At 43.1% G+C, this 144179-nt stretch overlaps 4 protein-coding genes and 2 long non-coding RNA genes across 12 annotated transcripts in view; 1 reads left to right on the top strand and 5 right to left on the bottom strand.

Moving 5' to 3' along the window:
• Window positions 1-27905, bottom strand: part of elk4 (ETS transcription factor ELK4) — a 30061-nt gene extending 2156 nt beyond the window's left edge. Inside the window, exons 1-4 of one of the 2 annotated variants that reach the window (XM_017714835.2) lie at window positions 27801-27905; window positions 18434-18648; window positions 8487-9191; window positions 5430-5648 (exon numbers count right to left, since the gene is read on the bottom strand). In XM_017714835.2, coding sequence (XP_017570324.1) covers window positions 5430-5648; window positions 8487-9191; window positions 18434-18640 — 1131 coding nt within the window. In that variant the 5' untranslated portion in view covers window positions 18641-18648; window positions 27801-27905. Of the gene's footprint in view, window positions 1-5429; window positions 5649-8486; window positions 9192-18433; window positions 18649-24243; window positions 24620-27800 lie in introns of those variants that run through there. The other variant, XM_017714834.2, reaches the window with a different exon arrangement.
• Window positions 27906-31293: 3388 nt separating this feature from the next.
• On the bottom strand, window positions 31294-36825 carry si:ch211-117k10.3 (Krueppel-like factor 15). Its single transcript, XM_017714802.2, is given in 5 exon segments — window positions 31294-32046; window positions 34269-34281; window positions 34284-34638; window positions 34640-35285; window positions 36480-36825. Coding segments are annotated over 4 exon segments (1101 nt in total). The 5' UTR covers window positions 35204-35285; window positions 36480-36825; the 3' UTR covers window positions 31294-31877.
• A 3620-nt stretch (window positions 36826-40445) lies between these two features.
• Window positions 40446-61620, bottom strand: LOC108437608 (solute carrier family 45 member 3). 4 transcript variants are annotated; one of them, XM_017714805.2, is made up of 5 exons: window positions 61530-61620; window positions 51676-51985; window positions 44244-45062; window positions 42587-42852; window positions 40446-41310 (listed from the first exon to the last, which is right to left on the bottom strand). In XM_017714805.2, the coding sequence occupies exons 2-5, from the start codon at window positions 51815-51817 to the stop codon at window positions 40888-40890; spliced, it is 1650 nt and encodes a 549-aa protein (XP_017570294.1). In that variant the 5' UTR covers window positions 51818-51985; window positions 61530-61620; the 3' UTR covers window positions 40446-40887. The 4 variants fall into 4 exon arrangements, with proteins under 4 accessions (XP_017570294.1, XP_017570293.1, XP_017570292.1 ...); XM_017714804.1 differs by lacking the exon at window positions 61530-61620 and adding an exon at window positions 52536-52575; XM_017714803.1 differs by lacking the exon at window positions 61530-61620 and adding an exon at window positions 52202-52351.
• Window positions 52738-54901, top strand: LOC108437609. Of its 2 annotated transcripts, none has more exons than XR_001858636.1 (3): window positions 52738-53070; window positions 53750-53891; window positions 54045-54901. It is a non-coding gene; the product is annotated as an uncharacterized LOC108437609 (long non-coding RNA). The 2 variants fall into 2 exon arrangements; XR_001858637.1 differs by having other exon boundaries at window positions 53750-53886.
• An 11062-nt stretch (window positions 61621-72682) lies between the features above and the next one.
• Window positions 72683-91486, bottom strand: nucks1a (nuclear casein kinase and cyclin-dependent kinase substrate 1a). The gene is made up of 8 exons (XM_017714809.2): window positions 91184-91486; window positions 87750-87799; window positions 86323-86413; window positions 85980-86026; window positions 85268-85420; window positions 84691-84843; window positions 77479-77631; window positions 72683-75375 (listed from the first exon to the last, which is right to left on the bottom strand). The coding sequence occupies exons 1-8, from the start codon at window positions 91198-91200 to the stop codon at window positions 75134-75136; spliced, it is 906 nt and encodes a 301-aa protein (XP_017570298.1). The 5' UTR covers window positions 91201-91486; the 3' UTR covers window positions 72683-75133.
• Window positions 91487-142313: 50827 nt separating this feature from the next.
• Window positions 142314-144179, bottom strand: part of LOC108437625 — a 4244-nt gene continuing 2378 nt past the window's right edge. Inside the window, exons 2-3 of one of the 2 annotated variants that reach the window (XR_001858638.1) lie at window positions 143575-143601; window positions 142314-142755 (exon numbers count right to left, since the gene is read on the bottom strand). This is a non-coding gene — a long non-coding RNA (uncharacterized LOC108437625). The remainder of the gene's footprint in view (window positions 142756-143574; window positions 143602-144179) is intronic. The other variant, XR_001858639.1, reaches the window with a different exon arrangement.

The raw sequence follows: 144179 nt of genomic DNA on the forward strand, positions 1-144179 counted from the left end.
CACATTTAGGAGATAAATGTGAAGAGCCAGAAAAAAAAATAAATAAATCAGACTTGGTCTGAATTAGATCTGAATTGTAGATGAATGTGGGCTCACTATTTTGCAAGCAACAGGCCTGTGTTTCTCTTTTAATTTGTGTTAGAACTGCATTTATATATTATTAATGAATTCAATGTGTTTAAGACATTTAATAAGCATTAGTAAACTAATTTTAAACCATTCATAAATGAGGGTGGTCTTATTTTAAAGTAGCACTGTAATGAGTATCGGCATCACAGCACAATTCCCATATATGTGCATTGCTGTACTGCATGCATGGCGTTTGTGCTCACAATCAACAGTTCAGACTGTATTGTTGCAACAAAAGTGAGAAATTGATTCAGATCTAGTTTAAACATTGCTCAGCATAGAAAGCCATATATGAACACAGGTGGACACAAAGCAACGTCTTAGGCTCATAGTTAGTGAACGGAACCGTTGGAGAACAAAGAGAATCTAGGCTGAAGCGGACATTAAGGAATCCCTGTGTCATGACGATGCAAAATCAAAGACAATACAGTCCTTCATCCGTCATCTAACTAGTGTGACGGGTAAAAGACAACCGAGGATCATCCTCCAAGCTGAGCGTATAGCCGCTCATAAAAGCAGGCATTATGCAGCCTTAATGAGGTCATCCATCAAAGTTACATTCAGCCAAATTTCATCATATGACCCTGTCTATGTAAGGACCCATCCACAGGGGGCTTTCAAATCCAGAAGCAAGATAACTGAAATAACTGGTGCTTTACTGCCATCTAGCGTCTGAAAACAGAGGCCTGAAAACAACAAGAGTTCAAGGCATCTCAAGGACACTAGACGGAGTTAACCCTTTAAACCGCAGCTAACAATTTACTCATTACTCATAACACTTACTATTTAGTAACTACTATAAATTATTTAGTCAATGATATGGAGACCAATATGCGTTATATAGTTATCAAAGTGAAGAACTGTAGATTAAAGGGGAATTTCAAGCTTTTTTTTTTTCTTCCTAAATGTTTGATTGTTGAGAAACTTGCTGATTTCTTTACAGTGGTGGTGAGAGGAACCAGGGGTCATAACCTCTATAATTAGTGGATTATATATATATATATATATATATATATATATATATATATATATATATATATATATATATATATATATATATATATATAAAGCTCTAAATTTCCAAAAAACATCCATCCATCCATCCATTTTCTAAGCCGCTTCTCCGTCAGGGTCGCGGGGGGATGCTGGAGCCTATCCCAGCAGTCTTCGGGCGGAAGGCAGGATACACCCTGGACAGGTCGCCAATCCATCGCAGGGCAGACAGACACAGACAGTCACTCACACACTCACACCTAGGGGCAATTTAGCATGTCCAATTGGCTTGACTGCATGTCTTTGGACTGTGGGAGGAAACCGGAGAACCCGGAGGAAACCCACGCAGACACGGGGAGAACATGCAAACTCCACACAGAGAGGACCCTTGCCGCCCGGCCGGGGAATCGAAAACAAAACCATTAAAATATATAGAAAGTAATACCAAATGAATCGTTTTAAAACAGATGTCAGAAAACTAGAACCGCCTTTTCCTTTCCTTCAATACACTTTAAATTGTTATTATTACAGCTTATACCATTAAATCGTGGTGTGTGTATGTATGTAAAGTAACAGAACAAGTGTTTTTTATCTGTGTTATCATTAGTAGAAATCTCACAGAGGCTGAAATGACAATGAAAGCAGTCCAGTCTCACACAGGAGGCGGTCTCAACTATTAATGAGCGTCAGCGTCAGACTGCACCTTTTATAAGTTTTAAAGAGAGCTGGCTTCAGAGAGCCGACTGCTCTGTAGCGTCTGATACGAGACGAGAGGCACACACCCACATCTTTTTAGATAATCTATATGCAGAAAAACATAAGGGAATCTTTGTATTGAACGATCAAATCCGATTCAACTGACAGAACTTGATTCCGTTACAGCCCTAAATAAAACATTTAATATACACCCACCGGCCACTTCAGTTGCTTGTTAACACAAATAGCTAATCAGCCAATCACACGGCTGCAGCTCAGTGCATTTAGGCATGTAGAGGTGGTCAGTATTTCAGAAACTGCTGATCTACTGGGATTTTCACGGACAACCATCTCTAGGGTTTACAGAGAACGGCCCGAAAAAGAGGAAACATCCAGTGAGCGGTCAGTTGTGTGGATGAAAATGCCTTGTTGATGTGAGAGGTCAGAGGAGAATGGGCAGACTGGTTCCAGATGATAGAAAGACAGCAGGAATTCAAATAACCAACCAAAATCTCTGAGGAACGTTTCCAACACCTTGTTGAAAGTATGACATGAAGAATTAAGACAGTTCTGAAGGCAAAAGGGGGTCCAACCTTTTACTAGCACTACCTAATAAAGTGGCCAGTGAGTGTCACGTGAACAAAGCACGTTCCAAGCAGTTTGCGGGGACAGTAGCCATGGCTGCGAGACTACAGGAAGAACTTGAGAAGCCTCCTGCATCATTTTAATCACATGTATAGGAGCATTTTGGCTTCCCTGTAACATTCACTGACGGCGGAGAAAGGGCGCTGGACAAAGCCGTCATGGTCACTGGAAGGTTTTCCATCAGGCCTCATACTGCACTTCAATTTAACAAATGAGTACTGATTCATTTATCTTGATTTAATTTAAACAAAGTATGAAATTTTTGCCTATCCAAAATATCCAGCAACACTACAATCAAGTTTTTTATGGGATGTTGATGGTGGTAAACCCAAAGATTTTCTCTACTATTTTTTCTTACAACGCTCTGTGTGTAACCTCTCAAACATAAAATGACTGCTTTGGCTTAAAATGGTCATAAAACAATGTCTTACTCATCAGGTGATGCATTCATAACCTTCTTCTTTCAGCTGCTCCCTTTAGGAGTCGCCACAGCAGATCATCTGCCTCCATCTTGCCCTATCCACTGCCTCCTCTACTTTTACACCAACCATCTCCATGTCCACCTTCACTACATCCATAAACCTTCTCTGAGGTCTACCTCTTCTCCTTCTACCCGGCAGCTCCATCTCCAACATTCTATGACCAATATATCCACTATTCCTCCTCAACACATGTCCAAACCATCTCAACCTGGCCTCTCTGGCTTTATCTCATTTACATTTACAGCATTTAGCCGACGCTCTTATCCAGAGTGACTTACAAGAAGTGCTTTGTCAATCTAGAGAAGGTATCTTTGCTAGTTACCAAGAGTTATCTCCAAACTGCTCCACCTTCACTGTCCCTCTGATCTGCTCATTTCTAATCTTGTCCATCCTCGTCACTCCCAATGAAAATCTCAGCATCTTCATCTCCGCCACCTCCAGCTCAGCCTCCTGTCTTTTAGACAGAGCCACGGTCTCCAAACCAAACATCATAGCAGGACGCACTACTGTCTTGTAAACCTTCCCTTTCACTCTTGCTGCTATCCTTCTGTCACACATCAGCCCTGACACCCGTCTCCACCCACTCCATCCTGCCTGCACCCTCTTCCTCACCTCTTTTCTACACTGTCCATTGCTCTGGATGGTTGACCCAAGATATTTGAAGTCATCCACCTTTACGACCTCTACTCCTTGCATCTTCACCTTTCCACCTGCCTCCCTCTCATTCACACACATGTATTCCGTCTTGTCTCTACTGACCTTCATTCCTCTCCTCTCCAGTGCAAACCTCCACCTCTCCAGATTCTCTTCCACCTGCTCTCTACTCTCACCACAAATTACAATGTCATCTGCAAACATCAGGCTCCATGGAGCCTCCTGCCTGACCTCATCTGTCAACCTTTCCATCACCATTGCAAACAAGAAGGGGCTCAAAGCTGATCCCTGATGTAACCCTACCTTCACCCTGAAACCATTTGTCACTCCAACTGCACACCTCACCACTGTCTCACTATCCTCATACATGTCCTGCACCACCCTAACATACTTTTCAGCTACACCTGACTTCCTCATACAGTACCACAGCACCTCTCTTGGCACCCTATCATCTGCCTTCTCTAGATCCACAAAGACACAATGCAGCTCCTTCTGACCTTCTCTGTACTTCTCTACCAACACTCTCAATGCAAAAATTGCATCTGTGGTTCTCTTTCTGGGCATGAAACCAAACTGCTGCTCACTGATCTGGACCTCTCGCCTTAGCCTTGCTTCAACAACTCTTTCCCATACCTTCATGGTGTGGCTCATCAACTTTATACCTCTGTACTTACTGCAGCTCTGCACATCACCCTTGTTCTTAAAAATGGGGACCAGTACACTGCTTCTCCACTCATCAGGCATCTTCTCACTCTCCAGGATTTTGTTAAACAACCTGGTTAAAAAGTCCACTGCCTTCTCTCCTAAACATCTCCATACCTCCACAGGTATGTCATCTGGACCAACTGCCTTTCCATTCTTCATCCTTTTTAAAGCTGCCCTCACTTCCACCTTTCTAATTCTCTGCACTTCCTGATCCACGATCTCTCCCCCGTTGTCCTCCTCTCTCGTTTTCCTCATTCATTAGTTCTTCAAAGTACTCCTTCCATCTACTCAACACTCTCTGTTCACTCACTAGTGCATTTCCCTCTCTATCCTTTATCAGCCTAACCTGCTGTACATCCTTTCCAGCTCTATCTCTCTGTTTAGCCAAACGATACAAGTCCTGTACTCCTACTTTACTGTCCAGCCTCTCATACAGCTCATCATAGGCCTGAGCCTTTGCCACCATTCTGTTCACTATGCGACTAGCCTCACGGTACTCCTGCCTACTTCCTTCATCTCTCTGGTTAGCCCACTTTTTCTTAGCTGCCTCCTTCTTCTGAATACTCTCCTGGACTTCCTCATTCCACCACCAACTTTCCTTGTCTTCTTTCCTCTGACCAGACGAAACACCCAACACATTCTTGCCAGTTTCTCTCACCACCTTAGGTGTAGTTTCCCAGTCCTCAGGTAGCTCTTCACTGCCCCCAAGGGCCTGTTGCAATTTTTCCCTGAACTGCCTGCAACCATCCTCCTCCTTCAGCTTCCACCATCTAATCTTTGGCTCTGTCTTCACTCTCTTCCTCTTCTTTGTTTCTAACCTCATTCTACAGACAACCACCCTCTGCTGCCTTGCTACACTTTCCCCTGGTACCACTTTACAATCTCCTGATGCATTCATAACCATTTTACCTAATGGCTTTCTGTGAGGTGACTTTTAGCAGCATTAAACTTGTGAGACATCTGCTTCCCATCACCACCACTGTATACAATTCTGTTTTGGTTTCATTAAAGTTTCTCTAAAATAGTGCATTTCACATCAAACCACGCTGAATGGCCTTATTAGGACCTTTAAGGGGTTCAAACAAAAGATAGTAAACCCTGGTTGGATGAAGTGAAGGTACTGACCTGCAGGAAGGCTGGGGTGAGAGAGGCTGTGGGCAGGGAAGGACTGGACAGGTTGAGGGGGCTCAAGTCTGAACTGGTCACCAGCAGTGTTGGCCTCAGCTCAAGGACTTTGGGCTTTCTCGACTTGCCGCTCTGGCTGCGGGCTGGAGACAGCGACAATTCGGAACATCCAGACTCCGGTGTTTGGATGGTGTCACTGGAAACAGAAGGGGGCTGGACCTAAACAAAGAAACACTCGGAAGGTTTAGCGCTGGGTAAGGATTTTCATAGTCAAGAATTTTCAACTAAAATTTGACTAATCAATATTTACAGAAATATTTCTGCAGAAATATCTAAAAAGATGTAAAAAAATAATAATAATAATAACAAAATAAAATGAAGAAAGTAAATGCAATTAGCCGGCTGACAGAATCTTAGACAGAAATGCTACAAATGCTTAGTCAATTAGTCAATCACCTGGCAACTTAGAGAGCCCCAAATACAAGCAAGCTTTTATCATCTATAAACAATAAAATATTATTCAAGGTGAATATTATAATAACATCTGCTTCAAATACTTTTTCCTTTTTCTGTTATTTCCAAGGCTGGCCTGAATAATTTGAATACTAATGCATTCGGTCTTTATTTGACTTTTTATTCCTCTATTTAGTATTCAGACGTTTCAAAACTGCAGCCTAAATTACATCAGCAAAGATATTCTTAAACAGATTTAAACAGAACTAGAATTTAAATAGCAATAGAATTGCTAAAAAATGGAAAAAATGTTTAAAAAAATAATTAAATTATAACTGGTAGTGTTGTATCATTAAGTAGAGCTTAGCGATATGGCAAAAAATACAGGGTGCGTCAAAAAGGTTCATCAATTTCAAAATGATTCACCTCACTTGTAAGTCATTACAGAACAACGCAGTAAACTGTGAAAGGTTTAAGAAGCATGAAGTTTATGTAATTTTAAAAGGTCTCAGTCTGAACCTCCTCCAGCTGTACGGACGACATCAACGCCACAGTTAAACTCATCCCATACGGGACTGAGCGTGTCAGGCGTCGCTGCTCTCACGGCTCTTTCAGTGGGATTTCGGAGATCATCCAGTGCTGTGGAACCAACGACGAACGCTCTGAGCTGCTGGAGCTTCACTGCCCACGAAAATCACACAGCACAGTTCTGACGGATTCACTCTTATTGACGTGGTGAACGCAGAACGCGCTGCTCTGGGGTCTCATCTCCTCTCAGACTGAAGGGAGCCAGTCAGAAACTCTCTGACCCCCTCTTTTAATTCGTATATGATTGGTTCCAAGGCGTCTCACGGTTCTAAGGATACGGTGCATTGAAATCAGACGAATGTTTTGGAATCACCCTGTACATCACACAACTTCAAGATTTTTTTCCTCATCACTCAGCGCAATGCAAGTCAGTGCAGGCATCTGTCAGCTGATGTAACAGATCTGGCAGTTGGGGGGCGTTCAGCTGTCCAATGACATTGCCTTAGCAGCAGTTTGAAAAGATGCGGTGGCGCTTTACAGGTCTTAAAGGAAGCCTGTGTTACCCCTCGCCCTTCTAGCGCTGGTGGTATCATGTGACTGGGGGAGTCCTAACTAGCGAGTAAACTGGGGAGAAAATTGGGGGGAAAAAAAAAAACAGTGCTATCAAAAACTCGAATACATTGAAGTGTATTCAACATTTAGTGCAGTCTTCGCTGCACCAAATCCAATATCCATCCATCCATCCATCCATCCATTTTCTAAGCCGCTTCTCCGTCAGAGTCGCGGGGGGGTGCTGGAGCCTATCCCAGCAGTCTTCAGGCGGAAGGCAGGATACACCCTGGACAGGTCGCCAGTCCATCGCAGGGCAATATCCAATATATCATGACTAATTATGTTCTCTAATGAAACATGCAACTGGTCTTCGATTCTTTAAGACGATATCCAACACACATTCAGAAAACCACTTTGAGACGTATTGTGACAATTCATCATGATAATGATAAATATCGTCTTACTGTCCAGCACTTTGGTCAAGTCATGCTGGATATCCAATGCACCTTGACTCAACAAAGGGCACCGCTTTCCCTCTGGGCTGTGCCAGTTGACCGTGTAAAGTAGTAGGTGGCAGTGACATATCAACTGGAATTCATCCAAGTTACTGTTTTTACCGATATGCCACAAACACACCAGATGACACAAAATACCAACATGATAAAAGACGCTAACGGCAGCCCCTTAACTTCTTTCAGTAACTTCTCATCTCTCACTGTGCAGTCAGTTACACTGATGTTAGTACAGGTTGCTATTGAGGAAGCAAACATTAGAGAGACAAGGGAAGGATCCTCGGGCCTCTTTAGTCTTGGTTTAGCCTTTAGCATAGCAGCTCGGTAGCCAACTCCACCAGCTGAATCAGGCAGCAGCTCAGAGATGTAAACTCAAGTGAATGAAATGCACAAATTAGTCAAATGACTTGACAAATTCATATGTGAAACAACACTCAGCACCGTTTTTGCTGAGTCAGATCAGCTGATTACATGTATAGATCACAGGTGTATCTATATATGGTTCAGTTCTGATTTTAACTATTTTGCACAGTAAAATAAAATTCCTTCAGCTGTTAAACAAGCTTTTATTACTAATTACATAATAGTAAACACTAAACTTTTATATTTAGCAAATACATACAGTAAATAAACATTATGTTCAATAGATTTTATATCCAAGTAATCCAAGACTATTCATTCAAGCTTCATATTTTTATTAGTGACACAAAACAGTGCATTTACCAAAATAAAATATTTTTTAAAAGTGTACTGTATAAATATCACGACTTTAAAGCAAGTCAGGTTAGAAAGAATTCATATCGGTATTGGTGCTCTGTGTCGGCCGAGACTCAAGAATCAGATATTGGTGGAAGGGAAAAAGTGTTAGTGGTGCATCCTTATTTAAAATTATGCTTAGTTATGGATTGTAAGTACTGTTGAGGATTTGGAAAAACTAGTAAGTATTCAAAGCCTGTAAACTGCTTTTCAGGGCAGCCCTACGAATGGCTAACTGTGCGTTTTCAATTTTTACCTGCAGCTGAAGCTCGGAGGGCTGGGAGGAGATGGACTCGATGTCGGTGTCGATGACCAGCTCCTGAGAGTCCGTCAGTGTGTTGGGGGAGGGTGAGCGGCAGGGCAGTGGAGGAGAAATCCCTGAGAGAGGGTGAGCCGCCGGAGCCGCCTCTGTGGCAGTGGTCAAATCAAGTGTGTATACCACAGGCTGGCCAGTCGGCTGCTTGTTTTCAGGCTCGGACATCTGGAGTGTCGCTTGGAGGGGATACACCGACAGGGCTGGCTTCTCTGCAGTCTGCAGAAAAGGTCTACTTGGAGGAGTAGTCCCAAATTTAATGACTGAAGATGGCTGTGGAGCCTCCTGGACTGCTTTCTTCTCAGCCAGCTTTTCTCCAGGATTTTCCATCTTGATGGACTTGAAGAGCTGCGTTCCTGACTGCAGAGAGGTCAGGGTGAAGGAGGTGTATAGACCTGAGTGGATATAGTCATTCCGACTAGAGGGTTTTGGCTGGCCTTGAGCTCCAGAGCCCCCTTCTCCTGCTGCTTTGCTGTCCTTGTTTTCCCTCATGGTGCTGGTGGCTTTGTCGGGCAGTGCAAGTGATGCGCATCCTGGTACACCTTCACCAGCCCCCTCAGTTCTGGCCAAGACATCACCTTTCAGGATGTCAGGGTACGACACAAAGCGGTAAACAAACTTCTGGCCATTCACTTTCTTGATGATGTTCTGCGAGAGGAAGAAGAGAAAAGAATCATCACCAGTTCACCAATAAACATTAGGACTGTTATGATTTTTCATTTTAAAAACAAATTGGCATTGATTACTATGCATGACTGCATATTTTACAGGAACAGAACCTGATACACTCATTTGTATACATGCGCGCACATTTAGCACGTCAGTGCAGTGCTGAGAATGATCCACCACCCAAATAGTACCTGCTGTGTGAGGGTCCATGGGGGTCCTGACCACTGAAGAACAGGGTAACAGAGTATCAGAGAAACAGATGGACTACAGTCTGTAACTGTAGAACTACAAAGTGCAGCTATACAGTAAGTGGAGCTGATAAAATGAATAATGACAGTGTAATATATATATATATATATATATATATATATATATATATATATATATATATATATATATATATACACACACATACATACATACATACACACACACACACACACCAAGCACTTTGTTAGGAACACCAGTGCACCTACTCATTCATGCAATTATCTAATTAGCCAGCAGCTTCGTTTAACGTTGACGTCTACAATCAGAATTAGAACAAATTGCGATCTCAGTGATTTTAACCACAGCATGATTATTGGTGCCTAACAGGCTGGTCTGAGTATTTCTATAACTGCTGATCTCCTGGAATTTTCACGAACAACAGTCTCTGGAGTTACTCAGAACGCTGCGAAAAAGAAAAGCATGCAATGAGCAGACGCTCTGTGGTCAGAAACTCTTTGTGAACAGAGAATGGCCAGAGTGGTTTGGGCTAATAGGGTAGCTCAAATAACCTCTCTGCACGTTTGTGGTGAGCAGAAAAGCATCTCAGAGTGTACAACACGTCAAACCTGGAGGATGATGGGCTATAATAGGAGAAGACCACGTTCGGTTTCACTTCACTGATAATCTCTCTGTCTCTCTCTCACATTCTCACAATCTCTCACTGCCCCTGAGCGACATCTGCCCGAGTCGCCACATGGGAGTTACCAGAGCTCCATCTCTGTTGGCTGATCTGCACCGTTTCGACAACCATACAGTTTCATGCTGTACAAAGCTGTGCCAACATCACCTGCATGAACTGACCCTCCTGATGCTGCTGCAGCATAAACTCAAGCTATCTAATTAACCACTGCACCACCTGTTTTCCCCCATTTTTGCATTCTACTATTTAATATATATATATATATATATATAACACTGTTTGCTATCCGGTGTCAACCAGAGGAGGGTGGGTTCCCCTTTTGAGTCTTGGTTCCTCAAAACTTCCTTTTGCTCTTAGGGAGTTTTTCCTATTGGCGATGCTCATGGGGGCTTAGGCCCAGACCAGACCACAACACCCGTTGACATCTGTCAGCTAAAAAACCAAAAGCTGAGGCTACAAAGGGGACAGGTGAAGACCGGACAAACGCGGCCTGGTCTGATGAATCTCAATTGCTGCTGAGGCACATAGATGGCGGGGTCAGAATTTGGTGACAACAGCATGAATTCATGGATCCAACCTGCCTTGTGTCAGCAGTCCAGGCTGGTGGAGGTGGTGTAATGGTGTGGGGAATGTTTTCTTAGCACATTTTATGTCCCTTTAATACCAGTCATCCATCGCCTGGACGCCACAGCCTAGCTGAGTATTGTTGCTGACCATGTTCATCCCTTCATAGCCACAATTTACCACCTCCTAATGATTACTTCCAGCATAATAATGAACCACGTTATAAAGTAAAAGTCGTCTCAAACTGGTTTCATAACCATGACAATAAGCTCAGAGTTCATCTTCCCAGTCACTGGATCACAATCCAATACAACACTTTTGGGATGTGGTAAAATAGGAGCCACAGCATGAAAGTGCACCAGAAAAATCCTCAAGAAATGCACAACGCAATCAAGTCAACATGGACCAGAATCTCAAAGCAATGTTTCTGATATTTTATGGAATCCATAGGACAAAGAACTGAGGCTGCTCTGAGAGCAAAGTGAGGCTCTATCACAGTAAAATTCCACAAACCTGACCAGTTTCAACACAACTGCTGGGTCCTACTACTTAATTTGGCAACATTTTACATTAAAAGTTGTTAATTCATTGATTATATGCAAATATGCAATTAAATATTAATTTTATGCATTACTTAACTGCTCATTTAACCCTGTACTGCACAAATGATAAGAGTAATTTTTTTTTTGCATAAATGGTCCTTGATTTGTTTTTTTTTTCTGAGCCGATTGTTAAATTCAATGTGTACAGAGGTCCTTCTGGAATACGTTGCCCTGAGGCAACATTGTGTGACAATGGGAATAAATGATAGAGCCATGTGTCCTGAAGTGGTGATACCTGGCTTGTTCCACTGTCGCACAATGTCGCTTCTAGGCAACAAACATATTTCTGCAAATTCTCAAAACAAAAAAAAATTGCTACTGAACGTTGAACAAGAGGTTTAAATGTGCCCAATAAGAGAGAGGATGACCAAGTACATGTGTTTTACTGACTTACTCAAACTCTTCCTTTTATTGTTAACCCTACTGTTGTCTTTAAATAAGTACCGTGCGAAAGTTTTAGGCAACTAAGCAAATTTTTAAACAGTTTCCCTCAGCAGTGAGTTTATCACAATATACATTAGAATAAAGTCGTATTCATAATTCAAATAAACATAAAAACAATAAGAAGTAACAAGAATTTCTTTGGTCCATATTTTTCCTCGACACCTTCACAGCCGCCACAGAGACTCGTTAATATCATCAATGACATCATGAGCTCAATTTACTGAGCACTGATTGGTCAAACCAGGAGCTGCTGTTTAACTACATATAATACTGGGCTTCCTCGAGGAGAGGCTTGGAGATGGTATTTAATAATAATTAATATTCTATAAATTGTGTTTATTCAAATATTAACACTTTTCTCAGCATATAAACACAAACTACACAAATACATAGATTTTGAAAATGTGTCTTGGGTGCCCTTTCACACAGTACTGTATAATTTTATTGAAAAATGTGTTTGTTGCCCTGAGGTAACATTGTGCAACAGAGGGTTAACTACTGGTTAATGATTAAGTACTTAGCTGATTACCTGACATTAGTTTCTCATTAATTCACAGCCTATTGACTCATTAACTGCAGTTTAATGTTCTAACCGGTTTAGAATGTTATGCTCAGAGGAATCAAAGCTGATATATTCTATGCAAGATGTTAGTCAAAGTTGCAAACTCTAAAGAAGAGGGACAAAGTCAAACCTGAGCAGAGCAGGGCTGATCCAAATTACAACTGATCACTAAAGTAGACCAACAGCTGTCTCCTAATTATCTCTATAATTGGGTTGTTCACTAGAGGGGGCAATTACCCTCTCTCACACCTAAGGAATACATTTAATTACCTTGCAAACTGAGGAAAATGACAGAGGCCAATTTTTTTCCTGCTCCAAACACCACCTACTTACCACTGAAAGCCACAAAAGAACAAAGAGCACAACAAAGTCGTTATGAACAAAGTCCGAATACGGGATATACGTTTTGTACTGTACTGTACGTCCACATGCAGTGTACATTATCCACTAACATGAACGCTTAGCCAAAAAAACAGCTGACAACATTTTCATGACCCAGTCGCTGGAATTAAAACAATGCCAGTAGGTCCAAAAGCGCCCTCAGGTGGCGAAACAGTCGGCCTAAATATCTGGATATTCTACAAAGTCAAAAGTTAAACCACTCGCACACCAGCAGTGAGTGGTATAGCAAAAAAATGTATATGATTGCATAATTCAAATTTCTGAAACTTTCAGTATACATTTATTTTCAAAGATGCTTTAAATGTAAAATTATTCTTGTAAATTAACAGTGCATCACTATTCTGGGATGTCTATTTTTAATAAGAACCAGTTTCAAACAACCAAAGCAAACCTGGAAGTGACAAAACTAAAAAAAAAAAAACTAAACATTTTCAGATTTGTAAGATCGCACAATTTACACACCAAATAAGCTCAACAACGCTGTGGAGAAATAGTGATCAGTGAGGAAGAGCAGAATAAATGTAAGAAATAGCAAAAATCTGCTTTAGAAATAGGTTTTTTTCCCCATTTCTACCCAGTTTTCTCCCCAATTTCGTCGTATCCAATTTCACCCACTAGTTAGACTCCCCAAATCGCACGATACCGCGAACGCTAGGAGGATGAAGGCTAACACAGGCTTCCTCCGAGACCTGTGAAGTGCCACTGTGTCCATTCAGCCACTCGCGAAACGGCATTGACAGTCAAACGCGCTCAGAGGAAAGCACCAACCGCCAGATTGGTTACGGCAGCTAACAGACGCCTGCACTGACCAGCATCGCGTGATGGGGGAGACGAGGGGCCACCCTACCCACCCAGAGAGAGCGAGGCTCTTTTGGACTCCTGGCTACGGACGGCTGTAGCATCACCAGGGGCTGAACTCGCGATCACCTGATGATGGGGCCAACGCCTGCTGGCTGCGCCACTTGGGAGCCCAGATTGGTACCGGTACCGCCCAATAGGGTTTCAATATCGGTAATCTTGCCCATGTTGGTTCACGGTAGAGATTATGAAGCTTCACTCACGGACAGCTGGGCTCATCACCCAGAAAGTCTCCGAGCCATAAAATGTATATATATAAAAATATAATATGCTTGTTTTCATAACAAACCAGGACAAACAATTCCCACAAACACGTGGCATATTATTTTCATTTAATTGCTATTGATGAGCAACGTTACGCCAGTGTGTGCATTAGCTTTCCAATGCTTGTTAAATAGGCTGTGAGAGTCCAAAGACAAATAACAGCATCTGAAGATTCATTTTTCAGGCCAATTATGGAGCTACTGAACTAAGTAGAACCTTAAATCTTATCCACCTGCACTTTCCTGCCTTAACACAACTAATTTAGCTCCACAAAGACATGGTGAGTGGCTAATGATGAAACCCAAGTGCAGTAAAACAAGAAACAGGAGCGCAGGTAAAATTCAGTATTGATAAAATTCAATTATCACAATATTACAAATATCACACTGCAGCAGAATCGGATGGGAGTTTGTAATAACCTTATCGAACAGAGCCTCTCGCCGGCAATTACAGCTGTTTATCACTATATAAATCATTATTACTGATTAGTTTAGTCTGAGTACTGGACCTGTCACAGTTGTTACATGATCGCATGATTCACTCTGTTCACCCCCCACACATTTATACTACACATGTGGTGCTGGGCTGAACCCATGGGGAGTAAAAGTGTGGAGGTGCTGTGTCCTTCACTCTGTTCTCCTCCTACATGGCCTGCTGTTAGTGTGTGTGTAGACAACATGGACAGGCTGCTGACTGGCTACAGCTGCTAAAGGAGAACGCTACGCTGGCTACTTATGATATTTTAAACATCAGGTGTTTTGACAAATTGTTCTGGCTGTGCTGATTTTAAAAGCAATAATGTGGTGGGTCCACCAGACCACTGAGTAACAAACACCACACAAGGGTTAAACTGACCACGATCATTTTCCACAATCGTTAGATTTCACAACAAATATAAAGCAGCAAAAAGCAAAACTGGGCATGTTTGGTTGAGGCAAACAGACATTAACACAAGAAAGTAGTAAATGTGTCTTTGGAGACACACAAAAACGTCTAGCTTGGTGCTCTAACATGTGTAGAGAGCAGTGCAGGTAACATTTGTTTATTTGTAAGCTATGGAGCTAATTCTCTCTATAATGTTTTTAGCATGTATACTAACAGAATAAGCACGCATATTTCCTCTTACGTAAAAAACGTTAGCTTTGCTGGACTAAACATGATGCCTTATAAAAGACCTTTATGTGAGAGTGTGTGCTAAACAATATAGTGCATCAATCTGACAGTATTACCAGCAACTATATAATAATAACTAGCAAGTAGGGCCATAACTAGGATCAATTTTACTTTTTTTTTGCCAAATCATTGCTCCTTTTTACCCTTTTACCCATCTGTAACTGTTATGCATCTTTTCCTTTCATATATTCCTTCCCCATCCCTCCATTTTTCCATAAACTGCCCCTACACGTCTCCAATTATGTGCTCCCTAAAAGCCAACCCTACCGATTTTGCCAAATGACAATCATTCAATGGTCTCGATGTAAACAACATCGTTCAGAGTGGTTCGGTGTGAAAAGCGCCCTTCTAGAGAACTTTACAGAGTCAGAGTTGGTCACCGTTATAGTAGAAGGAACCAGATGTCCGAAGAATTTAACGACTCTAGAAGCTACATTACGTTAAGATATTACACAAAATGGTTATAAATGTGTGTCTTGATACCCGAGGCGCTGCTTTGCGATAGTTTCGTTATAAAGTTTTACTAAAACGTATTTTTAGTAAAAAAAAAAAAAATATTACTCCAGGATTATTTCTGTGTTTCCTATCAAAACCGCATCTCAACTGAGATCAGTGTGCGCCCGTCAGCTATGCTCCATAAACTGATGTGACTCCAGTTACCCTGTTTGTTTATATACTTTATAATTTAACTGTTGTTGTGTGTTGTGTGTGTATTTTCAGATGAAAATACATGTTAAAACCTTCTCTAAATCCAGTGGTTCTCTTTACAGAACTGACTCTGCATTGTCTTCTTTACTTTGAACAGCCGCCCATCCTGTGCGTCTGATGCTGTTGGCCCTTCTACCCTGATCGGGTGCCACTGCTCACCAGCCACCGCTGTTGCTGCTGCTGCATCATCATAAACTAATCAAATGAGCCGCTGCTTTCTTTTTTTTTCCTCCCCACTTTGTTCTTCATAGTAACAATGTTTGCTGCCCGGTGTCGACCAGAGGAGGACGGGTTCCCCTTCTGAGTCTTGGCTCCTCTCAAAGTTTCTTCCTCTTTTAGGGAGTTTTTCCTTGCCACCGTTGCCACCGGCGACGCTCATGGGGGCTCGGACCCGGATTTTTCTTTTCTTTCTTTCTGTAATGCTAATTTTTCTGTGAAGCTGCTCTGCGACAACACCTGTTATAAAAAGCGCTATATAAATAAACTTTGCTTGCTTGCTTGAAGCTGATTTTTTTATTTACCTCTCTCTCTCTGCTCGTCTCTTCTGCACTTCTGTCCTCACTGATTACTGTGAACGCACACAAACATACGATATGAAAGGCTTTCTGTACTAAACCCCAGCTACCAGGAAAGGCATCTACTCACGCAGTTAATGAGACAAATACAGCCTAATATACCTTCAGATTTCTCAGTAATGTTAGCTACACGGCACTATACCATCAGTATGATGGTTAACAGTGAACCTTCTCATGCAGGTGATCTCAGGAGGATCTTTCGCCCCTCGAGCCATTAGGCTCCTCAGCTCTTCCCATGGGGGAGAGGAGAGATGAGGACTGAATCTCTCGTGCTAAATCAGAAGTTTGTTTCATCTATCTGCACATATGAACACCTTACTGTACATATTTCACTTCTGCACACCTGGACACTTTTTCAGTTCCAATACCTGCACATATTTATTCAGTACTGTCATTACACGCTGTTACCTGCGCTTCCTTGCACATTCATTACTACACTGCCTTTTTTATCTCAGGATAGATGTTATTGCATATTTTGCCCTGTAGACAGTTGTTTTGTTAGATCACTGCTGTTGGAACAAAACCTCACATCTCCAAAATGGGAACTTTACAGGAGGTGGGAAAAAACCTACTTTACTTTTAATGCAAGTCAATGGATCAACGTCAAATCAATGCCTTTCCAAGTCGTTTTGAGTCGTTTCTTTTGGTCCGTTCATCATGAATTTTACACACAAAGTAAACGGGGACAGATGTTTTCAAATGATGTTAAAAACTGAAAAACCCGACAGTTTTTCCCGACAGCAGCGATATAGTCTTCCTTTCATATTGTACGACCCTTATTATCATAACTGTGCTGTGTTGTGTGACTGATACTGGCTGCTAAAATTTCCTTTGGGATCAACAAAGCATCTGTCTGTCTGTCTGTCTGTCTGTCTGTCTGTCTGTCTGTCTGTCTGTCTGTCTAGGTTGCAGTATGTATGAGCAGGTAACACCATACAGCTGTACTTTCTCATCTAATCGCCTAAATAGCCGACTACCCTAAACTAGTAGCCTAGTACAGCCTAAAATGAGCAGCTACTGGAGCGGGACTAAAACATGCTGACTCAGCCAGCAACATTACGAGCAGTCCAACCAGAGCAGCTAAGTCTATGGCCGAGCCGCAGCCGTTCGGAGGTCAGCTCAGGACCAGCCACTGCTCATTCGATAGTTGCTGACTTCAGTCACTGACTTCAGTGTCCTTAAATAGTTATGGCCATGGCAGGAAGCAGGATGGCTAATACGTCAATGTGGCAACTTTACTAGATGTATACATCTAGCATACATCTTGGGGGCAGACGTGGGCTGGAGGTTAGGGAACCGGCTCTGTGACCGGAAGCTTACAGGTTCGATCCCCAGAGCTGACAGTACATGACGGAGGTGCCCTTGAGCAAGACACCTAACCCCCAACTGCACCCTGGGCGCTGTGGATAGGGCTGCCCACCGCTCCGGGCTCACTGTGTGCTCGCTGCCCCCTAGTGTGTGCGCTCACTAGTGTGCATGTGGTGTTCCACTGCACGGACGGGTTAAATGCGGAGGTAAAATTTCCCCGTTATGGGAATAATAAGGGACAATTAACAATGAACAAGTCAAATCATTAGCCACAATTATTTTTTGGACAATTAAACATCAACTAAAATTTTCTGGTCATTACAGCCACACAGATTACTGATGAAACGCAACTGATGTGCGACTCATATTCCTATTTGTGCTTTCCTGATTAACAATGTAGTTTGTGAGACGAATTAAATAAAAATGACATTTCCAGCTTTGTTGGATCACATTATATAGCCTATACACCACACAAATGCAATAACAAATCTCTTAGAAAAAGAGTATAAACTCTGTCAAAATCTAATTTATTATCAAATTATTTGTGCTTTGTCTTAAAGGTCTCATGTTAAGTAATTCAATGATTTAAGTAACACCAGAGAGAATCTTACATCAAATTAAAGGTTTACCAGACACCACATTTCCAGGAAGGAAACTCACATTTATTTGCAGGATTTTTTTTTTTTTTGAGTTTTTGTTATCCATCAATACCACTATAGCTAAAAATCAATATCACTAGCGTGACGCCAATAATAACGGTGTACTCAACGTACTGCCCAGCGCTGCTACAGCCTACTTAAACGAACATTTCAAATCAGTAAAAAGCCACAAAAACGATATGAAGTGCCAACCTTGTCATAGTAGTAGCGCAGGGCCCGGCTCAGTTTGTCGTAGTTCATGCTGGGTTTGTTCTTGCGAGCCCCCCACAGCTTGGCCACCTCCTCTGCCTGCAGCAGCTTGAACTCCCCGTCCTCATTGGTCCAGCAGATGAGCTGGTCGTTGCTGGGGTCCAGGAGGAGCTGCAGCAGGAACTGCCACAGGGTCACTGAGCTATCCATGCTCTTCTCTAAGACACATATAGACACACAGCGTTACATATGATAGAGATGTGCCAATACACATATTCGCAGGTGAGTTTTAGGTTCCGAGGTCACCATCATCATGCGCTCCCTCAGTTTTGTACCTCAGTACCTCAGTTTTGACAGGAAACATGGAAATAATCATGGAGTAATAATTTTTTAATACATTTTAGGCCAAAACTTTATAACAAAACTATCACAAAACAGTGTCTCGGGTATCAAACCGTGCATTCATAACCCTCTTGTGTAATAACTTAATGGGATGTAGTTAAATGCTTCCATCTTCTGGCTCCTTGTACTACAATGGAAACCAAATCTGACTCTAAATTTCTCTAGAAGGTCACTTTTCACACCGAACCACTCTGAATGATTTTGCTTACATCTAGACCATTGAATGATTAAGTAAGTTTGAGAAGAAATAAAAAAGGTGGAGTTCCCCTTTAAGATCTGGCTCAGATAAACAGAACTTTTTTTAACGGCTGCTGTGCTTCATGCTAATAAACTACACGCCAAAAGTGCAATAGCTAAAACTGACAGTTGATCTCAGGAAAAAAGCGCCATCGTTTTAGCTCCTCTGAACGCCCAGCATAATCTACGCCCCTCTCCACCCACTGTACTCCGACGGGATCCACCCAGCGTATTACAGAAACTTCCCATCTTTTTGTCTTAACATAAGATTTATCACAAATTCCTATTGCAGAGGCAAATCTTATCTTAAGAATCTTATCGCATCTTCTCTTATCTCAAGTTAGGGAATCTTATCTTTCTCGATTGAAGCTGAAAATCAAGTCATGTCTGTTGCCTAGCAACCGACCAGACATGTACAGCTGAAGCGTCAAATCAAGCTGGTTAGCCAGGCAGCTAGCTACCGTTACTGATATACAAAAAAAAAAAAAAAGGCCAAATAAAACTAAAGCACAATAAACTGAAAGTTAAGAATAGTGTGGCAGCACTACATGCTGTTTATCAGAGTCGTCGCTCTCAGTCTCAGTCTCCATTTCCCAAACGCTTTAGCTGAGCGCACTAATGTTATTCCTCATAATAAACAGACGCCCGTTCAGCTCCGTCTTCATTTTCCACCACTTTATCTGACTAGTTTTCATCCGAATTAACACACGAAGGTAATAAGAGGGGATGGTGAAGATCATGTCTGCAGCATCTGGGGTTTTTAAACACTGTTAGAAAAAAAACCCTTACAAGTCAAGGCAACATTTTCAGCATTGATAAATGTAGCGTCATTATGTTAGTTATAGTGAACTGTGCTGCCTCTCACTGCGTAAAACAATAGAAACAGATGGCTAAAACAGAAGTTAAGATGCTGTGGGGTTTGTTGTAAAGTTAGGATGTTCCTGTGATACCGTTTTCTTATCTGGAGTTAATGAGAAGATTCGGAACTTAACAACTCTTGTTCTGTAACAGCTAAACTAAATAACTAAAGTTGTCGTGCTGATAAAACAGATAAGATTTCAGATTTATGGCGTTTCTGTAATACAACCCCAGATGCCTAGTTTTGATCACCTACAGTGTTTGTTATGAAAGATGGAAAATAAGAGATACTCAAAAGAGGTTGAGATGGAAAGCAACCTGGCAATAAATTCCAATATAATTTGAAGGGAGAAACAAAATCAGATATTCTTGAAAAAAAGCACATTAGATAAGGAGCCATGCTGATCTATCCATAACAAAACAGAAAAGGAGCCATTAAGCAAAGCAAATCAGCATGAAGAAAATATTCACAACTCTGCTACCGGTTCTAGATACACAGGTAGATAGGTTATTGATCCCGACAGAAATTTAGCAGCCAGTATCAGTCGCACAACACAGGACAGTAATAATAATAATAATAATAATAATAATAATAATAATAAGGGTGACGCAACATAAAAACAGGAATATATCGCTGTTATCAGAACAAAACCTTGTATCTCCATTTTTGTCATTTTTCCGTTTTTAACATCATTTTGGAAATACCTGTTGCTCTTTACATTATATGTAAATTTCATGATGACTGGACCCAAAGAAATGACCCAAAATGACTTGGAAAGATGTCTGGTTCCATTCACTTACATTAAAAGTAAAATATGTATTTTGCTTCTTCTGTAAAGCTACCAATTTGGAGATACGAGGTTTTGTTCCGACAGCAGTAACATACAAAAAGCCCATCTAAAGGCAAATATACAACTAGAAATATACAAAAATATGCAGTAAGATCAATCCTGAGACAAAAAGGCAGTGCAATAAGGCGCAGGTAACCACGTATGGATGTGACAGTACTGAATAAATATGTGCATATGCTGGTACTGAAATAAGTTCTATCATTTAGTTACAGCCTGATACAATCAAGGGGATGAAAAGGCTTTAAAATGACATAAAACCAAAGCGAAAAAGTCTAAACAACAGAACCTCACCATTCACAGAACGCCTACACACACAGGCCCAGTCTGATCAGCCCCACATGTGAATAATACGGGCTGTGTGCTACACTGTACAAAGAACGAAAGTAAAACCCTATGGCACATTAAAATCCCGAATGGTAATGACTTCAGCCAAATCCTGTCGGCATGGTGGTGGGAGCTTGCAGCCTTATTGCTCTGTCTGTGTGAGTAAGCGGCTTAAATGAAAACTAAATCAGACTGGGCTCATCCCATATACTCAGCTGGAAGTCGGGCACAGAAAGATAAAGTCTCCCACACACCGTCTGAAGGGGATGCAACACATAAAAATAGCATTACTGAGACAGAACAAGACTGAGATGGAGAGCTGCCTCTTCAACACTGATATTATACTGAACATTCGCATCTACACCGGTCAGGCCTAACATTCTGACCACCTCCTTGTTTCTACGCTCATTGTCCACTTTATCAGCTCCACTTACTGTATAGCTGCACTCTGTAGTTCTACAGTTACAGACTGTAGTCCATCTGTTTCTCTGATACTCTGTTACCCTGTTCTTCAGTGGTCAGGACCCCCATGGACCCTCACAGAGCAGGTACTTCATGGGTGGTGGATCGTTCTCAGCACTGCAGTAGCTCATCTGCTGCTGCACAGTTTGTGTTGGTCATTCTCTAGTACTTCATCAGTGGTCACAGGTCACTGCCCACAAGATGCTGCTGGCTGGATATTTTTGGATGGTGGACTATTCTCAGTCCAGCAGCGACACTGAGGTGTTTAAAAACTCCAGCAGCACTGCTGTGTCTGATCCACTCTCACCAGCACAACACACACTAACACACCACCACCACACAGTCAGCAAATTAAACGACTATTTCATATTTTCTGCTGTTACAATCATCAGTAATCCATCAGTATACCACTCTGAATGACTGTTTACATCTCAGTGATTAAATTATGCAGACATACGAAAAAATGAACAGGTTGATCCTTTGCCATCTAGACGAGTTCTTAGATATAAATAGGGATGCTGCGAGATGGGAAACGTGGGCTGGTTAAGACAAGATAAGTGATACTTTTTTAATCCCACAAACAGTAAAATTCCACCTCCGCATTTAACCCATCCGTGAAGTGAAACACCACATACACACTAGTGAATACACACACACTAGGGGGCAGTGAGCACACTTGCCCGGAGCGGTGGGCAGCCCTATCCACGGCGCCCGGGGAGCAATTGGGGGTTAGGTGTCTCGCTCAAGGGCACCTCAGTCATGGACTGTCAGCACTGGGGATCAAACCATCGACCTTCCGGTCACAGGGCCAGTTCCCTAACCTCCAGCCCACGACTGCCCCCAATTAACATCTTAATGTATAAATTAGGACTGGATCCACCTGAATTTGCACCAAAGCGACTGATTTCTACCAGGTTATGCAGTAAAATGAACAAAACATGAACATGTACGCGCAGTAGCCGAGCACCACCTAAACAATCTACTCTTCTGAAGTAAATTAAAGACATCATCAAATATTGGCTTGAAATACATCAAATATAAACATATGTCCCATCAGCCAACACGGATATAATCGCTATGCATCCTTAAAAAAGGTTTATTGGGACTGTATAGCTAATATGGCCCCTCTTTACTACTGAGTTCATGTGCTTCAGTCACATCCACCGCTGACAGGTGTATAAAATCAATCACATAGCCATGCAATCTCCATAAACACTGGCAGTAGAATTGCTGTCACCTATCCACTGTTGCATCACTCGATAGAGCATTTCAAACTGGCAACATCAGCACAAAAACTGTGCGTCGGGAGCATCGCTGCATGAAAGCATGCCAAGCAGCTTCACACAAGCCCAAGATCACCATGCGCAACGCCAAGGGTCAGCTGGAGCGGCATAAAGCACACCGCCAATGACGCCTGGAGCAGTTCTGTGGAGAGGAATCACGCTTCAATCCCTGGCAATTTAACGGACGAGTCTAGGTTTGGTGGGTGCCATAAAAACCGATGCCCATCGTGATGAATAACGAAGACAGTAAAGTTTGGTGGAGAAGGGATGATGATCTCGGGTTGTTTTTCAGGATTTGGGCTTAACCCCTTCTAATGAAGAGTGCTGTTAATACTACAGCAATACAACAGTTATAAGCTTCCAACTTTGGGCCAACAGCTTGGAGAACGACCTGTTCTCTTCCAGCAGGTGTGAGTTCGGTGTGGAGGAACTCCAGTGTCCTGCACAGATCCCTGACCTCAACTAGAACGTTGACTGTGAGCCAGGCCCTCTCATCCAACATCAGCGCCGGTCCTCAAAAAAGCTCTTTTGACTGAATGGGCACAAATTCCCCACACACTCGGAAATCTTGCGGGGAGCCTTCCCAGAAAGGTGCAAGCAATTACAGCTGCAAAGAAAGGTCCAAGTCCATTTTAATACCCATGGTTTTGGAACAGGATGTCCTACAAGCTCACATAGGCGTGACGTTCAGGTGTCCACACACTTTTGGCCACACAACGTTGGCTAATGAAACTCAGGTGCAGTAAAGCACGAAACTGTGCAGGTGGGCTAGCGCTGAAGGTGTGAAGCACCTAGGCTGTTGATCTTTTCTTGCACGTTTCCCAGCTGTGGTTTCACAGACCACCAGGCACACTTTGTGCGGAATAACGCGGGATATTTTCCTTAGAGCTTCTAAGGGGCTGCAACAGTCACCTCCCATAGACTTCTAACCTAAGTAGCGAAGAACTGCATCCAGTTTCAAGTTCAAAATGGTCTCGGGGGGGAAAAAAAGCCACAGGCATAATCTTATATTAAAGTTACTAAACTACTTCAACGCACTCTTCACCATTTATAGCTTATTATATCACCGCTGTACCCTAACGAACAACTTTGCTGGGTTTGGCTAACCAGCAGCTGTTCTATTCTGTGCCAAAGCCTCGCCAGGCTCGCTATCCGCCTGGCCATTAGCGAGCCACACTGCCTGCTCGTCTTCAAACACGTCTGAACGTCTTTCTTCTGGGTCCGTCTCGAAAACGGACCCAAACAAAGCAAACAAAAACACGACAGCTGGCTTTAGCGGGCGACTGCATCGTTTCGGAAGAAGGTTAGCCGAGTTAGCAGGCTGGCTAACGCTAGCGCTAGCCAGGCGGCTAACGGCGGTGTAGTTGCGAATGTTGCGGTCAGTCGTTCAGCTTACCTTCCAGTTTAGATCCATCCAAAACGATCTAACTCGACACGTCTCGACGGTTAAAAAGTAGCTGGCTGGCGATGCAGACCGGAGAACCGCGCGGGGAACGAAAACGGGTTCTAGCTAATCCCTCCCGAATGTTTTGGGCTGCAAAACAGGAAGTTAAACTGTGGGTCTGCTATAATCCACCTTAGCTAATCCAGCTACTTCACTTTAGCACGGGCAGAATTCGCTCTCAGGCTCTTTAGAACCCGACCTAGAACCCCCGAGCAGCACTGTAAGGTGTAAACGGTATGAAAAACACGTATTCGGGATATAAATATAGTCTTTCTAGGCGAATGGCCATAATAAACTGGTCTGTGTGAAGTTCATCCACTCCCATTCATCCTGAAACCCCTTACATATGGCAATATACAGGTTTCAGATGTAGTATGACGTTTTTTAGTTTTTGACATAATTTGAAAGTACCTGTAGCCTGGTACATTGTGTGTAAATTTCACGATGAATGGAGCGAAAGAATTTTCCCAAAACGGCTCGGAAAGACGTCTGGTTCCATTGACTTACATTAAAAGTAAAGTAGGTTTTCCCCGTCTCCTGTAAAGTTACCATTTGGAGACGCGAGCCTTCCCTTATCAGCTTATTGGCATATGTTTGTGTCTGTGTGTAATAATATATGATAAAAAATATTCATATAAGGATGGCAGGTATTACTCATCTGATAACTTCATATTATATAAAATCTTTTTGGTTCTTCCACACGTTCTACATTATCCTATTTCCTACATCGCTAGCTACATAACTAAACTCTGAAAACACTGTATATTGAATATTGTAAGCTATGAAACAAAAGCATCAAAATATGAAATCAGAATTTTGTTCCTAGAAATATTACAATAATATTTATAAGCAAACTGGTAACTTTGTAACGGTTATAACTGTTCTGGGATGGATTCAACCATGTATTGATACATATGATTATATATATATATATATATATATATATATATATATATATATATATATATATATATATATATTCTCCCACCTGGCCTCTGTGCAGGCCAGTCATGTTCTTCCACATCAAACTGGCTCATCCGTGTCTTTATGGACCTGCTTTGTGCACTGGTGCTCAGTCATGTTAGAACAGGAAGAGGTCATCCCCAAACTATTCCTACAAAGTTGGGAGCATGAAGTTCCTTTCACTGGAACTAAAGGGCTAAGCCCAACTCCTGAAATGCAACCCCTTACCATAATCCCCCCTCCACCCAACTTTACCTTTGGCACAATGCAAGTACTGTCTCCTGGCAACCGCCAAACCCAGACTCATTCATCAGATTGCCAGACGGAGAAGCGTGATTGGTCACTCCAGAGAACACGTCTCCACTGCTCTAGAGTCCAGTGGCGGCGCTTTTCACCACTGCATTCCACGCTTTGCATTGCGCTTGGTGATGTAAGGCTTGGATGCAGCTGCTCGGCCATGGAAACCCATTCCATGAAGCTCTCTACGCTGTTCTTGAGCTGATCTGAAGGCCACATGAAGTTTGGAGGTCTGTAGTGATTGACTCTGCAGAAAGTCGGTGACCTCTGCGCACTATGCGCCTCAGCATCCGCTGACTGTCATTTATACTTCTGGAAATATAGTGTATATGGCCATATATCAGATTTCTATATGGGCAGCAAGGACTTTAAATTTGTAATCCTACAAAAACGTGAGGATTAGTGTTGAGTTTTGTGGATTCACAAGCTGAAGTTCTGTCATCTTCTTAGAAAAATGATCCGAATGAAAAGAACTGAGATATTATGTTCAAAAATGTGTGAGTTTTAAGCATTTTAACTATATTTGTGTTTAACTCTACTTTCCCCCCAATTTTAAAGTAAGAAATTGCAGAAAAATACCACACAGCCCTGCATGGAGCCTAAAATGCATGCACTTATGGATTATTGTGTAAAATCTAAATTAATATTGGAACATTTTAACTAATTTACTCATAGGTAAATTATTATTACCATCTATTAGCTTCATCTGACATTTTGGCCATACGAAAAAGGTTCTTCAGGGGTTCTTCAGTAAAAACAATTCCAACCATGAACACTCAAAGAACTATTTGCATGACCAAAGGGTTCTTTGCACTGTGAAATGGTTCTTCAGATTGTGCCACATATGGTTCCACACAGAAAAAGCCTTTTATATATCACCAGGGTTCTTCTGTTTTTACAAGCTGGACATGTTAACAATAACAGAACCCTTTTAGTTGGTACTAACCCTTTTCAAAAATGTTCTACACAGAGCCACAACACATTCTCCATCAACCTGAAGAACCATTTCACTATGCAAAGAGCTCTTTAAGCATGCATATGGTTCTGGAGTGTTCATGGTTCTATACAGAACCACTGTCTTAATTAAGGAACCCATGAAGAACCATTTTTTTAGGAGTGTAGCTTTGTGGTACTCTGCTAAAACACATCACTTCATAAAACATTCAAATAAGCAGTAAAATAGTCCCGAGTGAATAAGATTACATGTGTTCTGCTTTTGTTTTTTTTCCATGAAATTGAAATAACAGCACATCTGTGGTACATTAGAGTTTCTGAAAGCACATTTTTCTGTCGTTCTAGGCCAGCAAGCCTGTCGGAGGCTGTTCTTCCACTCCATCTTCCTTTACAAGCAACCCCAACGTCTGCCGGAGTCGTTAGCCACACTCTGTAAATGTTTACATCCCCTGTTTATGTACAAACGGATAGAATAAAACTAATTCCATCTCCCTGCTTTCTTTCCGAGTATACAATCACCCACATGTCCGGCCGGACACTGAAGGACGACCGACTGCCGAGCCCTCCTGCTACCCACTTCAGACCAGCTGCCTTGGACTAACTGCCCACCCTACACTGATGTTCTCATAGACTCCTAGTTATTCCTAATACCAATATTACTGCTATTAATATTAGTAATATAATCACTTGTAGGTAGTTTGACCAGAGGAGGATGGGTCCCCCCTGGTGAGCCTGGTTCCTCCCAAGGTTTCCTCCTCAGCTCTGAGGGAGTTTTCCCTTGCCACTGTTGCCCCTGGCTTGCTCACCGGGGGGGGTTTCTGTACATTTTTACAGTCCTGTTGAAACTTTGTCTTTTCCGAAATTCTGTAAAGCTGCTTTGTGACAACATCCATTGTAAAAAGACTTTAAAAGAACAGAAACCTGAAAGAATGTTATGGTATATTGAATGTTAGAGGTATATTGAGGACAAATGTTCTGTCGCTTCAACAAATTCTCCTGTTTGGTCGACACCTTAAAGGGAAATTCAAAATGTCTCCATATTTAAGGCTAGGTTCACATCACCAGGCTGAAGTGGCACGAATCTGGTTTTTTTGCCCTAATGTGACTCAGATCTGGTGTTTTCAGGGCTGTGTGGACACAAATCTGATCTTTTCAAATCCGACCTGAGCCACTTTGGCTACGTTCACATTACAAGACTTGTTGCTCAAATCCGATTTCTCTGACTCGACGGTTCCCACTCGTTTAGGTCAGTGATTCAAAGCGGTCATTAATGTGATGAAATGTGATGAACTGACCTTCGTGAGCTCATCCTACTCAGTAACTCAGCTTTTCTTTCACCGCGTCATCATTCAGCGTTACCATGGCAACAGCGCCGAACAGCCGTTAAAGCCTGTAAACGGTGGGAAAGCAGCTCATCTCACCTTTTTCTCCTCCGTCTGGCTCTAATAATGAAGCTGAGAGCTGATCAGAGTTAATGATCTTCTCAGAGAAGCTCGTTCTGCTCGTTAGGTTGTGCTGATGATGGTGATTCAATCACGTGACGTCACTGAGTAGGAGGAGATCATGAGGGTCAGTTCAGGCCGGTTCATCACATTAATGACAGATTAGAGTCAGTTACACCAACAAGTGTGAATTACCGTGCCAGAGGGATCGGATTTGAGCAACGAGGCTTGTAACGTGAACGTTTGGTGTGAACTGGCACATCGCAGAGAAACAGTGACTCGGATTTCTTTACACACTGGGGGTGATGGGAACCAGGGATTCATATTTTAAGCTTTATTCAAAAGCTGGGCGTCGTATGAGGCTGTAGCTCTTCTCTCCAGTCAACAAGAAGAGTAATACAGTTATAAAACTTTATAATAAAAGAAGCTGAACTTTGTTTTTCTACTGAAAGTCGACCCGTTTTTCCCCAAATCTGGGCTCTAAACTATAAACAGTGATCAACTCTTCAGTGATCTGCTCTGGAAACATCACTTTTAGAAAAAACACAAAGAGTGTCTGAGATTTTTGGCTTTCAGCAGTAAATTGTAAGCGTGTAGTGATATGTGGAGATCATAAAACACACGTTCTGTTCATCTGAGGAGCTTTTACACAAAAAAAAAAATACATTTACTTCATGCAGTTACTGAATAATTCGCCTTACGATTTGTCTATGTGAATTCAAATGGAAAAACCGAAGTGAACCCACGAGCATAAGTTTAAAATGTTCAAGCCCAAAACCTGGATCTCAAAACTATCCTTTTATCATGCCTCCAGCAACTTTCCGTGTAGGCATTCCTGTCTGGTTCCTATCACCACCACTGTGAACAACTCTGACTCCATAAGTTTCTCTAAAACAACATTTAACATCAAACCACTTTGATTCACCCTGTTTACCTCTTACTCATTTAATTATGCTGAAATTGTAAAAAATCTGTGGAATTTCCTTTTAATCTGCAGTAACCTCTGAATTCCCAAACTGCCAGTTATCCTCAGGCGGCCACTCCTCCCCAACCCACTCAACGCTCAAACATTCAGCACAGAGAGCCAGACATTCCAGTTATACAGGCGGTCCAGCTTCAAAAGTCCATGCTAAGATTCCTTTCCCACATGCTTCACAGCCTAAAGCTCAGGAAGACCACCAAAACAGAAGACAATGGCCGTGCACTTCGTCAATAGGACTGTATTTTACATTCGAAACTGCAATGAGCCTGCAAACGTCAGGCCATTCGGTTCAGTGACAAAAACAGGTTCGTCCATGAAACATTCCCAAGACTGTGTGAAAGAAGATCCGCGAAGGCTTCATAGGTTGATCAAAACAAGGTCATGTATGCCGAAGTAGCTTTTTTCAGTGATTTTTTTTTTCTTACTTGTTTTATTGTCATATGTAGGAAAATAGCTTTTTTTTTTTTCTTCAGTTATTCAAAAAATATAACCTACACGTCTCCAGCTATACAGTTGAGCAGCTACACTGAATGGCTTTTGTAAATGAACAGTATTAATTTGTTAATGCGTGTCTGGTAAGGCAAGTGATGGAGGGGAGGGGAGCCCTTGGAAACAAATCTCTGTGCAGCACACGTCTCTTCCAAAAAGAAGAGAAAATGAGGGGAAAACAGAAGAAAAAAAAACATGAAAACGTTACAAATCGCCCAAAAGGTTGATGAGACGAAGTGAGCACCTTCAGATCAGTGTGCTTATCATTTCACAGCTCCGATGCCGTGCGACGGCTGGCGTGAGCGAAAGAGCTGCACTCGTTCATGATTATTCTCTCAACAGCCGTGGCTTTTCTACACAGGGGGAGTGCACTTTCGGAACTCTTTAAGACCAGATGTTACAAAAAACAGAACGGAAGGCAAGGTTGACAGACGAAAGGAAAAGAGGGGCTCCGAATCATTCAGCTGCACAAATCATTAGCCAGCGCTTCTCCTTTCTGACCCAACGTCCCTCGAAAGAAACCTCAAGGACAGCAGTCTGGATAAGGAGTAGAGGAAGTCTTCAACGATTCATCTTTGACATCAGGACCAATAGCTTCATATCGACGAGAAACAATCAGCTGCCCCTCCGTAGGGATCAAAACAGTACGGCTGTCCTGGTCAGGCGTAGCTTATTGACGTCAAGTGCACCGAGTATTAATCAGTTAATGCATCGATCAGAAGCAAAGCACACTAAAACAACGTAAGGAAGCAGCTTTTCTTCAAAAGAAACGATACTTTACATACAGAGAAAAGAAACTCTCCTATAGCTTATACGCTTGTTTTACAGTACTCGTACATGAGCGGTACGTCCTTTAACGTAGTGAAGTTACCCAAAGCCCCAGAGGTAACAGGGAGCTCTGGTTTGGCATAGCCTCTCTCGATCGACTGGGACAGAGAGACATCGAAAGAGAGAGAGAGAGAGAGACACACACATGAGGCACAGGAAAAGGTGGGAAGATACTTAGACGTGATCTGGTTCAATCAGGGATGTGATTGGGCCAAGAAAATTCCTTCAATATAAAAGAAAACGTGAGAAATCTCTTGTAAAGTAGTAGATAAACGTAGAAACAATCACACTGGACCTTTTCTTGGATTGAATTTCAGTGGGCGGTACCCAAAAAAGTACAGTAAGTGCCACGCAGTTGATAGTCCTCCATGGTAGTAGAGATATTCGTGTATTATTAAAGCTGACGTTACAGTGCATATTGCCATCATTTCAAAGAACGGGGATCTTGGCTTCAGCGTGAAACATCCTAATTTAGCGAATACATTGGTCTTCATTTAAGGCAGCTTTGAGATGACCACAGCACGTTTGAGCTGAAACCAAGAATGGCCTAAACCATGAATCAGACTTTACATACTTTATATACACCGATCAGGCAAAACATTACGACCACCTCCTTGTTTCTACAGTCACTGATCATTCTCAGCACTGCAGTTTTGGTGTGCTAGTGTGTGTGGTACTGGTCTGAGTGGATCAGACACAGCAGTGCTGCTGGACTGAGAATAGTCCACCAACCAAAAATATCCAACCAACAGCATCCTGTGACCGCTGATGAAGGACTAGAGGATGACCAACACAAACTGTGCAGCAGCAGATGAGCTGTCGTCTCTGACTTTACATCTACAAGGTGGACCTACAAGGTAGGAGTGTCTAATAGAGTGGACAGTGAGTGGACACAGTGTTTATAAACTCCAGCAGCACTGCTGTGTCTGATCTACTTCTACCAGCACAACACAAACACACCACCACCACCACATCACCACACTCTGTGAGGGTCCATGGGGGTCCTGACCACTGAAGAACAGGGTAACAGAGTATCAGAGAAACAGATGGACTACAGTCTGTAACTGTAGAACTACAGAGTGCAGCTATACAGTAAGTGGAGCTGATAAAGTGGACAATGAGTGTAGAAACGAGGAGGTGGTCATGATGTTACGCCTGATCAGTGTATATCAGACCTGCTGGGGAACGCTCCCAAATCTAGAGACGTTTAGCACCATGCTTTTGCATTGGATTGCCTTCTAAAACCTCCCCCTAATCTCTTTATTTGACCCAAGTTAAAAGTCAAAGCAAAACAAATCTCAGCCGACCCACATTATCCTCCATAGCTCAGCCTATGAATTTAACACAGATGAAGAGAATGGAGCGATCAGCTAGGCTCGGGTTGGCGGCTGACACGAGCGGATTGCCAGAAATCTGCTTTAAGCTGAACAATCACATCCCTGAGATTTGAGTTAGCTTACTGTAGCACCAAGAAAGCAAACATCTGGATAAACGATTAATAAAAACCGGAGGAGGGAAGGAAAATGAAGGAAGACTGTAGCTCGCGAGCCTCTTTAGAGAGAGATCCTCTGACTTTCCCTGTTAGACTCCAGGCTCTAGTTTGGTGGTGGGAGAGATGGGGTCCAGGCGCGTCAGAAGTTGGTTCTGATTAGTCTGCTCGTGCGCGGGCTCCTGTGCACCTTGGTGTGTTTAGATAGGTGGTCGCTCCTGGCAAACTTCTTGTCGCACATCGTGCACTCGTAAGGCTTGACTCCAGAGTGAGACCGTCGGTGGCGGGACAGTTCATCTGACCGCGAGAACCTATGACCAGATCAGATAAAGATCTAGATTAGATAGAAAATCCTGGTTTGGGCTGCTACAATTAGTGGACAAAGTTGATGTCAATGGTTATAGAAAAAACAAGGACACAAAGCACCAGCGATGTAGTGCCTACTTTGTATTTATTTTTGTTTTGTTCTGAATGAAATTTGAAAGGTGTTTGTGATTTTATAGCCTACAAAGTCGTAGAAAGTACGTACTTTTTGCGTGTTCACAATGCTCAACAGACAAACACAAGGTTGTTTTTGCTTTGGTTACTAGAGGTCCAGTAGCTCCCCCTTGTGTACAATCTTGTTCAAATTTGAGCAAGTGAGTGAGTGAGTGAGTGAGTGAGTGAGTGAGTGAGTGAGTGAGTGAGTGAGTGAGTGAGTGAGTGAGTGAGTGAGTTACAAGCCGGATCCATGAGGAGCTTCACATTTAACCGTCTATTGCACAACGTTGCCTCAGGGCAACAAACTCATTTTCGTCATTTTTCAATAAAATTATACATATTTAAAGACAACTATAGGGTTAACAGTAAAGGGAAGAGTTTGAGTAAGGCACTAAAACGCATGTACTTGGTCATCCTCTCTCTTAGTGGGCACATTTAAACCTCTTTTTCAACACTCGGTAGCATTTTTTTTTTGATATGAGAATTTGCAGAAATATGTTTGTTGCCTAGAAGCAACATTGTGCGACAGTGGAATGGATTTAGCCAATCACAAGCCGCGTCTCACCACTTCAGGGAACACGGCTCTGTGTCATTTCTTCCCATTGTCGCACAATGTTGCCTCAAGGCAACGGATTCCATAAGGACCCCCGCACACATTATTTTTCTCTTAAATGTTTTTGAATTTAACAATTGGGTCCAAAAAAACAAACCTAGGACTGTTTTATGAAAAGTGTTTAAATATATATTTTAAATTGCTCTTATACTGCATGCAGTACAGGGTTAAAAAGCAGTCTATAACTTTCTATAATCTTCATATGACGTGCGGTCAATCTGACAGACTGCAGTACCTTACAGGAAGTGTTGGGGGCGATATGGCTTCTATTATTTCATTGCACCATAAAAGATGTCATGGTGTATGTTTACATTACTGCTGCCACCAGCAAGTGAAAGGAAAACAGCAACACATTCAACCTCTCCAGGGTCTGCATCTGGCCAAGGAACCGGACTCTGGACACCCCTCGCACCCCTCTAAATGGCTATACTGCTTTCTAAACACCTTCTAGTCCTTTCCACAAGGCTCGAGTTGGCTTCTTTGTTCCACCTTAAATGGAACAGCATAAAATCTGGCTGCCTGTACATTTTAAAAAACGTCCCATGACTGTCAGGAAGTATTACAGTCATTCCTGCTATCGGTACCAGGCTGATCCACAAGATTGCCGTGAAGCCCTGAGACCAAGGCCTTGTCTGACGCAGATGACCAAATCAGGTGGCTCATGCATTGCTGTAGGGATTAATGCAGTAAATTGACCTCTTATTCTCCAGGGGGTATTTTTGGTTTGTCCATCTGAATTTTTGTGACCAAATCATAAGGCGAATTATTCAGTAATTGCATGAAATAAATGCACATTTTTATTAATTACTTTATTGTAAAAGCTCCTCAGATGAACAGAACGTGTGTTCTATGATCTCCACATATCACTACATGCTTTCAATTTACTGCTGAAAGCCAAAAATCTCCGACGCTCTTTGTGTTATTTTCTAAAAGTCATGTTTCCAGAGCAGATCACTGAAGAGACGCCGTCTGTTTATAGTTTAGAGCCCAGATTTGGGGAAAAACGGGTCGACTTTCAGTAGAAAAACAAAGTTCAGCTTCTTTTATTATAAGGGTTTAAAATGACATCACCGTCTATTAGACTGGAGAGAAGAGCTACAGCCTCACACGACGCCCAGCTTCTGAATGGAGCTCATGGAATATGAACGCAATGGAGAACATGATGAAGTGCGGTTTGGAACCACCATGGAACCATTGTAACCATTTGGAACCATTGTAAGCATGTAGTGATATGTGGAGATCATAAAACACACTGTTCTGTTCATTTAATGTTAATATATTCTCTGGAGAATAAAAGGTTAAAAGTAGATGTATATTTACCATGTAATAAATATGTAATTACACAATGGAAATAGTATGGCAACTTGAAATAACTCGACTTCAAAGCATTAAAACGGTTAAATATGTGAGCTGAACTGTATTTTGTGCTGAAATGTTTACCTCCAGCCACAGTCGGCCAGCTGCACAAGTACGGCTTCTCGCCGGTGTGTCTCCGAAAGTGGGCTTTGAGGTGGCTGCTTTTGGTGTACATCTTTTCGCACCCTGGATGTGAACATTTGTGCACCCTCAGAGTCTCTGTGGAGGGTCTGGGTGGGCGTGGAGGGATGGCTTTGACCAAGCTGGTGCCCGTTATGCCGACTGCCCTCACTGTGATTGGCAAAGGGGCGATCTTCACATACTTTTGATCTTGGTTGCCCGCTTCACCCACGATGGGCAGGAGGGTTCCTGAGGGCACCTGTGGTGAGAGCAGGGTGATGTTCTGCCCACCCTGGACGCCCAGCACCAAGTGTGCCAACCGCAGCCCGCTGGCTGGCCCCAGCCTGGGAATTCGGCTGTGGAAGAGGATCGCCGAGCTGTACGGGCTGAATCTGTAGCACCAGCGGAGCGCCAACCAGCACCGGAGCTGAGCTAGCCGCAGCGTTACCGTTCTGGCTAACAGGGGTCGCTGTGGAAGATTCGGCTTCCAGATCGTTCAGCTTACTTGGGGACGATGGCTGCTCCTCAGAAATGACCTCCAGAGACTTCTCCTCTGGGTTCGATTGACCCTCCTTGACCAGCTCCATCTTCTCCATCAAGAACTCCTCGATGTCCTCAAGAGTCGGGGAGAAGGTACTAGAAACATGCGAGATAAAATCAGGCAAACTGGGAAGCCCGGCCACACCCAAAGCCTCCTCCGCACCTGCCGCTTCCTCCTCCTCTTCCTCCCCAGTGCTGCCACCAAGACAAGTGCCAGCATCGCCCATTTCTGGGCTGGAGCAGGAGGCCGAACTACCCCCCTCACTACCCCCTATGTCTACGAAGGGCAAGGTGACCATCACCTGGTCCTTAAGTGAATCATTAGCAGTGGTCACCGCTTTATCACTTATGGAGACCATTTGTTGCTACCCAGGTTTTTTACAGAAAGGCGGGTGGAGGAAGGGGGGAAATCTGCCACCACAAGGCCACAGTTCGACAAAACTGGAAAGGAATGAAAAAAGACAGGATTAGAATAACACAAAATAAAGGCAGTCGTGTTGTGATTGCAGTAGAATTTACAGTACAATTTAAAGTGCACATAAACTGGATTTTCCTTCTTGTTTTGAAATAAAAAAAGTAAAAAGAAAAAAAAATTGCAAAAACAAGCCGTTTTGAATTCGTTGTTTTTGTGATGTCACATAACCCAGGGCAATATCTGCCCATTGGACCTGAAGTGGTTAAGCTCGACCTATAGACAATACCTGCCTTCTGGACCTGCAGCAGTTAAGCCCCGCCCATAAACTACCTGCCTTCTGGACCTGCAGCAGTTAAGCCCCGCCCCTAAACAACACCTGCCTTCTGGACCGGCAGCAGTTAAGCCCCGCCCATAAACAACACCTGCCCCGTTTAGCTCCGCCCAATCACGCTGAAGTTATAAGGAGTGTTCCAGCCTGGACTGCTTTTTGAATTTTTCAATGAGCACCCAATCAGAACGGAGGCCATTTACATATGGCAGTCTTAAAGGCACAGGAACAAGAACAGCCCGGTTCATTCTAAGAGGAAATAAAGAGTGTGGGAAATTTAATAAGGAACAAATTACGACTGATTTTTGGTAAATAAAACCTCACAAACCTTAAAAGTTGGCTTCGGAGTTGGAGTAATAAAACACAATATAATATAATACAATATAATAATAATTTGCATATGATCCCTTTAAATATCTAAATAGTACAGCCTCTTTTGACGAGTTTAGATAAATCATTTAATTAAATATTTGATATTTTTACTATGGGGAGGGGTCGTAATGTATCCGTGGGAAAACGTAAACAGACAAACTTGCCCGTTTCATGCACATTAAAACCGGGCGACTGTAACTTACCACGCGAAAACATGCCACTGTTATGTTGCCATGTTGGTGAAAAGTGCGTCAACGTTAAAGCGCAGAGCAGCAGGCCTGTGCAGCCCGCCGCCCGCCCCTCGCCGAAACGTCCGAGTTAAGAGCTACTTAACTTTGTTTCCCTGCACAGAACCACACGTGTCTCACGGCAAAGCACACGTCAGGTAAATAACGCCTCTGACCTGCCCGCTCTGCTCTGCCCGAGTCCGGATGGCAGGGTCATCCACAGGCTGCCCTTTCCCGCAGGCGGGCGCGCCGCGTCCACCGCCCAATAAACCACACATATTATATCACTTTACCTTCGATCTGACACTGATTGCACCCCCGGCGGGCGAATGCACGACAACTGGCGTCTCCCCGCGGCGCTTTTCTCTTGTTATTGTCCGGGACTGTGCCCTCCTCGTCTCGGCTCCATGTTGGCGTTTTCTCGCAGGCCCCATCACATGACGCGCATTGCAACGCACGCCAAGGCAGGGATCCAATTCTCGCGCTCTGATTGGCTGCCTTCGCGGAGGCTCGACTTAAAAGCGCGGCTCTGATTGGCCCAGCCGTCGCGGATCGTGGATTATTCATGAGCAGACCCCCCTTTCCTCTGTGGAAAGCGCCACATGGAGAGCAGAGCAACAAAAGGAGCTTTCCGAGCCAAACGGCGCGACTTCTTCGGCGCGTAGAAACATTTCGAGACATTTTAGAGCCAATTTTACGCGCTTAGTCTTTATTTTGCGGTCTAGAGGTGCATTCTAAAGCCGCACGGTCGTCCTGAAATGCGGGGTTGAGACGAAAACACGGGCCGCATCATCCTGGCGCATGTGGCGAGCTAGTTAGCGTTCATGTTTCGAAAGGTTTTAAAGGCACGAAGAAAAGCGAAAACGCAGGGACACGGCGTGCAGAGATATTTAAACCGAAAGAGTTAATGAGTGGGGCCCCTAGTGGATCCACTTGTTATTGTTTATATGAGAACCAGACGGATTAACGCAGTGCAATACCTCTCTGAACCTGTAGGTGGCAGAACAAAACTAGCAGCCCCTACTGAGAGCCATGCAAAGCGAACATGCACCGGTCAGGCACGGCGTTATGACCACCTCATTGTCCACTTTATCAGCTCCACTTACTGTATAGCTGCACTCTGTAGTTCTACAGTTACAGACTGTAGTCCATCTGTTTCTCTGATACTCTGTTACCCTGTTCTTCAGTGGTCAGGACCCCCATGGACCCTCACAGAGCAGGTACTGTTTGGGTGGTGGATCATTCTCAGCACTGCAGTAATACTGACGTGGTGGTGGGGGTGTGTTAGTGTGTTGTGCTGCTACGAGTGGATCAGACACAGCAGTGCTGCTGGAGTTTTTAAACACTGTGTCCACTCACTGTCCACTCTATTAGACACTCCTACCTTGTCGGTCCACCTTGTAGATGTAAAGTCAGAGACGACAGCTCATCTGCTGCTGCACAGTTTGTGTTGGTCATCCTCTAGTTCTTCATCAGTGGTCACAGGACGCTGTTGGCTGCATATTTTTGGTTGGTGGACTATTCTCAGTCCAGCAGTGACACCGAGGTGTTTAAAAACTCCAGCAGCACTGCTGTGTCTGATCCACTCCGACCAGCACAACACACACTAACACACCAGCACCACGTCAGTGTTACTGATCCACCACCCAAATAGTACCTGCTCTGTGAGGGTCCATGGGGGTCCTGACCACTGAAGAACAGGGTAACAGAGTATCAGAGAAACAGATGGACTACAGTCTGTAACTGTAGAACTACAAACTGCAGCTATACAGTAAGTGGAGCTGATAAAATGGACCAAAACACACAAAAAAACAGAAAAGATTTATAATCCATTACGATTCATAAACCAGCAAAAAAATTCAGAAGAGGCTCAGAAACCCAGAACCAGTATATCTCACGATTCATACATTACACTGTAAACATATGTTGGTTCAAGAAAAGCCAGTATTCCTCACCCTGGTATTTAGGGTCTGAGACAAGAGGACAAGACACTGAAGAGCCACAGTCCAGCATAGAAATGACCAAATAAATAACATTGAAATACATTCAAAGAGAAGAAATCGTGAAACTACACATCAAAGCCAACTGCATGACTAAACCTGATCCACGTTCTGTTAATGAGAACAGTGTCATGGAATTAGATTCAATGAAATGCATGTTATCTTATGCATGCCCATTCATCATCATCAGAATAACATCGAGAAACTAAACCTTTTTCCTCAGGTGGTCCCCATTACACTTAAGCATGCCGCTTATTTAGCTGTAACAAATTTCCATTAAACGTGCGCTTACACTTAATGTACTGGCATCATTTGACTTCAATTCTGCATCCACATCTCATTTCGAGAGAGAACGCGCTCATCTTAAAACAAGGCCACGTTAAGACTAATATCAGGATTTGTCATTTTTTAACTCAATATTCCCACCAATTTATTAATTACCTAATTCTATCTGCTAACTAGGTCTTACATTTATGGCATTTGGAAGATACTTTTATCCAGAGCAACTTCCAATTTGATCATTTATCACAGGTAGGCAATGGTAGTGTTAGGGGTCTTGCCCAAGGACTCTTATTGGTATAGTGCAGTCCAGGGGTCTTTAAGTAATATTCAATAAGGTCCAGTTAGAGAAAAGTTCCTCAAGCAAAGGTCCATAATGTCTAACTTGCATCATGATTCAGTGATACTGTTTACTGAAGTAGCCGAGTAGGAATATCAGCATCTTATACAGTCAGCAACCGAATGTCAGATCAAATAAAGTACAATTCAGTCATATTTCAACAATTTATCAGTTTTCTTTTTTTAGAGAAAGCCATGTAAAATAATCTGGCTCACTTTCTTCTCTGACTGCTGTTTCTCTCCTCGTCCGTGCCTCTCATGCAAGTCTCAGAGCTCATCGTAATGCACAGATCTGATTGGCTGAGTAGCTTCATTGTGGGATATTTACAGTGCATGTTATTGGTCTGCGTCTCCCGGGCCACTAAAGCTACCATAAAGGCTAGAAAAGTTATGCTGATTAAAATAGGAACACAGTCAAAATTAAATAATTCAACATAGTTGATCAGTTACTGGTCCAGGTCCACACAGGACAGACTTGGACCGCAAGCCGTCTATTGGTGACCTCTGATTTAGGATGTTTACCCAGGCAGGGATTGAACCCCAGTTTACAGCGTGTAAACCAGTTCTCTTATCACAATGCTAACAAGTTAGGTGGGTAGAGGTTAGTATATGCTTCCTCCAAGGCATGTGAAGCTAATGTTACATCATTGGATGGCTCAACACGCTTGGAGGAGAACACTAAGAGACAATTTGGTTGCATCGCAGTAATGTGGGTTAACATTTTGCTGTGTTGATTTGAGGGGGGGCACATCCGGCCCAGTCAGAGGGAGCAAGGCCAGCTACGCCCTCTTGGACACCTGGTTACGTATGGCTGTGGCATTACTGGGTACCAAACTCACAATGTCGCAATGATAGGTCCAATATTTAGAGCAATATCATTGGCCCCCCAAGTTAACTTATTCCATAACTCCTCTACAGCCAACAAACTTAAATATGATACTTTTGTCTCCATATTTTAGTGAGTTGCACACATACAAACACCTTCTAAGCTGCTTATCTTTCTGGGTCATGGGGGGAGCTAAAGCCTAACTCGGCCGTAATTGGGTGGAAGGCAGGATACACCCTGGACAGGTCACCAGTCCATCGCAGGGCAGACAGATAGACATATACATTCACACCTAGGGGCAATCTAGCATGTCCAACTGGCCTGACTGCATGTCTTTGGACTGTGGGAGGAAACCAGAGAACCTGGAGGAAACCCACGCAGACACAGGGAGAACATGCACAGAGAGAGGACCCCGGTCGCCCGGCCAGGGAATCGAACCCAGACCCGTCCTGTGAGGCGACAGCGCTACCCTCTGCGCCACCATGCTGCCCGAGTTGAACATATTGGGAAAAATAACAACCTGCCATAAGTTTTGCCCAGGCCACATTTTATCCTCCTCCAATATGTTAAATTCAGCAAATTATCAGCAATAGTGCATTAAAACATGCAGAAGTGCAAGTGTGTTGTATGTAGAGGACGGATTTATGACCAGGGGCGCCCAAATACGTGCATACAACTGTATATCAACGTTCTTTTAAAACACCCATCTGGCTGCTAGAGCACACACTTGTACCCTTTATATGTAATATGCAAGTATCCAGTGTATTCTGGGGGAAAGGGGGTGCGTCAGTCAGAAGAAATGTGGTCACACAACATGACATACACGGCCATCTCTCTTCTTTTCATTATTTCTTTCTCCCTTTTCAAACATTCCTTATTTTTCATAGGCATATGGAATCACTCTGGTCTTGTACACATTTAAGACACTTGAAATAGTTTAAAGCAAAGTATTAAACAGGTGTTTATGACCACAATAGTCAATCTAATCTTTATTAGCCACATCTGTAGCATACAGAAAACCTCTTGATGCTGCTGGAGCAACTGCCGATGCGCTTCTATTATATGGTGAACACATTTTTCTGTACTTTTTCTAAGTACAGGGAGACTGTAGTGAATATCATGCTACAGATGTGACTAGATGGAGATTAGGCTTCAAGAAAACGTTCTTTTTTTAAATGCATTCTGAAAAATGCACTTGACCCATATTACTTTCTCCACATTATAAACACTCCAATAAATAATACTAGCTTCATGCAGTCACTGCAGCATTTCCATGTCCGCCCTGTCAAAGACAATCTTGCTTGCGAAATAAACAGCCAGCAGGCTGAGGGCAGAAGCACAGGCCATGTAGATGCTCACACTATGGAAAAGCTGTACGATGGATCCCATGAAGAGAGAAGGCACGACCTGCGAGAGCAGATAGGCACTGTCCAGTATGGCTATGTCCAGACACATGCCCCTAGGTGGTTGGGAGGACGTGGGGGACGTGTCCATGGGCAGGGTCACGTGCAGATTCAGTGATGTTGACACAGTGGGTTTGCTATGCATGTTTGCTTGGTGTCCATGTGCGCACCCGTTAGTGCTGTGGTACTTAGTGGACGGCTGCGTTTGAGGCAACTTGAGCTTCTCTGGCTCATCCCTGCTGGTTGGGAGCTGGACTCTGCTGCTGGAGAAGAACACCTGAGAACAGAGATTCAGATGTTAGGCGTTTTAGGCCCACTGTTAATAAAAATAAAAATAATAGACTTCAAGAACAAAGTCGTAATATTTTGAGGAAAAAAAAAATCTTAATTTGAGAATAAATTTCATATTTTGAGGAAAAAAAAAAAAAACTATTTCAGGAATAAAATTGTAATATTTCGAGAAAAATTTAATTTTTCGAAGTGATTGTGTCTGTCTGTCTGCCCTGTGATGGACTGGCAACCTGTCCAGGGTGTATCCTGCCTTCCACCCGATGACCACTGGGATAGGCTCCAGCACCCCCTGCGGCCCTGAAGGATAAGTGGCTTAGGTTTGTGTGTGTGTGTATAATATTTCAAGATTAAAGTGGGCTAACTGTAGGGGTCTAACTGTAGGGGGGCTGCTATAACGCGTTGGGGTCTCGGTTGCTGTCCTGGCGCCGGAGCTCCACTCACTCCCGTCTCTCTGTGGATCATCTTGATCTTCATCCTCACTGTCTGTGAAACTTCATGCCCTCCTCGAATGGGGGGAGATGAAGCCCCCAATAGCCGTGTAGACCACCCTGCCTGAGGTTCTCCTTCAACAACACAGACAGACGGTTTCCTCCGAGTCCGTCCGGCTCTTTATTCTAGATAAACGGTTTCCTGCTCACTCGAAATCGTACGACTTTTCTCGAAATATCACACCGTGCGACTTCTCAACAATATTATGACTTTATTCTTGAAGTCCATTTTTATTTTTATTGAAATTCATTCATTAACATTCATCATTGGCATCACCCATGTTTTCAGTAACATTAAACCAATTTGTTTATGGGCTGATGTCAGCGGAAAATGCTGGATCAGTGGGAAATGAATGGATACGATCCAATCCTGTAAGTGGTTTGAGCGTGATGGCCTACTTTTAGATGCTCATCTTAAGTGAAGGGCTTAAACAAAAAATAGCTAGATGTTAAAAAGCTTAGTAGTTTAAAAAAAAATTAAAAATCAGATCAATATCAGTTTATACTCAAGGTTTTACTGTCCCAAAAAAAAAAAAAAATTGACCAGAGTTGCAAAAAATTATAATGCAGGTCCTGCACACCTTGGTAGTAGAAGACTATGTAGGTGTTTCACTTGATATTTCTTGTATATGTCAAAAGTATCTTGAGGTCAGTAACATGACAATGACTGGACAACTGTAATCAATTACTGTAAACAGACAATTAGTGTACCAATTGATTAAGAAAACGCCAAATGAAAACTATGAAAACGGAACAAGATAACCGGAGCTTTACCTGCTTGTCTGAGTGGTAGAGGCAGGTGAGCGTGTAAGGCAGGACCTGCAGAGTGCAGAAGGTGTATCCCGTCGCAGCGGCCATCGCAGTGACCAGAACGACATTGTGAGACACGGTCATCACTGCCGTGGTCAACGCAAGCAGCACCACGCTGCTCATGTAGAGCGCTCGCGCACCAACACACGCCACCATGCGCTCCATCAACAGAGAGAAGCCCACCGACGCCACACACTGCAGGAACAGGCCTAGACTGGCCACCCGCACACCTGGGGGACAACAGCAATCGACATGACGACACGACTCAAAAAGGGCCAAAACATTTGCAATGGATATCAAAGACTAATGAAAGTACATAGTTTAGAGCTGCAACAAGAAAATATAGTTAATTAATCTATCAGCTATTATTCAGCTAATTCAACCATTGTGCTCCGTCATGCCCTCACTGCTCCAGTTTATTCTTTGAAGCCACTTCATAAACTATACTTCCTATTTCACACAGCAGGATTTTTCAGTTAGCCAGATAGCGTAAGCCCAAGGATGAGCCAGAAGGAATGTTCCTCAGCCATTTTCCTATTGGACATGCTTGATTTTGGGCTTATGTTGCTAAACTGAGAAATCCTGCTTTAAGAAATACCCCCAGATGCGAGTAATGTTTGTTTATTTGATGTTTTTTAATATCACCTTTAACGGGTTGTATTTAAATGTGTCTGCTCTTTACCTTTATTATGACTTCCATTATTTTTTTATTTGTCTTTTTCCTTTCCTCAGTAAGGACCTGTTTTCCTTGAGTGTCCAATTCCTTATGCAAGTGCATCAACCTACATCTCACCTCGCTGGAAATATCTCCAAAAAAAGATGAACGTAATGGCCAGTTCTATTCGAATTAAAGTCTCTGACATTTGCATAGTACTGTATGTACACTCATGTACACTTCAGTTGCTTGTCATCACAAATAGCTAATCAGCCAATCACATGGACGCTACTCAATGCATTTAGGCATGTAGAGGTGGTCAAGACAACTTGCTGAAGTGCAGACCGAGCATCAGAACGGGGAAGAAAGGGGATTTAAGGGGCTTTGAACATGGCTTGTTTGTTGGTGCCAGACGGGCTGGTCTGAGTATTTCAGAAACTGCTGATCTGCTGGGATTTTCACACACAACCATCTCTAGGGTTCACAGAGAACGGTCCGAAAAAGAGGAAATATCCAGCGAGCGGTCAGCTGTGTGGACGAAAATGCCTTGTTGATGTGAGAGGTCAGAGGAGAATGGGCAGACTGGTTCCAGATGATAGAAAGGCCACAGGAACTCAAATAACCAACCAGAATCTCTGAGGAACGTTTCCAACACCTTGTTGAAAGTCTGCCACGAAGAATTAAGGCAGTTCTGAAGGCAAAAGGGGGTCCAACCTTTTACTTTATTAGGTGTACCTAATAAAGTGGCCGGTGAGTGTAAATTCTTTATCCATAAGCTTGGGAGGTGTTTTCATGTTTTCTATATTAATAAAAGGTTACACACTTCTATGTTGGTATTTTATACATCAGCCAGCAATATTATCCAAGATGAGCACTGTCAGATCAAAAAGGACTGTCTGGCGGACTACGAGTACCCAGGTGAGAAACATTGGTATAAGACAAGCATAACTCTTAGAAAAAGCATACCTTCCTCATAGTGGAGCCTCTCCAGGGACCCAGGCTTAGCGCTCGGTACTCCGTTATACAAGCCTTCCCCGACAAAGTCTGTATAGAACAGCACAAAAGTCATAAGAGCCATCCAGCTGCACAGCTCAGCCACAAACAGCCTTGCAATGACCACAGGCATGTTGCTGCACAGCGAACAGAGCCTCGGCACCACAGACAGGAGGCTAGTCAGGGTCCGCCTCAGGAGCTGAGTCAATGAGAACAATCTGTGTGGCCAATTGCAGAAGCTCCACAAGTTTGGACCTCTCCTTGACACCTCTAGCCCACCTCCTCCAAGCCCTGCTGTCTGTTCCTCCGAGATGAAGGTTGTGGTCATCAGGCAGATGAGGAAAATGACGATGAGGAGAGAATAAATGAAGGCCTCTTGGCCTCCCAGGTAGGCCGTGGCACCCAGGGAGCTCCAGTCCACAGCAGGCAGCAGGTAGCCCACACAGCCACCCAGGCTGAGCATCAGGGAGTAGACGGAGAAAGCCCTATGGCTCTCCTCCTGTCCAGGGTAGAGGTCCGACACCAGGGCCTCCAGAGGGGTGAAGCAGGCCTGTCCGCAGAACTGCATTATGCAGATAGCAACGACCAGGAGCAGGACCTCCAGCCACTGGTGGTGCTGTTTGGAAAAAAGAGCGGCGATCTGGGGAGCGTGGGGAATGACCACAAGTCCAAGCAGCACGCCAATGCACAAGGCCCACATAAAAGGACGCCGACGTCCATAACGACTGCTCCAGCTGTCACTCGCCAAGCCGATAGGTGGAATGAATATTAACCCCAGTACAGGTCCAACAGCTATGAGGCAAGTCAAAAATACAGAATGAAGTTAGAACAAAGTTAAACAGCAGCGTAGAAAACGAGCATATCACTGCTGTCGGAAGAAAAGCTCGTATCTCCATTTTTGTGGTTTTTCAGTTTTTGATAATATGAAAATGCCTTTACATTGCGTGTAAATTTCATGAAGAATGGACCAAAAGAAATGGCCCAAAATGACGTCTGGTTCCATTAACTTACATTAAAAGTAAAGTAGGTTTTTTTCCTCCTCCTGTAAAGTTACCAGTTTGGAGATGCAAGCTTTTCATCTGACAGCAGTGATATGTTGTGTAATACATGCTGGTCAGTAGCATGACCATGCTGGCTGACCAGCTAAACCAGCACCAGGTCAGCATAAATAAACCTGTTTAGACTTCATGTCTAAGCTGTTTTTCCAGGAGGAAGAATGAAAAGTCAAAGCATCTACGTGAAAGACATTCATTAGACATAAGTTCTTTCTACATCAGTTAAAGCAATGAATGTAGTAGTTCAACAAAACAATCTACCCAATTCATTTCGGTTGGTCTGTTCATCAGGTAATTTGATCACAGTGCAAAGGGTAACGGGGCTTATGCACAAAGTGAGGAAAAAAAAAGAGGACAAAAATGAAGATCCAAGGGTTTAATGACGGCAACAATCGGTCGTGTTTTGGACCTTGGCGTGCTGGTCAACCTTCCACTTACCCCAAATACAGTCGTTCCCTCAAGAAATGATTAGTCACTGAAGTTTGTTTCTACAACATCACACATTTACCTCGACCATGCAGAGTAATCTCAAAACATGCTTGCTTAAGTGGTTTCTGAACTTATGACATCACGTAATCCAGGAAAATGTAAACCAGTACGTCGCATGACTGAAAACAATAGTATTAGTCATCCTGGATCCTGAAATGTGTCAGAAACCACTTCAGCAAATCCATGTCAGATTACTTAACAACTTGACGCATTCAAAGCAAGCCTGGGATTACTAAGCCATGTTTGCACAATGCTTAAAGGTTCCCATAACCTCCCATTACTCATTCGCTACACTATCCATTGCGAAACAAAGAAGCAAACAGACATGACTTGGCTGAGAGGCTGTATTTGGGGTAAGGCAGTGTTTCTTGACCCTGGTAATGGAGGCCCACTGCCCTGCTTTCCCTGCATTAACATGCCCACTTAAACTCAATGGGCTGTTAATAAGCCGATTAGTTGCATCAGGTTTGTTGGGAGCAGGGACGATGGCCCTCCACGACCAAGGTTGAGAAACACTGGGGTACAGAATACAACTCAAACACTGCATGCGATTTCTAATTCTTCAGTATTTAGTGCGTCCACTGGTTGCCGATACTACAGTTTCCAGTCTTTCTGCTTTCAATTTTTCAAAGAAGTCTGACGGAATATTTTTCCACACCTCTGAAGTTCAGTCTTAAATGTTCCATCCATCCATCCTCAATTGCTTATCCGGGTCCGGGTCGCGGGGGCAGCAGCCTAAGCAAAGAGGCCCAGGCCTCCCTCTCCTCCCCATTGGACATGTCTGGAACACCTCCCTAGGGAGGCATCCAGAGGCCATCCTTACCAGATGCCCAAACCACCTCAACTGGCTTCTCTCAATGTGGAGGAGCAGTGGCTCTACTCCAAACCTCTCCTGAATTGCCGATCTTCTCAACCTAGCCTCTCCTTCGATTCACCACCTTACCGTGGTGGAGAGGTTTTCATGCCTACATGATCCTAGGAGCTATGTTGGCGAAAGCTCCTGGTAGGGTCTCCCAAGGCAAACAGGTCCAAGGTGAGGGGCCAGACAAAGGGTGATCCAAAAACCCCCCATGATGGAAAAAAAACAGGACCCAGTTTCTCTCGCCTGGATCAGGATTACCGGGGCCTCACCCTGGATTCAGGCCTGGGGGAGGGGCTCCTCGGCGAGCACCTGGTGGCCGGGCCTTTACCCATGGGTCCCGGCTGGGCCCAGCCCAAAAGAGCTACATGGGATCACTCTCCCATGGACCCACCACCCGTGGGAGAGGCGCTTATGGGAGTCTGGTGCAATGCGGATCGGGTGGCGGCCGAAGGCGGGGGCATTGGCGTTCCGATCCTCGGCTACTGAAACTGGCTCTTGGAACATGGAATGTCTTAGACGTTGGTTTAGTATTTTCTGCTTCTCGCAGCTGAAGTGAACACATTCAGAGATGTTGAGGTCTGGACTCGAGGGGGGATGGTCAATCCATTGTTCTGAAAACACCACTGTGGTCGCCGTTTTGATGGTGCTGTGGTCAAGGAGTGGTCTGGAGGCTCACCATTCAACGATCTTGGACAAAAGGACTCAATTTAACAGCGCTCTGCAGTTTTATTTTTAGTTCTACACACCAAAGTATTTACACTCACGAGGAAAGAGACGAAAAAAAAATTAAAGAAAAACAAAGCAATGACCAAATGACCCCACTGACTCCGCAATCAGCATCTGGCAGCGATTTGTCACCTACAGAACTAAAACAATTCTGTGTCATAGGGTCTGCAAAGCCACACAGACAGTCCTTAAAACATCCTTCTCTCCCTTCTCCATTGTCCCCCTTCCCCTTTAAACCGGTAACCCCACCCACCTTAATTCTGGGTCATACCAATAGCCAGTCTGGGGTGACAATGGAACAAACAATCCACACACTAAATTGTTTACAGAAATACAGTGGCCATTCCTTTCCTATATACACATGCATGTTTGAATTGTTGAGCTAGCTGTGTTTAACCTTCTACAGGTATCTGTAAAGGCTCCCACCTCGCCTGGATCCCCCTGGACTTCAGGTAAGTAGAAGTTTAAATGAATGGTATTAAGTGTCTATCATATTAAAAGTCACCACAGTATTTATTGCAGTCTTGGTGATACGTTGGGGTAACCTGACATCACAACCAGCAACTTCTTTGTGTAATCCTTGTGTGGTGTTGATGTGTTTGTTACTCAGTGGTCTGCTGGACCCACCACATTATTGTTTTTTAAAATCAATACAGCCATAATAATTTATGTAAACATACCAGATGTTTAAAATATCACAAGTGGCCAGCGTAGCGTTCTCCTTTAGCAGCTGTAGCCAGTCAGCAGCCTGTCCATATTGTCCACCGACACACACTAAACAGCAGGCCATGTAGGAGTAGAACAGAGTGAAGGACACAGCACCTCCACACTTTTACTCCCCGCACATTGTAGCTCTGCAGTTACAGAATGTAGCCCATCTGTTTCTCTGATAGTTTGTTACCCCCCTTTTACCCTGTTCTTCAGTGGTCAGGACCCCCATGGAGCAGGTACTATTTGGGTGGTGGATCATTCTCAGCACTGCAGTGTTGTGTTAGTGTGTGCTGTGCTGGTACGAGTGGATCAGACACAGCAGTGCTGCTGGAGTTTTTAAACAGTATACAGTATGTTCTTCACAGAAAATCTGGGTTGAAATATTAAAATCATATTTTCTTTTGGCAAGCATTGAAAATGGGTCCCACAGACCACAACACCACACAAGGCTTTCTCTCAGCAACAGCTTCTTTACAGCTACACATCCTTTCAGACCAAGTGGTCTTCTCAAAGCGGAAGGATGAACACAAACGCCTGTGGATGTTTTCAGATCTGAAGCAGCTTGATTTTCTCCTCTCTCTCAAAAGATGAAAGCTTTTTAGAGCCGTTTATCTGAGGGGCGGCAGTTTTGTGTACCAGGCCTTGAAAGATTGTTAGAGCTCCCACTTGTATTGCATCTCTTAATCAACTCAAGTTTGAGACTAAACTGTACTAAACTAAACTGCAGTGTTCATTTGTTTTCCTCTGACTTTCCCCAAGCTGCTGCGAGAGGATCATCTTGTGTCTAATCTCAGATGAAAAACGTACACGTTGTATTTAATGTGTGCTGTAGCTGGAAATGAAATAAATGAAGGGGGGTCTCTAACTTTTGCACAGGGTGTTTTCACTGACAATTGTTTGTCCCTAATCTTCCATAATACCGTGAACGACCTCGAATTTCCAGTAAGTGTTTCAAGCAAACACAATGAGTCAACAAAAACATCCTGGTAAAGGCCGGTGTGTAAACAGCAAGAAGGGGGGTGGAAATCCAGATTTACATTTTTAAACAATAATTTGCTTTACAGAAACTACATAACATTATTTTATGTAAGCAACACTTGGAAGCGTCAGATTACCAGGCTGAACTGGCACAAAAGCAATTTTTTGCTGTAATGTGACTTGGAGCTGTTTGGACATGCAAATCTGATCTTTTCAAGTCAGACCTGAGCCACTTCGGCTATGTTCACATTACAAGCCTCGTTGCTCAGATCCCATCTCTCTGATTCGATGGTTCACACTCGTTTAGGTAAGTGACTCAAATCCCTCATTAATATGATGAACCGGCGTCCTGAAATGAGCCTCATGAGCTCATCCTACTCAGTAACATCACGTGACAAGTGGCTGGTGTAGTGTAGTGGGTAACTCCTCTGCCTTCTATGCTGTAGACTGGGGTTCAATCCCCCACCTGGGTAAGCGCCCTACACTATACCAATAGAGTCCTTGGGCAAGATTCCACCACCTTCACCTACTTGTGTAAAATGATCAAACTGTAAGTCGCTCTGGATAAGAGCGTCAGCCAAAATGCCGTAAATGTGACTGAATCACTGCATCATCAGCACAAACTTACGAGCTTCGCTGAGAAGATCATTAACTCTGATCAGCTCTCAGCTTCATTATTAGAGCCAGACGGAGGAGAAAAAGGTGAGATGAGCTGCTTTTCCAACGTTTAACAGGATTTAAAGGCTGTTCAGCGCTGCTGCCAGAGTAACTCTGAATGATGGCCGATCTGAGCGTCACATTAAGGTCACATGGCCACGAATCGGATACGTATACGATCTAGGACCACACATGAAAGTGACTCAGGTCGGATTTGAAAAGATCAGATTTGTGCCCACACAGCCCTGAAAACAGGGCAAAAAATGGGATTTGTGCCACTTCAACATCAGATCTGAGTCACATTAGGGCAAAAAAATCAGATTCAGATCCTGGTGATGTGAACGTAGGCTTAAATATGTGGTCCTAGATTGGATTCGTATCCAATCTAAAAATAGAAGTAACCATACCAAAAGCATTACATGGATGTAAATAGAACCATTGCCTCTACTACAGAACCCTTGAAGAGCAATCTTTTTAAGCACGTCACAGTGTTGCTCAGTGCTAATAGGCGGGTATGGGAATATACTTAAAGACGGTTCTTCAAGAGTTCTTTAATAATTGCAATGGTTCTAATCAGAACTCTGAGTTCTGTGATGGTTCTCTTAGGTTCTGCATTTATTTTGATGTGAAGCTACCTTCTATAACAATAGAAGAACCTGTTTTGGTGCTATATAGAACCATTTTCAAAAAGGTTCCATTTATTCTCATATACAACATTTTCTCCATCAATCTCAAGAACCATTTCGCCATGTAAAAATCTGTTTAAGCATGAAATGGTTCTATACTGAACTCACAGTTCCAAATAGAACCCTTGACTTCAGAACCCTTGAAGAACCATATTTTAAAGTATGTCACAATGTTGCTCAATGCTAATAGGTGGGGTATGGAAACGCACTTAAAATAATGATGGTTCTTCAAGAGTTCTTTTGTAAAGGCAATGGTTCCGTTTAGAACTCAGAGTTCTATAAAGAAACATTCCATGCATAAATTGTTCTTTACATGCTGCAATGGTTCTTCAGAATTATGAAAAATGTGTTAAATGGTTCCATATAGAACCTTTTTGAAAATCTTTATCTGTAGCACCAACATGAGTACTATTATTGTTCCAATGTCAAGCTTGTAACAATAGAAGAACCTGTTTTGGTGCTACACAGAACCATTTTGAAGAAGGTTCTATTTATAGTCTTATACAACACATTCTCCGTCAATCTGAAGAACCATTTCACCATGTAATGATTCATTTTTAGCCCCGAATGGTTCTATATCGAACTCTGAGTTCTAAATAGAACCATTGGCTTTAATCAAGAACCCTTAAAGAACCACCTTTTAAAGTATGTCACAGTGTTGCTCAATGCTAACAGGTAGGGTATGGGAACTCATTTAAAGATGGCTCTTCAAGGGTTCTGTAGTAAAGACAATGGTTCTATTTAGAGCCATGACTTATAAATAGAACCATTTCATGCTCAAATGGTTCTTTGCATGCAGCGGTTCTTCAGATTTATGGAAAATGTGTTGTACATGGTTCTTTATAGAACTTTTTTGAAAAATAGTTTTTATATAGAGCCTTGCAACAACAGAGGAGCCTGTTTTGGTGCTGAATAGAACCATTTTCAAAAAGGTTCCATTTACTAAAAGGTTCTAACACACTGTCCATCAATCTGAAGAACCATTTCACCATGTAAAAATCCATTTAAGCATGAAATGGTTCTATATTGAACTAATTATTCCAGATACAACCATTGGCTTTACTTAAGAACCCTTGAAGAACCATCTTTTTAAAGTGTCTAAGCTTCCACAACATATCTTGGCTAATCAACTGCATTTGACCTAAAGAGAGGTCTCCTAACCATCACTGTTTTCCAGCTAAGAGATAAACTAACTGCCAATGATGCTGGAGAACGCTACACTTTGAGGGAATCTCACTTACCCAGCACCATGGTCATGAAGCGCTCCTCCATCCCAGCCTCCAGCAGCATGGGAGGGATGTAGATGGTTCCAGTGGCCATGCATATCTCCAGCCCACACGTCAACACATTGACCAGGAAGAGGTCATAGAGCCTGCCACGCATGGCCAGAGCCTCTACTCCTTCTTATCTCTTCCTTGACCTAAAGCTGCTTCTGTGAGAAGAATTCTCTGGCCATAATCAGAAGAGAAAGCTGGTCACTGCTGAACGTAATGGCTGGTAGAAGATCAAGGTTTGAGAAGTTCATGCTCCACCATGTTTCCTCCATGTTGCCTGGAAGAAGAAAGAGCTTAGTTCTCATCCATTTCCAAACACGCCCCAATAAATAGCATTAATTTTGCAACTTAATCACAGAAAATAGTATTTGCTTCTCAATTCATTCTCCCTTCAGCCTAAGGGCTTCACATTAGTGACCAACTAAGCTAATCCTTCACTGCTTGTTGACACACAATTGACTGAAAATTGCACATATGTTACTGGCTGTTGAACCATTTGTAAAGTTCTGGTGAGGTTCTGTAGGGATCCTTATCCAGGGGTAGGTGCAGATATAATCTGAGGCTACATCACATGACCAGGTTGAAGTGGCACAAATCCCATTTTTTGCCCTGTTTTCAGGGCTGTGTGGACACAAATCTGACTGGTCACTTTCATATGTGGTTCCAGATCGGATACGTATCCGATTCGTGGCCATGCAACCTTAATGTGACGCTCAGATCGGAATTCATGTGCTTTTTTTCCACTGTGCTATCATTCAGAGTTACTCTGGCAGCAGCGCCAAACAGCCGTTGAAGCCTGTAAACGGTGGAAAAGCAGCTCATCTCACCCTTTTCTCCTCCGTCTGGCTCTAATAATGAAGCTGAGAGCTGATCAGAGTTAATGATCTTCTCAGCGAAGCTCGTTCTGCTCGTTAGTTTGTGCTGATGATGCAGTGATTCATTCACGTGACGTCACTGAGTAGGATGGGCGCCTGTGGTCATTTCAGGACGTCAGCTCCTTCACATTAATGACAGATTTGAATCACTGACTCTAACGAGTGTGAACCATCGTGTCAAAGAGATGGGATCTGAGCAATGAGGCTTGTAATGTGAACGCAGCTTAGAGAGTCACAGCAAAACAGCGTTCAGGACCTCATTTAAAACACCTGCTTGACCTCATCAGCTCATTATCAAGGCCTTCCTCAGACTTGTTTGTTAGAAGAGGGCAAACACTGTGATACGCACATATTCTGGTCCTCCAGGTCTTGAGTTCTGGGTGACCGTCTTAAGGAAACTTTGAGGAAAATGCTGTGGAGGGCAGGTGGACTCAAATCTTCAACTTAAGAGTCACTTTGAGTGAAATAAACCAAGCTGGATTTAAAGGTAAGTGTGCTAACTGGGCTTAAAGTGATGGTTTCAGCAAAAACACACACTAATGCTGCTATCAAGTGGTCTTGGTTTGATCAAATTAGTTAGTTTCCCACCAGAAAGCACCTCCTTTGATGTCGGATGACTGTCTAACACGAAGTTTCTGATTTGGCACGAATTGGCCGAGTTGTAATGTCAACACTGTTTTCATCAAGACTAAGTTTAGAAGTCAAACGATGGAACACAATCAGAGAAACTGTACAAATAGGAGGGTCATTGTAAAGTGAATTGGAAACATGTACAGGTTTACATTTAATTTGCTTCCTAGAGTAAAATGGGACAAAACCAATAGATGCCAGCTAGTTAATAAACTACACCCATTTAACAAAACTCGGTGTTCATCTCTCACATAGTGAAGGAGTTCCTGCTCAAAGAAACGACCTCCCTGTTTGCACTTGAAAGCAGCATTACTGCTTAACTTGCCCCAGTCAGCCAAGACTTGTTTGGTGTCTAAAGTTAGTTTCTTTAGGCCTGCACAGGACCTATTATACTAATGTAGCTAACAAGAAGTAGTGGAAGATCAAGTACTTGGCCCCATGAATTAGCATTGTGCCAACTGTAAGCCTAAATCAATATGCATTTGCTTCAAACCATGGCAAGTAACCTCAAACATGCTTGCTTTTCGCCGCTTTAGGAAGAAAACCTCGCATCTCCATTTCTGTCGTATTTCAGTGTTGTCCTTTTACATCGTAAATTTGATGGTGAATGGACCAAAAGAAACGGCCCAAAATGACTTGGAAAGACGTCTGGTTCCATTGACTTGCATTAAAAGTAAAGTAGGTTTTTTGATTCTCCTGTGAAGTTACCATTTTGGAGTTTGTTTTACTGTCATATTGTTGCCATAAAATGGGTGAAAGTACATCATATAGCTAAAAATGGTAGAAGCAGCCACCTTGAAGCCTAAACTGTGTATTTGTCCATTTTTGTAGATGGCCGTATGTCCGAAGCCACACAAGCAAGTCTATTTGTGAAACTTGACCAGAGAACTTGAAGAATTGACAATCTACGATGTCTTTTAGGGTTCTCAAACACTAGAGGGCGCTGCCGAGTGAGTCCAAAATGACTGGATTATGATGGAGCATTTGAGCACAATCATGGTTTATAAATGCTTAAATCTTAATGTAAAGGAATGGTCACTTCTGGAAAACAGCAGCGTAAAACATCTTAAACCTGCTGTTACATTTTAAGAGCTTAAACTCGAGTTAGAGTTTAAAATTGTGGCTCATGTACGTTAAGTCAGTGAGCACAAATGGCCAATGAGCTGCTCTGCTCACCAACCAATCAGCATTCAGTAGTAGTAATGTTGGCGTCCTGCAGCCCAAAAACTTTTCTTTGCTCTTTTTAGTGAAATGCATCCTTATACCTTCTAAAATTGTGCAAGTAATTAGAAACTATTTAACTTTTGATTTTTAGCTGTTGCTCCATTTGCTCCCATTCGTTGAGGACTCGCTCGTGGGCGCCCTCTGCTGTTTTGCAGTCCTGTTTTATATAATGGGGGAAATAGGAAGTGGCCAGACTCCTAAGTTGTTAAGCTCAGTTCAAATCATCAGACACCAAATGTGTCTTTGCTGATTAACTACATTTGGGGAATGGGGAAATGTGTAAGTTTGATTGGATGATCCATCATTTTGTTTATATCAGTACTACCTTAAATTAAAAGCGATTAAATCTGCCTTAAATTAAACCAGTTGGTTACATAATGAATCCTGCTCTGGCCTACACCAAGCCCTAATAAAGGATGGTCATTTTGGCAAATGATGGTGCAATAAATGTTTGACACCCATGATTCTTTCGCTGCAGGCCTTGGCAGTGTTGGAGTGGGTAACTGGGACAGACTGGACAATTAATGGTGGGCTGATGGTGTTTTGGGCCAGTTACTGTGAGCTAATGTATAAACTTGCACATATAAGCACAGGACACTGATGAACTGCTGTATGCTAGTGTCCAACCAGCAGCCCCCAGCTCAAGTGGTCCAGCCCTGCTAATTGTTATAAACATGGTTTATTTTGAAGCTGTACAGTGATGATCAAGCCTCTGGGTCAAATGACAGACAGTCCAGCATCTCTAGAAGAGGATGGGGCCTAAAACAGGTGAGTCTTTATCTTTATACAGAATTCAACCTGAAACAAATCGAGAGAGCTTCTCAAGTGTAAGCAGCTCACTTCCGCGACATGCATTGGAGGGAAGAAGCTGGGGGCCTGCATGTAACTCCTGGTCTGAAGACCAAGTCCCATTCTGGGCCTGTGTAGTTCAAACATGCTTAAGGTCTAGTCATTGCCTTTCATTAAAACCAAATGGCACGAAAGCTTGTGGAAGCCTCTGGAAGCAGGAAAGAACAAACCTACCTCAACTTTTGTCCCTCATTGAATGTTTGCTGCTACTTTCCTCCTAATGGAGTAAAGGTTGCGTCCTTCAGATTATGGGTTGCAGAACTATCCCGATGCTACTGCTAGGCGGTGTCATTAGGATGCATAATGTAAACCTTCATAGCTACGCTGACGACACCGTAATACACTTCCATTCCTTCTGATGGTCAAGACTCTGTAGACAGCCTGACCAGCTGTCATATTTCTCAGTGGATGCTGCAATTTTCTACGATTAAATCATGAAAATACTGACTGTTGGTTTAAAAACGCAGAGAAAGCTGCTTTATGAGAAACTTGGTTCTTTAGCTTCATATACCAAACCTGAAGCAGGAAACCTGGTGTGATCTTAGACTCTGAGCTCTGCTTTATCTACATGTAAACAGTCACTAAAGTAGCTTTATCATCTGAGAAATATCAAACCTTCTCTCTGAGCGACGCAGTGAAATGTTTTCATGCATTCGTTACAGCAGAGTTGATCACTGTAATGATCTTCTTGCTGAACTTCCTAAGAAAGCAGCACATCCCTTACAACTCATACAAAATGGAACGGCATCCTAACAAAAACACAGGGAGATCAGGTCAGTCCTGTTTAGAAACGACTGCACTGGCTGCCTGTATCGTCCAGGATAGACTTCAAAGCTCTGCTACTATTTTTTTTTTTTTTTTTTTTAAGGCTCTGAATGACCTTAAAGCACCTCCTATATCAGAGTGCCTGTCTTATGATCTTAGATCTGCAGATAGTGACCTTCTACAAACACCTTCTGTAAAATACAGGAAGCATGGAGAGGACTCATTCAGTTATTCTGCTTCTAAACTGGAGCTCAGTTCACCTTTTATTAGGTGGTCAAGCTCAGTGGACACTTGAAGCATCTAAAACATGTGGCATTTAACTAAAACTCATTCTCATGGTGTTTTCTTTAGTTTGATCTGTAATTTTCTCATTCTAAATTAACCCATATAGTTTCTTGTATTACTGCTGAGCTTTATCGCCGGTCTGTAAAGCACTTTGAGCTGCCACCAGCATGACAAGCGCTATGTAAATGTTATTATTGAACTGTGTGCTGAGGAAAGTGAAGAAGTCTGATGGTGCTTCTTTTCTGACTACCAGCTCTGTCACGTTTTGGTGAACTGACTGGATGACATGTATTGATATTGTGTTCTTGTTAATTGGCTCCTCACCTGACAGCTGGGACCTCACTAGACTGGACTAGTTATGCTTCCAGGATGTACAGTCAGAAAAAACGACGCAAGAAATTTGACTAACATTTTTAATTTGCAAGCTGATTTCTGGTCAGCTGGATGGTGGAAAGCAAGACTTTTAAATGTACACTAGGCTGAGCTTTAATATGCTAAAAGCAGGAAGCTGAAGTGTATAACTGTCCCAGATAACATCACCACCCATTTAGTCAACTTGCCGTTACTGGCCAAGTCACACCAGTGCACACAGTGTAAACACAGTACCTAACGCACACGCCGCAGAGCGGACAGTCATAAGAGGGCACGTGCTTGTTGCTCAAGATATCAATGGGATGTTTTACTTCCGCTTGAATCAGCCTTTCAGCCTGGTTTGCCCAGCTGGGCCCTGTATGGATGTCATGGAATATATAATAGACAAATAACCAGCTAGAATCAGAGCTATACTCAACCTGCGCTGTTAACCTGTGGCTGGTGGGATTCAACAAGTAACTAAAATACTGTTTCCTGCTTCCTGCTAATGTATTAAGGATGTGAATGAGTACTTGGTTAACTGTTGGAAGTGCCAGTATTTGATACAGAGATCATTTTTCTGTTTTTACATAATTTTGACAGCACTAACAGCCACTTGTCAAACATTCATGGTGATTGGACCAAAATTTTCTCCATTGATCTGCACTGAAATCTAAGCATACTACTTTTTTGTAGGCTTAAGATTTTAACTAACATTTTTATATTTTGATATTTTCCTATATTTTCAGAAAAGGCCTGTACTGTCAAATTCGTGTGCTTGCATAGCTGGGAAAAAATTGGGATGAAATGGGTGGTGATAAATGCAGCCAATCTGCTGTTGAAGTGACTGGAATGGAGCTGGATGTCAGTTGTCAGAATGAAGTCCTTTTTACCCTGTTCTTCAGTGGCCAGGACCCCTGCAGGACCCTCACAGAGCAGGTACTATTTGGGTAGTGGGTCATTCTCAGCACTGCAGTAACACTGACGTGGTGGTGGTGTTTTAGTGTGTGTTGTGCTGGTCTGAGTGGATCAGACAGCAGTGCTCCTGGAGTTTTTAAACACTGTGTCCACTCTCTGTCCACTCTATTAGACACTCCTACCTTGTCAGTCCACCTTGTAGATGTAAAGTCAGACACGACAGCTCATCTGCTGTTGCACAGTTCGTCGGTCATCGTCTAGTCCTTCATCAGTGGCCACAGGATGCTGTTGGCTGGATGTTTTTGGCTGGGGGACTATCCTCGGTCCAGCAACACAGATGTTTATTTAAAAAAAAAAAAAAAAAAAACTCCAGCAGCACTGCTGTGTCTGATCCACTCAGACCAGCACAACACACACCATCACATCAGTGTTACTGCAGTGCTGAGAATGACCCACCACCCAAATAGTACCTGCTCTGTGAGGGTCCATGGGGGTCCTGACCACTGAAGAACAGGGTAACAGAGTATCAGAGAAACAGATGGACTACAGTCTGTAACTGTAGAACTACAAACTGCACCTACAGTTATTTGCAAAATAATAGCAGTGTTTTTAAAACAACTGAGAAAAAGCTGGATCCTCATAATATTGATGGGGCAGTCGTGGGCTGGAGGTCAGGAAACCGGAAGGTTGCCAGTTCGATCCCCTCAGCTGACAGTCCATGACTGAAGTGCCCTTGAGCAAGATACCTAACCCCCAACTGCTCCCTGGGCGCCATGGATAGGGGTGTGTGTTCACTAGTGTGTGTGTATGAGGGTGTTTCACTGCACGGATGGGTTAAATGCAGAGGTCTAATTTCAGTGACAAATGGTTGTCAACTCAATAATGGCATTTCTTTCGATATCCTAAGGCACTGGGAGCACTGCACAACTCCAAATAAAAACATGAACAAAATATCAATTTTTAAACTGAAAATGAAGAAAAATAGCAGTCTGCATTTTCATTTAGAAACTCGAATATTTACAGTATAAACAGATTTAGCTTTTCTGTTAAATCACTGACCTAATATTTACTTCTATTACCTTTTATTTCTGATAACTGCTTTACCTCTGTGACATGCTGACATCTGACACCTGCCAACAGATATTCCAGCCCAAACTGACTGGAATACATTCCACAGTTCTTCTGCATTCTTGGGTTTTGCATCAAAATCAGCATTTGAGATGTCGCTCCACAAATTCTCAATTGGATTGAGGTCTGGGGGTTGGGCTGGCCACTTCATAACAACCGTGTTGGTCTGGAACCAGGATGTTGCCCACTTGCTGGTGTGTTTTGGGGTCGTTGTCCTGTTGAAGCACCCATTTCAAGGGCATTTCTTCTTCAGCATAAGGCAACATGACCCCTTCCAGTATTTAGATATAGTCAAACTGGTCCATGGTGCCTGTGATAAATGGGGCCCAACTCCAAAATAAGAGCAACATTTCCAAACCATTATGCTTGCACCTCCATGTTTCAGTCTTCAGTGTACTGTGGCCTGAATTCGGTGTTTATAATTCAGTCTGTGGCCTTTAGACCCAATAAGAACAGTCTTGCTCTCATCTGTCTGGAGAATGTTGTGCCACTTCTCTTTAGGCCAGACCAATGTGTTCCTTTTCAACACGTCTTTTTCAGCAATGGTACTTTTACGAGGCTTTCTTGCCAATAGGCTTCACGTAGGCATCTTCTGATTGTTGCAGTGCTCCCAGGTAACTGAAGATCTTCTTTGATGTCCCTGGAGCTGATCATTGCTTCTTTGCCATTCTTATTCTATGATCCAGGCGGATGGCAGTGTTTTCTTTTCCTACAACCTGTTGAGTTTTGCCATTTTTAAAGCATTTCAGATCATTTTAGCTGAGCAGCCAATTATTTTCTGCACTACTTTGTCTTCCCCTCTCCAATCAACATCTTGATCAAGGTTCTTTCTCCTTCGGTACGATGTCTGGAACCCATTTTACTCACTGAGCAAGGGTGAAAACCAACTGGTACGTGAATTGAATCGAACCATTTGTCACTGTGTTTGCACACTGTGAAATTAGACCTTCATTTAACCCATCCGTGCAGTGAAACACACACACACACACACACTAGGGGGCAGTAAGCAGACTTGCCTGGAGTGGTGGGCAGCCCTATCCACGGCACCCGGGGAACAACTGGGGGTTAGGTGCCTTGCCCCTTCCATTTGCTCTCCTCCTTCTTTAAATAAGGGCCATATTTGACACCTGTTTCTTCCCATAGCAAATGACCTCGCAATTAAACTCCACTGCTATTAATTTGAACATGCCCCTTCATTAAATTACACCCAATTAGCAGCGTGCATATCATGACTTGGTTGCCCATTACTTGGCTACACCTAGTCATGTGTCTGGGGACAACATGGACAGGCTGCTGACTGGCTACAGCTGCTAAAGGAGAACCCTATGCTGACCACGTGTGATACTTTAAACATCTGGTATGTTTACATGCATTGTTATGGCTGTATTGACTTAAACACAATGCGGTGGGTCCACCAGACCACTGAGTAACAGCAACATCACACAAGGGTTAAGGCTTGTAGCTCTGAAAGTGATAGGGCATGAGCACAGCAGTGTTATTCAGTCTATTTGCAAACGTAGGTGTGACACCATTTCATTCGGCTGTGAAACCAACCCACAACCTTTGGCTCACAGTAATGGACTAAGCATAAATGTTCACTGGACTAAGTGTGAAAACAGCAGAGCTGACGAGGAAAAGCGGAGGGATCTGAGGCTGGTTTTAAAACAAAGACCCCAAATGCCTCCACCCGGGCAAATATGTTATCAGTGTGATCTTATTTCATTTTCCATGTATTAAGGTTAGAAATGTTATAAGGAAAATACAGATGTTAAATGAAGTTAATGAGGCTGAGTTAAGAAGGCAGGCAGGCACTGAAACGGTCAACACCACTGACTATACTGACGTATAATATATTGGATTTAAACATCTGATATCAATAATATCTCCTGCTGGTGGAACAAAAAAAAAAAAAATTGTCATTTTTCAGTTTTTGACAACATTTGAAAGTAGCTGTTGCTCTTTACATTGTGTGTAAATTTCATGATGATTGGACCAAAAGAAATGACCCAAAATGAATTGTACAAACGTCTGGTTCCATAGACTTGCATTAGTTACAGTAGGTTTTTTCCTTTTTCTGTAAAAAGTTTTGGAAACACGAGGTTTTGTTCTATTATGTTCTATTCATTAAATACAGCGTATTAAGCCTGTTTTTCAACATAATTATCAACTGATTAGTAACAATTACACTCAGAGATTTTAATGCCTAATTACAAGATTGTATTGTGCATCATTCTTAGAGGAAATTTTTCATTTTATATAAAATATATTCATGTAGAATATTACACATTCTAATTTCACTGTTCATTTTTTAAATAAATAATGTATTTGTTGGAACAAAACTTTATCTCCAAAATTTTAACAAAACTTTACAGGAGAAGGGGAAAAAAAAAAACATTACTTTCAATGTAAGTCAATGGAACCAGAATTTTTCAAGTCACTTTGGGCCGTTTCCATTGGTCAGTTCATCATGAAATTTGCATACATTGTAAAGTGTAACAGGCATTTTCAAATTATGTATTTAAAAAAAAAAAAAAAAACCCTGAAAAAGGACAAAAATAGAGATACGAGGTTTTGTTCCAGCAGCGGTGATGTTTTATGAATATAGTGTAATAAGTACAGTGATGCACTGAATTGGTGAAAGATTAAAAGTCGCACGTTCTAATTTTATTTGTTCCATTTATTGCAAGTTGGTCTGCATCTTGTTTAATTCTTACATCAAAAACATCATTACACAAAAAAGTTCAACTATTCACTGAACACACACCAGCTTTAGTGGATAAAACTCAGGATACGTACATCTCAGGATGCTCTGTTAGGCTCCTGGTCTTCAGTCCTCCGGTGCTCGCATGCTTTACTCGTCCCCATCTGGCTGGCAGTTTAAACACACCAAGTCAGAAAGGAGGAGGAGCCGACAAAGCAGGAAATGAGACGACCTGCATCTCTAATAACAGCTTGGAGATCAGGAACTTGATATACAGCATTTTCACAAAGTGAAAGTTACACCATGACTGCATGTCACACAAACCAGTCAGAAAACTCCATACATCAGCAGCAAGGAGGAGCGTGGTCCTTCCCCCGGCCACTATTTTGGGCTTCCAGTTTCTCCAGATGATTCTTTATCTGAAGGAAAGTGACATGAAGGTCTGTAGCCACAGTGAACAGGAATCTCAGTCATTTTTACTGATCACACACTGGCTGTCCCACAATCACCGCTTCTCTGATTACTCCAAAACTGTGGCATTCCATAAAAGGACAGTGAGGAAAAAACAAGGGTGGGCAAAGAACACGGAGCAGTTCCTTTTCCTTTCTGTCACCGCAATGAGTTTTGGCCTCCACTGGCACTGCCATGCAATGATGCCAACTATATTTAAAGAAATGAAACAAAATAGTACTTTGAGTCAAGCTTAATAATACTCCATCATCATCATCATCATTAAAGCAATCAATTATATATATACTTTGTCATTTCTAGTATCCTAAAGGCCAGAGTACACTGACTGGACAAACACAAACATTTATATCACTGCTTTCAGAACAAAACCTCGATCTCCAAAACTTTAACTTTACAGGAGAAGAAAAAAAACCTACTTCAATGTAAGTCAATGGAACCAGACGTCTTTCCGAGGCATTTTGGGCCGTTTCTTTTGGTCCATACGCTGTTTGTAAATTTCATGAGGAAAAGGACAACAGGTAATTTCAAATTCGGTCGAAACCTGAAAAACATGAAAAATGGAGATAGAAGGTTTTCTTCCTACAGCAGTGATGTATGGATCATTCCATCGAATTGGTTCAGAGTTGGAAACACACTTCAGATTAAAATCCTTTTCCTTTGAGTGACCCTGTACATTGATTTTCCCTGTTATATTAAAACACTTCATTTTGTCACTAATAAAGCGAAAGCTATTGAAACTTGACCCTTTGTTTTGGTGGTGACAGTTTAAGCTAATTTTGCGTTTAACCAGAGCTGGTTTATGAGGAATCTGGCACCTTCGCATTTCCCCCAATATATCATAAACAGGACTGCAGAACAGCAGAGGGCACCCACAAGCGAGTCCTCAATGAATGGGAGTGAATGGAGCCCAACGGCTTTTGGGCAGCAGCATGCTGGCATTACTGCTACTGAGTGCTGATTGGTTGGCAAGCGGAGCAGCTCATTGGCTGTTTGTGCTCACAGACATGAGTCATGAATGTACTTGAGGCGCCGGAGTGTTAATTCTCCTTTCTACAAGTTCTCTGGTATAACTCAAAAACGTCCATCTATAACAATATTTATATATTTTTACAGAAATGCTTTTGGTTATATTGATTTAAAAAAAACAGCAATGTGGTGGGACCACCAGACCACTGGGTAACAAACACATCAACACCACACAAGAGCTAATTTTGTAAATTACCTGTATTTTGTTATTTTTACTTAAAACAAACCACAGTTGGATATTATTGATTGATGGAATGCCCAATAAAATGTGTTTGATTTATGACAATGAATTAAAATAGAGATCTGTTGAACTCTACATACATGCATGTTAAGCATTACATAACAAAGACCAAAGTGTCTCAAGAGTGTAGGTGACCATTACAACAGAGCGGTGGTGGACAGTAAATGTAATTGGTTTCTGTACTTTAGTATTTTTGGTGTATCTGTACTGAAGTTTCTCCATTTCTGGGCGACTTTTTCCTTTCACTCCACTACATTTCAGAGTCTAATATCCGACTTTTTCCTCCTACATTTTGAGAAATCTGTCGTTCCTTTTGGTTTCTGTGTATAAAAACGTAACATGTCAAAACGAAAGAAGCGCAAAGCCAGAGCACCAATCAGGGCCCAGCGGTCACTTTGTTTAGAGCTGGTTTTGACCTGTTGGTCATACCGACCCAGTGCAGCACGCGGTTCAACGTCAGCGCAGCAGCGTAAAACTTTGGGAGAGTCTGTTCAACATAAATGATGAACTAACCTAACTTTGTGTAAATAGAGCCCAATATAGAAATATGTCCACATATGCAGTCGAGACTGACGCGGCTTTTTTCTGAATTTCTACAAACACCATTTCATTTTATAGTAAATGAGTTTGGGCTGGTTTATGTTTATGAACAGACGCCTACAGATCAACATAGTAAAGGAGCTCATCTGTGATCCTGAGTTTAAAGCCAGTTTTTATTCAACTTAAACTTGGAACTAAGTTGTAAATAAATCTGAAACTGAAACTTTGCTTGTGTGTAAAAAGTGATTTCAGAGCCACTCGGTTCTCCCTGATGGAAACTGTTTACCTTCAGTGTTTTGTGCTTCTGATCATTTTAATAGACGTCAGCGTCACTAATTAATGACGTTCTATTAAAAGACTGGTTTACCAAGAGAGACGCTGGAGGACTTTCACCTGAAATGAGTTCATGAAGCCAGTCTGGTTATAAAAATGATAACAGGACATCAGAGCCAGAATTACTCTTTTAGTACTTTTACTTTATACTTAAGTACATTTGAAGGGAAATACTTTAGTACTTTTACTCAAGTGGAGGTCTAAAGGGAGGAACTTCTACTTTAACTGGAGTAATGTTTACCTTGGGTGTCTCTACTTTAACTCAGGTACATGGTTTGTGCACTTCGTCCACCTCTGCAATGGAGACACTAATGACAACTGCAAACACTGAAGTGTTTCTTAGGTTTTGTTTGTCCAGTCACTGTAGCCACGTCTTAAAGCCGCTTACAGAAGACAATACAGACAAAGACAAATACAACCCTGAGATGACCAGGTGGCATTTTTCTCTCTTTAAATGTCCACAAAAATGACTAGCATGATGTTTAGGCACCTCTTTCAATAAAATACCGTTCCTTAAATGGCCTCATTTAATGTCTCGGCTTTCTGCCATGTTCTGAAGACTCACTTCATCAGACAGTACAGAAGGCTGTTGTTTCTCTTCGACCCTCTGCACTTCACCTCTCTGCTGTAGTTAGCTTACATTAACCCGTGTGTGGTGTTGATGTGTTTGTTACTCTGTGGTCTGGTGGTAACACTGCATTATTGTGTTTTTTAAATCAATACAGCCATAATAATTTATGTAAAAATACCAGATGTTTAAAATGTCACAAGTGTCCAGTGTTGGGGTCTCCTGTAGCAGCTGTAGCCAGTCAGCAGCCTGTCCATATTTTCCACCCTCACACACACACACACACACACACACACACACACACACACACACACACACACACACACACACACACACTGCAGGCCATGAAGGAGGAGAACACAGTGAAGGACACAGCACCTCCATGCTTTTACTCCCCGTGGGTTCAGCCCAGCACCACATGTGTAATATCAAGATCGGGGGGGGGGGGGGGTGAGAAATAATAATAAACCATATTTTTTTCTTTTGGTAAACATTGAAAATGGGTCTCACAGACCTGAACACCACACACGGGTTAAAAACCTGCTTAACGCTGTGGCAGGACTCTCTTGTCCTGTGAATTTGTCAAGATCCTGGCCTGCTGGGAAGAAAAGTGGCTTTAGAAACGGAGCCAACGTCAATATCTTCTCTTATCATTTTATAGGTCAGCGCTGTTCAAACTGAGCAGGCTGACGCTGGTCAATACAGACGCAGTTACGCGCTGGTGGACATCCTGCTGGGTGCTGTAATATAATCATAAAAGGACACCTGATGTCAGGGTAGTTCTGATCTGGATTAACACCTGTTTCGCACGGCTGTGGCCTTAAAGGGGAACTTCACTAACACGACGAATAATCTGCAATGTCAAATTCGATGGCTGACGCGTGAACGAAGTCATTCAGAGTGGTTTGATGTGACGCGGTTCATTGCAGAGAAACATACTCAGATTTCTTTACAGTGGTGGCGACAGGAACCAGGGGTGGTGGTGTCTTTACAATCATACACATTTAGAGTGTTTACTACTCAGAACAACCAGTGAACATTGGTACACGTCTCTTCTGAGGTTTTAAATGTAATATCATAGTGGTGAATTAAATTAAAGATGTTATAACACAATACATAATAACAAACACTGCTGTCGGAACAAAACCCTGTATCTCCAAAATCTTAATTTTACAGGAGAAGAAAAAAAAACGACTTTTAATGTAAGTCAATGGAAACAGAATCTCAGGAAAGCAGATATATGTTCAATGTCGGAGACACCACCCTGGATCAAACACTACCTGGGTCTAAAGATCAGCGCCTCAGGAGGCTTCGCTCTGGCAGTGAATGCACTGAAAGAAAAGGCCTGCAGGGCCTCGACTCAATCAGGAAACACTTCCACAAGATTGAGCCCCAATTAGAATCTGGACAAAGATCTTTGACAGTGTAGTCCTGCCCATTGTGCTGTATGGTAGTGAAGTCTGGGGTCCACTCAGTCATCGTGACTACACTAGATGGGCTAAGCATCCCAGTGAAGTCCTGCATGCAGTTTTGCAGTCCAGAGAAAAACTGCAGGGCTGAATTGGGCCGATTCCCTTTAATCATGAACATTGAAGAAAGAAAAAAAAAAAAAAAACACATATTTTGGATGCACCTTAAATCAAGTCCCAAAACCACACGAGCGAGAGAGAGCGAGAGAGCGAGAGATCGAGAGAGAGAGCGAGAGAGATACTTGAAATATCCTACATTTTAGACGTCCCAGCAGCTCAGGCTTTTAAACCTACCTCTGCTTGAATTAGACACCTGGAATCTTTTGTTTGCTGCAAGTTTATTTATATTTTAGCTCAATTACAGCTGCCGAGCTGACGTTGGGTGTTTATACAGCTGAAGTGAGTTTGGTGACTGTAGAATTGTGTAGAATTGAGTTGTAACTGTCATCATATAGTTGTTGGGGTGGGAGAGTCACAGCACGCATTTTGTTGCAGTGCATGCTGGGGACTGTAGTGCAGCTCACGGTGAAACGAGCCAATATTAACAGAGCAGTAAAACACTTGTGACGGGCCTGATCCGTCCCACAGGCCTTCTGTATTAGTACCACTGATTTAGTAAGGAAATATAAAGCACTAAAATACGTACACACTGAATACATATGTAGCTGTTTTAGACCGGTCCTAAACTGGAAGCACAAGTACAGCGGTGGATGTGTGTTAAGAGACTGGAAGACTTTGTAAGAGTGCCACCATGTGGTGGTAAGTTGAGCTGCTGTTGGCAAACTGTCTCCAAACTTGTTTTTGAAGAGCCTCACTGAAGTAAAAATATGAAAAATACACCAAATGTCAAATCAGTCAAGACGTATTTCTTGTCTGATGCTTGTCTGGCATTATTCAGGCCTACATGATCGCACAGTTGTCTCCTTGCTGGAACAAAAAAAAAATCATGTAAACCATTTAAAGTTCCTGCTGTTTGTGGTCACTAATGGAATTTTGTATGTTCCTGATGGGTCATTCAGAGTGGTTTGACGTAAATTACACTATATTTCCAAAAGTTTTCACTCACCCATCCAATTCACTGAATTCAGGCGTTCCAATCACTTCCATGGCCACAGGTGTATAAAGCCGAGCCCCTAGGCCTGCAGACTGCTTCTACAGACATTAGTGAAAGAATGGGTCGCTCTCAGGAGCTCAGTGAGTTCCAGCGTGGTACCATGATCGGACGCCACCTGTGCAGCAAGTCCAGTCGTGAAATTTCCTCACTACTAAATATTCCACATTCCACTGTCAGTGGGATTATAACAAAGTGGAAGCGATTGGGAACGACAGCAGCTCAGCCACGAAGTGGTCGGCCACATAAAATGACAGAGTGGGGTCAGCGGATGCTGAGGGGCATAGTGCACAGAGGTCACCAACTTTCTGAGTCAATCACTACAGACCTCCAAACTTCATGTGGCCTTCAGATCAGCTCAAGAACAGCGTAGAGAGCTTCATGGAATGGGTTTCCATGGCCGAGCAGCTGCATCCAAGCCTTACATCACTAAGCACAGTGCAAAGCGTGGAATGCAGTGGAGTAAAGCGCCGCCACTGGACTCTAGAGTGACGAAGATCCACAAAGACATTGATGACCGGGTTTGGTGTGGAAGACCTTGACTGGCCTGCACAGAGTCCTGACCTCAACCCGATAGAACACCTTTGGGATGAATTAGAGCGGAGACTGTGAGTCAGGTCTTCTCGTCCAACATCAGTGTCTGACCTCACAAATGTGCTTCTGGAAGAACAGTCAAACATTCCCATAAACACACTCCTAACCCTTGTGGAAAGCATTCCCAGAAGAGTTGAAGCTGTTATAGCTGCAAAGGGTGGGCCGACATCATATTAAACCCTATGGATTAAGAATGGGATGTCTAAAGGAGCAAATTTCACACACTAAGCCGGTCTTGGTTAACAGACTATCTCCGTTTTGAGGGAAAAATTGTAGAAATTTGATTCTTTCCCAAATTATTCTTTTAAAAATAAAACCACAGACCGATTAGCACAAACTGGACAACGCTGGATTCCCTTAAAGTGTATTAGCACAACGTTGTTGCTTAAATGGTAGAGCGGGCATCACACTGAACACTCTCTCCCCCAGTTAAGACGATCTTCACGCCAAGATGCTTTTGGTGAACTGGATCCAGAATTTTTTTTTGTGAAAATTTCTGTATCATTTAGTTTTTTGATGTGGAATGAAACCAAGATATTCCGTCACAAAGGTGGAGATGAGATCCAGGGGTTGAGATGTCTACAGCACAAAATGTACACATTTCACTTATTTACTGTCCAGAACAACCCGTGAAACTTGTTTTATATGTATTGTTATTTAGTAAAATGAATGGAAAAAAATTGCCCTATTATCAGAAATCTATTTTTTTAATCTATTTTTTTAAATTACGTTTATTTGGGTTAACACGGATTCAAACATTCCAAATCAGATTAAGGAGGCCTTGGCCTTGGCCTTTGCACCCCTTCCGGCAAGGAGGATATTGATTCATTGGAAATCTCCGTATCCACTGAAGACCTCACAGTGGCTCTGTGATCTTATGCTTTTCCTTAAATTAGAAAAGATTCAATTTTCATCTGGAAAGGCTTCCGTGAAATTCCACAGAACTCGAGAAGCTCAAATATCTCCCCACTAATTAGCATTTCCCCCCTCTTCTATGTAAAGGTTACTTTTAGCTTTAAAAAAAAAAAAAAAAGTTCTTCAGTGGTCAGGACCCCCATGGACCCTCACAGAGCAGGTACTATTTGGGTGGTGGATCATTCTCAGCACTGCAGTAACACTGATGTGGTGGTGGTGTGTTAGTGTGTGCTGTGCTGGTCTGAGTGGATCAGACACAGCAGTGCTGCTGGAGTTTTTAAGCACTGTGTCCACTCACTGTCCACTCTATTAGACACTCCTACCTCGTCAGTTCACCTTGTAGATGTAAAGTCAGAGACGACAGCTCATCTGCTGCTGCACAGTTTGTGTTGGTCATCCTCTAGTCCTTCATCAGTGGTCACAGGACGCTGCCCACAGGACGCTGTTGGCTGGATATTTTTGGTTGATGGACTATTCTCAGTCCAGCAGCACTGCTGTATCTGATCCACTCAGACCAGTGCAACATACACCAACACACCACCACCTTGTCTGTGAGGGTCCATGGGGGTCCTGACCACTGAAGAACAGGGTAACAGAGTATCAGAGAAACAGATGGACTACAGTCTGTAACTGTAGAACTACAGAGTGCAGCTATACAGTAAGTGGAGCTGATAAAATGGACAATGAGTGTAGAAACGAGGTGTATGGATGTAGCTCTCCACCACGAATGGATCAACTTTAGGGTTTAGGCCGAAACCTTCATCTCAAAACCGAACGAATGCAGAAAACCCACGTCGTTCCCCTTTAACGTCACACTAACTGGGTCGTTCTCTGTACCAACACACAAAACTGAGAATCACAAACTAGTTAACAGTATAAAAATTCTGTTGCTTTTATTACAGACCAGGAATCATAATCTTCATCTTTGTCACTTCAGCGTACAGATCACGTTATTGCCGTCGTCACATTTCATTTCCCGGCATGCACAGCCCTTCTATTGACAAAGACCCTCAGCTTTGACCAACAGGGACAGTTTTATCTGTATGTACACTTTCCCACACAATTCGTCCCACGGGCAACTTCAGAATTCGACTGAAAGTGAACAAGGTTTTAAAAAATAAAACAAACAAAAACAAAACAACTTGACAAGCTAGGCAATTGTTTTCTATCCACAGACACAGACTTAGCCCAAAATGTATATTAGCATACTGGATTCTCCAGGTTTGGACATTTATAAATGGGAAAAAAAAAAAAGCCATCAATAATATACAATGAGAATTCTCCAACGGCTGTCCACTTGATGTGCATGCGTCCACTTAAAACTGCTTTTAGGAGGGGAAAAAAAAAAAAAAAAAAAAGTTTAAAAACATTTATGTACAGTCCCAGTCAGGCTCTGCTGCTGAGGAGAAATGGCTTCGTAAAGCTCACGGACCACCCCCAGCCATCCTGTAATAGTGATTAATAAAGACGTAACTGATCCTTCAGGAGCGACTTGAAAAGATTCATTTCAGCCTCGATTTCAAATATAAAACTCGGAACCTGCGGCGGTATCTGCAAAAGGTTTGGCCGTGTGGTCCTGCTCCTCAGGCGACCACCGCCAAAAGCAGAAGACTAGAAAAACGACCACTGCTATGGAGACGAAGTGAACCGAGAACACGACGGAGGGGATCGACGACAAAATGCTCCACAGACCACAAGTCTACGATTCGGACAGAATGGGAGGCGTTCGAGGTGCCGATAAAAGTTGCGACAGCGCAGCGCAGCTGGTAGAATCGACTTTCTTGACCAGAAAGACTTTTTACACGAGCGATATTATTAAGCGTCATTAACTCTCTTAAGGATACACGTCCACGGAAAACAAAAACAAGAGAAAATAGTCAATAGATTATCAAACTGGAGCTCAAGACCTTTTAACTGTTGGACTTCGTTCAAAGAAACATGGTACCAGTGGTCAATCTAGGTTTTTCGCTTTGGATCCATCTGGGATGCATATCCACATTTCATCCAGCCTTGTTGGCTTCTACATATCGCTCATGTCAGAAGAAAACCTCTTATCTCCATTTTTGTCGTCACCTGTCGTCCTTTACATTGTGTGTATGTAAAAACGGCCCAAAATGACTTGGAAAGACGTCTGGTTCCATTGACTTCCATTAAAAGTAAAGTAGGTTTTTTCCTTCTCTTGTAAAGTTACAACTTTGGAGATACGAGGTTTTCTTCCAACAGCAGCGACATGTATATACAGTTGTCTGCAAAATTGGGCACACATGGCCGAATTCCGTATTTTGTTGATTTTGAAAAGAAGTAAAACATCCTCTGAAGCAAACTTTCAATAAATGGCTTTTTTTTCTGTTCGGAACAATAAAGTAATAATTGTGGCATGTGCAAAGGTTTGTACACCCTTCCAGTACAAGTCGTTAGGCCATAGCCAACTCGTTGGTTCCAGGATCGTCATTAGGAATGGTCAGCTGATGACAATTCCAGAGCGTAATTAATTCTATGACTCTTCAAACCTTGTGCGAACACTCCTCAACCATCTCCTCTAAAGAGTTTGTTGAGAATCTGATGAAGCTACAAAGCAGGGGAAGGCCAACTGCTCATATGCTGGCCAGAGAGGCAAAGCAAAACCCCCATATGATGGCAAAGGACCCTCAGCAAAGTTAAGCCACACTGGAGTAGCGCACTGTTCTACTGTACAACAGAATGGAGCACGTTCTAACTGCACAAATAAAACCGGCATGGAAGTCACCAGAAGGAAACCTTACCCTTGAGCTCATCACAGAGGTCAATGTTGGAAGTACGCAAAACAACTAGATCCCAGAGGCTGTGTGTAAATAAAGACTGTTCACTGATGAAGAAGGAACAGAACTCGTTCATCAAAAGGCATACCTGGAGGAAAAAAGGGAACCGCATCTGATGAAAGGAACACCTCGTCAACTGTTCAGTATAGAGGTGGATCTATTACGATCTGGGGTCGCGTGCCGGCCAGTGGCGCAGGACACAATGCATAAGTAAATGGAAGAACGTATTCCGCTAAATATCAGCAAATTCTGGAAGTAAAATTGAGTCAAGAACCTGAACTAAAAAAAAGTTCCAAACCATAAAATTCCAGGACCAACTACTACAAGAAAGGCGAGCTGAAGCCTTCAGAATAACCCTTACAGTCCCCCGCCTTGAACGTCGTTGAAAAACTGAGGGTAGATCTTAAAACGTGCCGCGCACTCAAGACGGCTCAATAATATCACAAAACTAGAAGCGTTTTGGGAGGAAGAGTCGGTGAAAATTCCTAGATGGGAATAGAAAGAGTCCCAGCTGGCTGCAAAAAGTGTTTGCAAGCTGCGAGATCTGAAATATGTGTTACTAAGTACTGGCTTAGTAGGGTTTCCAATGGCTCAATTACTACAATTTATCTTTAGGTTAAATTAAATAAAATATATAAATCAAATATAAAGTAACTGCGCACGGACACTTGCCAAAAAAAAAAAAAAAAAAAAAAAAAAAAAAAAAAAAAAAAAAAAAAAAAAACACCAAACGGTTTGCTACAGAGTTGGAGTTCCCTTCTTTTCCCAGTGGTGCCCAAACCTTTGCATCCAACTGTATATAAGCCTTTACAATTAAACCAAACAAGCGCTCACCAAAAAACAAGATTAACAGATCAAGATGAAATGAACTGGTACAAATCAATCAAAAGAAGCTTTCTAAAGTAGAAATATCAATGGCCACTTCTAGCACTGAAACACGAATTACAGTAAATTACAATCAGTGATTTGCCACAATTGGAACCACTTTCAATGCTAGGAATTTATAAATAAGGGCTACTGAATTCAGCTGGGGTAAGAGGCACTCGATCATCTTGTTACGTTTTTCCCATGAAAAGACATAGATAAGTTCATTTTCTCTTTAAAATCAAGATACATTTTTATTTCTTTTCTTAAAAAAACAAACATTACAAAAAATTCTGGAGAATGAAAAAAAAAAAAAAAAGTTTTTTGTTTTTTTTTTTAAAAACCATTTGTGGCTTCAAAACCAATTGAGACAACAAACAGGGGGGGTGAGGGTGGTGGGGGGGTGGGGGCGACTCCACGATGCCTGGCACAAAAGACTGAACCATGTCAGGATGCTAGTTTTGCCTTAGGTGTTCATGCGTATGAAAAAGCAGAGCCCTGTGCGCCCAGTGAACTTCAGTGAAATCAGGAAGCCCCTCGTACAAACATGTAGGCGTCCTAAAGCACCCACTGAAGCTGGACAAAGCAGCTAATGGAAATATCCAGGAGCTAAACACGCCAAAAAAATGAAGAGAGGACGAAGTTAGGAACTCTATCCGCTCACATCCATCTCAACAGGGGAAAAATCGAGCCTCAGTTTATGGCTGAAACTAGTAGAACCGCTGACGGGTACATGATCAATAAGAAGTCATCGAAGCTCCACGTCATTTCAGTCAGATGGATTTGTTCATGATGGGCATTTTGTCCTGTTCTAAGCATGTAAAATGTCAATTAAGGTCTTTTAAATCAACAATCTGGCAAAAAACCAAAAAAATTTCCCCATGTAACCCAGATGAGTGGAGGCTAACACCGCTAACAAACACTAGAACTCAGTAGTCACCCAAATAGCCCAAATCATTTCCATAAAAATACATCAACTAAAATGTATTTTATCCCACATTCTGGTTTTCAGTAAGGCTGCACAGACTTGGGACAACACCGGCCAGAATGTGGGCTGAGGTATTTTTATGGAAACCCTTTGGGTCAAGTTGGCGAGTCCTGAGTTCTCGTGTTTGTTTGCAAGGTTATCCTCACAACTCCAGCTCTAAAGCAAAAAAACAAACACTTAGAAAGACACCAAACAGGTTTTGCCTGATCTGATCTAATACGTGGCAAATTATGTACATTATTTTTGACCAAACTATTCCTTAATGCGTTTGAGTTTTTCCCCATCATTTAACATTTACCATCTCTAGCTGCAACCAGGACGCTCGCAGGGGCTCCATTCAGCACAGTAATATGCAAAAACCAGGCGTTACAAGGCAAACATGGCGCACAAAAACCTTCATATGAACACTTACCATACAGTTACACTGCTTAAGGCTCCATCCCAACACACACATACACAGATACACTCATGCTATGCACGTCGGGACTTTATACTGCAGTCCCAACATGAGATGTTTTGGTGGGTGGAAAGAACAATGTGGGGTGGGGGTGGGGGGGTCGGGGGGTAGGAAACAAAAACAAAAAACACAAAACAGAGCAATCCATTGAACATTTTCACTTAAAATAGCAACCTTACTACAGCACAGTTCAAACTACTTAGAGAAAAAAAAAAAAAACGTTTTCGTAAAAAAGGAGAAAATGAAAACCGTTGAGATGATGGCTAAAGTGATGGTACCTTGCCAAAAGCGACCTCAACTCGAGAACAGAAACCCCATCTGTGAGGCAGATGTGATCCGATTCCAAAACACTGGAAGCCACTGGAAAGCGAATGGGGCTCAAATCTGAATCCTGAATCCAGGTTCCGGTGCTGGAATTTGTAATGACTGGTAGGTGAGCACTAGGTGGCCAATTAGTTACATCAACAGTTGCTACAAAACACAGGACGGGAAGCTGGATTCGGAGTCTGGATTTGGAGCCCTCTGGGGGGCACGGAGTAAAAATTCAAAAAAAAAAAAAAAAAAAAAAAAAAAAAGCCAAAACACGAGTTTCTTTGTCCGGGTCCCCGGTCGGTCACTGATCAAAGAAATGCCGCCAATGATCATGCAGATCAAAAAAAAAAAAAAAAAGACGAAATACATCTAAAATAGTGTATGTATCAAACTTTAGTCTACTGGTGTTCACTTTAAAGCAAAAATGAGCCACCAGCGCTCCCTAATCCTGGCTTTCCTACTGCACGTTACACTGTTTCACCTGCTAACATACTCAACTTAATGGGCAGAGCAAAGAAAACGTTAATATCCTGTGCATCATCCTGCGGATACAGAAATTCACAATAGACTTCAAGAAATCTGAGCTAGTAAAACGGGGGAGCGAATAGGGACTGTAGTAGAAAACTGTAAGAATCAGAACACGAACCATCTAGAGCAGCAACCCATTTTCAGTGGATGAGCTAAAACACGGGGGATCCTCGGTTTTACACGGAGAGATAAAACCAATTCCGTCACATTCTCTAGCACACATACATGTCATAAGGGTCTAATGTGTCCTGGGACAATGCAGCTGATATGGAAATTATAGGTTTAAAAAAAAAAAAAAAAACCCAAACAAAACAAAACAAAAAAAAAAATTACACAATTCAAAAGTTCAAACCATTGAGCCAGGTCACCACAGACGCGGAAAAACAAAACCCTCGGAGGAGAAATAAAGCAACAGAGAAAGAAAGTGGGGGAGATAACGAGAGAAAGCGAAAGGAGAGATGTGGGGCTGCCATTTAGAACCTGGCTAGTCTTCCCCAGACGGAGCGTCTTCTTCCGAACCGTCCTCCTCTTCGTCGTCTTCCTCGTCTTCGGGGGCGTCCACCTTCTTCTTGGCTGGGGGCGGGGAGTCCTTCTTCTCCACCTCGTCTTCCTCTTCGTCCTCCACGGGGCTCTCGGGCTCCTCTTCCTCTTTGGGTGAGGACTTCTCCAGGGCTTTAGCCGCGCTGGGGCGACCCTTTCCCTTGCCCTTCATGGGACTGGGGGTGACTAAGAGAGGAACGTTAAAGTGATTTTAAGGCCGTCATACTGATGACGATCATCCAGCATGGCAGACATGTAACAATTAAAATCATACACATCCAAAAGTAACCGGACACAATGTGTGAAATCAGCAGCTTTAACGGGTTCTACTGCACACATGCAACTCATTTCATCTCCACAGAAAGCATTGCCAACAGAATAGGACGTTCTGGAGCACCCATGAGCCTAAGACCACCATGCCCAGTGCCAAATGTTAGCAAGGGTGGCACAAAGCCCCTCGGCACTGGGCTGTGGAGCAGCCGAGCTGCATTCTCTGGAGTGCTGGAGTGCCAGATGACCTGGAGGGGTGTTTGTCATCCAGAACTAATCATCCAGCATCAGTACCTGACCTCACTAACGAGCTTGTGGCTGAATACAATCAAATCCTCAGCCATGTTCTAAGATCTAAAGCCATGTTCTAAGATCTTAAAGGTTACTGCCGCAAAGGGGAGCCCAACTCCCCGACACCACCCTTGATTTCAGAAGAAACCTTGAATGAGCAGGTTACTCACAATAAACATACTACCCACATGTAGTGTACCAGCATCTACATCTTAACAGGTCATTAAAAAGGTTTTTATTTTACCCACTTATTTAAAATTTTAGCATTTATTTTGTTCCAGTTAATGGAATAGTTTTTTTAAAAAATCGAATGCGTCCAATTTGTCCTCTCGCCCCAAATTTATACCATTACCCAAGGCATTGATTGGCGTCTGAAGTTTGCTGCTTTGGTATTGCACTGGTGTTACAAGACTAAGGCAGCTAACAAACAGCAGTCCATAAACACCCAATTAGCGATGTGCAAACCACACGGCTAATGACACTCGTCACACGCCGTGCCGAGTAATCTCAAATAACGGCGCATGTGTGGCGTGCCAAGCTGTTTAACATCTATAAAACCTGACAGAAGTACATCAAAGAGTTGGGCTATGTTCACATCACCAGGCTGAAGTGGAACAAATCAGATTTTTTTGCCCGAACGTGACTCAGATCTGGTGTTTTCAGGGCCGTGTGGACACAAATCTGATCTTTTCAAATCCGACCTGAGTCACTTCAGCTACGTTCACGTTACAAGCCTCGCTTCTCAAATCTGGCTTTTTGCTCTAATCTGATCTCTCGGACTCGATGGTTCACTCCCGTTTAGGTCAGTGATTCAAAGCGGTCATTAATGTGATGAACCGGCTCCTGAACTGACCCTCATGAGCTCCTCCTACTCAGTGACGTCACGTGACTGAATCACTGCATCATCAGCACAAACTAACGAGCAAAACGAGCTTCACTGAGAAGATCATTAACTCTGATCAGCGCTCAGCTTCATTATTAGAGCCAGACGAAGGAGAAAAATGTGAGATCGGATACGTATCCAATTCCTGGCCATGCGACCTTAATGTGACGCTCAGATCGGAATATGTGTGCTTTTTTTTTTTTTTCCCCTCACTGGGCATGACCATCATTCAGCGTTACCATGGCAACAGACGTTAAAGCCTGTAACCGGTGGAAAAGCAGCTCATCTCACCTTTTTCTCCTCCGTCTGGCTCTAATAATGAAGCTGAGAGCTGATCAGAGTTAATGATCTTCTCAGCGAAGCTCGTTCTGCTCGTTAGTTTGTGCTGATGATGCAGTGATTGTCACGTGACCTCAGAGTAGGAGGAGCTCATGAGGGTCAGTTCAGGACGCCGGTACTTCCACATGATCACATCTACATGTCAGATTTGAGTCACTGACCTAAACGAGCGTGAACCAGAGTCCGAGAGATGGGATTTGAGAAATGAGGCTTGTAATGTGAACGTAGCTTTAGATACAGCGAGAGCAGTCGTCCCGAAACCTGAACTTTATCTGTACTTTTGCCCTGGTTGCACAGAACTAATCGGCAAGGTGTTGGGCTGAAATACCTGTTGGTTAATAGAAGAAGAGAACTTGATTTTTTTTGGTCAAACGTTGCTTGAATCTTCTCTGTTTAACAATCTTAAAATTCTGTTAAGATCCTTTTTGAATGGTAACTCAAAATAAACTCAACACTTTACCTTCACTCCAGAATTACACACCCATAGGACAATAAGTAAAGTCTACCTGTAGCCTTTAGCCTGGGCTTGGGAGATTTCTTCTCCTTCTTCTCTACTTTCCGCCCTCTCGGGGCCACTTTCTTGCCCTTCTTTTTGGAACGGCCATAATCGCTGTCATCGTCATCATCCACCATGAAGTCTTCATCGCTGCCAGATTCTTCTGCAAAACAGGATGAAAGTCTCTTCATGAGCACCAAACATTAGGGTATATGTATCTGATCCGCTCAGACCAGCACAACACCACCTGGTCAGTGTTACCGCAGTGCTGAGAATGACCCACCACCCAAATAGTACCTGCTCTGTGAGGGTCCATGGGGGTCCTGACCACTGAAGAACAGGGTAACAGAGTATCAGAGAAACAGATGGACTACAGTCTGTAACTGTAGAACTACAGAGTGCAGCTATACAGTAAGTGGAGCTGATAAAGTGGACAGTGAGCGAAGAAACAAGGAGGTGGTCAGAATGTTACAATGTAGATTGAAGATAATCTTTTGAATACTCATCACATCACAACTAACCAATTAAAGGTTCTGATATTTATAGTGCTCCACATTTTAAATATTATATTTTGGTAAAAGCCGTGTTTTGTCTCAAGTAGAACATGATCTTGAATGAACGGCATATACTTATTCTCACTGTCCAAACCGCCCCCCCCCACAGCACAGCAGCTGCCCTTTACACTGTGTGAAATGTTTTAATGATGAATGGACCAATGCTCCATAAAATCTCTAAACGTCAACTTGCAATTAAATTTAACCTCTTATTCTCTAGAGTGTATGTTGGTTTGTCCATGTGAATTTCTGTGATCAAATCATAAGGCGAATTATTCAGTACCTGCATGAAATAAATGTACATTCATTTTATTTGTGTAAAAGCTCCTCAGATGAACAGAACGTGTGTTTTATGATCTCCACATATCACTACATGCTTAGATTTTACTGCTGAAAGCCAAAAATCTGCGACGCTCTTTGTGTTATTCTCTAAAAGTGATGTTTCCAGAGCAGATCACTGAAGAGACGCCGTCTGTTTATAGTTTAGAGCCCAGATTTGGGGAAAAACGGGTCGACTTTCAGTAGAAAAACAAAGTTCAGCTTCTTTTATTATAAGGGTTTAAAATGACGTCACCGTCTATTAGACTGGAGAGAAGAGCTACAGCCTCACACGACGCCCAGCTTCTGAATGGAGCTTATGGAATATGAACGTTATGAAGAACAGGACCAAGCGTGTTTTGGACCCACCGGTGGTCCCGAGGAGTTAAAGAGGTCAAGAAGTTTCTGTAAAGCTGCTACTTTGGCAACGAAGACTCAGAGAAACTGCTGTAGCATCTCAAGTCATTCGTCTCATTCACTTGTGCTACAGCGGGACGCGTTCAGTCTCTGCTGGAGTAACTAAGTATTACTGACGCACGCCGTCAGAAGCAGCTGTTGAGCTGTGGACTTCTCTGCTTGATTAAAGCTGCTGTGTAATGCAGCTGATCCACCCAGAGGAAAGAAATTCTCTCTTACAATTGCCTCAGAGAATTAAAGCAGATTTCATTATATTAATGCAGGATCACTGATTTCTGAATTGTTTCTCCTAAACCGCCCCCCTTAGGAGAAAAGAGGAGATTAGCATCAGCATCTCACTGTGAGAAGTTCTGGTGATGAAGGAAAATAAGTCATGAGTTCTCCTTCTACACTGATGGACAGCTGCGAGTTCTGTAATATACCACAGAGCTTTACAAGAAAACAATGAGCTCTTTTCTTATGGCGATGCTACTCAGCTCAGACTGGGCCGAGACGGGTCAGACACTAAGGAGTTAAGCCACATGTGTGACAACATTTTGATCAAAAGTGAGAAAAGGGTTTTATTTCTCAGGAGACAAATTTCAGAAACCGGAGAAAACGGCTTCAGTCTCACTCGGACCTCAAACTGGACTTAACGGTGTCTAGGAGAAGAGCCTGAGATCAGGAGGAGATGTCATTTAGAAGATTTCTTTCCTCTGGGGACGGAGGTGCCCCGCAGGCAGGGCTAGTGGACACACGTTTTGTTCTGCGGCATTCCAGTGAAACTAATACCTTGGGAAGAATTCCAACTGATCACCCGTTACTACGTTCCCATGAAATACTGGCAGTACAGATTTTGCGATGAGCTTTTTTCAGTGCTCTCATTAATCCAGACCACAGACATGCTGAGTTCCATCCATCACTCAGCAGCGCGTTAGAAGTCGTTTTGTGTCTTGGTATCTTCATCACCGATACAGTTTAATTGCCAGTATCTGTGTCACCACTACTAGTAGTACCACCACCACCTGTACTCCTACTACTACTACTCCCACCACCTGTACTCCTACTGCTACTACTCCCACCACCTGTACTCCTACTACTACTGCTACTACTCCCACCACCTGTACTCCTACTACTACTGCTACTACTCCCACCACCTGTACTCCTACTACTACTGCTACCACCACCACTACTCCTACCGCCACCACCACCACCACCTGTACTCCTACTACCACCACCACCACCACCACCTGTACTACTACTACTGCTACCACCTGTACTCCTACTACCACCACCACCACCACCACCACCTGTACTACTACTACTGCTACCACCTGTACTACTACCACCACCACCACCACCACCACCCACTACTACTGCTACCGCTGCCACTACCTCTACCACCACCACCACCACCACCACCACCACCACCACCACCACCACCACCACCACTACTACCGCTACTGCTAATAATTTTTATTAAGTACAGAATGTTTTGGCTAGAGGCTAACACACACACACACACACACACACACACACACACACACTCAGGACGCCACTAGAGACGATGAGCGTGTTTACGTGCACTCAATCCAATCATAAATCAGATTTCTGCAGTTATCAGATTATTCAAATGGTCATGTAAACTCATATAATCAAAATCCGATTAAGAAATCCAATAAAAGGTTTAATAATCTATCCAATATAGATTTCTCAGTGCATGTAAACTCTTACTCTGATTTCTTTTACATTTCTCAGTCTGTGCATGTGCAAAAACAGACAGCGGTACCAGAAATAAGCGAGCAAACCAAACATGAAATATAGCACTTAAATTCTTCATCTTCTAGACGATGTACACACATTTTCAGGTAAAGCGGCGAAAGGTTGATGTTAGATTATGTTTACGTCACGCCTTTTTCTGGGAGTTTATTGGCTGGTTGTAAAGCAGAAATCGGATTACTGTCTGACTCCGGAGTTTCCCCATTATCTGATTACTCTAGCGCATGTAAACGTGTTGATCGCATTACTGACAAAAAGCTCTGGCTGTTCGGTGCGGTGCTTCTTGTCCGGCGTGCACTAGCCTTTAGTCTGGTGCAGTAGAAACTCGGTCCAGAACTTGGGTTCAGAGAACTCATGGTTCTCTGGTAGGAGAATGTCTCATTTTTGATAACTAGCATCTCCAAAAAATTTGATTCTCATTTCTTTAAACTTTCTTGACTTTTCAAAAAATTGTGGTTGGTGTAATGTAGTGGATGACATCTCTACCTCCTACGCTGTAGACTGGGGTTCAATCCTCATCTGGGCAAACACCCTACACTAACAATGAGTCCTTGGGCAAGACTCCAAACACAACCTTCACCTACCTGTGTAAAAGTCATCAAACTAAGTCGCTCTGGATAAGAGCGTCAGCCAAATGCCGTAAAACGTAAAAAATTCCAATGCATCCCTACACCTGACACTACGTAGCATCCACCCATCTGTTGCTTAGTGATTAACGGGCCAGTAAAGCACAAAAAAAGTCCTGATCCTGATAAAGTGGGAAATAACCTCATTAAACTCTTCAACTAGAAATGTGTGTCTTGCGTGAGGTCACCACGTTGAGGACCGAATCAGGGAGTGACTGAGCTGCGCGACGCCTTCAGTTTGCTGCGCTTTGTGAAAGATTCACCTGCAAGACGCGACTGAAGCCGAGAGGCACACAGACCTTTAATCCAGTGTTTTAAACTCCAGGCTTGGAGCCGCTGCACTGTGTGGTTTAGTGTTTCTCTGCTGTTCACACCTCGTTCAGCTCCAGAAGGGATTAATCAGCTGATAATATCAGGTATTTTAACCAGGGAACCACAGTTATGCAGTGCTGGGGTTTCAGGACTGTAGCTGAATTCTGAACTAACTGCGCCGGCAAACTTACAGAATCACGTCCGTCGAGACACGACGTCGTTTTCCGAGCCACGACATTCAGTCTGATATTTAACGTTTGTTTCTCCATTCAAACGTCATTTAAATCAGAAACAGAGAGTAAAGTTATCCCGGCGGTCTGCAGCTCCGTTAGGGGGACGACTGTTCATCTCTCAGCTGGTAACATCAGCTAAAGTTCTCTAAAGGCCTGCATTGCTCACATCTGTGTTGATCAGCTGACGTCGTTTCCCTCCTAAGATCAGAGTTTATCTCCTCTTTTTGTAGATCCTTTACCCACCCTGACGTGAAGAGCCGGTGGCCTTCTGTGCTTTTAGATGCTTTGAGAGACTCCGAAGAGGGAGAGGGGCTGAGTATGTGATAAATGTGTGCGTCACGAAAAAACTAATTTGGTAGCGTACCACCAGTTTCAGCGGGATCAGGAGTTCAGGGGGAAAACTGTATATGGATCACAGACGATTTTATTGACTGTGGCAAGGAACGTTTTTCTCTTCCGAAGTAAGAAGAGTAATTTGTCATCTTTCACCTCTAGTTCCGTTCGTGTGGGGCAGCGAAGCCAGAAAGCAAGCGCCAAATACGGCGGCCACAACAGAAATAAAAATCACGTGACAAACCCCAAGACACTGGAAAACAGCACTGCTCTTGGCTTCTACTTAACGTCTTAAGCCATTGTTTATTGTGCAACAGTTTGGGTCAAGATCCAACAATCTTACACAAAAGCAGCTGGACTGCAGTGCCTACAATTATCTGTGGGGGTATTGCAAGCGTCTCTAGCCCTGGTTCATCAGACATAATAGGAGCTTCCACAACAATTATTCAAACCATTGGATACAGGTATTGGAGCATGTGCAAGTCAGAGTAAATTATGCCATGACGTAGTTAACACCACCTTCGCTGCGACTTTTAATGTATATCTTATAGGAAAATACTGGTCCCATGTTGAAAAATTCCAAAACAAGTCCCAACAGGCTTCCATGCTTTCCATGCAGAAATGAAGGTTCTGTGCAGGTACATTTTTTCATTCGTCAAGGTACAAACAATGTAAAATGTTCCCTCAGAGGTTCTACAGTGGTTCTAAGGTCTGATTGTGAAGCTTATATCAGTTTTTCCAGGTGAAAAGTTGGTATTTGTTCCTTTTCATAACCGAATGATTTAAAACAGAGCAGTAGAGTAAAAGCCTGGAGGCGAGGCGAGGCGGGGTGTGGAGTCAGTCCAGCTTAGAACAGATCATTTCAGTGGATTATGGTTCAGTTATGTTCCCTGACTAAAGGCACTGAGATGGACCCTTAAGGTGCCACCCCAGTGACAAGAGGGGAACTGGCCCAGTGACAGTTTACTACCTTTTTTCTGTGTGAAACAGACTTTACTTTACTACCATTAGAAAAGACTTGGTGTAGCTCTGGCTCACGGTTTTATGAGTTTAGTCACCATACTTTAATACAGAAAGGACCTGATTCCCAAACAGTACCATGAATCATCACTGAGAGAGAGAGAGAGAGAGAGAGAGAGAGAGAGAGAGAGAGAGAGAGAGAGAGAGAGAGAGAGAGAGAGAGAGAGAGAGAGAGAGAGAGAGAGGCTAAGAAAACACTCCCCGTTTCATCATAATCATTACGCTGCAGTAATTTTGGGAAGCTGGACAAAAAAGGCTGCCAGAAGGAAGTAAATTCCATGTGTAAAGCAGATACTGACAGATCCAGTTCACACCAATGAATCATTCATCTCTCTCGCACACTCTCGTAATGACTGGAATCAGCGTGTTACTCAAACAGCAATAAAGAATCCAGAAGGTTTTAGTTATTATTTTCCTGCTTGAACCATCTTTTGCCATCCTGCTCCTGGAGTGCCGTTTCCCCCTTACTGCAAACATGCACATTACACGCTCCTGAAGGACCAGTGATCCTTCAACTGTAGGTCTGCACGAAGCAGGGGAAACATTAAAACGTGCAGTGCACGAGAGACCGAGGACCGAGATTGGAAAACACTGCTGTAAAGTCAATATGAAATCAAAACGGACTTGCTTTGTTAGTTCACCTCCCTATTCAGCCAAAAAAAAGGCTCAACTTTACCCTCTCAGAACCAGCTCAAACTGCGGCCAGCCAAACAAGTCTTGGCTGATCTCCTACAACCGAACAAATTGTGCATTTATCTCAGAATGATTCATTTGTCATCATCATTTATTGGCTGTGTTTACATGCAAAGATTCTCGAATTGATTGAATACGTTCCAATTATAGATCAAGACTGAGGTGCTTACTCTCACTCTACTCAACAACGAGGTAAAATCAAGTTTTCTAGCGCACAAGTAATCAGATCCATGCATAGAGAACTACTTAGTGTAGATGTTACCATGACAACCTACATCAGAGTCAGCGTGAGATGAGCAGCAGTGAGCAGTGATTGTGTTTTTAATTGCTTTAAAATGACGTCAGACTCAGGAAAACGTCCTTCACATGTCCTTATTAAAGAAGGCCGAGAGGAAGACGCCGTGCTCTGAGACACATAAGCTGGACGTCCGTCCCACCGCCGTCTTTTAAAGATCAGAGCATGAACTTCGTCTCCTCTGCAGACCAGTTTCTGCTCCGCCGTGTTGAACGGGATAAACTCTCACTGTGACGCGACGCACATGCAGAACGGACGCAAACTTTCCGATAGGGAAAGTAATCGGATACAGGCGTTTACACGGATATTATTCTTCTATTTAACGGATTATTTACAGGATTACCCACCTCGTTCAACCTGGTACAAATTGTAGTCCGAATGTCCTCAACTGGATTAAACTATTCTGATTAAGCTGTTAGTTGGATTATAAACAGATTATCAGGCTGCACGTAAACATGGCTAATGTAGTCTAAAACATCTTCTGAAGTAACGTTATCCAAGTCTACTTTGTACATATTTCTATGATAAACTTCAAGACAAGCAGCAAAATCTGCCATCACAACCAGTGGCCTCATGCCTCAAGTCTGAAAAAAATGGACTTGCTGGACTTCTTGGTGAAAAACTGAGGTAGATGACACCCCACCATTAAGACAGCAGACTTACGGTCCATGAAGGCCTGCTCTTCTTCGTCTTTATCCTCATCCTCACTTCCCCCACCTCCCAGCAGGATCTCTCTTTGTTTGGATGCGGCCTTAGAGGCGGCTTGCCTCACCTGCCTCGGCTTCCTGCTCACCCCTTTGTCCTCGTCACTATCGTCTGTGAAGACAAACCACACGTTTTAATGACCGCTGACGTTACGGTCAGTCAAACAACTGATCTAACCATGCTTTGCCCACAAATGTGTGTGTGGGGTTTTTTTGGTAAACTGTTGGACAGACTTTGCAAAAAACACTGGCAAATTCACAGTCAACCCAATAAACACTCAAAATTCAGAAGGGTAGAATTTTTCTTAAGTTCATTATTTTATATTTGAGTGAATACATGATGAAGAGAAACCGTCAGCATGATGAATTCACTTCCATTTCCAGCCAGCGTAGTTTCAATTCCCTACAACAAAATTCAGCCTAATAGCATCATATCTTAACTACAGAATGCATTTGTGCGAGAAGCAGAGTTCAAACCTATTCTACTAATGTCAAAAGGCTGTATTAAGAATAGAAGTGACATATTTGGCACCTACCAGAATCTCGTTTTCTCTTTAGTGACCTTTTGCCAGGCTTCTCCACTTTGCCCTTCTTCCCCTTTTTACCCTTTTTAGCCTCGTAATCACTTCCTCCACCTTCTTCCTCCTCCTCTTCTCCAAAGTCATTGTCTTCATCACTACCAAAATCATCTGATGGGCACAAGACAAACAAATTGCAGTTACCTCAGTGAGGGAAGGAACCAACAACAACAACGATAATAAAATTTATAAGAATTTATTTGGCTTTGTTGGTCCTTCCCTGGGGTTAACAGGGGATCTACTCATGAACTCCTATGGACACTTGATTATCAAAATTAGCCAGAATGCACATCTCACAAATGTACAACAGCCAAAAGTTCTTCACTACTGTTTTAATACCGGTTGAGAACAAGACATCCTAACTGATGCACAGAACAAGGTCCCTGGTGTCACTGGTAGTTTTTGAAACGATGAGAAAAGTTTACAGGTCATCAAAGCCAAAGTGCAAATTATAACCAAACATAATTGAATCCATTGCTCTGGAAGACCAAGTGCTCTGCGGTCAAAGACACAGGAGCTTGTGACGCACACTGTAACCTACATACAATAAGACTTAACACGTATTTGACGTGCAGTGTTTTAATTGGTCGGGTTCTTTTCGGTTCCTGGCCCAGCGTGTCCTGAATTTCAGTTTTCAATCCTGTACATCAGTATTAATAAACAGACTTACCTGCTGAATCATTTTTGGATTTGGAGAGTTTGTCGTCGGACTCGTCACTGGAAAAGAACACACACGCATGAGCAACAGACGATGACCAAGAGCGCCGGATCCAATACTGAAGCTCCAGCGCCGACTGAACAGTTAGAATTAGCAACCACTTATGTGGGTCAAATGCGGGAAGTGGATTTTAAAGACTCATAATCCTGCGCACCATTAACAGTATTAGCACTGGCAACACCGTCTGCTCAGGCAGGCATTAAACTATTCCTATAATGAGAGAACAATTCAAACGACGTGCTTAAGCTGTATTATTTGCGAATGCTGGGGTATTAAAAGCGAGGAGGCCCGTTACCTCTCCTCCTTCGAGTTCTTGGACTTCTTGTGCTTGATTTCACGGGATGCGCGCACCTTTTTGGGCTTTTCGGAGTCTCTCTCGTACTCCTCTGTAAAACACACGAGCAAAACGTTTAACTTGGATCAGCAGAAGAAAAGAAAAAAACCCCAAACCCGGGAAGCTCAGCTCCTCATTAGGGTCCCTTAAAAGGTTTCTCTTTTTCTGGACTGGGGCTGACTGCCTTGTACACACGTACCAGTACCAATGAGAACCAGTCTGAGGACCACTGACTGTTCTAGATCATTAATAAAAAACGGCACAGTAACAAATGGCTATTATGGCATGATCTTCTTTGATAAATCAACAAATTAATTACATTTATAAGATATTTAAGTTTAATTATTGGAAACTGATCTGATACCAGATATTGGGCTGATATGAGCTAAAAAAATGCTGCGTCGCATTTCAAATGAATTTAAACACCTAAGTGTCGCTGCTGGACTGAGAACCACTGATGAAGGTCTAGAGGATGACCAACACAAACTGGGCAGCAGCAGATGAGCTGTCGTCTCTGACTTTACATCTACAAGGTGGACCGACAAGGTAGGAGTGTCTAGTAGAGTGGACAGTGAGTGGACACAGCGTTTAAGAACTCCAGCAGCACTGCTGTGTCTGATCCACTCATACCAGCACAACACACACCAACACCCCTGCTCCGTTAAGGTCCATGGGGGTCCTGACCACTGCTACATATTGTGATGCGATGTGGCTTGCAGTATATTAAACATATGTTGGTGAATATTACGCGTTGCGTGGTTAAAGTTGGACCAAAGTGACTTCCGTTTGTTTCAATGTCTCTAAGAAACCCCAAGAATACATGCGACAGGCCTAAATGCTCAAAGCATGCAATAATACATTCAGTGACTGGTTAACGTGTCATTTGCATATTGAAAACTTCTGCAATATCAGTAGCACCGGGTGGTATAGAAACAATATACAACGTCACACTTTCTCAAGTATATAACGGTATCACATGATTAAGTTTTAATAAAGTGAACAGACCTATTAGGTTACGTGATACGCATCACACATTAAAGGCTTCAGGTATCAGGATGTGACCAGAGCTGGCTGATGAGCAGCCTGGCCACTTCCTATTTCCCCTGTTATATCAGAAACTGGACTGCTAAACAGCAGAGGGCGCCCGTGAGAGAGTCCTCAATGAATGGGAGTAAGTGGAGCTCACCGGATAAAAATGGAAAGTTTAATAGTTTTTAGACACTGCAGAGTGGGAAGATCTCGCATTGACATCGTTCGCCCTCCCTCAAGAATTTTACAGCCTTTATAGAAATAAAACATCAAGATGCACAGAGCGACGTAACCAGAGACCCGGCTTAACCCGTGTATGGAAAACAGTACAGCGAATAAAGTCTTAAGCGGGACGTTACCTGCATCATCAGATTCATTGAACTGCGAATAATTCACCACCTTCCGGTTCCTGCGGAGCAAAGACAATTCATTATCGTCACAGCAGTAAACTGGATGGAGCCGATGGAGCAGCACAGCAGCCTGTCAAGACTATTTAACATGCCTACGTACCATTAGCTTAATTAATGACTGTCAAAACAGCTCTTCGATTACCATTTCAGTGAGGGTTTCATTAAAAGTTAAGCTGTGCCCTATTTAGCCACTCTTGCCAAACAAGGCCTTTCACCATGCGCGATTAGGCACAAGCTACTTAGGAAAGAAAGATATTAGGCCCAGAGCAAGAAAGTCAGAGAAACTGTGGGCCAGAAAGCGATCAGAACTATTAACCAACCCAGTTTCAGGGAAACGAACATCATCAGAGCTTTATGTTTACAAAATCCCTCCAAACAACCGCATTCCTGACAGGATTCCTAAGGGAAAAAAGCCTTATTCAGACCAGCTTTCCCCTATTTTGACACAAATTGAGTGCGGACCCTGACCAAAAGTGTCTAATTTCCAGGAATCACCCCTACAAGTGCCAATGTGGACAAACGAAAGCTGCCCGATTTAGGAGGACACACAGGGGACCCGGGACAGAAGCTCAAATGCTGTGTGTTCTTCAGTGTTTTAGCAAAAGTGGGGGATACTGTCTTCTCTATCTTGGCCAGATCCATCTTTCCTCCCACCCTGCTGTCTTTTTCTCGGACCACCAGAGCAAATACCAGGATGAGTCGCATGTGCAAACCACTTTGCGCTTTGGCCCTGCTGGAGTGATTCAGCTGCACCACGTCTGGCCAAATTAAGGGGAAATGTCAGTGGAGCCGCCGCAATAAAACCCTTTAACGAGGGGTTTACATTACAGGGGAAAAGGATAGCCAGCACTACTGTCCTCGTCCACTGCGACCTCCCTGAGCAGCACCACTACGGTGTTTGTTTCAGTCTTGATCATTTTTTTTTTAAAGATGTGAGGCCCTAATCCCAGCTGAAAGAAGAAGTGTGCATTAGAGCTGCAGCAATTAATCGATTATTAAATTAATGGCCAACTATTTTGATTTTGGTATTCGATTAATCGGTTTGAGTAATTTTGGTCTTTGGTCTCTGAACATTTTCTGGTTTCTTTACTCCTCTGTGACACTAAACTGAAAACTTCAGGTTTTAAGTCATATTTTTAACCATTTCCAGACATTTTATAGACCAAACGATTTACAGACTAAACGATTAATCGGGAAAATAAGCAACAGATTAATCGGCAATGAAAAGAATAGTTAGTTGCAGCCCTAGAGTGGGGGGGGGGGGGGGGGGGGATTTACATCGACTACAAAAATCATGTTTGTTCAACAGGAGTAACTCTCCTGCTCTGGCTGCCTAAACACTCAAGATTACTGAATTTTTTTTATGGAAACCAAAAGATTTCTTCAAGCATGCTGGATGCAGCTGCTGCCTTCTTTAAAATGCGGCTGCCACTTACAAAAGCTCAATCCCCTACACCTGGCTGGGCCCTCATGCTAGTTCTCAGATAATTTAACTTATTGGAAATAAACCCTGTATCTCCATTTTTATCATTTTTCAGTTTGACAATGTGAAAATGCCTGTTGTTCTTCACACTGTGTGTAAAATGCATGAAGAATGGATCAAAAGAAACGGCCCAAGATGACTTGGAAAGACGTCTGGTTCCATTGACTTCAATTAAAAGTGAAGAATGTTTTTTCCTTCTCCCGTAAAGTTACGGGATTTCGGATTTTCCCCAACAAGAATGATCATACACACACACACACACACACGTGTGATTATCATGAAAATCCCCCCCCCCCACTTCTTATTGACAGTTTTCATATTTTTTGGTTTCATTAAGAACCAAAAATAAAAACTTGCTTATACATGCTTATATACACATACATATATACACACACACACACACACACAAACAATCAACAATATATATATATATATATATATATATATATATATATATATATATATATATATATATATATATATATATATATATGTGTGTATGTGTGTGTACAAATATTACACACACATACATACAGGCTGACCATTAAACACTCCCTTTTTTATTTTCCATTATACAACAATTATTTTATATAGACTTGAGTTTTTTGTTAGTATACCTGCAAATATTCATACACACAAAACTTAGCTAAAATAAGTATTTATTAATATATACTGTGTAAATACACACTCTTCTCTCTCTCTCATACACACACACTTATCCATGTTTCTAACCAAACAGAACATGTTGATTTAACAGTAAACAGCTCGGCGCTGCTGAACTGTCCTAACGGCTGCGGCAGAGCGGACGGGCCAGTTTGCGGCTGCGGCCTTTCAGCCGCTTCAATCTTTAAAAGATGCGAATGCGAAAAGGGGGCGTGGCATTCGAGACCAGGCCTCGCCCACTTCTGGCGTCACCCCACTAACGCGAGCGCAGCAGCCACGGGAGATTTTCAGAAACGCGGTTTTTTTTTTCTTCCCTCTTTAAGCAAAAGAGAGAAAAAGCCCCACCAGGCCCCCGTTGACCAACTCTGACTCCATTGTCTCTTGCCTCGAAAAAACGCCGTGAGGCAGGCGGACTCCGCTGCGCGCGACTGGACGAGGCCGAAATCGGCGTCTTGCTCGAAACCTCCCGTCCCACCTTAAACGGCCCCGCCAGACCGTAGCTAGCCTAGCCGCCGCACCATTTAAGGTGGACCGGGAAGGTTCGAACCAAGACGCCGACTTCGGCTTCGTCACGACGCAGGACGGGCGAAAACGGAGATACAGGGCCCAGAACCGGGCAGATAGACAGACGAACAAATAAATGAAGAGAGGGAATGAATAAATAAATAAATAAATAAATAAATAACTAGCCCGCCTCGGCGAGCCAATGGGGAGGCAGCTCGAGCCCTGGGCTTTTATCGCCGCCTCGCCAGGATGAATGGGAGGCCATATTCTCTGTATCCCCCTCTCGGTTGTGCCACTGAGCCGAGCGGCGGCGCGGACTGCGCTGTATTGTCCGACATTCACACGTCTAGGTGCACCTACACCCGTGCGCACCGTCACAGGGGGTGCAGAAGGAGCGGTGATCCCCCCACAAAGCTAGCCCAGAGAACGCACGCGGCGCTGCGAGATTAGGAGCGCGCGCGCGCAAAAAAAAAAAAAAAACCCAAAAACATCAGATATTCGGGGAAAAAATCATGACCCGTCGGGCTGAGACCACCGCTGCTGAGCACACCAACTTAATGCATGCATAATGCACACAAAGACGTGCGCGCAGGATCCCGGGAAGAGCCCGCAGGTTAGCGCGCATTAAGCAGGGCGCAGATCATGATGAACACGCGCGTGAAGCCCAAACAAACTCGAAAGAGTTGCATGCAATGCGGCCCCTCGGGGAGGAGGACAGGCGAGACACACGTACCTCACTGGTCTTGACATCCTTCTGCGTGTGTGCAGGAACGCTGCTGGGCGCTAAAACGGCGGCTAAACGAGCAAAAATAACCAAGAAAATAAAAAGCAAAAAAAAAAAAAAAAAAAAATGGTTTTCCAGCGAACGGAGGGGCTCGACGCGACGTCGCCGTGGAGAAAGCACGACCCCCCTCTCTCCCGCTCGCGAAACTAAAAGAGCAAAACGTCTCCGTGGCCCTGGAGGATTTGCGCTGAATTTAATTTAATTTTTTAGCTTCAGCGACTCAAAATGGTGAATAAAACAAACTGAAACTGCAGCCCTCGCGCAACCAAACCCCCTCGGGCAGTGGGCGAGGCTTTGGGCCGAAGCACCGCCCTATTTGACGAGCCCGGCGCAGCGGTTGGATGATTTGAACGCGCGTTGGGCTTTGCGATTGGTCGCCTTGCCTGTCCGTTAAAGCGAGCCGCGTTCCCTCTCCCTTCCCCCTTAAGGCGGGTAGGTTGAGGAAGCACTGCTTAGAAAACAAAAAGAGGCCCTGAGTGGAGGCAGAAACTGCCCCAGTTCAGGGGCAAAGGGGCATTTTTGGGGAAGGTTTTGCGCAAATGTTGGGTGTTAGTGAGCTAGTGAGTTGAGTGGTGTTCAGTGAAAGTGATTTTCTTTCTTTCTCAGCAATTTTGTTTCCCCTGCAAAGGGTGAGCAGAGATGCCATAGCCTACTTGGCTGGTTTGAACAGGTCATAGTAGAAGGCCACACACACACACACACACACACACACACGTTTGTATTCTTGTCCTTGTGGGGTGGTTGTACCGCCTTGTGTGTTACTGCTACTGAATGCAACCTCAAAATCCAGAAGCCGGTCTGCGGGCCTTCCACTTTTAACCATTAAAAGCTTCTGTTAAAGGCGTTTTTCTCATGGGAACAGCCAGATGACCCAACGATATTAAAATGTTCATGTTTTTCTGTCATCCTAGGAGCGCTTTGTCAAACAGAGAGCTTTATGCAAGGCCTTGTACAGAGCAGTGACTAACCATAGCGCGTTAGAGGTACAGGGCCAAGGGGCAACTGTACCTTCTTCTCGTTACTGTAAAATAAAGCATGCTGTTCACTTATCAGCCCGTGCAGTCAACATATGGAAGCGAAGCTTAAAAACAGTCCATCGTTTCTGAAAACAATGTGAATTTTTAACATCTGCCTGTTCAGATTCCTGTAGTTTGGTGTTTCAGCTCGGGCTGCTTTTTTAATGAGGCATTACAGGGCAGCCAATCAGAAGAAAGGCAGTTTCCATATACTGGTATTGACAGCATTAACAAAAGTTGCGTGTTTAAGTCGAACAAATAAAATATGTTGAAGGATGGCCGTGTAAAAAAAAAAAAATTCAGATTTTTTTTGTTACATTAAACCGAGCGATACCATGATTGGGTTGCAGTTTGTGTCCCACTGATATTACGTTTCCGAATATGTCGGTTAAGGTAAACAACTTTCAACCTTGTTGCCCATTCAAGCTGTTATGAGCAAGGAAACCTTGTGAGAAAAGAGATATTGTTCCTAAGATGGACAAGCACATTCGTCTGTGACAAGCTGGATTCGTCTATGACAGAAATGAATGCTGTTTTTCAAAAAATGAAGTTTCGAAAACTATATCAACCTAATTAGTTTGTCCTATGTACATTGTTTTGAGTGTCACTGGACTCTGAATCATAAGGTTATTTGGCTGTTAAAATCCTGCTTTGTATTGGTTCAGGGTTGCCAGAACACTTCTCTAGATTCTAGCCAAAAATTTTTCAAAACCCACCAAAATGCATGAGAAACCGAGGTACACATTTAAAAATGGGCATTTTAACCATAATAACACCCCAAAAAGATATTTTTATCAGTAATACCACATAATATAGCAAACATATCAACTAATGTTTTGCCTTTTTTTACAGATAAGTATTCATGTTGTCACTAGATGGCATTTTTTCAAGCAAATCATACATTGCCAAAAGTATTCGGTCATTTGGCATCACACACATATGAACTCCCATTCTTAATCCATAGGGATTAATATGATGTCGGCCCACACTTTGCAGCTATAACAGCTTCAACTCTTCTGAGAAGGCTTTCCACAAGGGTTAGGAGTGTTTATGGGAATTTTTTGACCGTTCTTCTAGAAGCGCATTTGTGAGGTCAGACCCTGATGTTGGACGAGAAGGCCTGGCTCACAGCCTCCGCTCTAATTCATCCCGAAGGTGTTCTGTAGGTTTGAGGTCAGGACTCCATGCAGGCCAGTCAAGTTCTTCCACCCCAAACTCGCTGTGCACTGGTGTGCAGTCATGTAGGAACAGGAAGGGGCCGTCACCAAACTGTTCCCACAAAGTTGGGAGCATGAAATTGTCCAAAATCTCTTGGATCTGAAGCTTTAAGAGTTCCTTTCACTGGAACTAAGGGGCCGAGCTCAACTCCTGAAAAACAACCCCACACCATGATCCCCCCTCCACCAAACTTTACACTCGGCACAATGCAGTCAGACAAGTACCGTCTCCTGGCGACCACCAAACCCAGACTCGTCCATCGGATTGCCAGACGGAGAAGCGTGATTGGTCACTCCAGAGAACACGTCTCCACTGCTCTAGTGTCCAGTGGCGGCGCTTTACACCACTGCATTCCACGCTTTGCATTGTGCTTGGTGATGTAAGGCTTGGATGCAGCTGCTCGGCCATGGAAACCCTTTCCATGAAGCTCTCTACGCTGTTCTTGAGCTGATCTGAAGGCCGCATGAAGTTTGGAGGTCTGTAGTGATTGACTCTGCAGAAAGTCGGTGACCTCTGCGCACTATGCCCCTCAGCATCCGCTGACCCCGCTCTGTCATTTTACGTGGCCAACCACTTCGTGGCTGAGTTGCTGTCGTTCCCAACTTTGTTATAATCCCACTGACAGTTGACTGTGGAATATTTAGTAGTGAGGAAAGTTCACGACTGGACTTGCTGCACAGGTGGCGTCCGATCACGGTACCACGCTGGAATTCACTGAGCTCCTGAGAGCGACCCATTCTTTCACTAATGTCTGTAGAAGCAGTCTGCAGGCCTAGGGGCTCGGCTTTATACACCTGTGGCCATGGAAGTGACTGGAACACCTGAATTCAATGATTTGGATGGGTGAGTGAGAACTTTTGGCAATATAGTGTATATTTTATTTCATCACTTATGAAAAACATGATCGGTTGAGCTCCTTCTTGCGCCAGCATTTTGTGAATAAGAAAGGTTCCACTATTTTATAGGCTGTACTGAACAGATCATTGGCCAGACCAGTTTACTGCTGTTACAGGCAGATAATCCATGCCATGTTAGGCCCATATGTACATCTATTGCATCAGTACTAAACTGGATATGTTGACCCCCACCACACACATCTTCTAAGCCGCTTCTCCTTCTGGGTCGCAGGGAGTGCTGGAGCCTATCCCAACGGTCATAGGGCAGAAGGCAGGATACACCCTGGACAGGTCGCCAGTCTATCGCAGGGATATGTTGACCACTGATGTCAATTTCAAACGTTACCTGGGGTTTACATATATCTCAGTTTTCAATTCACATCTGTTTAACTCCGCCATACACTGAACTTATTAAGAGAGTTTCAGCTCAGGCTCCTTCCAAATTAAGCACAAAACAAGGCAGCCAATCAAAACAGGTCATTTGCATATACAGCAGTCTGAAAGGCACAGTAATAAAAACAGCTTGCGTAATTCTGAGGGATGAAGCGGTCATGCTGAAGTGAATTATGACTGTTTTTGGTACATAAACCTGCATTAAGGTCATAAATGAACTCGGGTTTGGCCCCTTAGTTCTAGAGAAAGGAGCTCTTAGTGACTGGGGCAATCATGGGCTGGAGGTTAGGGCACCTGTGACTGGAATGTTTGCTGGTTCGATCCCCAGAGCCGACAGTACATGACTGAGGTGTCTTTGAGCAATTTCATGCTCCCAACTTTGTGGGAACATTTTGGGGACGGCCTCTTCCTGTTCCAACATGACTGCTCACCAGTGCACAAAGCAGCTCCAAAAAAGACATGGATGAGCCAGTTTGGTGTGGAAGAACTGGACTGACCTGCACAGAGTCCTGACCTCAACCCCATAGAACACCTTTGGGATGAATTAGAGTGGAGACTGTGAGCCAGGCCTTCTCGTCAAACCTCAGTCTCTGACCTCAAAAATGCGCTTCTGGAAGAACAGTCAAAAATTCCCATAAACACACTCCTAACCCTTGTGGAAAGCCTTCCCAGAAGAGATGAAGCTGTTATAGCTGCAAAGGGTGGGCTGACATCATATTAAACCCTATGGATTAAGAATGGGATGTCACTCAAGTTCATATGCGTGTGAAGGGAAATATGATGTATATATCATGCTTCAAAGAACCCCAGTCATCAACTGATCCATTTTCAATATTGTCATAAGTTATATTGGACACCACGGAAACGCTTTCTTATAAAAACTGCACTAAATCCCAACTGCAACCATTCTCCACAACAACCAATGGGAACTTTTTTACACAAGGTGTGGAAATGTGGGGATGTTAATGGCTTCTGGTTACTACTATATTATCTATCTTGGTTGGACAAGAAATTCCCGTACATCTAGTTGTGCTATTCCTAAATGACTCCAGTTCAAATGTAACAGGGAAACAAAGGAAGATGCGGCTTGCTGGTTTAACATCAGCTAAAAAAAGTCATTACACAGAGGCGGCTTCACCCACTTAATCTAAATGTACGACATCGGCTATTTCAACTGCATGACATAGTTACAGTGGGTTGCAAAAGTATTCAGCCCCCTTGAACTTTTCAACCTTTTGCCACATTTCAGGCTTCAAACATAAAGATATGAAATTGTAATTTTTTGTGAAGAATCAACAACAAGTGGGACACAATTGTGAAGTGGAACGAAATTTATTGGATATTTTAAACTTTTTTTAGAAATAAAAAACTGAAAAGTGGGGCGTGCAATATTATTCGGCCCCTTTACTTTCAGTGCAGCAAACTCACTCCAGAAGTTCAGTGAGGATCTCTGAATGATCCAATGTTGACCTAAATGACTGATGATGATAAATAGAATCCACCTGTGTGTAATCAAGTCTCCGTATAAATGCACCTGCTCTGTGATAGTCTCAGAGTTCTGTTTAAAGCGCAGAGAGCATCATGAAGACCAAGGAACACACCAGGCAGGTCCGAGATACTGTTGTGGAGAGGTTTAAAGCCGGATTTGGATAGAAAAAGATTTCCCAAGCTTTAAACATCTCAAGGAGCACTGTGCAAGCGATCATATTGAAATGGAAGGAGCATCAGACCACTGCAAATCTACCAAGACCCGGCCGTCCCTCTAAACTTTCAGCTCAAACAAGGAGAAGACTGATCATAGATGCAGCCAAGAGGCCCATGATCACTCTGGATGAACTGCAGAGATCTACAGCTGAGGTGGGAGACTTTGTCCATAGGACAACGATCAGTGGTACACTGCACAAATCTGGGCTTTATGGAAGAGTGGCAAGAAAAAGCCATTTCTCAAAGATATCCATAAAAAGTCTCATTTAATGTTTGCGACAAGCCACCTGGGAGACACACCAAACATGTGGAAGAAGGTGCTCTGGTCAGATGAAACCAAAATCGAACTTATGTTTGGCGTAAAAGCAATACAGCTCATCACCCTGAACACACCATCCCCACTGTCAAACATGGTGGTGGCAGCATCATGGTTTGGGCCTGCTTTTCTTCAGCAGGGACAGGGAAGATGGTTAATATTGATGGGAAGATGGATGGAGCCAAATACAGGACCATTCTGGAAGAAAACCTGTTGGAGTCTGCAAAAGACCTGAGACTGGGACGGAGATTTATCTTCCAACAAGACAATGATCCAAAACATAAAGCAACATCTACAATGGAATGGTTCACAAATAAACGTATCCAGGTGTTAGAATGGCCAAGTCAAAGTCCAGACCTGAATCCAATCGAGAATCTGTGGAAAGAGCTGAAAACTGCTGTTCACAAACGCTCTCCATCCAACTTCACTGAGCTCGAGCTGTTTTGCAAGGAAGAATGGGCAAAAATTTCAGTCTCTCGATGTGCAAGACTGACAGAGACGTACCCCAAGCCACTTGCAGCTGTAATCACAGCAAAAGGTGGCGCTACAAAGTATTAAAGCAAGGGGGCTGAATAATATTGCACGCCCCACTTTTCAGTTTTTTATTTCTAAAAAAACTTTAAAATATCCAACAAATTTCGTTCCACTTCACGATTGTGTCCCACTTGTTGTTGACTCTTCACAAAAAATGTCAATTTCATATCTTTATGTTTGAAGCCTGAAATGTGGCAAAAGGTTGAAAAGTTCAAGGGGGCTGAATACTTTTGCAACCCACTGTATGTTAGAATCGGCCACTGCCAGGATTAATAAGGTTAATCTAGTGGGATGGGATGGGTGGGCCAGTGGGACGGGAGGGATGGGGTGGGTAAGGGAGTTGTTTTTTGATTTCCTGCAGTTCTGTAATGTTGTGATAAAATGCTGCTTGATTAACACACACACACACACACACACACACACACACACACACACACACACACACACACACACACACACACATTTCCTAAGCCGCTTCTCCCTCAGGGTCGTGCTGGAGCCTATCCCAGCTGTCATCGGTAGGAAACACCCCGACCATGTCGCCAGTCCATCGCAGGGCCGCTTGATTAACAGGAAACAAATAAAAAAATTGATCACAAAAAAAAGAAAGCTGGCTATAAAGAAAAGCCGAAAAAATTCCAAATGATGTTGACCGTCAGCTTGTAATGCGGGTCTAAGGTGTTCAGGTCTGGAGTCTTTGCACCTTTGACTTGCATTATGCGGATGAGTACGTATTGAATACTGTACTATGTGTCAAAGGCGAATTGTAGGATGGTGTTTGTGTTAATATGACCCAGTCGTGACCTCAGTGGTCAGAATTCCTGCATTCAATTTTTCTTTTCATGAAAACAAACATCATGGACCTTTTCTTTTTACTCTCTCTTTTGGCATTCCAGCAGGGCAGGGTTAAAAATTGATGCTTCTCTGCTCTCCGGCTCTCTCAGGCTGTGGAATCCTCTTTGCTCTGCGGGTACTGAAGTGAGGAGAGGGAGCGTCTCTATGGCAACCAGGTGAGACAGTACTCTCTCTCTCTCTCTCTCTCTCTCTCTCTCTCTCTCTCTCTCTCTCTCTCTCTCTCTCTCTCTCTCTCTCTCTCTCTCTTTTTTTTTTTTTTTTTTTCTCTTTTTTTTTTTAAATCTGCGTGTTGTTTGCATTTCTTTAACCTTCCATAACCTTCAAACAGACCATGCAGGTCTCCAGCCTGAAAATCTCAGGCTGTTAAAGACTGCACATGCTTCATGCTGACCATTAAAGCCTGTGCTGTCCTCAGGAGCAGGAGGTTGGGAACGTCCTGGCCTAACTCAGTCTACAGGCCAAAACTGCTCTGAATTGGATTTGACTCAGTGAAGTGATAATTATATTCCGAGGCCAGGTGACAGACATTGTTAGCGGCGTTCGCTTTAAGCCTCGCCGCTCCTGCTTTGTATGTCATTCCAGCAGAGTAAGCTGAGCTTGGCGTCACACTATCCATCATTCATATCGCTCAAAAAAACATTGGGTTTTCAAAGTCAGATGTTCGCTAACAGACTCTAGAAGCTGGTCTTTGTGCTGTGATTACACCTGAAAACTACTTTTCCATAATACTACTAAAACTACCGTTAGTCTTAGTTTCGACTAGCAGTGGGTGGTACCAGCTGGAATTCCTCCTCCAATATGAGTATGAACTGGCATAAAAGGTTGAGGTTGGCCTGTGTCATGGTACGGCTAAACATGTTGTGGCTGGAGATGGAGACATTATCCTATGAAAAGCATTTGCTGGTCACCATAGCAACAGCAGTTTGTTTGTTAGTAGTAAAGATTTCAAATGGATAATTTGGAGACCAATGGGCTTATTTGCATTCATAATCACTCCGGCTGGTTTGCTGATATGTTTATGCTGTAAAAAACTGAAGCATTTAAGGTGGAACAGGACAATTCGAACAAGAAGCTGACTTTAGCCTCGCAAAAAGAACATTGAGACATTTTACAAGAAACCGCTCTGCCTTTGAAAAACGTTTCCTGCCAGAGATGCGAGAGAAACAGCTGCGTCTGAGCTAAAGCTTAAAGCAGAGAAAAGTTTGTGTTTTCATTTATATGATATAGTTTTGCCTATATGGGCAAATTAGGACACACTGCCCAGTCACTTTCACATTAGATAAAAAGCAGTCATCATCTTCTACATGAGGAAAATGATTATCTGCTTGGTGGATGATGTTGGCTTGTTGAGATAGCACTGACAACAGAGATTTCTTTTGTAGCTTTAGCCATCGTGGCCAAGCCGCAACTCCTTCAGACTTCTTGGTGATGTCTATAGCACTTAAAGCAAACTCAACCACTTAAAGAGCCTGATTAAAAATCTCAAAAAATCTGCTGTAGTGGGCAGCACAGTGGGGCAGTGGGTAACGATGTCGCCTCACAGCAAGAACGGTCTGGGTTTGATTCCCCGGCTGGGCGACCAGGGTCCAAAAATGTGCAGTCAGGCCGGTTGGACACACTAAGTCGTCCCTAGGTGTGTGTGTGTGTGTGTGAATGTGTATGTATGTCTGTCTGCCTGCCCTGTGGTGCACTGGTGACCTGTAACAGGGTGTATCCTGCCTTTCACCCAATGACTGCTGGGGTGGACCCAGAAGGACAAGCGGCTTAGAAGGTGTGTTGTGCTGTAACCCGAACCAGCCAGTGTTTATTAAAATATGCAACAACATCAACAGTGAAATACAGACACTTGTGGTGGAAATGATGGACGGTGATGGAAGATACGTACAAGAAGAATCGATGCATCCCTTTTTCTATAATTTTAATATTGCAACTCTATTTTATTTCATTTTCCACCCAAATCAAATCTGTGGGTTCAAACTGGCCACGCCTGAATGGAACTGTACATTAGTGGATGTTATCTAACACCAACTGGCCTGTGTGAAAAGGCAGCACTACTTAGTCTTTCTATCAACCATCATCATCATCTTTAACTGCTTGGTCCAGATAGGGTCACGGTAGCAGTTGGGAGAGCAGAGAATACCAGACGACCCTGTCCCAAGCAAATTCCTCCAGCTCATTCCGGGGGATCCCAAGCCGCTCCCAGGCCAACTTGGAGATATAATCCCTCCAGCGGGTCCTAGGATGACCCCGGGGTCTTGTCCCAGTAGGCTGTGCCTGGTAACCACCCACCGGAAGGTATCCAGGGGGCATCCTAATCAGATAGCGGCTCTACTCTGAGCTCCTCCTGGATGTCCGAACTCCTCACCCTGTCAGTAGAGTGTAGACCACCACCCTGCGGAGAAGCTCATTTCTGCTGCTTGTATTCATGATCTCATTCTTTCGGTCATTTCCCACAGCTCATGACCATAGGTGAGGGTCGGGATGTAGACTGACCGGTAAACAGAGAACTTTGCCTTATGGCTCAGCTACCTCTTCACAACTACAGTCCGGTACAGTGACCACATCTCATGATCCCTCTTCTCAGCACTCGTGAACAAGACCCTTAAACTTCTCCACCAGCACTGACACACCACCACCACGTCAGTGTTACTGCACTGCTGAGAATGATCCACCACCCAAATAGTACCCGCTCTGTGAGGGTCCATGGGGGTCCTGACCACTGAAGAACAGGGTAACAGAGTATCAGAGAAACAGATGGACTACAGTCTGTAACTGTAGAACTACAGAGTGCAGCTATACAGTAAGTGGAGCTGATAAAGTGGACAGTGAGCGTAGAAACAAGGAGGTGGTCATGATGTTATGCCGGAGCGGTGTAAACTGTAAGCCCAGACAACATAGCTAGGTTAGAACATTCATAATATCCTTCCAAGAATATTAATAAATAAATAATAAATAAATATGCACCCATGTGCCCAGCACCATAGATAATATGCTGCGGTTGTGATGCCCCTTTAGGATAACGCAACCTCCAGCAAAGGTAGCCAGGTAGGGTTATTTCAGTCATGGGTGCCCAGGGGCCGTTGAGTTTTGGTGTATGGAAGTCAGAAATGAGCTGGGGGTTTGTGATGTTTAGCACTCAGAAACATGAAGAACAGCACCTGGACACCAGTGTCAGACTTCAGACTCCCAATAATGCTTTATGACAGCTTTTCATCCACAGCTAATTATTCTCCAAGAAAGCCTATCAGCTCTAAACAGTCTAACAGAAGACAGTCGAGAGAAATTAGAAATCTGATACGGGATGGAATTCATCGGTGATCCTGAGCCTCCTCTATTGTGAGCCAGACAGCTCATTTGCATATTCAACATGCTGTATGATGTAGTATGTGAGTGTTTAATTAATATCATGCTAGTGATGTAAACTAGGCCTCTTTATACAGGGAGATTCACTTGAAAGAGGCCCCAAATATTCTGTTATAGCTCCTGTTAGGATGAAGCAATCTGAACCAAAAAATACACTACATATACCTTGACGTATGTGTAATCAAATGCATTACATGCAATGCTCAAAGTGATCTGTTATCTGCCAGACACATGAAGGGGTATGGGGGGGGTATGCACCTGGAACTTGCAAACAAATGTTGAACCATTGCAACAGCTGTGTGGTGCCTACCTCATTGCTCCGACATGGGGCATCCTGGCTTATTTCAAGTTCCATATACTGAAGAGCTCATTGCACATTGTTTCATTGAGATTGCTTCGTCCTAGTGAATCCCCCTGTAGTAGAAATAGTAGTACAGGGAGATTCACTTGAAAGAGGCCTTAAATATTCTGCTGTAACTTCCGTTATGATGAAGCAATCTGAGCCAAAAAAACCCACGACATACATTGATGTATGTTTGATTGATTGCATTACTTGCGATGCTGGAAGTGACCCGCATGTTCCTGAACGTATCTACAAGTGTTACAGAATGTAAACATAGCAACGGCCGTCCGGTGCCTGCCTCATCGCTCCAATGCAGGGCTTGTTTGAAGCTCCGTATACTGAGGAGCACATTGCATGTCGTTTGGTTCAAATTGCTTCGTCCTAGAGAGAGTTCCATCCATCCATCCATCCATCCATCCATCCATTATCTTCCGCTTTTCCGGGGTTCGGGTCACGGGGGCAGCATCCTAAGCAATGAGACCCAGACCTCCCTTTCCCCAGCCACTTCCACCAGCTCTCCAAGGGGGATTCCGAGGCACTCCCAGGCCAGCTGGGCGATATAGTCACGCCAGCGTGTCCTGGATCTTCCCCAGGGTCTCCTCCCAGGTGGACTTGCCTGTGACTTGCCTGTCCCGGAGGCATCCTAACCAGATGCCCGAACCACCTCAGCTGACACCTCTCGACGTGGAGAAGCAGAGGCTCTACTCAGAGTCCCTCCCGGATGACCGAACTTCTCACCCTATCTCTAAGGGAGAGTCCAGACACCCTGCGGAGGAAACTTGTATTCGCAACCTCGTTCTTTTGGTCATTACCCAAAGCTCATGACCATAGGTGAAGGTGGGGCCTCTTTTGAGTGAACCATCCTGTATATGCTTACAGACCAAACGCTTCAGAAACCTTGAAGTGGCAGACGCTAGGAAGTTTGACTCGAAGCATTTTAATTCACCAGACACCTGAATCGTGATTTATCAAAACTGTATCAAAACACTATTCCTTTTTATAAATGCTATTAGTCTCTCTGAAAGCTGTAGGGCAGGTTCCAAGGTCTTAGCAAAGAATTTGATGTTTTAAAACTGCTGGAAGCTCAGACGTTTTCTCTTTTGAACAGTGTGGCTCCATAAATAGCATCACTTTTATATTTGATTTCAGACCACAAAGACTGACTGAACAGATAATCGAACGACCTACTGCTGTTAATATATAGCCAGTTTACACGTGCTGATGCTCCGCTCTGTGTTTTGAAGACCTTCCTTTGTGATTAAACAGGTCAGAATACTCTGTATTTCCTAATATGGAGGTGTTTTCTGATTTTTTTGTGTTTAATTTAGATCCAGTTTGTGGTTTTATGTCCCAGGAAGCAAAAGTCTGGGACACAAATTAGTCGTCTGCAAAAGTTTGAACACCCCCAGGTCCGTCGACAGAGGACACACAGAAATTTGGCATTTTCTGCCGATTTCAGTGCCCTGTTTCAGATTATGTGCTGAGTTTGAAGGGGAAGTTGACCGGTTTTGGAAAATGATTCAGTCGTTCAGTGGTTTAGCTGTGAACGGAATCATTCAGAGTGGTTCGGTTTTCCAGAGTTTACTGAATCAGAGTTGTTTACCATTAGAGTGCTGGGAACCAGATGTCTGACGCGTTAATGGCTCTAAAAGCCACATCCCTTGAAGTTATTACACAAAATGGTTATGAACGCATGATTGAGTATGAGGGGGAGTATGAGGAGGACTTGTTGATTGTGAGGGGGAGTATGAGGAGGACTTGTTGAGTATGAGTGGGAGTATGAGAACTTGTTGAGTATGAGGGGGAGTATGAGGAGGACTTGAGTATGAGGGGGAGTATGAGGAGGACTTGAGTATGAGGGGGAGTATGAGGAGGACTTGAGTATGAGGGGGAGTATGAGGAGGATTTGTTGAGTATGAGGGGGAGTATGAGAACTTGTTGAGTATGAGGGGGAGTATGAGAACTTGTTGAGTATGAGGGGGAGTATGAGGAGGACTTGAGTATGAGGGGGAGTATGAGGAGGACTTGAGTATGAGGGGGAGTATGAGGAGGACTTGTTGAGTATGAGGGGGAATATGAGGAGGACTTGAGTATGAGGGGGAGTATGAGGAGGACTTGAGTATGAGGGGGAGTATGAGGAGGACTTGAGTATGAGGGGGAATATGAGGAGGACTTGAGTATGAGGGGGAATATGAGGAGGACTTGAGTATGAGGGGGAATATGAGGAGGACTTGAGTATGAGGGGGAATATGAGGAGGACTTGAGTATGAGGGGGAGTATGAGGAGGACTTGAGTATGAGGGGGAGTATGAGGAGGATTTGTTGAGTATGAGGGGGAGTATGAGAACTTGTTGAGTATGAGGGGGAGTATGAGAACTTGTTGAGTATGAGGGGGAGTATGAGGAGGACTTGAGTATGAGGGGGAGTATGAGAACTTGTTGAGTATGAGGGGGAGTATGAGAACTTGTTGAGTATGAGGGGGAGTATGAGGAGGACTTGAGTATGAGGGGGAGTATGAGGAGGATTTGTTGAGTATGAGGGGGAGTATGAGGAGGATTTGTTGAGTATGAGGGGGAGTATGAGGAGGATTTGTTGAGTATGAGGGGGAGTATGAGAACTTGTTGAGTATGAGGGGGAGTATGAGGAGGACTTGAATATGAGGGGGAGTATGAGGAGGACTTGAGTATGAGGGGGAATATGAGGAGGACTTGAGTATGAGGGGGAATATGAGGAGGACTTGAGTATGAGGGGGAGTACGAGGAGGACTTGAGTATGAGGGGGAGTACGAGGAGGACTTGAGTATGAGGGGGAGTACGAGGAGGACTTGAGTATGAGGGGGAGTACGAGGAGGACTTGAGTATGAGGGGGAGTACGAGGAGGACTTGAGTATGAGGGGGAGTACGAGGAGGACTTGAGTATGAGGGGGAGTATGAGGAGGACTTGTTGAGTATGAGGGGGAGTACGAGGAGGACTTGAGTATGAGGGGGAGTACGAGGAGGACTTGAGTATGAGGGGGAGTACGAGGAGGATTTGAGTATGAGGGGGAGTACGAGGAGGACTTGAGTATGAGGGGGAGTACGAGGAGGACTTGAGTATGAGGGGGAGTACGAGGAGGACTTGAGTATGAGGGGGAGTACGAGGAGGATTTGAGTATGAGGGGGAGTACGAGGAGGATTTGAGTATGAGGGGGAGTACGAGGAGGATTTGAGTATGAGGGGGAGTACGAGGAGGACTTGAGTATGAGGGGGAGTACGAGGAGGTCATATTGTAGACCCATATTAATTTGAACAAGAAAACACAAAGGAGTTATAGCGGTTTAAAAGAGAGAGAGAGAGAGAGAGAGAGAGAGAGAGAGAGAGAGAGACAGACAGACAGACAGACAGACAGACAGACAGACAGACAGACAGACAGACAGAGAGAGAGACAGTGAGACAGACAGACAGACAGAGAGACAGACAGAGAGACAGACAGACCTTCATTGACCCCGGAGGGAAATTGCAGTGTTTCAGTAGCACAACATATAATTACACATAAATTATGCAGAAAAATAGCAATAAATCTAGACGGTAGTTAAAGTACAACAGAAATAAAATTAAAGTATAAAAGTGTCTATTTCCATATTTACATGGCGCATGAGACAGAGTCGCTGTATTTACAGACAGCAGGCTCTGAGTGGTGTGAGGTCAACAGCACATATTATAGACAGGACGAACTCTGAGTCGCATCAATATTAAAGTGTAAATAGACAGAGCCTAAAGGGAGAGAGAGAGTGAGAGAGCAACCCAGGGCGAATTTAGAACTGTATTACTCTTCTTGTTGACTGGAGAGAAGAGCTACAGCCTCATACGACGCCCAGCTTTTGAATAAAGCTTAAAATATGAATCCCTGGTTCCCATCACCCCCAGTGTGTAAAGAAATCCGAGTCACTGTTTCTCTGCGATGCGCCAGTTCACACCAAACGTTCACGTTACAAGCCTCGTTGCTCAAATCCGATCCCTCTGGCACGGTAATTCACACTTGTTGATGTAACTGATTCAAATCTGTCATTAATCTGATGAACCGGCCTGAACTGACCCTCATGAGCTCCTCCTACTCAGTGACGTCACGTGATTGAATCACCATCATCAGCACAACCTAACGAGCAGAACGAGCTTCTCTGAGAAGATCATTAACTCTGATCAGCTCTCAGCTTCATTATTAGAGCCAGACGGAGGAGAAAAAGGTGAGATGAGCTGCTTTTCCACCGTTTACAGGCTTTAACGTCTGTTCGGCGCTGTTGCCATGGTAACGTTGAATGATGGCACAGCGCAGTGGAGAAAAGCACATGAATTCCGATCTGAGCGTCACATTAAGGTCGTGTGGCCACGAATCGGATACGCATCTTTTTAAATTTGACCCGAGCCACTTTCCTATGTGGTTCTAGATACGTATCCGATTCCGTGAACGCTCAGATAGCAATCCATGTCCTTTTTTTTCCCCGCTGCGCATGCTCCATCATAGCCTAGGGCAAAAGATTCATGCCACTATGTGACAAATTGGAAGTTTTATGTTTGATGTTGATGAATCACACTTTCACTTTAATCAGCAACCCTAACTATGAGACGTTTGCTTTGCATTTTGGACTCTGAATGGGAGAAAAGCAGACCACCCAACACTGCATTAGTACAGTAACTGCGTACAGATGTGCACAAAAACTCTTCATACTTTTTCTTACAATTTATTTAAATATATTGGGGGTGTTCTGATGAATTAGGAGCGATATGGTAACACCACAATAATACTACATTATCCTTGTTTACTTTTCAGACCAAGCTGTAAAGATTGTAAGGTTGACTTATAATTTTTTTAAGTCAATGACACTCATTGGCCACAAGAGGGCAGTACAGCACTGCTTAATCCAGCATCATGCAGCTCTGTGAGGGAACCGCAGGGTCACAAATGCTCTTATATAACTCAGAAGTGTCCTTATAACTCAATAATCCAGTGGTCACTGGTTTTTTGATGCTGATTGAAAACCTTTGTTAATATAAACATGTTAAAGATTTACATGGACTTTGTACACTTCACATATGAATTACATAATTGCTTGCATTTCTCTCTAGTTATAGATAGATAGATAGATAGACAGACAGATAGATAGTAGCTTCTTCTTCTTTCGGCTGCTCCCTTTAGGGGTCACCACAGCGGATCATCTGCCTCCATCTTGCCCTATCCACTGCCTCCTCTACTTTCACACCAACCATCTCCATGTCCACCTTCACTACATCCATAAACCTTCTCTGAGGTCTACCTCTTCTCCTTCTACCCGGCAGCTCCATCTCCAACATTCTTTGCCCAATATATCTACTATTCCTCCTCAACACATGTCCAAACCATCTCAACCTGGCCTCTCTGGCTTTATCTCCAAACTGCTCCACCTTCACTGTCCCTCTGATCTGCTCATTTCTAATCTTGTCCATCCTCGTCACTCCCAACGAAAATTTCAGCATCTTCATCTCCGCCACCTCCAGCTCAGCCTCCTGTCTTTTAGACAGAGCCACAGTCTCCAAACCAAACATCATAGCAGGACGCACTGCTGTCTTGTAAACCTTCCCTTTCACTCTTGCTGCTATCCTTCTGTCACACATCAGCCCTGACACCCGTCTCCACCCACTCCATCCTGCCTGCACCCTCTTCTTCACCTCTTTTCTACACTGTCCATTGCTCTGGATGGTTGACCCAAGATATTTGAAGTCATCCACCTTTACGACCTCTACTCCTTGCATCTTCACCTTTCCACCTGCCTCCCTCTCATTCACACACATGTATTCCGTCTTGTCTCTACTGACCTTCATTCCTCTACTCTGCAGTGCAAACCTCCACCTCTCCAGATTCTCTTCCACCTGCTCTCTACTCTCACCACAGATTACAATGTCATCTGCAAACATCATGGTCCATGGAGCCTCCTGCCTGACCTCATCTGTCAACCTGTCCATCACCATTGCAAACAAGAAGGGGCTCAAAGCTGATCCCTGGTGTAACCCCACCTTCACCTTCATAGTAGCACATAGTAGCAATAGTGCAAAATGGACAGTGTAAATGTGCAATAACAGGCATTAATAGGACGGGTCTATGAACAATAGATATCAAAAAACAATATATACACAATTACAAATATGTCTATGAATTACAGTAAATGGAGCTGATAAAATTACAATGAGCATAGAAGCAAGGAGGTGGTCATAATGTTGATCAGTATATGTACAGGATGTTGAACGAAGTGATTTCACAATCATCTCAGAGGAGTCGTCACAAGTGATGAAGGAGTTTCTTGAAACGATTTGTGAAAAGCGGTTGGGTACAGTGACGGCCATCTGAGAAAATGTTATGTAAATCTGTTTATTCAGGCAGAAAGCATTTGTACATTTAAAAAAAAGTATTTTATTAAAAAAAACATTACAATAAATATAAATAAACAATCTGATTTAGTGTGAGAGAGTGTTAGATCAACCATTTCCAAAGCTCTTCTAAGGAGAGCCTAAACACAGTTACCATATAATACCAAGCTTATATAATCAATCAAATCAATTAAATCAGGTGTGTAACAGATGGAATTATACAGTATAGCTGTAACAAAACAGACTGTAACACCACTGACTGTAACACCACTGGCTGTAACACCACTGGCTGTAACACCACTGGCTGTAACACCACTGACTGTAGTAGCACTGACTGTAACACCACTGGCTGTAACAGCACTGACTGTAACACCACTGGCTGTAACACCACTGACTGTAGTAGCACTGACTGTAACACCACTGGCTGTAATACCACTGACTGTAACACCACTGACTGTAACACCACTGACTGTAACAACTCTGACTGTAACACCACTGACTGTAATAGCACTAACTGTAGTAGCACTGACTGTAACATCACTGGCTGTAACACCACTGACTGTAACACCACTGACTGTAATACCACTGACTGTAACACCACTGACTGTAATACCACTGACTGTAACACCACTGGCTGTAACACCACTGATTGTAATAGCACTGACTGTAATACCACTGACTGTAATAGCTCTGACTATAACACCACCAACTGTAATATAACATATTGTAACACCATTGACTGTAATACCACTGGCTGTAACACCAATGACTGTATCATGACTGATTGTAACAACTCTGACTGTAACACCACTGACTGTATTACCACTGACTGTAACACCACTGACTGTAACACCACTGACTGTAACACCACTGACTGTAACACCACTGACTGTAACACCACTGATTGTAATAGCACTGACTGTAATACCACTGACTGTAACACCACTGACTGTAACACCACTGACTGTAACACCACTGATTGTAATAGCACTGACTGTAACACCACTGACTGTAACACCACTGACTGTAACAACTCTGACTGTAACACCACTGACTGTAATAGCACTAACTGTAGTAGCACTGGCTGTAACACCACTGGCTGTAACACCACTGACTGTAACACCACTGACTGTAACACCACTGGCTGTAACACCACTGATTGTAATAGCACTGACTGTAATAGCACTGACTGTAATAGCTCTGACTATAACACCACCAACTGTAATATAACATATTGTAACACCATTGACTGTAATACCACTGGCTGTAACACCACTGACTGTATCATGACTGATTGTAACAACTCTGACTGTAACACCACTGACTGTATTACCACTGACTGTAACACCACTGACTGTAACACCACTGACTGTAACACCACTGACTGTAACACCACTGATTGTAATAGCACTGACTGTAATAGCACTGACTGTAATAACTCTGACTGTAACACCACTGACTGTAACACCACTGACTGTAACACCACTGATTGTAATAGCACTGACTGTAACACCACTGACTGTAACACCACTGACTGTAACACCACTGACTGTAATAACTCTGACTGTAACACCACCTACTGTAACACCACTGACTAAATGAGTGGAAAACTGCAAGTTGCCACTGTCACGCAGAAAAATTTTTTGTCATTTTTTAAATTTGAAAAATCCTGTTGTCATTTAAAAATTTTAAGATGGGTTCCAGAGTGATGCATCCGTCTAAGCATTGGCCGTATCTTCAGGGAGGTCGATCCCTCGTAATGCTACAGCCGTCCGTAGCCGGGAGTCCAAGAGAGCACAACTGGCCTCGCTCTCTCTGGGTGGGTAGGATGGCCCCCATTCTCCCCCCAACACTTAGCGCCGTACTAGTCAGCGCAGGCGTCTGTTAGCTGATGTGGCAGATCTGGCGGTTGGCGCTTTCCTCCGAGCGCGTTCGGCTGTCCCGTGACGTTGCGTGAGCAGCAGTTCGAAAAGAAGCGGTGGCTGGTTTCACCGGTCTCAGAGGAAGCCTGTGCTGCCTTCACCCTCCTAGCATTGGTAGTATGGTGTGATTGGGGGAGTCCTAAGCAGCTGGGGGAATTGAAGACGACTAAATTGGGGAGAAAATCAGCCAAGAAAAAGGAAAAATAAAATAAATAAATAAATAAAATTAAGATGAACAGACCATCAGAAATAATCCAAATAATCTTGTTACATGGACTTTCCTTATGAGTTAAGAAGGTCAATTCCTTAGTTACCATTTCAGAGATTTAAGGTTTCATCCTGACTGGAACTAGATATTGCATTCATGTTGTTTTATATTTCAATTTTAAAATGAATGTTTCATGAGTTTCACCACTGACACAGTATTTTAGCCACATTTCTCATAAACATAAACATTCATGAGCTCTGTACAGAACTCATGGTTCTAAAGACAACACTTCCCTTCTGTAAAGAACCCTTGAACTATTTTTAAAAATGTGGGCAAAAACACACTTACTGCCTCAGTTTAAACCACTTTCAAAGGCATCTGCGCATCACTGAATACCGAGTCCTCACAAAAACCTCCCGGAGTGTCAGATGCGAGCGGTGCGGGGACTCGCAAACACAAACCGAGGACATCAGACCGTTTACTAAACCTTAATGAAGTTCATTACAGCACCGAAGCTCATTTATCCTGCAGATGCAGCTTCATCCTGAGCCCAGTCTCGTCTCCGCCCGACAGTGAGACGACGAGAGCAATTAGCCGAAGTTGTTGAATTGTTTTTTGAATTATTTTCCTGTTTGACCAGTTGATGAATTCCAGCTGCATTCTGAGGACTTCTTGAATTGATTTTAAGAACTATAAATATGCAACTCGAAACTGTTCTAGGATTTAAACGGCCCCTGGCTGAAAGAAGCGTTTCATCCCGCGTGCAGCTTTGTTCTTATTGAAATGAGCTGCTTCGGGGGGTGTAGACGCTGGGTTCTTATTTCTGGACATTTTTTCATGTTGGTTTCAAAGTCCGACCGCGAGCCATCTGGAGCTCTGAGTCTCCGATTAGCAACCAGCACTGCGTTCAGTTAAGAGGTGTTTTGGAGATCATGGAACATCGTTTTCAGCTACAGCTGTGCGTGAAAATGCGCAGGACAGCATCCACGCTGGAGAACTTTGTGAATGTAGCTGAATAAAGATCTCGCAGCACCTATAAGCTGGATACACCACTGTTCCAAAGTTTGGAATCACTCAATCAATCAATTTTATTCATATAAAACCAGTTTTGTTGCAGATCGTGTGTCATTTAAGCCACAATTTGTTTATTTTATCAGGAGAGATCAAAGATACACTTGAATATACAAGGGGGTCTGTCTCTGGTGGTCAATCTGGGCAAAATTGGGCTCCAAAAAATCATTACAATGTTTAGAGAAAATCTGACTCCTAACAGCCACCTGGAAGACCTGGTCGACACCAAAACTGCCCCCATCAGATAAACAGCACTTAAAGCTTCCATCTCTGAGAGAGAGGAGAAGATCAAGCTGCTTCAGATCTGAAAACATCCACAGGTGTTTCTGTCCATCCTTCCACTGTGAGAAGACCACTCAGCGCTGTGGGTCTGAAAGGAGGTGTAGCTGATCAAGAAGAACCTCACTGAGAAAAGGAGACGGATACAATAAAGAAAATTTGCTAATCAAAGAAAGAAGTGGCTGGTGTTCTCAGAGCAATGGACTGACGACCCCAGAGTCCAGACTTTAACAATACTGAATGTGGATTACTTGGATTGTGAGAAGTAGGGAACGCAAGCAAGTTCTGAGACTGAACTTTGGAGGTAAACATACAGCACTGTGCGAAAGTCTTAGACACCCAAAAGACATTTTCAAAATCTGTTTATTTGTGTAGTTTGTGTTTATTTGATGAGAAAAGTGTTAATATTTGAACAAACAAAATTGATAGAATATTAATTAATAATGATTATATATATATATATATATATATATATATATATATATATATATATATATATATATATATATATATATATATATATATATAATTTGCTTAGATGCCTAAAACTTTCACACAGTACTGTATATCACTGTTGTCAGAAGAAAACCTTGTGTCTCCGTTTTTGTAATTTTTCAGTTTTTGACATCATTTGAAAGGACCTGTTGCTCTTTAATTTGTGTGTAAATTTCATGATAAATGGACTAAAAGAAACGGCCCAAAATGACTTGGAAAGACGTCCGGTTCCATTGACTTACATTTAAAGTAAAGTCGGTTTTTTCCTTCTCCTATAAAGTTACTATTTTGGAGATACAAGGTTTTCTTCCAACAACAGCGATATATATATATATATATATATATATATATATATATATATATATATATATATATACTATCCCAGCAGTCTTCGGGCGGAAGGCAGTCCAACACTAAAAAGTTGTGAAGATGAAGTCGCTTCTCTTTCGATTTCTCCCGTTCCACCTTAAATGGTGCCGCATTTACATTCAATGCCTCAGTCAGAATTTAAGGTGGAACGGAAAAAAATCGAACAAGGAGCTGGAGAATAAGAAGCGACTTCAGCCTCGTAAAACAGCCAAACAGATGAGAGACATTCCACAGTAAGCTGCTGTATTTCTGAGGAAAAGTGTCCCAATGGAAAGGCGAGGAAAGCGGCTGTAGCTGAGCTAAAGCTTAAAGTGTTTTCCTTCATAGTTTTTAGTCTCTACTAGGAGCACACTGAGACACACTGCACATTAAATGTCTCCCAAGGTGGTCTGACTTTTGTTGAAAGGACAAAATGAACTCTTCTGAACATTTGGGTTGTGACTCCTGGCCTCACCTGGCTTTAGCGCAGAGCCGGTCGGATTTCTCGCTCATCCAGTGGTGTTTGGTGTGCTGCCTCAGACTGCCTGGGTGCTGGACCTCCTCGCTTCCAAGTTCCGCCCTTTGCATCGATTTTTGACATTTGTGGATCGATTCAGAATCGTTCACGTCCGCATCGCGATGCATCTAAGAATCGGGTTTTTCCGCACCTTTAATATATATATTTATATATGCACCTAAACATAAATGCAGAAAAAAAGAAAACTGAATTGTCTTATTGGTTTCAGATCCCCCAGCCATCACATACATTCAGTAAATTCCATTCCCAGCACACTTCATTTACCAAAATGAGGAGCTGATTAGTTAAATCAGGTACCGGATAATAACCAAAACTAATACCTGGGTGCCATGAAGAGGCTTGGAAATGATTAAATGACACATTTACACCCAAAAAATCGTTGCTTATGGCATTAATGTTACTGTAATATTACTGTTGTTTGAGCAAATAAACAGCTTACTACCCAGATAACGCGATTTTGTCAGATGCCTAAAACATTTGCGCAGCACTTTACCTACAAGCTGACACTGAAAAATGAATAACTTATACACAACGGCTGTTTTCACTGTAAATTAAATAAAGGCAGGGTGGTCTCTAACTTTTGCACAGTACTGTAAGTGTACACCTTACATTATGCGCGCACACACACACACACACACACACACACACACAGGCAGGCATGCACTCATGAATATGCACTCAGACAGAACACGCTGGAGGCATTTTGGAATGTAATACTACGCTTATTTACTGTACACACGGCTGCTTATTCCCTGTGAGATCCCTATAGGGAAATGAGGTTAGATTCTCTTTCAGCAGACGGCAGAATAATCATCTCCCACTCCACACTGTGACATATTGCCATATTCAATTAAACAGGTTGGTTATAATAATGATAATAAGTCTTAATAAAACTCATAAATCAATGTGAATTCGATCTGACACTTTTGATAAACGACAGGCTGCTAATTTCCCATTTAACAATGGAAGAATGGGAAGAATCTCAACAGATATGAAAGCAAATCAATCAACTGGGCCTTGGGGCCAGAGGTTTTGACAGCTGCCACTGAACTCAACATATCGTGTGGTCATGTGACCTCAAAATGCCCCACATGCAAACTATTGTGTAAAACTTTATAGAGTGACCTGTCATAATAACAATTGTTATGTAGTAATTCATGCTGTTTTGGACGTTTCCTTCCATATTTTTCAAGTTTGTGGAAGTTCATAAATGATAAATAATTATCGGTTTACAGGAAAGCAAGTTATAATTCTTTAAAACATGATTCCTTTTGAAAGGAGAGGTATTCTGAATATTAATCTCTGACTTTTGCACAGTGCTATGTGTGCGGTGGGGAACTCTCAGGGCCCTTAAGGTATTCAGTGAAGGTCTAATGATTTCTGTGAACTTAAAAATAGCGAGCTATCTGATTGATTAAGACTTCGAGGGCTGCAGAGAAGGCCAAACGTGTTGGATTGCCCATCAGCATCAGAATCAACCTCTTGATTACCAATAGGTGGGACCAGTTTTGTGAGTGAAAACGTCGCTCCAGGCCTTCTGGAAGTTCTAGATACCTCACCTATGGTGTACTAATGGAAGTGGGTTGTTAGAAATGGAAAACAGAGGTAGGAACTCTATGACCGGCCTCACTAATGAAAGAGTCACTGTGAAACTGCATAAGCCTCAAATAAAACGTGTGATATGCCTTTGAAGCTTCAAATGACTGTGTTTGATCTAGGATGGACAGAATAAGTTTAGGGCAGTTGTGGGCTGAAGGTTAGGGAACCAGCCCTGTGAGTGGAAGGTCGCCGATTTGATCCCCTGAGCCTACAGTATGTGACTGAAGTGTCCTTGAGCAGGACACCTAACCCCCAGCTGCTCCCTGAGTGCTGTGGATAGGGCTGCCCACGACTGCATACTGCTCCCAGTGTGTGTGCTCACTAGTGTGTATGTGGTGTTTCACTGTGCGGATGGGTCAAATGTGGTGGTGAAATTGCCCCCTTGTAGGACTATTAAGGGTCTCTTCATTTTAAAATACTGTATATTAAAGCGAATATCCATTAGCTTAAATCTAACATACTACTAGAGTCCCATGGAGGTGCTAGCAGAGAGGTGGGCTTTTTCTCAAATTTGACCCGAGTTTTGACATTTATGGCTCCAATTGAGAGCCTAGCTCTAATAGTCACAGCTCACCACTGTGTAAGTGTGCGCATATGTAATCGAACATTCAACACACGAAAACACGCACAGTATCCTACTTGTGATTGTGAGGAGAGAGTGACCCCACTGAGGATAGCGATTTGAATAAACTCCCCACAGTGCAGAGTGAAGCACAGTATCATGAGTTCAGCTGCGGGACACTGCAGGTCTCCAGAGCCCAGCGCTCCACCATATACTGCAGCTTCATATTCATTTCTGCATCATGCTGAGAGAGAGTGGAGTCTCAGGGTGTCTTTACGCCTTTTAGCGGCAACCTGCACCTGAACCTCTCCTTTCAAATCGATCCGGCATGCTTAAAATCCTTTTTTCGGCACAAAAAAGGAGCATTTAGCCTGTTTGACACCTGTGAAAGTGGCCAAACCAAAACCAAATTTTCCATTCTTTTTAAAAAGTGAATGCGATATGTAAACATTATTGAAATTTCAAAGCCTACTGAACTCATGGAGTGCATCGTTGGAGTGCAAAAGCAGGCCTTTGCACACGGCCACCTGCTATAGTCATATGCCACCCTAATGCATACTGTTGTAAATACCCTGTGCATTTAGATTATACACTGTGCATATGTACAGTGAAACAAGTGTTTAGACACTTTAGTTACTCATTTAATTTACTTTTTATTATTTAATTTATTCATAAGCATACATAACGATGCATTTTGAAACATGAAATTGATCAAGAAAGTATTTAGACAACACATCCAGTCAGGCATAACATTCTGACCACCTCCTTGTTTCTGCGCTCATTGTCCGTTTTATCAGCTCCACTTACTGTATAGCTGCTCTCTGTAGTTCTACAGTTACAGACTGTAGTCCATCTGTTTCTCTGATACTCTGTTACCCTGTTCTTCAGTGGTCAGGACCTCCATGGACCCTCACAGAGCAGGTACTATTTGGGTGGTGGATCATTCTCAGCACTGCAGTAACACTGACGTGGTGGTGGTGTGTTAGTGTGTGTTGTGCTGGTCTGAGTGGATCAGACACAGCAGTGCTGCTGGAGTTTTTAAACACTGTGTTTAACTCTATTGTCCACTCTATGTGACTCCTGATATTATATATATATATCGCTCGTCTCCCTTCACACACACATGAACTTGAGTGACATCCCATTCTTAATCAATAGGGTTTAATATGATGTCGGCCCACCCTTTCTCCAGTGGCGGAGCTTTACTCCACTGCATTCCACGCTTTCCACTGCGCTTGATGATGTAAGGCTCGGATGAAGCTGCTCGGCCATGGAAACCCATTCCATGAAGCTCTCTACGCTGTTCTTGAGCTGATCTGAAGGCCACATGAAGTTTGGAGGTCTGTAGTGATTGACTCTGCAGAAAGTTGGTGACCTCTGTGCACTATGCCCCTCAGCATCCGCTGACCCCACTCTGTCATTTTATGTGGCCGACCACTTCGTGGCAGAGTTGCTGTCGTTCCTAATCGCTTCCACTTTGTTATAATCCCACTGACAGTGGACTGTGGAATATTTAGTAGTGAGGAAATTTCACGACTGGACTTGCTGCCCAGGTGGCGTCCGATCACGGTACCACGCTGGAATCCACTGAGCTCCTGAGAGCGACCCATTCTTTCACTAATGTCTGTAGAAGCAGTCTGCAGGCCGAGGGGCTCGGCTTTATACACCTGTGGCCATGGAAGTGACTGGAACACCTGAACTCAATGATTTGGAAGGGTGACTGAATACTTTTGGAAATATAATGTATTTAAAGTAATTTCATGTTTAGTTACTCGTCTTGAGATTTGATCACAGCTGAAATATGAGGCATTCCTGATGTTCACTTTAAGGAAGCCTGTAATGTTCTCAGCGTTGTTAAGTTTTCTCATTTGTTTTGGGACCATTTTCAGCTCTGCTTATCATTCTGGACGCATTTAATGCTCCTTCATTTTCGTATGGCATTTTTCTGCCAGTTGTTTGAAAGCTATGAATCTGTATAATGCTGCCATCTTATTAGAATCATTTTATACATTTTTATATATGTATGTATGTATCAGGGCAGTAACAAGGATCACAATTTTGGTGAAGTCCATCTTGCAGAAAAGTGACCCACGTTACACAGTGAATATGTGAACCAGCCCAATTTTTAGACAAATTAGTTCATTTCAGCTGAGAATCAGGCACTGCTGACTGGGGACTGGACTGACTCCACACACCCTGCCTCGCCTCCAGGCTTTTACTCTACTGCTCTGTTTTAAAACATTCGCTTATGAAAAGGAACAAATACCAACTTTTCACCTGGAGGAACTGATTTAAGCTTCACAATCAGACCTTAAAACCACTGCTGGAGCTTTGAGGGAACATTTACACTGTTTGTACCTTGATGAATGAAATGTACCTGAGCAGAACCTTCATTTCTACAGTGTAGTGTCATTACTGTTTCCACACTGGATCTTACAAGATCCCTCAAAAACTAGACCTGCACCTCCTCATGCTGGTTACGGCCGAGCTACGCACTCGTAGAACATCGTCGAGGAGTAAACAGTTGAGAAACTTGGGGAGGCTTTAGGGACAGAGGTTGAGATGTGTGCTGCACAGTGTGAGACGGATCCATCCCAAGCTGCTGCTTGGCGCCGCTGTGAGCTATGAAAGGCAGATGAGCGTCTCTGTGCCATATGTTCAGGAGGGTAAACAGAGACGGCCGATCCTGTCAGCTCCATCTCCCTGCACTTCACCCACCTGTTGACCTGCTATGATGAAGAGACGGGTCAGAGAACGGCTGTGTGTATGTTTTTGAACATTTTCAGGACGAAAATAGAGAAAATCAGGGCTACTGTACAAAATCAACAACACTTCCCTGGCTGATTGACTAAAACCGAAGGAACAAAGCCCTTTTTTAGTTTGCTGTGGTGAAGGTTTGGCTTAAGCTGCAGAACACTGACATCATCATGCCATGAACATGTTAAGGCAGGTGTCATACGCTGCCATGAGTTGTGATGACGGATTTTGTTCAGTAATATTACCATTACTTGATACACGCCATAATGTTTGATGTCATGGCAGCTTGTGCTAATTTTTGCCAATGTACACTGAGTTTGAGAATTACCCCCTGGTGTTTGGGAGGTCTCACGTTGGCTGGCTTCTCCAGCGTTGTCAGGCTGCTGACCCACTCGCCACAGTGGCGCTGATTGGTTTAACAGTTCTTCCTCTTTACATGATGCAAATAAAATCAAATGACATAATATGAAATAAAACATGCATTCCTACCATCACACACTCATACACACACACACACACACACACACACACACACACACACACACAATCGTACCTGTAAACCTTGTGCAAAGTGTGTATCTTAAGTGAAAGTACTGAGTGCAGCAGCAGACTTCTTCCAGACTTCTTCCAGACTTCTTCCAGACATTATTAGAGATCTTTACACATCTCACATTCACTCTTTCCACCAAACTCTTGGGAAACTGGGCTAGTTTTCAGTTTTGGGCCAGTTTTCAGATTTACAGACGTGCTGCGGCACATTGTATAGTTTTTATCCTGGGCTTAGCTTTGGCTGCCATGAAGGACCAACTGGGTTAACCAGTTTGCAACACCATGTTTGGAGAAAGACGGGTTGCGCATATGCCTTTCTGTCAGCTGCTAGCTAGGCCAGAGTCTTGTCTGTCTTGCTGTGGTGTTTATCAGTCTGCACGCCAACCTTGAGGGTTGACGGTTGGTGAATTAGCAGTTCTAGGCTGCATCAAGTCCAGCGTTTAAGATCATTCAGTGTTGAACTGTGTTGAAGGATCAGCAGAGCTTCATTTTACTGCAAAGGAGGATTGTTTTATTATTACCTACTAATCTGATTCAGCTGTGGAGCCACAACAGCTAAAAATATGTTAAAAATAACATAAAATATGGCCTGTGCAAAATGTTGTGTTTAGTGTTTTTTTTATATTAGAATATGTTAAAAGCTCAGTAAAGTAGAAATTTTGCTTTAACAATTGCAGCAAAGTTAAATATTTAGGTGTATTCTGTGTACAAGGATATGTTAACTTACTTTCACTTAGAAAAACATGTAACTGGACCCCCCCCCCCAAAACCTTGTCTTACGACTGTATATAGACACTTACATATACTGTACATTATATATATGAAACATATCGCTGCTGTCCATTTTTGTCGTTTTTCAGTTTTGCACATAATTCCAAGACGCCTGCTGCTCTTTACGTTGTGTGTAAATTTAATGATGAATGGACCAAAAGAAACGGCCCAAAATGGCTTGGAGGGAACTCTGGTTCTATTGACTTACATTCAAAATGTACTATGTTTTTTCCTTCTCCTGCAAAGTTCCCATTTTGCAGATACAACAACAGCGATATGTTCATTACATACATGCACATACATAATGTATAATACATACGGGTGATATGTGTGACCCCACATCCCGGTAAGCTATTAAAACAAACCCGGGTGTGTGTGACAGGCCAGGCGTCGGGTGTTGTCTCACAAAAGCGTGTGTGTACTCTGGAGGCTGAGGCATTCTTAACCCATCCTGCAGGCTGTTTGATGCCATACATGTCACCCGCTGATAAAAATTTCAAAAAGTCCTCTCCTCTTTTCTCCTCCAGCCGCACGCTCGTCGAGGAGCTGTCATCTTTTCCTGCCGTCTGTGGAGAAGGATCAAAGAGGGGAGGGGGTGGCTGCAGAAAGAGAGAGAGAGGCAGAGGGAGGCAGAGAGAGAGATTTTCGGGGTGAACCAGAGGACGCCGCCTCGCTGCCTAAACAGGGTAACCCACTTACCGGGAGCTTCAAGAGAAGTTGTTTTTGCTATAAACATATTCAATTAAGACACCATACCTCAAACTGTGCTGCCAATGCAGCAAATGGGGTTTTGGGGTCTTCTTAGGTTGATAAAACAGACTCCTTTTGATGAAATAATTATTGCATAGCTGATTGGCGCTTCATTTCTGGCCTGGGCCCGAACCCCACTGCAAAACATAAGGCATAATGAGCTCAGTGTGCTGGCACAGAGGTAGATTTAATGACTAGTGCCAAAAAAAGCAATGGATTCTGTTGGAAATGCACACTTCAGTTGGAATTCTGCGCCCTCTTTAATAACGATATAATAATATTTAATAATGTTTTAGGCATTAATATTATTATTGTTAATAATAGTTATTATTATTATCTGGTCTGGGCTGCTAAAAGTCTTGGTCTTGACTCAGACTCGGCTCTAGTGTTCTTGACTATAACACTGACCACGACTGGTTTTAAAACATAAGGCATAATGAGCTCAGTGTGCTGGCACAGAGGTAGATTTAATGACTAGTGCCAAAAAAAGCAATGGATTCTGTTGGAAATGCACACTTCAGTTGGAATTCTGCGCCCTCTTTAATAACGTCTCATCATTATATCAGCGCAGCTGGTGCTGAGCGAATGCATATCGCCTTCTTTTTCTTAAAAGATTTTATCCTGGATCGACTCCGTGGCACTGCGGTTGACCCGGCGCTGCTAGCCTGGCGTACCCCAAAGCCTCATGTTCTTTAATTCCCCGTGACAGATTCTGAGTTCTTATTCTCACCTCCTCCTCCCCCCCCACCTCCTCACCCCACGCCCGCCAGCATAGTGACATGCCGCCGCATCAGCTAACAAGGCCATCGGAGACCTGCTGCCACAGGACGTCCCGGTGATCAAGGGCTCCGTGGCCCCCCCTGGAGGCAAAACGCAGCGTCTGCTTGTTTGGCAGTTACACTGTTTACAGGGCGGCTTACATCAGCATGGACGGGGGCCACGAAGCAGCGCTGTAAAGGAGGAGGAGGGCCTTGTACAGACAGGCCTGAGGCGCTGATGGAAATGCGGAGGGAGGGGGTGAACGCCGCCCTCCCTCCCCAACCCCTAGCTGCTACACTCTGCCTTAGAAATGATGGAGATGATAGAGATGTTCTGGTTTTGACGTGACGCGGTTGGATTATAGGTAACAGGCTGATTAGGGTGCCCTGCAATATCCGCTGCTGCCAGTAGAGGTCACTGCAGCCACTGTTTCTTGCTCCTGAACTGAGCGCTGTAGTTTTAATGTTAGGCGTATTAACACCTACACTGCCTGTCAAAAGTACCTCGCCAGCATGTACCTCACCACCATGAATGAGATGGAGTACTAGTGGTCTTGGCCTCATCTCAGTCTCGACCTCATTTGCACTCGGTCTTGTCTCTGTCTCGGGGCGAGGTTGACTCAGGGATTGTCGAGAGCAGCCGAGTGCGAAGCCCCTGTCTGAGACAACTGGAAACGGAACTGTTATTGCATATCAACAAAACTGAGAATAATTTAAATGAATTCAACTTAATTAGTCCTTTCTCCGCATCAAGGGTTCCCAAACATTTGCCACTCGGAGCCCACTCAATCGGGCTCCCCCGATTTGATCAAATCGTTTTTTCTACCTCACCTGATGAGCAGACTAATATTAACAGGATATTATTAATATTTACTCATAGTACATTTGGTTTATTGTAATTTGGGCAGTCGTGGACTGGAGGTTGGGGAACCAACCGTGATCCCCTGAGCCTACAGTAGGTGACTGAAGTGCCCTTGAGCAAGACACCTAATCCCCAACTGCTCCCCAGGCGCTGTGGTTAGGGCTGCCCACCGCTTGTGTGCTCACTGCCCCCTAGTGTGTGTGTATTCACTAGTGTGTATGTGCTGATTCACTGCACAGATGGGCTAAATGCGGAGGTGAACTTTCCCTGTCGTGGGACTAATACGGGTCACTTAACTTCACATAATGATTTTTGTGAACTTCAGTACCAACACAGCCCACTAGGGGGCTGCAGCTCACAGGTAGAAACCCACTGCTTTATATGCTTAAATAAACTCTGTTGAGGATCCAATCGATTTTTCCAGGACGGCTTAACTGAATGTTATTTGCATGATGACGTTTATTGGATCCAAAGTTCAAAATGAGCTGAAAGCAGATCGGAATGTTATTATTATTATTATTATTATTATTATGTTTTCAATGAATAGTAAAAGTGGATGTAGTTTAGATTGCGCTCATCTGACTTTGTGATTCTGAGTAAGTTTTGGGGAAGAAAGCAGAGAATCACTTCACCACCGCTTCCAGTTACCATGCAGGGTTTGACTAAAAAGTACGATATAATAATATTTAATAATGTTTTAGGCATTAATATTATTATTGTTAATAATAGTTATTATTATTATCTGGTCTGGGCTGCTAAAAGTCTTGGTCTTGACTCAGACTCGGCTCTAGTGTTCTTGACTATAACACTGACCACGACTGGTTTTAAAACGATGCAGGTCAGGCCGAAAGCTTATCACTAAACTACCATAAAACAGTGTCTCAGACATCAGGCAGCAGGCCCACGTCAGGGGGGTCAAACCCAACGACTGAAAGGTGGTGTGCTGTAACCCGAACTGACCACTGTGTATTCAACATACACGAAAACCTCAGCAGTAAAATACAGACACTAGTAGTAAACCTTGAAATATTACATAAACACCTGCAATATGTCAAATGTAAATGTCCCCAGGAGCTCAGTCTTTTAAACCTGCCTCTCTGACGCCTGTTTGCTCATTAAGACTTGGGCTCACTTTCTGTTGACGTTAAGTGTTTATGTTGGTTGAACTGCAGCTGAAATGCAGCTTGTGTGTTTGGTGATATGGCTGCTGTGGAACTGGGTAGGATTGCTCAGAGTTGTGTAACCGCTGTCCCATAGATTGCAGTGCATGCTGGAGTCTGTAAAACCAGCTTAAATACCTTTGCAGGCCGGGTAGGATTGTGTCTCGTATTTGAGACATGGGTTTCAGAGGCATTATACGCTTTAGACGTCTGGTTCCTATCACCACCACTGGGGCAGTCATGGGCTGCAGGTTAGGGAACCAGCCTTGTGGTTTGATCCCCTGAGCCAACAGTCCATGGCTGAAGTGCCATTGAGCAAGACACCTAACCCTCAACTGCTCTCCGGGCGCTGCGGATAGGGCTGCCCACCGCTCCGGGCTCACTGTGTGCTCACTGCCCCCTAGTGTGTCTGTATTCACTAGTGTGTATGTGGTGTTTCACTGCATGGATGGGTTAAATGCAGAGGTGGAATCTCCCACTTGTGGGACTGATAATGGTCACTTAACAATTCTGACTCTGTAAGTTTCTGTAGTTTGGAGCGTTACACGTCAAACCACTCTGGATGACTGTGTTTACATCTTGGCTGTTTAATTACACCGAATTTTTAAAAAACGAATGGAATTCCTTGTGGCCCCTTAAACTCCTCAGAACCACCGGTGGTTCCAAAACGCGCTTGGTCATGTTCTTCATAACGTTCATAAGCTCCATCCAGAAGCTGGGCGTCGTGTGAGGCTGTAGCTCTTCTCTCCAGTCTAATAGACGGTGATGTCATTTTAAACCCTTATAATAAAAGAAGCTGAACTTTGTTTTTCTACTGAAAGTCGACCCGTTTTTCCCCAAATCTGGGCTCTAAACTATAAACAGACGGCGTCTCTTCAGTGATCTGCTCTGGAAACATCACTTTTAGAAAATGACACAAAGAGCGGCGCAGATTTTTGGTTTTCGGCTGTAAACTGTAAGCATATAGTGACGTGTGGAGATCATAAAACACACGTTCTGTTCATCTGAGGAGCGTTTACAATAAAATAAATAAATAAATAAAAATGTACGTTTATTTCATGCAGTTACTGAATAATTCGCCTTACGGTTTAATCACGGAAATTCAGATGGACAAACCAGAATATCGCCTGGAGCATAAGAGGCTAAGTTTGGACTTTATTTTTGAATGAATTAATTTATTTTTATAAACTGATCAACACAAAGCTCACAGCAGCTCGACGCCGCCACTTCTGGTGAATTACAGAAGCGCTTGGCAGGAAACTGTTAATCAGTTTTGGCCTTTAGGAAAATTTGTCGTGCTTATCTGAAGTGTTGTGGCTCTGTGGCCTCCACTCTGCATACGAAATTATCCGGCAGATTACCTCTGGTAATGGTTATATGGAGCATCAAATCAAATCACCGGCCTAAATCCCTTTTTCTCGCTTAAAGCAGCTGATAGTGGAATGACTTTATTAAGCATCGCTGAGTTCAGAGAGTGTATGATTTGCTTTGACTCGGCGCTGCAGTGGCCACAGACCAGGCATCACTGTGTGTGAGCGGACACCAGGAGTGGTCATGTCCTTTAACTAAGAGGCCAAAAGTCCACGTCTGCCATTACTGCAGGTCTCCAGGTGAACCCTCTCAGTTCCTCGGCCAGATTGTGCTCTGTCTGAAGAGATTGCTTCACGTTTGCGGCTGCTTTGAGAACTTTTACTAAAAGGGCTTTCTGGGGATAAATCAGTGTGGATGAAGCTGGTGAGATTTAGAGGATTATCCCCCCTTTTCACACGGCTCCAATACTGTATACGTGTCCTTGTACTGGAGGACGTGACCCGTGCGTCACATTTAAGCTCTGAATCGAGGAAACTTAAATGAATTTAATACAAATTCTGTTATCGGCGTATCAATTTGGGCGAAAAGTAGAACTGTTGTAGAACTGTTAGTGTTTGCATGAATTTCAGACCTTGGTCATGTTCCCCCTTTTAATGACGGCATGCGCTGGAGCCTCTGGTTAGTAGATCAAACCCACCTGAGACTCTGAACACATGTTTTAATGGAAGGAATAAGACTTAAAAAATCTGACCTTTTTGTGCAAAGGATTTAACATGGTTCACAAATTTGCATCAATTTGAATAGCCAGGCCTTTACTGCTGCCTCCGGCTTGCTCTTGGGACGTTTTCCCTTCGGTTCTGCCTTCAGTGAGTGAAATCCTTGCTCTACTGGACTGAGGTCAAGGGATCGACTTGACCACTGCAGAACTTTTCACTGATCTGCTTTAAAACGTCTTGGGTTCTTGTCATTATCCATCTGCATTATGAAGCACCGTGCAGTAAATCATAATACACACTTCAGAATTCATCCTGCTGATTTTGTCAGCAGTCACATTAATACATACAAGAGAACCAGGTACACTGGCAGCCATACATGCCTAAGCCATAACACTACCTCCACCATGCTTGACAGATGAGCTGGTATGTTTTAGACTATGAAGAGTTCCTTCCCTACTCTTCATAACTCTTCACCCCACCCTGGTCCACATTGACCTCTCATCTGTCCATAAGATGTTGTAGAGGCTTTGTTAGATGCTTTTTTTGGGTAAACTCTAATCTGGTCTTCCTGTTTTTTGAGGCTTACCAGTGGTTTACATCTCTGTATTTACTGTGGTGAAGTCTTCTCTTGATTGTTGACTTTAACAGAGACACGCCTACTTCTTGGACGATGTCCTTGATCTGGCCAACAGTTGTGAAGTGTTCTATAGCAAAGAAAGCATTGTTATTTTTATTTATTGTCACAGTTGTTTTCTGTGCTCTTAAATAGTTGACCTGGCCACACCTAATGCTTTTATTATGCATCCTGAGGCTTTGTTTTGATTTTCCGGCCTAGGGATGGCTTGCTTCACTGGCACCAAAGCTCTTTGTACTTCAAATTAAGAGTTATCAGCAGTTCAAAGGCAAATACTGCACTTAAAATCAACTCTAGACCTTTTATACACTCACTTGTAAGGCGAATGAGAGAATAGCACATGCCTGCTCATGGAACAGGTAAGTAGGAGGGCCATATATGGAAATTGTATTTCCTATAAAATTCTCCCAATATGATGTGGTGGACAACTGAAATAACAATTTTTGGACTTGATTGTCTGTAAATGCATTTAAATCATAAAACAAAAAGACAATAATAATGCTAGGGTTGACCCCTTAAACAGCCAGGGCCCACCGGCAGGTCCACAGTTTTATTACACACTTCTATAGCCTAAGAATAGCTCAGCCAGTTTGCACCGAAATCTCTGTAGTTACTGAATAATAAGCTGTATTACATAATAAGCCTGGATTTTAAGGGTTAATGATAATGCATTTATAACACAAACATCAGAGACTTTATTTGAAACGCTGTAGTTTGCTGTCTGAAGTATGAATCTCGGTGGCATCCAGTATTATGTGTACATTTACTTGCTGATGCACAATTCATGTTAGCCCTCTGCTATTTTTTCATCTGTTTCTCATCACACTAGAGGTGGACGAAGTACACAACCCATGTACTTGAGTTAAAGTAGAGACACACAAGGTAAATATTCCTCCAGTAAAAGTAGAAGTTCCTCCCTTTAGACCTCCACTTGAGTAAAAGTACTAAAGTATTTCCCTTCAAATGTACTTAAGTATAAAGTAAAAGTACTAAAAGAGGAATTCTGGCTCTGATCTGGTCCTGTTATCATTTTTCTAACCAGACTGGCTTCATGAACTCATTTCAGGTGAAAGTCCTCCAGCGTCTCTCTTGGTAAACCAGTCTTTTAATAGAACGTCATTAATTAGTGACGCTGACGTCTATTAAAATGATCAGAAGCACAAAACACTGAAGGTAAACAGTTTCCATCAGGGAGAACCGAGTGGCTCTGAAATCACTTTTACACTCAAGCAAAGTTTCAGTTTCAGATTTACTTACAACTTAGTTCCAAGTTTAAGTTGAATAAAAACTGGCTTTAAACTCAGGATCACAGATGAGCTCCTTTACTATGTTGATCTGTAGGCGTCTGTTCATAAACATAAACCAGCCCAAACTAATTTACTATAAAATGAAATGGTGTTTGTAGAAATTCAGAAAAAAGCCGCGTCAGTCTCGACTGCATATGTGGACATATTTCTATATTGAGCTCTATTTACACAAAGTTAGGTTAGTTCATCATTTATGTTGAACAGACTCTCCCAAAGTTTTACGCTGCTGCGCTGACGTTGAACCGCGTGCTGCACTGGGTCGGTATGACCAACAGGTCAAAACCAGCTCTAAACAAAGTGACCGCTGGGCCCTGATTGGTGCTCTGGCTTTGCGCTTCTTTCGTTTTGACATGTTATGTTTTTATACACACAGAAACCAAAAGGAATGACAGATTTCTCAAAATGTAGGAGGAAAAAGTCGGATATTAGACTCTGAAATGTAGTGGAGTGAAAGGAAAAAGTCGCCCAGAACGGAGAAACTTCAGTACAGATACACCAAAAATACTAAAGTACAGAAACCAATTACATTTACTTCGTCACTGTTCACCAGTGGATCACAGGTCCACTCTTGACTGAATATCTTAGCATTGTGAGAAGTACACTGAAAGCCTAAACTGTGTTGATGTAATGTGTTTTTTGATGTACATTTGAATCTAAAGTCAAATTACTAAATTAACATAGTCAAAGCAGCATTTTTTCAGTCCGTCCTTCAGTTTAAGAAAGTCAGTTTGCATTTACACACTCTTTAGTGCTCTGCTTTGACCTTGAAGTTTTTCTTCACTGAGAGAGTATGGATCTGTGTTAAAGCGACACAGAGAGCGCAGGCCTCTCGCTGGCTCTATTGATCTCCCCTTACATTCTGTGGATCTATAGCACACATCAGTCACAGCTGGGCTACATTTCTTCTCGCGCAGCAGGCAGAGAACCGCCAACATTACCCCCAACTGTGCAACACCACCACGCAAATACATGCCCCCATTGCCAAGAATTCCATTAGTGCACATAAGCAATAGGACCCGATAGGTGTTTAAGTGGCCTAAGTGGGTTGTACATTTGTAAAATATTCAGCTTCAGTTTTTCTCTTGTTCCAGAAAAAGTGCTGTTGGACACAAAAGAGCCCTCCAAAAAATCATGAATGTGTATATGTGGTCTGTGCTTGACCTCAGAGAGAGTGTGAAATACAGCTAGCCTGATTTGCAATGGAAGCGCTTCACTGTGCAAGGCCAGTTAAATGACCGGTACCCCAGTATCTCGCGGCGGGTCAGCAGCCGAAATCTAAACGGATCCCGTCAATAGTCTAAGAAGGTTCTCAGTATGAAAAATGTAAACATAGGAGATGCACCAATCAGGCGTAACATCATGACCAACTCCTCGTTTCTACGCTCACTGTCCACTTTATCAGCTCCACTTACTGTATAGCTGCTCTCTGTAGTTCTACAGTTACAGACTGTAGTCCATCTGTTTCTCTGATACTCTGTTACCCTGTTCTTCAGTGGTCAGGACCCCCATGGACCCTCACAGAGCAGGTACTATTTGGGTGGTGGATCATTCTCAGCACTGCAGTAACACTGACATGGTGGTGGTGTGTTAGTGTGTGTTGTGCTGGTCTGAGTGGATCAGCCACAGCAGTGCTGCTGGAGTTTTTAAACACCTCAGTGTTGCTGCTGGACTGAGAATAGTCCACCCACCAAAAAATATCCAGCCAACAGCGTCCTGTGACCACTGATGAAGGACTAGAGGATGACCAACGCAAACCACGCAGCAGCAGATGAGCTGTCGTCTCTGACTTTACATTTACAACCCCAATTCCAATGAAGTTGGGATGTTGTGTAAAACATAAATAAAAACAGAATAAGATGATTTGCAAATCCTTTTCAACCTATACTCAACTGAATACACTACAAAGACGAGATATTTAATGATCAAATGGATAAACTTTATTGTTTTTTGCAAATATTCACTCATTTCAAATTTGATGCCTGCAACACGTTCCAAAGAAGTTGGGACAGGGGCGTGTTTCCCACTGTGTTACATCACCTTTCCTTTTAACACTCAATAAGCGTTTGGGAACTGAGGACACTGATTGTTGAAGTTTTGTAGGTGGAATTCTTTCCCATTCTTGCCTGAAAAAGACGCTGCTTGGATGGCAGGATATGTTGCTCCAAAACCTGTATGTACCTTTCAGCATTAATGGGGCCTTCACAGATGTGCAGGTTACCCCTGCCATGGGCACTAACACCCCCCCCACCATCAGAGATGCTGGCTTTTGACCTTTGTGCTGATAACAACCCAGACAGTCCTTTCCTCTTTGGCCCGGAGGACACGACGTCCATGATTTCCAAAATGTGGACTCGTCAGACCACAGGACACTTTTCCACTCTGCGTCAGTCCATCTCAGATGAGCTCGGCCCAGAGAAGCCGGCGGCGTTTCTGGGTGGTGTTGATTTGTGGCTTCGCTTTGCATGGCAGAGTTTTAACCTGCACTTGTAGATGGAGCGACGAACTGAGTTCACTGACAGTGGTTTTCTGAAGTGTTCCTGAGCCCATGTGGGAATATCCGTTACAGAATGATGTCGGTTTTTAATGCAGTGCCGCCTGAGGGATCGAAGGTCACGGGCATTCAATGTTGGTTTTCTGCCTTGCTGCTTACTTGCAGAGATTTCTCCAGATTCTCTGAATCTTTTGATGATATTATGGACTGTAGATGATGAAATCCCTAAATTCCTTGCAGTTGCACGTTGAGAAACGTTCTTAAGCTGTTGGACTATTTGGTCACGCAGTTGTTCAGAAAGTGGTGAACCTCGCCCGTCCCTGCTTGTGAACGACTGAGCCTTTCAGGGATGCTCCCTTTATACCCGATCATGACACTCACTTGTTTCCAATTAACCTGTTCACCTGTGGAATGTTCCAAACAGGTGTTTTTTGAGCATTCCTCAACTTTCCCAGTCTTTTGTTGCCCCTGTCCCAACATCTTTGGAACATGTTGCAGGCATCAAATTCAAAATGAGTGAATATTTGCGTATTTATCCATTTCAACATTAAATATCTCGTCTGTGTAGTGTGTTCAACTGAATATGGGTTGAAAAGGATTTGCAAATCATCGTATTCTGTTTTTATTTATGTTTTACACAACGTCCCAACTTCATTGGAATTGGGGTTGTACAAGGTGGACCAACAAGGTAAACGTGTCTAAAAGAGTGGACAGTGAGTGAACACAGCGTTTAAAAACTACAGCAGAACTGCTGTGTCTGATCCACTTGTACCAGCACAACACACACTAACCACCACATCAGTGTCACTGCAGTGCTGGGAATGATCCACCACCCAAATAGTCAAAAGGGGGTAACAGAGTATCAGAGAAACAGATGGACTACAGTCTGTAACTGTAGAACTACAAAGTGCAGCTATACAGTAAGTGGAGCTGATAAAGTGGACAATAAGTGTAGAAACAATGAGGTGGTCAGAATGTTAGGCCTGACCGGTGTAATTGGTGAACAGACATTTCACAGTGCAGCTGAGCTGAACTACCAGACTTTAGACATCAGACCTGCCTTGACTGATTAACCACGCTTGGTGCCAGGGGGTAAATTGTGTAACTTTGGTGTTCTGCCAAACTGTTCCTTTAAAAGTTGTGTGGTGTATCCAAGGCTTGAGGGAAAATGGTCATTGCTGCTTCTCTGCCAGAGCGCCACAGATTAACAAGCGCTCTCTTGAAGAACTGGCCTGCCGGGCGTCTAATTATAAATGGCTTTCACCACCAAATCTAATCATTCCTGCACCGCTGGCCTCCGCGGGAAGGCCTTGGCCGGCCAGGTCAAGGTTAAACAGCACAGGAGAGGAGCAAAAGAAACAAGAAAAATGCTCCGCTCGCTCCTCATGCCTCACACGGTCCGACTGCTTATCCAGATAAATAAACAATTTCAGCAGAGCTGGTGTCACCCCTCTCACTTAATTGCTTTTTCTCTAGTCAAACAAGATGGCAATACAATCAGTCAGTCAGGGACTGTGGGGGGAGAGAGAAGAGCGAAGCATTTATAGTGCTCCGAGTGCCACGCTGCGTCAAACTGCTCCGGCTGTTTATCCAAGCAATTAAACTGTCATTATGTCTGATGAGAGATAAAGCAATGCCATTACACTCGCGGAGATGGCGTATTATTCTGGGCCGCGTAAGAGTAGAGACCAAATTGAAATTAGCCATGTGTAATGCATAGACAAGAGAAGGTACATTAGTGCAGGATTAAATAGATTCAATCCCTGTACATATTAATTTAGCTTTTGATTGTTAATATGTTTTTTTTTGCTGTTTAAAAACAAAAACTTCACTGTCCAAAGCCAAACTGTTTCCTGACTTTGTAACTTCCTGGAGAGCTCTTAAAAATACGCGTTCTTAAATGGTTCTTGACTTGGATGTACAGTTCCAGAAAAACTTTACACTTTACACCGTGTGGAGGGTCTTAAAAACAAATGCTCCTGTCTTTTTTAAGAAATAAAAAAAATGTACAACAGTGTTTCATTTTTTCACCACATGTGGTGAAACACCTTAGTAATCACCTTAGCAATGGTCTGGCAACACTGTAGCAACCACCTATGATACCATATCAACACCTTAACAACTGCCTGGAAAACAACAGCAACTACCTAGCAACACCTTCACAACTGCCTAGCAACATGTTAGCAACTACCTGGGATACCATTTCTACCTAGAAACACCAGGGATGCCAAAGCAATGGCATAGCAACACTGTAACAATCACGTGGGATACTATAACAGCTGCCAGGCAACACCTTAGTAACTACCTGGGATACTTTAAGAGTGTCCACGCAATGTTTTAGGGATCACCTTGGATTCCATATCAACAGCAGAACAACAACTTAAGAACTGCCTGGAAAACCATAGTTAACTACCTTAGTTAACACTTTAACAACTGCCTACCAACATGTTAGCAACCGCCAAGGATACCATAGCAACTATTTAGGAACACTGGGGATACCATAGTAGTGACCTGGCAACACTTCAACAATCACCTGGGATACCATAGCAACTGCCAGGCAACATTTTAGCAACCATGTGGGATAATTTAACAGTGGCCTAGCAACACTTTAGCAATCACCTGGGATACCATAGCAACTGCCAGGCAACACTTTAGCAGCCATGTGGGATACTTTAGCAGAGGCCTAGCAACACTTCAGCAAACACCTGGAGTACCATAGCAACTGCCATGCAACACTTAAGCAACCACCTGGGATAATTTAATAGTGACCTAGCAACACTTTAGCAATCACCTGGGATACCATAGCAAGTGCCCGGCACATTAGCAACTACCCGGAAAAGCATAGCAATGGCTTTCACGAACTTTCCCCTTCTAGTTCCGACTGTTTTTTACATAAACCACACATTATAGGTGGAAAGGAAAACATAAATAAATCCAATAAAAATGTAGAATAATCTTTTTAAAAGTTTTACACTTTCAAAAACGAAATTCTTTAAGCAACCTTTCATTAAAGCTCACTCAGGGGTCGGAAGTGGTTCTGCTATGAGGCCTATTTTTAAGAGCGGGTTTGTTTAGCTCTGAAACCAAGGCTGCTAAAACGAAGAGACAGGAGCTTCAATCTCCAGACTAAATGACAAGGAACTGAGGGGGTGGTGGGGGTGGCTGGATTGGCTACAGAAGGGGTGATTAGAGGTCATGTGAAGTCACTGTCAGCAAGCCAGTGACCTCTGTCACAGTGTCTGCCATTTAAATGTCAAAATGTGCATCCGTGCTGGAGAGCCATCATCGCCCACCCATTTGCATTTCACAGAGACCCTCGCTGTCACCTAAAAGCAGCCCGTCAGGCCCAGCGAAGACGTCTTCGCCCATGCTGCCACCCGGCGTGGGCTTCAGTCACATGCTAATTCGGAGCAATTAGGGCAGGTACCCCAGACAGTTATTCAATCTGAGCCCAGACGAGCGGCTGATGAATATGAAAACCAGGGAAAGATTGTCACTTAGCAGCCTGAGTGATGCTTGGCCTTTTTAAGTGCGCTCCAAAAACTAATGTGGACACGTCTCCATGTTGAAGTGTCTTTCCAAGGCATCCATTTAGAAACGGCCCTTTAATGCCCTGCACAGCCACGAGGGAAAACTGTCCACACGGCATGGAACCCATCGAAATTTATACTATAAGCAAGTAGCTCTAATTTTTTCACCTGGGCTGCACTGGTTACTTACAGACACAGCGTAGTTATTACATGAAGTGTGCTGGACAACAGCCCTGATAAAATATTTAGTTTCTTGAGAAAGATTCTTCATTGACGATACAGTAATTAATACATTTAGGGCCAGTTTTCCAGACATACGGATATGAACGGATATTTTACATAAAAAGATATGTAGTCCATTACGAGGCCTAATCCTTGTCCAAGTAACCGGCCCTTACTGTCTTACCTTTACACATGGCCTGGGAGTAAACATACATTGATCAGGCATAACATTATGACCGCCTCCTTGTTTCTCAATGTCACTGCTGGACTGAGAATAGTCCACCCACCAAAAATATCCAGCCGTCAGCTTCCTGTGGGCAGCGTCCTGTGACCACTGATGAAGGACTAGAGGACGACCAACACAAACTGTGCAGCAGCAGATGAGCTGTCGCCTCTGACTTTACATCTACAAGGTGGACCGACTAGGTAGGAGTGTCTAATAGAGTGGACAGTGAGTGGACACAGTGTTTAAAAACTCCAGCAGCACTGCTGAGAATGACCCACCACCCAAATAATACCTGCTCTGTGAGGGTCCATGGGGGAAGAACAGGGTAACAGAGTATCAGAGAAACAGATGGACTACAGTCTGTAACTGGGGAACTACAAAGTGCAGCTATACAGTAAGTGGACAGTGAGCGCAGAAACAAGGAGGTGGTCAGAATGTTATGCCTGATAAGAGAAGGTGTAAACCCAGTTCCAAAAATGTTAGGACAGTGTGGGGAAATCTAATAAAACCAGAAAGTAATGATTAGGAAATTCGGTGTGACGTAAATTGAGGAATATTTTCATCTTATTTTACCGTACCTTGCCTTTTTTGTAAATATAAGCCATTCTGATATGTTTAGCACCTTTTCATTCAATCACTCTTAATAATCGTTTGGAGACTTTTTTATGTCTACAGATATTAACCCCTGACCATTTATCAAAACTGACTGAGCTGTTTTTCGGTTATAGAAGTGTGTAATCAAATTTTGGGCCTGTTTGTGGGTCCAGGCCATTTGAGGGGTTAACCGTTCCATTACAACACTTCCCTGTTTACGGAGGTAAAAGAGATCATTTGCACATTGTGCTTTAAGATGATCAAACAATAGACTATAAGGTTTTGTAGGTCTTGGCTGTTCTGGTGATGTTAAACAACACTGCACACTTGGCTGAGAAGCACCGCGTCAGCATAAAATACAAGATACAATGTGATGGAGGGCAGAAACATTAGCTGAGGTGAAAAAGGCCCAAAGATGACTGGCCACTCTGTGTAAACTTTAGCTTTGAGTGGTCTGGTTTTGGCTTTAAGTTAGCCTAGTAGTGGAGAGATGATGAATGGCAGTGCTGGAAGCTGGCAGTCGTGTGCTCCTTCATTAAAAACAATTTCCATGCTGACCAAATCTGGTGTCATTTGTCAGTTGAGAGGGCACTCGGTCATGTCGTGTTGAGTTATGCTCATTTTTTTTATTTACTAGACCCATAAAGCCCACAACCAGCCCAAGAGGCCACAAGCAGGTAAAAGCATCTGTTTCCATAGACTGTACGTAATGGTAGTTAACAACAACAACAACAATAATAATAATAACTTGGTGGTGGCTCATAGTGCTTTACAGTACAGTAAGGGAAAAAAGGCACAGTCGGAATAGAATACACAGTCCATGTACACACCTCAATCAGAATAGACTTGTCTGATTGAGGCCAGTACAAATATAGTTTCTATCAGTTTGAATGAGGTGGGTAATCCTGTAAATCATCAGTTAAATAGAAGAATAATATCCGTGTAAACACCTGTATCTGATTACATTCCCTATCGGAACGTTTCAGTCCGTTCTGCATGGGCGTCGCATCACAGTGAGAGTTTATCCCGTTCAACACGGCGGAGCAGAAACTGGTCTGCAGAGGAGACGAAGTTCATGCTCATAGACGGCGGTGGGACGGACGTCCAGCTTATGAGTCTCAGACCACGACGTCTTCCTCTCGGCCTTCTTTAATAAGGACATGTGAAGGACGTTTTCCTGAGTCTGACGTCATTTTAAAGTATTTAAAAACACAATCACCGCTCACTGCTGCTCATCTCACTCTGACTGGACTGGACGTGATGGGTCCGTGTACGTGGGCAGGGATGGTTGGTGTGGTGAAGGAGTTGCCAAATTATGTCAATGTATTTTACCCTGTTACCCCTCGAGCTAGAATTTGACCTATTGTCCACTTAGGGCCAATTCTTTAAACACTAAAATTCAATAAAAGAGCATTTTCAAGTACATATTTCATGCTGATTTGTATCCTCTTTTTCTCAAGAACCGTGAAGCATCACAGTATTTAACATCTTTAAGAGCGAAACCTGGATGATGCCACCATTCATGGTTGTGACATGTTTGTTTAATCCAAACTTTGAGCGAAAGACAGAAGATTTACTGCACATGATCCACGAACACCTAATGGCACCGCCATCGATCAATCCATGAATTCTCCACACATCTGCTTTGATAGAAATTAGATTCAGTGGCCACTGCTCTGGCAAGTTTAATAGCTTTTTGAAGAACTAATCTTGAGTAATAAAACAGGCACCACTTCTTCATATTTGTGAAGACAAGCAAGGCTTATTTCATCGCAAAATCTATTACAGCGGAATATGACTCCACCATGTAGTTCATTAAAGGAGGGCTTTGAGGAACATGCCTTGAAAGTGATGTATCGTGCTGCTCTCGGATTGACGTCTCATACATCATTTTTATTGCAGCGATTTTGCCCTGTTCGTACTCCTCCCTGCTCTCTGGCACCCGTCGCGCCAAATAATAAACTTTCCCCCGTGACGCCTCCAACTCTGCCAGATAAATATGACGTCTCCAGGTTCAAGAGAAGTTTTCCCAGCTTGTGTCTCGTCCCGAGGAAAGCCGGGCCTGGCCACAACCCTGGGTTTGGATGCGGTGACGCTACCGGGACCTGGAGGCCTCATAAGCGGTGATGGGGATGGGGTTTCTATTTCTGCACCTGGACAGAAAAACAGAGGTGTGGGCTGCTGTCTCTTTGAGGGAAGGAACAAAGTTAGCCATACGTCAATCGTTTCCAGTCATGTAAGTCTGGGCTTTGGCCCCACTGGCTCCTTTTCTTGCCATGCAGATTTCATATAAGTCCCATCCAACTGGCCAGACATAGAAAACCCTGTTCTTCTTCCAGCAACTTCCAGTTAGCCAACTTCTGCAACCGTTTGTGCTGGCTTTATTTATCACGTTAGCAAGTAAGACTTCAGAAATAGCCTACCAACCAGAATGAACACACATAGTCTTGGGTGAGTAGGAGGAAACACATTGGCACTGATGTGGGAACGTGCCCTAGACGTGGCTGTTTCATTCCAGAAATAGGAATGCCGCCAGACCTGGATCACTTACCGTACTCTGATTCTACGTAGAAATTAGCTTGTCTGCCTTGGCCTGAGGACCCTAAATTAAAAAGGAACGAGCTGTCAAAGTGCTCCGGCGCGCTAGATCAGGGACGGTAGTGGGTTTTAAGGGAGGGGGTCGGTTGTGTTTGACTGTCTTTGCGTACGGATTCTGTACAGAATCTTCCGCCTGGTGGTTACTGACGCTGCTTCCACAGCGGGGAAGCGACAAGATAAAAGTCTCATCAAGTGTTTCAGCGATTGGAGCCGTCATTCTCCATCACACTGTGATACGAACACAACAATCAAATCCAATACAGTTCAGTTCCTCCTTTTTAACCCTTCCATCGTTCCTGGCATGTGCACTTTGAAGTCCGTCCTAAAATCTTTTCTAATTATTTCTCACTTGCAGGTCATTAAAACAGTTGTGTCAAAAGTGCAGATTACAGACCTTCAACTGCGGTTGTGTTGTTATGAAAAAAATGAAAAGTTATGGTTGCCCATAAACTCCTGTTTGTTAAGATTCAAATGGAAAAATGTCAGAAGTGCAGATTTAAACTTGTCAATTCAGAATGGAAATTATGTGGAAATATCATTTGACATAACTGAGCAATGAATTGTGTAATTACTTATTTATATTTAAATGAATTTGCAGTGTAAATTGATCATCATACAGTACTGTGTGAACGTTTTAGGCATCTAAGCAAAGTTTTAACCTGTTGACCTCAGCAGTGAGTTTATCACAGTATACATTAGAATAAAGTCGTATTCATGATTCAAATAAACAAAAACAATAAAAAGTAACAAGAATTTCTCGGGTCCATATTTTTCCTTGACACCTTCACAGCCGCCACAGAGACTCGTTAATATCATCAATGACATCATGAGCCCAGTTTACTGACCACTGATCGGTCAAACCAGACTACATATAATACTGGGCTTCCTCGAGGAGAGGCTTGAAAATGGGTAAACACACACACACATACAGAAAATCAATGTTTCTATATTTAATCATTATTAATATTCTATCAATTTTGTTTATTCAAATATTAACACTTTTCTCAGCAAATAAACACAAACTCCACAAATAAATAGATTGTGAAAAGGGTGCCTAAGACTTTCGTACAGTACTGTATGTTTACCTTTTCAGATTTTTTATTTGTTCGTCTGTAAAGACAGAATGTAAAACAACTTTTCAGAACTATGTAATTAATCAACTGCATAAAACTAGGGTGCTACCAAATGGTTGCTATGGTATTTTAGGTGGTTGCTAAGGTGTTTGCTATGGTATCCCGGGTGGTTGCTATGTTGTTGCCATTGTATTGCTATTGTATTGTGCTGCTAATGGACTTGTATCATCGTTATAAAAGCTGGATGCACAAACGTTTGCCCCCCATTCATTTCCATGGAGAAAAAAAATCATAATTATTGTTGGTTGTAGGAAAATCGTATGTCTGATGACATGAACAGATGCAAGAGCAGCATTGCCAGTCTGACAATATTCTGGAACTGCAGCCTCTTTAGCTGAAAACTACGCTGCCGTGAAGCGAGATTTCATTAACTGTTTCACACTTCTGCACAATTTAGTGGTTGAGATGTAAAGTCATTCAGAGTGGGTTGATGTACCAATGAATAATGAATGCATGAAATGTACAGATTACAGTGGTACGCTGTTAGAAATGAAGGTTCTGTGCAGGTACATTTTTCGTTAATCAAGGTAGAAACAATGAAATGAAGCTCCAGCAGTGATTTTAAGGTCTGATTGTGAAGCTTAAATCAGTTTTTCCAGGTGAAAATTTAGTATTTGTACCTATTTAGTATTTGAACTCCAACAGCACTGCTGTGTCTGATCCACTCGTACCAGCACAACACACTAACACACCACCACGTCAGTGTTACTGCAGTGCTGAGAATGATCCACCACCCAAACAGTACCTGCTCTGTGAGGGTCCATGGGGGTCCTGACCACTGAAGAACAGGGTAACAGAGTATCAGAGAAACAGATGGACTACAGTCTGTAACTGTAGAACTACAAAGAGCAGCTATACATAAGTGGAGCTGATAAACTGGACAATGAGCGAAGAAACAAGGAGGTGGTCAGAATGTTACACCTGACCGGTGTATGATCTGCTCAAATATTTTACAGTATGGCTGTTCTCTGTTCTACACATAAACATTAAGATTCATTCAGAGGTCTTCAAATTCAAATAAGACCCTGTAACTCTTGCTCACACAAAGAGACCACCGCAAGGCATCCACAGCTTTGTGAGAAAGTTTGGGAAGTGATATTTGGGCTCTTAAAGCAATTAGTGAGCTCGCTAAAGCCAGCTGAGGCATTGATTGTGGTTATTTATAACTGACAGCAGCCTGGTGAGCCGGCAGTGCCACCACCCTCGGCTGCCGACGGGAGGTCAGGACAACATCCTTATCAAATTAATAGAGGAATGTTGGATTCCACTGAACAACAGGGCCGTTTAAATAGAGGTCCTGGAACCTGTGATGAGGACGTCCCGGCAGGTCTTCAAAAGAACACGGTTTTAAAATTCAGTGTAAAGACAGCTGTGTCTGCAGTGCTCCTCGCTTCACTCCTCTCTGAAAATATGAAGATATATGAACGTATTGTGATTTGAACTGCATGACAAGATCTGGCAAAGCTTCTAACATGATGAAAAGAACTTCTGAAAAGCAGGAAAGAGAGGAAAAAATGAAGCCGACATAGCACATCACATAGCACAGCGATTTCCCAACCACTGCCAGCCATGAAACAGGAGTTCTTCCTGGGTTCTTTTTGATGTTTTAAGGTTGCGTATATGAAATGTCTGGAACTCTACCTCCATAATGTATAACTGCACAAAATACAGTCTGGGTTTGTGACCTCCAGACATATCTCAAACTTTGAGAAGATCACTGGAGAGTCAAATCTTGGCGCATCCAAGAAAATAAGCCCTGCTTATATACCTGCCCAGAGAACATGTCAATATATAGAACAGCCTTCCAAGATGAAGTCCTGAAGCCTTGAACTACAACCTCCGTTCAGTCCGTTGTTTCTCCCCCAAAACACAGCTGTGAGGCTGTGGAGCTGTCAGCCTGGGAACTCTCAGCTCCGTTATACTTTAAACTTTCTCATGTAGATCAAACAGGCTTCCTCAACAATGAGCAGCCCTGTGAGCAAACGCCCAAAAAGGGCACTCACCAAAAAAATGTATTTTTCTCATTTCTACGGTGGATATCAGTCAATACTCCCAACGCACAGGCCGGGTCCTGCTCTGAGGCGAGTGCAAATGGCATTAAAACATGTTAAAACAATAGAGGCCTCTGATTTGCCTTCAGATGCTTGAAGGATTAGCTTGCATGCCTAGATGCCAGGGCCGCAAAGGCTTTCAATTGATTCCCAGGGTTGCTGGGCCCGTCGGCCGCACACAAGGGAGCCATTATGAATGTTACCTGCCTGCCGGTACCCCGAGGCTCAGTTCAAAGGGGTTGGAGATGGACTTTCATGGCTGGTGGAGGGCTGTCACCCAACACCGCTGTGAACATGGGGCAGGTTTTGATAGTCCGCGGGAAAATATCAACGGGGGGCTTGCCAGCTGCAAACGCACTCTCGTCACCTAACCCACAGCGCACTGGATACAGGGGTCAGGCAAGGACAAGGAAGGTTAAAAGGGAATTTTATTATCCCTGGGGGGAAAAATGGGATTTTACCAGACTAAAAAGCTACAGTCCTGTGCAAAAGTTAGAGACCACCCTTCATTTAATGTGCTTCCTGTCAAAACAACCATTTAGTGCAAGTTATTCAATTTTCGGGATATATTTCCGAATATGTTATTTTATAGAAAATAATCCACTTGCTTCTCGAACAATGTGCAAGACCTGGCAGACACCAAAACGATCAGATAAACAGCACTGAAAGCTTTCGTCTCTGAGAGAGAGGAGAACATCAAGATCTGAAAACATCCAAAGGTGTTTCTGTCCTTCCCCTGTGAGAAGACGACTCAACGCTGTGGGTCTGAAAGGACGTGTAGCTGTCCAGAAACTATTTCTGAGAAAAGAAAATAGGCAAAAAACGAAGTAAAGAGGCTGCTGGTGTTCTCACAACCTCAACATCCAGACCAGACCCAGACCTCAACATCACTGAATGTGTTTGGGATTACTCGGATTGTGAGAAGCAGAAAATGCAACCAACTTCTAAGACTGAACTTTGGAGCTTTATTTGGAGTGGTCCTTTGTAGATGATCAATAAGCTCTTAACAGATTATCAATAACAGCCCAACAGCTTATTAGCGAAGTAGCAGTAGTGAAGCATCTTGTAGGTGTTTTGTTGATACATTACTTACATTAAGTAGATGAATAGTTAATATATTACTTCTGTTACACAAAAGCTAACCTTATGAATGTTGCCCAACATCTAATCCTAAACCTGGCCCTAATCCTAACCCTCACTTTAACCTCAACCCAAAACCTAATCCTCACCCTCACCCAGGCCCTAATCCTAACCCTAACCTTAAGATCAACCCAAAACCTAATCCTAACCCTCACTTTAACCTCAACCCAAAACCTAATCCTCACCCTCACCCAGGCCCTAATCCTAACCCTAACCTTAAGATCAACCCAAAACCTAATCCTAACCCTCACCCTGGCCCTAATCCTAACCCTCACCTTAACCTCAACCTAGCACCTCATCCTAACCCTCACCTTAACCTCAACCCAAAACCTAATCCTCACCCTCACCCTGGACCTAATCCTGACCCTAACTTTAAGATCGACCCAAAACCTCATCCTAACCCTCACCCTGCTCCTAATTCTAACCCTAACCTCAATCCAAAACCTAATCCTAATCCTCACTCTGGTCCTAATTCTAATCCTAACCTCAACCCAAAACCTAATCCTAATCCTCACCCTGGTCCTAATCCTAACTCTAACCTCAACCCAAAACCTGATCCTAAACCTCACCCTGGTCCTAATCCTAACTCTAACCTCAAACCAAAACCTATTCCTAATCCTCACCCTGGTCCTAATCCTAACCTTGGCCCTTATATGTGGACATGTTACTAAGAGCTGGTTGAGTGTTTGTTTCATCTAAAAGGAAACTCAAAGTAAAGTGTCACTAAATATTTTTGCAGATTTCTTTGAAAAGCAGAAAGCATGTCTGAAACGTATAGAAGCTGTAATAAAGATAAAGTTAAACACATTAAACACTGAAGAAACTAATTTATATTAATATAAAAACTTAATGGGGTAATATTGTCTTATGTGTTCTGCTTTTTTCCCCCTGTTGCTGAAAAAATAACACTGTAATAATAACTTGAGTGGCTGTTTTGACTGGAAATTGAATAAATGAAGGGTGGTCTTTGACTTTCACACAGTACTGCACTTTATATGTTGGGTATTTTATTAACTGAAGCCATACGTGAGGTAGGTTGTACATAATTAACAATTTTGCCTTTTACAAAATATCATCTGTGACTCTAACCCAGTAATAACGACATTCTTCTAAACTTAAACCAAACAACCCCATTTCATGTCACCTTACCTAGAACACTAAGATGGATTATGTGGAATAGAACATGCACGGTTGCCTTTGAGGTTGAGCTAATTGGGGAGGTACTTCTGTATAAAAGCTTGCATTAAAGAAGCTGAGCTGGTGTTTAGACTCCGTATCTTGCTTTGTTTAAAAAGCGTCTGCTTTCTCATTATAATGTTTGTGTCAAAATCCTAACAGGACTTGCTCGGGTTTCTTATCTCCGGATAAAAGAAACCCTGATCAAAGTCGTTCTCTTGCTAACAAACCCCCCAAAACTAACAAAAGAGACCCAAAATAAGAAGAATGTAAAGAAGAAATAAAGAGAAAATGAATTGAGATGCCATCGAAGTGTCAAGAGCAAAACATTTATGTAACAAAAAGGTCACGCCGAAGGTTCTCGTTTGTTTTTTTTCAAGGAGGGCGCCGTGTTTTCCTCCCCTTGTCTTCTTTTGCCTCTGTTGTCAAAGGACGGCTGTTTTCCTGCTAAAATTCAAACGTTGCTGTGATGAAGAGAACCCAGGATGCGAGATGTGAGCTTTGGTTGAAGCTGTCATATCTGCGTCGCGCTGCGGGTTCATCGCGAGGTTACGCCTTTCTCAGGGGGCACTGTTGCACCTGTCTGGGAACAGATCAGTGAAAAGAGCTCTCCGGATTTAACACTGTCCGTAAACTGGCGTCCCACCTGGCTCTGTCATCGGTCCTCTCTTTTTCTGCAAGTTGGAGCTTTGTTCACAGATTTAGTCGCTGGTGTCGTATTTTCCGTGGCTTGCCATGAGATGTGTCATCTGGAGATGAGAAAGCGGCAGAAGATAAATAATGATTAGGGAAGACAGCGAGTACATCATTTCGAAAACTGTTCAGCAGCGCAAGGGAAAAGCTCACGTCTTACCTTCCAGTTACCTCTTCACCCTAATACCCCTCAATAACATATTCATGTCCTAATTGCACTTCTTCTACAGTGTTTTAACCCTCCTGAGCCCCCCTGCGGCGTATATGCCTTGAGACGCCTCTTTTACATATTGTTTTAGTTATTTTTAACTTGTTTCTCAGTGAAAAAAGAGGAGAAATTCTGTAGAAAATTCAGGTTCTGAACTTTAATTGCATGTCCCATCTGTATGTGAGTAGATTGTGATTTGAATTTGTATTTTAAGTTATTGATGCGCATAATGTTGTATTATGTGGAAAGAAAGACCATTTGAAATAATTCATGTTTCTGTCATGTTTCTGTCATCTGAATTGCTGACGCGAATGGGTCGTTCCACAGAAACGTCCACTTTTTAAAATCTGTCCTTAGGAGTCACTGGTGTGACCGATCGTCATTGGTGTTACACATAATAAAGCAAACACCAGTGACATTTTTAATGAACAATGCATTTTACTAAACGGCTGCTGCAGAGCATCAAACCACACGTCGTCAGTCATGGAACATCCACTAAAATATGGAATTTGGAAATATGGAACTTAATCCATTTGTGTTTCTATTCTCTCACAATGACCTCAGAATAAAGTCGGTCACACCAGTGACATCAGCTAAAAGCTTCATATGAGATCATGAGCTGAATGAGAAAATCTCACGTGAGAACTGAGAGATGCAGTGGACTCACCATGAGCTGTTCTTCATAGATCCAAATCTGAAGATCAGAAAACAGGTCAAAGGAAGTCGAGTGACGTCATGAGTGCGACTTTTATTTCAAATGTATTCAATATATTTTTGTTACACAGTAACACCAGTGACACGCCTCCTGAGGACCACGACTTTCAAATGATATTTTATAGTATTTATTTGGCATTTGTTTGTGTATTTATGTAGCATAAATCATATACACTCACTGGCCACTTTATTAGGTACACCTTGCTAGTAAAAGGTTGGACCCCCTTTTGTCTTCAGAACTGCCTTAATTCTTCATGTCAGACTTTCAACAAGGTGTTGGAAACGTTCCTCAGAGATTCTGGTTGGTTATTTGAGTTCCTGTTGTCTTTCTATCATCTGGAACCAGTCTGCCCATTCTCCTCTGACCTCTCACATCAACAAGGCATTTTCGTCCACACAGCTGACCGCTCACTGGATATTTCCTCTTTTTCTGACCGTTCTCTGTAAACCCTAGAGATGGTTGTGTGTGAAAATCCCAGCAGATCAGCAGTTTCTGAAATACTCAGACCAGCCTGTCTGGCACCAACAACCACGCCACGTTCAAAGCCCCTTAAATCC

The sequence above is a fragment of the Pygocentrus nattereri genome, chromosome 21, assembly GCF_015220715.1.
Source record: "Pygocentrus nattereri isolate fPygNat1 chromosome 21, fPygNat1.pri, whole genome shotgun sequence".
NCBI classification, from domain to species: domain Eukaryota; kingdom Metazoa; phylum Chordata; class Actinopteri; order Characiformes; family Serrasalmidae; genus Pygocentrus; species Pygocentrus nattereri.

Bases quoted from the DNA above. Each gene is read 5' to 3' on its own strand.
- LOC108437608 (XM_017714805.2), bottom strand. From the start codon at position 51,817: ATGCGTGGCAGGCTCTATGACCTCTTCCTGGTCAATGTGTTGACGTGT. The intron at 45,063-51,675 runs GTAAGTGAGATT...CTTGCCTCATAG, and splicing joins CTTCATGACCATGGTGCTGG to CTGTTGGACCTGTACTGGGG. The intron at 42,853-44,243 runs GTATGCTTTTTC...GTTGTCCCCCAG, and splicing joins GAGGCTCCACTATGAGGAAG to GTGTGCGGGTGGCCAGTCTA.
- nucks1a (XM_017714809.2), bottom strand. The intron at 86,027-86,322 runs GTAACGGGCCTC...GTTCTTTTCCAG, and splicing joins AAGAACTCGAAGGAGGAGAG to TGACGAGTCCGACGACAAAC. The intron at 77,632-84,690 runs GTAAGTCTGCTG...CCTGTTTTGCAG, and splicing joins AGAGCAGGCCTTCATGGACC to AAGAATCTGGCAGCGATGAA.